The sequence below is a fragment of the Nilaparvata lugens genome, chromosome 8 (genome assembly GCF_014356525.2).
Source record: "Nilaparvata lugens isolate BPH chromosome 8, ASM1435652v1, whole genome shotgun sequence".
In the NCBI taxonomy this organism is placed as follows: Eukaryota; Metazoa; Arthropoda; class Insecta; order Hemiptera; family Delphacidae; genus Nilaparvata; species Nilaparvata lugens.
Window position 1 is genome coordinate 21,664,039 of NC_052511.1, and position 132,135 is coordinate 21,796,173.

The 132,135-nt window shown below is 34.2% G+C and overlaps 1 long non-coding RNA gene across 1 annotated transcript; it reads left to right on the forward strand.

Annotated features, from left to right (window-relative positions):
* Positions 1 to 52,837: 52,837 nt before the first annotated feature.
* LOC120352656 lies at positions 52,838 to 111,304 on the forward strand. Its single transcript, XR_005572003.1, has 5 exons — positions 52,838 to 53,283; positions 69,352 to 69,407; positions 76,910 to 76,963; positions 109,879 to 109,948; positions 110,819 to 111,304. It is a non-coding gene; the product is annotated as an uncharacterized LOC120352656 (long non-coding RNA).
* Positions 111,305 to 132,135: the final 20,831 nt, after the last annotated feature.

Here is a 132,135-nt window from a genome sequence, read left to right on the forward strand (position 1 = left end):
CAGGAAAGGAGTTAACCCGCATGTTGTCACCTTCGGAAACATGTTGTGGGTGATGTTGTGGCTAGTGTCGAATGTTGTGCTTGTTGTCGGAGTGAGAGGGTTGCTCTTATCGGTTTAGTCGTGCTTGCCTCATAGGCTTGCAAGTTATGTTGGGAAAATTGTTTGTTTTCCACCAAGTCCTACATTTGTTCAATAAGGTTATGAATCATTCGATTATTATAGATATTCTGATTCTAATATAATTGATACAATTTTTTGAAATCAATTCGATTAGTCAGTGTCTGAATTCTCCAGTTTGCACTGTTATAGAAAAGAAAAAACTTCTAATTGTTGCACCACTCCACATTCAAACTTGCAATTAGCTTCAATATAGAATTTAGCTTGCAATTGAGCTCCATCAGAGAGATTGTTCCAAACTCTAAACAAATTTTATAGAAATTCAATCGAATTCTTGGTACCTAGTTTGACTTTTAACAGACGAAGCCAATATTTTTAAACGTCAGTCTAGACAATTAATAGAGTATAAGAAATGTGAGGTATAGTACTGTAAAGAAGAAGTAAACGGATTATAGAGTCGGCTGTATAAAAGATTTATGAGATGAAGTTCAAATCAATGGCGAATGATGGTAAGAAATTAATGTAGCTAGATTTATGTTGTGTTCGAACCATCGGATAACTGATAAAAGGTCATGAAAACACCTATGTATCAAAATCGAATTACAAACGATAGAAGGTATTACAGATGAATTAACGATGAACCCAATGAAAAAGGTTCCAAACCACCGGATCATGATAATGAAGTAGAGAAAGCTTAAATTAATACAAGTGATAATCGAAAAACTCCTCGCAAATTTCTCAGTAGTCCCTATTCACTTAGCACATCAAATAAAATTTGTTCAATTGATTCAATTTATCAAATCAATGATGAGGAGAGGAGATATTGATGATAATCAACAGAGAATCCCAAGTAACCGAACCCCTCACCAATCCGGATACCAAGCTCATTCACTGTCAAGCATCTCACTAATCAAGTCACAGCGTGACTGAACCTGTCATCAAATTTTTTCCACTATTTTTTTCGCAAAAATATGTGTGACCGCAATGCACGCAGTGCCCGTTTCAGGTGACATCCGATACACTGGATTGCGGATCGGCTGATGGCCGGATTGGCGGGATATCACGCAAGGCCACCTGTTATTCCCATGCTACCGAAATGAAACCAGGCGAGGTGTCTTCTTTCTCGGATCAACGCCTTCTCTGCTCCGACACCTCCCCAAATTTCGGATCAATTTCAGTGCTACCGTCTTACACGTTTATAACTGTTTCAAAACATCATCCACATTTCAATCAATTCCAATCAAAGGTTAAAATCAAATCCAATAAAAAATTCCAATCAAAGTTTTATCATTACTAGATCGGTCAACAAAAAGAGGCTTGAGATTCGATCGGTCAATATAGGTAAGTACGAGTAACTATAGAGAAATAGGATATTAGCTATAATATCATCAATGGACCAATAAAGTACTTATCTATTGTCTTACAAGATTTCCAATACAACATTGAATGTTAAAGTGTTTCTTTGAAGAAGATGGGCGAAACGCGTAGTGAGTTGGATAAGGTTAGGGTTAGAGTATTAAAGTTCAAAAAATAAGAGGGATAGATAGACAGGCTGCCTTTATTTTCACCTGGAGGGTGAAGTTGGGGCGCAGCCAGTCCTCTCTCCCACTCAACCCTCGGAAAGGGTTAGGTTTTGCTTTCAAATAGTAGTGGTTTGTAAAAGGTTTGATATGATTTAGGTCTTGCTTTTAAATGGTTGGAGGTATAGCGCGTAGCGACTGAAATAATTACAAATTACTTCATAGAAAAACTTGTGAGAGGCTATCGACTTATCTCAATATTTTGAATCAATCATTTTCAATACTGTTTAGAAAATGCAAAAAGATGTGAAACAGAAACAGCTCACAGCTCACAATGGTATGTGCACACGCTGACAAACAAAGACGGTGTGAATGAATTGGAACAGTTCATGCACATGTAAAATGTCAGTTGTTCACATCCTACGATACTTCTGAATTCTCATAAGACAGGTGGAGAATCGTAAGGCATTTTTCACAGTAATTACGGATTTGTGATTGGTTTTATGATTCACTCCCAGTGAATCACAAAGATTAAACACAAAGATTCCAATGAAGTTACACGGTCGCTAAGACGAATGAAATAGATGAATGGAATAATGGTGAAATGTTTAGAACCATCTCTATTGCCTAGTCCTTGAATCAAGCTGATTATACAAATCGTGATAGAATAGTGATGGACTTTACTCCAAAACAATCAAGCAACTTTTCGTCGATAGTCTGACTTGCGAAAACATCGAAACATTTTCTCAAATAATCGACCTCTATTATATATCTATCGACCTCAAGCGATTATCATAATGATTAATCTATAGAATGTGAAGGGATATAATCATACTAGCAGGAACCCGTGCTCCGCAAGGATCTATTTTAAAACTTGACAACCTGAAATTTGACGTAATGAAATTTTGAAGAATTAAAAATAGGCCTATAACCATCCTTGGTTAATTAAGAATCTATATGCAAAATTTCAAGTTAATTAGTCCTGTAGTTAAGACGTGATGATGCTTCATACATAATTTTCCTTCCCGTACTCCAGCTATATGATAAACCAGCTTTTCAACTTATTATAGATATAGTTAACGACATAACGACTGCAAGAGATAGGACTGTGGAACAGAATAGTGGTGAAATTATGATAGCACCAGAAGTGTCTCAAACACAATAGTAGGTACTACATGAACTTTTTGAAAATGATTTGAAAAAAAATCGTTAAAACAACAGAACTAAAAGTTGTCAACCTTATCATTCTACCTCCATTTAGAGAGGCTTTTGTTTGAGCCGAATGTAAATCTATATATATGTTTGTGTGTTTGTTTGTTTGTATGTTTGTTTGTTCCCTGTAGACTTGAAAACTACTTGACATAACGGGATGAAACTTTTTGAATATGTTGTGAATATTGGGGATGGTTTCTGAACAGAAATTTTTCCCCTATCATTGAGAAACTGGAAAATGTTGGGAAAAAATTATCCACCTCATGAAAAAGAGTTGTTCATATTGTATTCATTAATTAGGTACTGAAGAATGACAGAATAATTTACAATTTTTTTTTCAATTTAGCTTAGCTTATATTCATCCTAAAATGGAAGATGGTAAGAATATGGCATTCGGTGTGATTCATTGTACATTGCATATTTCCTGATCCATTTATTGACAATCAACAACTATGAAAACATCGAATTCATCTTTGAAACACTGATTTAACCTATATATATAATTTTTTTTTTAATTCAACACTCTCCTGATAGATATTACTACCAATTGATTGAGAAGAATATGTTTTCTGAATAATGAATGCTACATGACTAAGCACATAAGAAAGTCCATATTAAGATGTGAATGACAATATTGATTGTCAGATAAATTTCATGATTTACCAAATAAAGTCAAGTGTGACATGAGATACATTGACATGTTGGCGGTACAAAGTTCGCCGGGTAAGCTATTTAAAAAATAAAGCTTTATTATTAATAGTCAATGCTGAAAAAAGACAGGCTCAATCACCAGGAATACTATAAATTCTATGAGGGACCAGTAAGCCATTAATTTTCAGTAGTTCAATCATTTCCATTATGGACACTGGATACATTATGGACAATAAATACGTATGGAATTTATTAGTCACAGAATAAAAAACGTTTGATTTCAGTGACCACGACTACTACAATATGAATAACCATTTGGATCAAATATAAGGAGTTACTCACGTCTCTCTTCAACTCGTACTTTTTATTCACAAAATATTAACGAAAAGTATACATAAGTTATATTGAATAAACTCACAAATAGAACTCAAATTTATATTTTTCTGGCTGTGCTACAAATAAATGTAGGTATATGTTTGTAATCTAGTTGTCTATTAAGAAAGTTTTGAATGAGATTTTTGATAGTAATAAAATTTGAATTTGAAAAAAGAATTATCAACAAACTTCTAACCAAAGAAAAGCTATGTGCACTTTTCTAATCGGAATGTATGAGACTCCATATACAGCTGATAGAAGGCGCAAACCTTAGACCAGTTATAGAATAGACACGGCCCATTGTTTAATCATACTGAAAGTCGATGAAGCCAACATCTACTGCCATATCACCATATCGTGACGTCAGCATCGGATAGAAAACAATGTAAACAAACTCTGCAGAAACGTTTTCTATCCGATGCTGACGTCACGATATGGTGATATGACAGTAGATGTTTGACTTCAGAGGCTAGACTTCCCAGCGCGTCTATTCTATTACTGGTCTAAGGCGCAAACCGAACTGGCCAAGCATACAACAATAGTATACACACGTGGCAAGCTCGCGCTCTCAACGCAAAATTAATTTAATCAGCTGATTAATAAAAATATTATAAGCTTTCCAATGATTACAACATTATATTAGAATATCATGTGTCAATTATCTCAGTTCCATATGGCGTTCACCTTACCATGTTCATAACCTTACTTAATAGGATCCTTTTTCATCCTTTGAAACCCTTAGAGGAAAAATATCTCAAAATACGTTCTTAGTGCGCGTCTAGCATGTTTGAAGAATATTTGTGCAAAGTCTGTAGGCCAATTAGTTTGAGCTGTAGTGTGATTTTACATCAAAATTTTCGAAAAATGTCCTCTCCTGAACTCCCCTGTGCTCCTGATCAGAATTTTTCTCCATAGATATAATTTTTTTCGTAGCTGAGCAAAAAAGTTCTTTATGACTTTGCTGTGGAATGAACGGTTGAAAAGTACAACAGTTTTGGGGGGCCCAGCTCCCTCAGGGGGACAAATTTTTGAAAATCCTTTCTTAGTGGATGTTTTGAGGCTACCATAAACAATTGTGCAAAATTTCAAGTTTTTAGGCTCAGTAGTTTGGGCTGTGGTGTGATTTCAATCTGTCGGGGCTTAGCCTTTTATAGATATAAGAAGATAAGAAGAAGAAGATGGAGTGATATTTCCTTGACAAAGTTGACGAGGTTTGTCATCAAAGTTTCGGCAAAGTCTGAGACAGTTGATTTGTTTTGCAAAGTTTTTGAGAAACAACCTCAATTATGGCAATTAGATTTTACTGATATTCATCAATAATGCCTTCTAACTAACTCTTGTACAAGCTCAATGCTCAATTTCTCGGCTGTTCACGTCAAGCAACAGCCGGACAACAGAAATCCAACGATGAACATAGATAGATGAGATACTGCGGTGAACAAGAAGCAACAAAAAATCGGCAACACTTAACACCCCGAACAGAGCAGATGTCAGACGATACTTTTTTTGCTCATCTGTGCTGATATGATAAATAGCAAAGGTAACTGCCCTCGCTAACATGCTAGCAGGTGTGGTAGGGTGGCGGGGGGAGGTGTCGTGAAGGAAGAGGAGGGGTGGGAGAGATGGCCAGACACAACATCGGTCTTGTTGATCATAACAACTACGGGTGGGGTTGTGGGTGGGGAGAGAGAATCCAAGGAGAAGGTTATACTTAGGAGAAAATGAAGGACATGTAGAAGATAGAGAAGAATGAGAAAAAGAAGATGACAAAGAAGAAGAATAGGGAGAAGAAAGAGAGAGTAGAATGAGCATGGATAAAGATGAAAAAGGACAATAATATTCATGTCATTTGGAGATGTTGATTGGAAAGTGCTATTAGATGAAGAATACACCCCTAACCGGGAAGAGAACTTGAGAAACATAGATAGGGTAAGTGGAAGATGATAATGTAAGAGTAAAGAGACTAGAAAGATTGAGATTGAGAATAGGTTGAAGATCATGTAGCATGTAGATCAGAAATTCGAGATGAAGATGGATTTTAAAAAGTAGAAGGGAAAGTTGACTATGAGAGAAGATGACGAGAATTGAGGAATAAGAATGAAAGAGAGGAGAGTGAAGTGGTAGCACAAACCTATGGAAGGATAAATGAAAGAAGAATTAAAAAGGAATGGAATGAGAATGGTGATAGTGATCGAATAATATAAAAAGATGGATCATAAGATAAATAAGTACAAAACAAGGATAATATCCTCAAATTTGGAAAATATAGATAAAAATTATATGATAAGAATAATAGGGGATGAAGATAATGAGATGTGAGAGTTGGATGTAAAAATCCTTCAAATGAGTTTTTGGACTGAAGTATAACGATATGTTGATTCGTTGATCTATTACGAACTGCGATGTGGAACTTCTGATTTCTCACAGCTCGACATGCAGTCATCATTTTGAATGTGGAATCCAAAGCTAAATCCAGAGAATGGAGCGTTTGAAAATCTAGCTGACGGAAAATATTTCATTAATTATTTGCAATATGGTGTAGTAGCAAGAGAAGACAAGATCATTTGTCAAATTCCGATACTGAGTCAAACTAGAAGGAGAAGAAGAGGGGAAACTTGAAGAAGGGAGCAGCGTACGATAAGGGATGGGGTGGCACGCAACCCGCTATCCGATCATCGAACCAGTGCAACATCAAAACACCTTTTCCTCCACCTCCTCACTTACTTCTCACCCTCCTCCACTTACTCCTACTCCTCCTCCTCCTCATCCGCTAACTACACCACCGCCACCTATTGGCAGCCAGCAACTGGTTCAAACATGTTGTGCGAACTCGGATGCAACAAACGGTGTCTGCCCTTCCTCCTCCTCCTTCTCCATCTTCCTTCTTCCTTCCTTCCTTCGTCCTCCCCCACCACCTTCGCCGAACCCGTTCCTTTTCTCCGTCCTCCGTTCATGGACCTTCAGTTCTGCATAGCATCCCGACACCGACAGTCGTGCATCCCAGCTGACTGGAAACAGTACGCGGTCCCCAGTGCTCCACATAAGACACGTGTGTCCGGTCGCTGTACACTGTTTGGCCAACTACCACCCACCACTAACCTTGGACACTAATCTACACAGTTGACCTTGAACAATGGATTAGTGATTGGAAAATTTTAAAACACTTTCTTCAAATAATACAAAAATGTCTAAATAGACCCAGTCAGTCACAGTTCTCAGTTTTATCGTCTAAACCCACTCACCAACTAATAGCATAGGACAAAAATGTTTTTATGATTGACCTTGAATTTCGAAGGATTAGTCATCTAGAGATTTTTTGAGCATCACATCAAATATTGGCGAAATGGAGCAGTTCATCAAATATTGGCGAAATTGGTTAATTGGAGCAGTTCAAATTTTACCTTCAAAGCAGTTCCTGATTTCAGTTGAAGAGGTCATTTAGACTTCATGATAGAATATGTTGAACTGGATTAATACTGTATAATAAGTTGTTAGAGATAATGTTGACTTGAGTAGAGATATTACGTAGTTATAGATCGATTATAGATTACGTAGAGGTTTTGTATCTTTTCCAATGACGAGTATCTAGATCAATTTTCCTAGATGTTAGCTGAACTCTATTTTGAAAACGAACTTTAGATTGAGTTTCTGATTGGTTCTATTTCTATCTTCAATAAAATTTCAATAATGTTGTCCTCTGGTAGAAAAGTTGGTTATCAAGAATGAAATAATCACAATAATTTCAAATGAATCGCGGAAGACCTGGAGACCAAGTTTAGAGAAAAATTCCACAAAATCTCAATCAAGCTCATCAAACCTCAAATTCCAATCCAATAGATTGAAGGAAATATATGTACTGAAATAAACAATTTACAATTCAAATTTGAAGTGTTGAAAAGGAGTAATTCCAATTACGAGCTATTTGTGATTTTCTATCATCTTACGAACTATTTTCAGTATACGAATTATTTTCTCTATACTTGAGCCAATATTCTTGTAGAATGTATAATTCTATGATTTCAATAAAGAATGATTTCTATTGATCTATGGAGGAATTTCTCAATAGAAAATCCCTGGGAAGCTGAATTGGATCTGACACAATTGAGCTATTTCTAATGCGAATATCAAGAATTCACAATCCTTTTTCGCATTCTTGTCATGTCTTTCTGAGTTTTCTTTCACTATCCGAAGACTGAGAAATTCAAAATTCATCATATTTTCAAAAGATTTAATCCTAATCCTTTCTCCTTCCGAATCATACAAATTTTCGTCGTTTTCCAAGTTAACCGCGTCGGGAAAATCGGGAAGTGGTAAACGCCCACACCAAGAGGGAAATGATTCGAGAAAACTCCTCCTATCGGAAATGGTGAGGAAAACTGGATTTTCACTGGAACTCCTGGATTCAACTAGAGGTGAGTACTTTAACCTAATTAAATAAGATTTGTTGCAATTGTAATTATTCTGACAATGGTGATAATCTGATTCTTCCAATGAAAAGTCATACCCATACTTTTTATTTTGACATGTAAAATCTAATGAAGTCCAAAGCAATCAAATTTCATGATTTATCAAATTCTTGTAGATTCTCGAAATGTTATGTGATTTTAATTTTTTCATTACTCTTCTCTTCAACCATGGAGAGAAATCTGATAGATAATATTGGTGAAATTTCGTTATTATATAAGTTTTATCACTTTCCTCTACAGCTCTACTATATAACAATTCACTATACAAGTTAATGAGACTATTTTCCTATAATAGAATGAAAAATATATAATTCAGCTATCAAACATTTCCTAGTATCCAAGTGTACTGAAAATCCAAAACTCAATTCAACTTCAATTCTGGATCACAAGTCCAACAAAATTTCAAGTTGAAAAACTAAGTTCTCCGTTTTTCTTATGAAATCCACGTAGGCTAAATGATTCATTAAAAACTTCGAACCATTGGAAACATGAAAACCTCATTACAAATACAGATTTAAATCCACATAGACCTCGATAAAACTATGTTAAAATCCGGTCTAATCGATGAGAATAGATAAAGCCATGTGTCAACTTATGAAATTCAGTTTAAACCTGCTATCAACTAAATAGAAAACTGTTTACTGAAAATCATAAAAATTGTACACATACTGGACGTTCAGTTCAATTTTGATTGACTTAATTGATATTACAGTATTGATGGAAACCGCTTGAGTGCATCGACTCCGGATGACCTTCACATTCAAATCAAACCTCAGACATTGAAGCTAGACATTATTACCGTTACATAATGTATGTATCATCTATCCAGGCTCTAATGTTACACCGGTCAAGTTTTGCATATACTATAACTAAAAATGACCTCACAACTCACTATAATCAAACTCAAAAAACGTTGCATTTGACCAGCGGAAAGCTACATTACTTATTCAGTTCCAAGTGTCACTAATTCGAGTATATTGTGTCCTGTTTTGCAGGAAATTATAATTTTTAAAATCACCTATATGCTTCCCATTATAAACTTGAACGCGTTTCGAGCAACAATGTTCATCCTCGTTACAATATTTTGTTGATAAAACCTTATGAAACTACATAGACTTATGAATGTTTTAGAATGATGAATTGTCATCATTCATTCAACAAAGAATAGAACTTGAACGTTGTAGCTCCAATCAGATTCTTTTGGAATAAATTGGAAATTCACGAAACATTTAAGTATGAAAAAACATTAATGTAGACCCTATTAGACCCTAGGATTGCCATATCATGTAACATAGCTCAACTATAATATTTAATTATAATCATTGTAACGTTAAACCTTTTTAAATCCCCTTATGAACGTCAACATCTAAATAGAACTGTATTTTGTGTATCAATAGTAACGGACATCAATTATTGCTTCAAATTTCGATCCAATTCCTGTTAATTTCCATTCAGATCACAGAGTCATCAAATAGTACCAAGTCCCACAAGAAATGGAGAGTGAAAATTCAAATCTTTGAAGAGTAAAAATTTATTAAAAATCTTTCCCAACAAGTTTTTTTTTCAAAAAAGTTTGTATGACACAAGCAATACAATATCCGTTGGATCTCCAGTATAATAGGTGAGTCCTTCATCATCTTAGAAGAACTCTACATTCAAATATTACTTTTTAAGGGATGTTCATACTTAGTGAACTCTAGTGTACTATAGTGAGATTCACCACAAACTTTCAGCATTTCTTAAAAATAATAAATCATTGCTTCTCATTCAACCAAAATAGACACTATGGAGTGAACCTCACTTATAGAGAACTTTTCATAAGTACTCTTTATTAAGAAGCATCCATTAAAACTCCTCACTCCATCCTATGAATATGATTCAATAGCTATTTTTCTCGTTAGAATGAATCTTGAAGTTTCCCGTTGTCAGAAATGTATTCGAATGAATTTTCTTCAAATATTCAATGGATAAAAGAAATTTATTTGAATGAATCTTGTTCGAATAGTCAATGGATATTTTAATCATAGAAAAACATGAATAGTCATAGCGAATGACTCATTACTGTATTGAAATAGAACAATTCAATCACAGCCTTCAAATAATGCTGATAATATTCAAGAGAGAGGGGTAATCAATCAACTGGATTATTGACACTAATTAGTTGAACTAGACTCACCACAAACCAATGAAATTATATGGATGTATCTTTATAACAAATTCAAGGCTCATCTCTTTGAATTCACCTTATAAAAACGTTGAAATTGATGGAATAGGTGTTGGATTAATGGAATAGTAGGCTACTGATGAATGGAAAATAATGAGCCCTGCCTTCATTTTCATCCAATAATGTCAGGGTATCATCTTTTCAAGTTTTGTGTTTCCAAAATTCCAGTAAGCGCCAAAATTGTAGCTCCTCTTCTACGTGTAGCTATCCTCCACTATACAAAATAATGATAGATATAAATAATGAACTGCAATCCTCCTAGAATCACAAAAAATAATGGAATATTATGCAGAGGGAAAATATTACGGATGAGTTGATAGAACAAACGAGTGGACAGTTGATTTTCCAGAAAAAGCTACAAATTAATAAGCAAGTTTAGTTTGCAACTTAACATCTTATCACACATCAACCGATTCATGCATATATCCAGATCTATCATTATTCCAAAAGATATTGAAAAATCGATTCAATCTGGAATAATTCGTTCAGAATTTGACAGTAAATTTGTCAGAATAAACGTCAGCTTGAGACTGATCAATTTAGACAATCAAACTTTGTGAAACCAAGAGCATGTGTTGATCTCAACAAATTCTCACACATTTACATTAATCTAGGCATTACATTCAGAAAAAGAAAGTGCAATTGAGAAACTTGTCCGACATTCAATTCAACAGTTTATTTGTGAAAATGAAATGTCAGCTTATAATTACTAATTGATAATCAAGTTTCGTGACATTTGAATAAAATTATAGATGGTGTCCACCTTAATACAAACCACCTATTCAAAAATAGATATGGAGTGGAATGAGATGGGATTTCCCTATATAGTACAAATAGGACATCCAGATAATTGATTTCAATTAAAAATCTGACCAAAACACGATTTGACAGTTAATTTGCCAAAATAAATGACAGACATTTACTAATGATAATCGAGTGTGTTTTGACCTAACAAACAACTTATCACACATTCACCTATTCAGTCATGAATAGATACGAATTCTATTCCATTATATGAATACAAGTATGTATGTAGATTCCCAGATACATAGATTTGACAGCATATCTGTTTAGGAAACATGATAACAGCGGGAAGCAACAATATTATCGGAATCAATCTTGGCTGTCTGACGGTTATGAGTCTAATATGGCAGTGCAAAGGAGTGGACCGCCAAAACAGACCACAGAAGGTAGTAAGGAAAGATTGATAATGATGAGAGAATGAGCAAGAATTTCAGAGAAAGAGAGAGTAAGATAGAAAGAGAGAGAGAGAGGAAAAGACGAAAAGAAGGTAGGGAAGAGAATAGGAGTGATAGAGTCCACAGATTGTGGACTAATGAGGATAGTATGGAGAAAGAGAAGGCGAAGTTGAACGGAAAAGAATAGAGAACGGATTGAGATGGAAGAGAGAATAAGGATATGAGCCTCAGTGATATTTAAGAGAGAATGAGGATATGAATAACAAGGTAATAATGATTAGATTAGGTTGAATAAGTGGGATGAGAACGATCTAGTACTAGAAGTAATAGAAGGAACGAGTGGATTGTAAACCGTGAAATATGTTGATGAATGTGGAAGATGGAGTTCAAGATGAGAAGAATGAATGAAAACTGATGTTGGGAAAATTATGGGAGTTAATGTAAAGAATAAGAAAAGGGTGTGAGGAAATGAAAATATACAAGGAGAAATGAAAATAAGATGATAAGAGAGGGTAGTTGAAGAGAAGTATGAGGAGGATTTCACGGAGGGAAGGACGGAGACAGTGAAAAATACGGATAAATCACAATATATATAACTATCAGCACGAAAGTGTAAAGGAGAAAAGTGATACCACATACCAGTGGGGAACGGAAAAGAGAAGGCAAATAAAATGAGATGACAAACTGAAAAAAATGAGATGAAAAACAATCCTCAGACTGACTAGGAAACAGGGAGGATAGGCTGTGCAAAACTGCTTATTTCTTGATACTCCTGAGCGCGGACGGAGATTAAATTTTCTGTGCACAGTACATTATTTGTCACATTCATATTTCCAGTATGATTATTCTTTTATTTTGGTAAAAAACACAAGGAGGAAAATGAATGGGAAGAAATAAGGTGACTAAGAAGGTGAACCAGTAAACAAATATAACAACAATAGATTGGGAAAAGGGCCAATAGAAAGAAGGAGAAGAAGACAAGGAAATTAAGAGGAACAAGGAACAAAATAACAAGAGAAAGGAGAAAAAGATAGCGAAATAGTCATGAAGAGGAGAATAACAACAAAAAGTGAATAAGAAGAGGAAGAAGAATAGATTGGGAAAAGAAATCGAAAGAGAGCGAGATAGGCTATATCCAACTTCCGCCATTAGATACTTAATCCCAGGTCGGCATCACAAAAGAAACAAACCAAGATAAGATATATTACAGCCTCGCCAAGTAGCCTTCTGACAGCCAATATCGCCTACACTCACATTCACTTCAAATTGTCAGCATTGTTTGGATAGGAAGCTTAGGTGATATTTATAAGGATTACTGACAGTATAAACCTTGGATGCCCCCTTCTCTCCCTAGATACATCTACGAAGCCGTTTAGGGTACGAAATTATAATATCAGTCAACAACGCCTAATGGATTACTAATTGTGGATGAAAAATGAATTCGTCGAATCAAAACTGTTTCATTGAGGTTGTGGGGAAACCCCCCCCCTCTCTCCCCATCACCAGGAACCCTAAGGAGGTCGGGGGGAAACCAGTTGGAAGGAGGTCCAATAATATTTGAGTGTAGCTGTCTTAAACATGATTGGGTCAATGGCCTTATGACAGCCAACTCAGATATCGTTGTATAGCTCTTGTATTCTTCTACTAGTATTCCCATAACATTCATTAAATAACTACTATCTACTATATCTATACAAAAATGAATTAACTATTACCTTTATACAAAAATAAATCACAAAAAAATCATAGGGGTATTCCTGAAAATTCTGGTGTAGGATTTAGTGTGAATAAAGAATGTATTTGTGGATGAATACTATGTTTTGAATTTTGATAGCACTATAGGAGAGCTGCTCCTTCCAAGACTGAAGAGTTATGATAAGGTGTCCAAGAATAACCTATATAAGATTCAAGTTAATGAATAGAATAGAATAGAATAGAATAGAAGTTTATTTCATCGAAACAATTTCAAAATACAATGATTACACTTTTTATCAATTGAACGACAATAGAGAGTACCATACAATAACTCAAATACTTTTACTATGGCAATAATTTATACTAGTATTATGGCAATACTATGATAGAAGTACCGGTATCTATAATCAGTAAATCACAAAAAAATTTCGCAGCAAAAAATTTTACTTCATTGTTTGTTGACTATACCACGATAATTCAACAAAACTTTCAAAATAAGCGAAATTATAGCATTGAAATCAATCATTAATAATTATAATTTAAAATTTAGATAAATCATTTCAGACACAATACTATTATCATTAATCATTATTATATTATCATTAGTTAGCCACTGTACCGTATAAAATTATAAGAAAAAAAACAAACAATATAGATGAAATAAAATACTGACTTTCAAAATGATTTTAATATCACTTGAGGGCAAGCAGGAGTCAGATATTTAAGTTTTGAGAAATATCATGCATACACACACACACACACACACCACACTTTTTTGGACTCAGGGGATCTTGAAACGTATAAAGGAAAGTAAAAACAATATTCATGATTATAAAAATGTACGAGACTACTTGATCATCATTAATATTCAAATTCAAATAAATAAAAACAACTTGTCATAAAAATAAACATGGCAAACCTAAATCTCGTGAAAAAAAAATATATATTATAGATACTGTAAAATATTAATAGCCATTCAAACTACTTTGTCAAGGTCCTCAGTTCGTGAAATAACAATTTTCTTTGATTTGTCATCAACTCTTAACATAAACACTCCCACCACAAAACCATACATATTTTATGACACCCCTCTTCTGTAGCTCTTCCACCTTTTTGAATAGAGCATTGTTGAACGGAGACATCGTTTCGTTGATATAATTGTTTGGTTGTTATTCACCCATCCAACATCACTCGCCATAAGTTTCCCTTTACATTTTAGAAAATTCTGTTTATCAATGTTTCTCACAAATTTAACAATGATAGATGGTAATGAGTCCTAATGTAAAAAGTTATGTTAATCTAATTCGTTGGACTGTTCAAAAAATGATCCCATCTATCTTCGAATTTAACGATCATTGGAACTTGGAAAAATATCGATGTAAAAAGTAAATGATCTCACATATTATACAACAATACTGCTTTGAAACCGTTATCGCTATGCCTGCCTTAAGGTGTCGTCCGATGAGCGATTTAGCAAAAAATAGTCCACTGAGCGACCCATTGTACAGATGTAATTATGACATGTGACTACGAAACAACAAAACATGAAAGTACCAATCAATAGTGGAATTTTACCTAATCATCTAACAGTTGAAATAATATTGAAAAGAACTTGTCGAAAAAGTGTTTCTAATGAAGACTTGTGGAGAAAAATATCACTTTCCAATCATTATGCATTATAGATAATACACTTGATAATGTATAATAATAAACGGAATTGATGAGAAATGAGAATCCAGAAATGAAAGAGAAAACAAACAACAGGAAGGGAGATGATGGAGATGAAAATAGGGAAGATGAAGAAAAAATGATAATGATTAGAAATGTTTAGATGACTGAGACATAATAATGATGGGGGGTATGGATGGGAATGAAAATAAAAGAAGAAGAAGACGGAGGGAGAGGAGAATGAGGAGGAGAGGAAGAAGAAAAAGGAAGAGAGGGAGAAGAAGAAAAAGAAATAAAAAGAGAACTTAACTCAAAGGAAATCACCAAGACAAATAAGAAACGAATAACTCGATGACAGAGCACTTTAGTTTGGAAAGTGAAATATTTAATATGAAGGCTATTGACAACCTGCCAGTGCTGGTTAAATAGCATTCACGCCAACCAACCTGCAATAATGAACATTAGTTCTTATTCAATTTGATCCTCCGACAATGAGTTGGGAAAATTGTTACCAATCACTGCAGACGGTTAAAAGACCTCTTAAATGTTTACCGAGTAACTGACATTGACAACTCATCCAACTTCAATAAGCTTCAGATGGAGTTTCTCATTACAAAAAATGAGCATTCCAATTAGAATTGAACTATGAATACATAGGCTACACTCCAACCTTCATAAGATGAATCTCAAAGGATCAGGAGAATAATAATTCATCTTATCGAGGTATATAAGTTTGTTTTATCAAGACTATTTCTGGCGCTATTCACTTTATAGAACTTCATAGGTCTAGGATAGGGATGTCAATCCCAAATGGACTAATTTCCAATCCCGGTATGTCGGGATTATCCAATATCAATCCTGGGATCCCGGGATTGGCAAAAATTCAGTTTCATGCATGTTTAACCAATTGGTCCTCCTCAATTACATGTTTAGTAACAGTGTGTGGAGATGAAAGAGGGCTCATTATAGAGGGAGAGGATATTATTGAAATGGAAAAATAGCTAGGAATGATATTGAAATTAAACATTCTATTTCTATAAATGTTCTCAAGATTAAGAGTAATTTTTCTAAAGCTGATCCACTACTAAATGAAATTTCGTAGAGCCAACTATATTTGCTTCAACTAGATATCCTATTCATGATAGAGAAAGAGAAGAGATGAGGAATGATTAGACAGAGTAAATTAGATGGGGCTTGTTTATTTCTGATGTCTTTTGAAAGTTCTGAGTGCATTTCAAGGAAATTATATCAGCACTATTGCAAATATTGCTATACTGGTAATTGTCGTGCTGTGTAAACAAAAACAGATAATGTTGAGGCATAACAACCCATCAACAACCATTCTGAGAATGATGCGAACCGATAATGCGAAATCTATTTAGCCAGTAGAGAGTAGAGTATATTATACGTACTGTATAATTATACAACTGAAGACTGTGCGAGTGGAATAATTAAGTCAAGCACTTGGAACAATAAATTAGCTATGCAAAACTCATATTCATCACCGTAAATAAATTCTATATTGAATTGTTTTTGAAAAAATATAATCCACAATTTCAGGTTTTCTAATCCCGGGATTGATGCTGAAAAATCCCGGGATTGTTAGGTATCAAAGATAGACCTTGATCCCGGGATTGACATCCCTAGTCTAGGATAACACCTACATAACCAATGTCTTTGTGAACAGTAAATTCAATTTGTATTCAACGTATAGGCCTATAATAATAGGCATAATCTGGTATGAAAACAGACAATAAAATTTGTCATTGTCTATTAAGGCTAACATAATGAGAACCACGTCTTCAAGAGGTTACGTTTGTCTTAAATTGTGGGCAAAGAGCATGATCCGAATATCTACGTCATATAAAGAAATAAATACGAAATAACTAGAGGAGAGAAAGAAAGATTGACTACAACTATTTATCGCTATAAGTTAGATTCGAATTTTGATATTATTAGAGAATGTTTTGGGCATGTTCTGTGTAGTGTAGGTTATGTTTAGTCTTCGGAAACTTGTAGAATTGATAAATAAATAACTATTTTAGCATTACTGTTATGGAGGATAGTTCAAGAGGATTATTAATATGGAAAATTGATGAATAGTAAAGTTTTACTAAAGAGGATTAATAATACGGAAAATTGATAGATAGTAAAGTTTTACTAAAGAGGATCATAAGTTTATAAAAAATTTGTCTTATCAATGTTCATACGAAAAGTTTCTATTGAACTGATGATAGAACACTGGAAATTCCTACAATTTAGAGTAGAAACCCATCACTTTCTTCAATGAAGTATGGAAAGAACTCCTTCCTCTTCAGAAAAACAGTATTTAGCGTTCAAGTACCGGTGACTGATCAAGTTTTTTCGAAACTTAAAAAATTTTACGCGCATGAAATCAGGAAAACAAAACAACCAGTTCCTGGTTTATAAGGATCAGGCAGACGCCAGAAGTCAGCTTTTAAATATTTATAGGTTTATCCTCAATTCTTTTCCAGTTTTGGAAGAAGATTCCCACGATATTTTCTCGAATTTGGAAGCGGTTTTATCTTTAGAGACAACATTTGCTGCTTCAAAGTCAAGAAATACTACCTGACGTGAAATATTCACACATTTTCTGTTACTTGGATCATAAAATTTTTAGTATAAATTTTTGACACCTTTTATTCTACGATATTGTTATGGTGATTTTGAACTTGTCTCAATCGATTTTAGAATGGATTTTCATGAGTGATTCTGCTTGTCAAAAAATAATAATATAGTTGAATGTCATAGAGTTGGAGATTTTGAAATAAGATCAAATAAATTAACAGCAGTAATATTAATTAATAAATTAATTATTTATTATTATTATTAATAATTAACAGCAGTCAGGTTTGAATTTGTTGTCAAATTTTAGCTATTGTTAAGACGCTGCAAAGTTATAATATGATTTGTACTTGAATGTCAAAAGTATAGGTAGTTCATGACTTCAAAATTTACATACTGCAGAATGAAATAGTTGTTTGAACTGTGAAAACATTTGAAGATATTTTAAATATAATGTGTGAAACTGAACTGTTTCTGTTTGTGATGAATACTTCATACCAACATAACGTATTTATGAGGATATAAATGCCAGGTAGAATGGGAATTGAACTCGTGACTAGATGGCAAGGTCCAATAACATATTTCGAGAGCTTATAAAATATACCTGTATGAATGATGATAAAATGGGAACAGCAGTTCTATTTTTATTCACAAGATCTATCGACGAAAGAGGTTCATCACAGTTCATAGTATTCAAAAAGTGGAGCATTCCAAAATAAACTCACAAGAATGATTCATTATGCATTTATTATTGGATCAGCAAGCCAATATTCATTCAGATTATGGAAAGAATTCCAAATAATTCGATCATGAACAGAATGAATTGATTCACTACTAAAACAGATTCGTCAATGCAGTAGCCTCTTAGAGGAATCAAAATCCATCTTCAATCGTTCAAGTCAGATTTGTATTTCTCCAATGTAGCAGCCATTATACAACTAGAAAGAACACGAAATTGATAAGCATAGATGAAAAACTACAAATAGAACAGTACGATATGGAAAAATGTTTGATTTATTCATTTCGCAAAGTTATTATTTCATATGAAATGAGCAAACTTTAACTTCAAATTTGCTGCAGATTTTAAATTTTAAGTATCGAACCAAATCATAATCTCATCAAAGTTACAAAACTGAATTTGGTTGGAGAATTATAAATAATTTAACACGAGAAACCAAGACCGGAACAGACAAACACAATAAATAAACCGAGATGTTAAAAACGTCGCGAAAACGCTTGACATGACCGGCCGGCATACAGACAGTGCCAATGACCAATGACCAATACATTGGCTGGGAAGAGGGAGAACGTCGCTTGAAATCACAGCAACTGCCTACTTGATCAGGATGTGTCTATTTGCCAGCTACCGGTTTCAACCCCTAGCGGCAGGCGGGCTATTTGAATTTCGTGCTAACACTTGTTGAATACGTAACCGGTTGATTCTGGTTAGACAATAGTTTTGGAAACAATTAATTAATCACTGATAATATAATAATATAGTTAAACATGGCCAATAATATTATTATCATTGATTCTTAAAAATGTGTTATTCTTATCAATTTCAAGATAAACGAATGAAATTGGAAAAATATTTAAATATGTAATAGATATATTTAAAAATGAATTTTATAATTATTATAGATGTTGCTATTAATTATAAAACTCCTTATATTTATAAATATCGCTGTAATATTTCAATTGTGATTTGAATTTGGAAGTTTATTGGGTTTTCCTCCAAAATATAGTGAGCTTGTTCTAATAAAATTAATCGCCATACTTCCCAGTTTGTCGTGTATAGAGGCTTTAAATATTAACAATATATTAACTGTATTTGTACAATGTGCTCGGAATCACGAACGATCATAACGGACAACAAGAACAGAGAAAAGGAAAAAGAGGGAAAAATAAGGAAGAGGAATGAGGGGGAAGTCTGACATAGTTGTAGAGCATGCAATGTCACGACCACATCTTGCTACCTTCTTTTCTTGCTTTTTTAAATTTTCTCTACCACCCTCCATCATTACCCTTTTTCTTTTCTCTCACGCACTCATAGAAATAGTATCTCTTTCTATCCACGTTATATACTTTTAGTGATTGTATACCCAACCCTTATCATGCAATGATTAACCTTCAATAATTGCAAACTATTATTATCTTCTTTGAATTCGAATACTTCAGTAAACAATTGAAGTACCGTACTCAGACGAAAGTCTTACAGTACATTTTCTCACATTGATTTCTTATTAAAGGACCTTTGTAAAATCAAGACATACACTAATGCCATAATAGATAATAGAGAATAGCGAATTCTTGAAAGATCCAAAAATTCAATCTATCATACAAACACCTCAAATGTAATTTCCTTTGTAACTTTCAAAACAATAGGAACGAATCTGATAGACCACTCTCGTAGAGCTGCAATCTATGGCCATTACAGTAAAGAATTACAACTCTATCTACTTGATTTAGATCCCTCTACTGCTATAATATAACGTCGTATATAAGTGTTCAACCGTGCCAAGAGAATTATATATTGTAGAACGGCTTAGATTGTCAAAGTGTAAAGCCGTGCTAAACGTTCCATGAGACTTGGATTATCTGGGGTTACAGAGATATATTGTGAGGGTGACAAGTCATGATTCAGGTAAAGTACAGAGTATTTCCAATCAAACATACTGTCTACTTGTAATGTACATAATGGCAGTACATACCAAAGAGGAAACGAATACATTCTATTTTTGTTGATACTACTTACTAAAGCAGTAAAGCCTACCCCATCGAACCTAGGAACAACAATTCGTCTCTCCCACTATCATAGAGTTTTCATATAATAAATAGCCCTATTTCAATGTGCTAAACAAAAAAGTTCCTCTTTGCTATGAAACTGACCACTGAAAAGTTGAAAAAATTTAGGGCTCCCTGAGTAACCCCCAAAATAATTATTGCATTCTTCTCTGTCTCTCACTATCACTTTGTATCTCTGTATATTCTTCTCTCTATTGTTATCTTTATTTTTCTCATTCTCTCTTCTTCCCTTGATACTGTATGATCCTATCTGTACAGGTTCTAATATTCATTGTATTCAACAAAAAACAATAATGATTAATGAAAGACACTTAGTTCGAAGATAAAATAAGAATAAATAAGAATTCAAATAGTGCTGTCATGACATTATGATACAGATTCTTGAAGTAGAGTTCTGGATGAAGTGCCAGCCCATTCTCTACGGGAGTCGATTTGAAATAAAAATCAGGGCTTAATACTCTAAGGAAGAGGTCAGTTTAGTTCATTCTATTTTCCGCCAGTCACTCACACTCTCTCTCACAAACACCCTCTCAATATCCCACTCTATCTTTCTCACTCTCTCTCTCTCTCTCTTCCACCAGGAAGGATCCAGTTTCCAGAGCATTTTATCAACAGGCACATCCTCCCATACAACATGGACACTTGCTGCTCGTCTATTATAAGCGGCAGTAATAAGACGGAACAATCGAATTCCTCAGCCTTGTTAGATGCCAAATACGCTGGATATTCCAATTTCAAAGTAAATAGATCCTCCAGCAGGCCACTCTATGATACTACTTAGACCACTCTAGGCAACTACTTAGAACATCGAAGGCCTCTTAGCTACAACAACTCTACTCTGCAATTGTATGTAAATTTATTCCGGGTTATCGTATCTTGGCGGATATTTTCAGCATACTTAGCGTCTTGTGCAGGGCTCGAGCCTACTAGTCGTGTTGAGTTAAATATAGTCGCATATAACACATTACACCCCATTCGCGATGCTGTAAAGAGAATTATTGGAGAATGTGGAGAGAATGACGAGGAAGTAAGTAGTTGCGATGAAATAGGTGAATAGTTGGGAGATTAAGGAAAGCGTGGGAGTGGAGAATGGAAAGAGATGGAATACGGTAGAATGGATGGGAAGGAAATAAGAGGGTTCCTTCCATTCTATTTCCCTTCCCTTACGGACATGGGAAGGTATGAAAGATTAAATAGGGATGAGGAATTCGTAGGAAGATGATAAGTAAGGATATTGTTTCAAATTGTAGTGGAGAAGAAGAACTGAATATGGAGAAAGGCAGATGGGAGGAATGATAAGGTGTGGGAAGGGAATGAGCCGGGGAGAAAGATACGGGTTAGTAGGGAAATCGGACAAACAAATGGTGGGGGAGAAGAAGTAGAAGAAGGAAAAGTAAAAAACTGATAAAATAGGAGAATCTCCATGAGAATTTGATGGAAAAGTATAGGTTGTAGAATGTTAGCTATTAAGAGATAAAATAAAAAAATTAGTTGAAAAGGAAAGGAAATCAAGTGAATGACAAGAGTATGGCAAAACAAAGATATGAGGGAGAGAAAGGGATAAATTAATTATACAAAAGAGTAAGAATGTTATAGAATGAAAGCAGCAGTAGGATACTCAGTTGATGAAAGAGCAGAGCGAGAGGGGTAGTGGAAGATGAATCAACAAGAAGGTCAAAGTGGTTAATAATGCTATTCCAGCGATATCGCAAATAACTAACGAAGATTGAAAACTACTCAAATCGTACAAAATATTAATAGAACATAGCACAGTAATATAATGAATCGAGAATATGGCAATGAAAAAGGTATGGAGAAAATAGCTAATCAGGTTGGAGGTGTAGAAGAGTGAAGAGTGGAACGACTTTAGCAAGTATAACAACATTCCATCCTTCCACCATTTATTCTGCAGTTACTGTATCCTACACTACATCTCAAGCAATTGAATCTCCTCTCACATTTCTTGAACTTCTGCAACATTTTATAATATCATTCTTATCAAATTGCCAAGGTGATAAGGGCTGAACAAAAAACAAATCTCTAGTAAGTTCAAACCTAATACTGTATATAACTAATGAGTCACGACTTGTAATTTACTTTAGGTATTCCAGCATAGTGGTATCAAATTGCCATCATGATAACAAACAAAACTCTCTCAACAAAACGAAACTCAAGTAACTTTAAAGTTACAATTCAAAATTATCGATAACTAATAAGTTACAGCAAGTAATTTACTCAATCCAGCACAATGTTATCAAATTGCCGTGATGATAAGAGCGTCTCAACAAAACGAAACTCAGCTAAGTTATAAGTTACAATTTGTAATTATCGGATAACTAATAAGTTATCTTGGAATTTACACAGCACAAAGTATCGTCTCGCTCCGAAAAGCATTATCATCCCACTTACAAGTCGGACTTGGAGTACATTTTCAAATGTCTTTATTGACTCGCCAGGGTATAAATCGGTAGTTTATCGTCCTAATCTAGATTATTACTAAGTAGCTTTCTTCTAATAGACTTTGCTTATCTTTCGCTGTACAGTATTTTGCCGTCCTTCCTCGGCCTTGTCTTATTCTACTTCTTCTCCTCCTTTTTCTTCTTCTCTTCCTCTCCTTTGCATTCGAGTAGAAAAATAATCGTGACTCGTGTTAGAACCGCGCATGGTTTAATGAACCGCTTCGAAAATTCACGGATCGAACTCTTTTCGAAGATAAGAAGAACTGGTTTACGAGGCTCGTCTGTCTCTTCCGTTCTTCTTCTTGCTTTTCTTCTTTGTATCTCTTTTCTGACTTCCGTCTCTTCGTTGTTTTTTCATCTACCGCCAACTTATTTTCCAGACGACACGACTATTTAGCACTTTCATTTCTGTGTTTGCCAAAAATTTGGAACAAGATAGATAACTCTTTTCGTGGTTGTTTGAATAGAACATCATCTATTTCAAGATTCATTTTCAAATAATATGCGTTCAGAAACATAGGTAACATACTAATAATTGGATATTTATATAAATTAATTTGTCTAATATATTGGATTCGATTCATAAGTCAGTGAATTGCGCCGAGCAATAATGAAAACCAACCAGCACATATACTCAGTAAGGGCAGCTATAGAGAGATACACTTCAGTCAGCATTCCTTTAAATCGAATCAATGCTCCCCATTCAACCAATGCTGCAAGTTTGAAGTGAATCTTGATATAATAAATATAACAGATCAGTTCCTCCAATTGGAGCAACAGACTTGATGGTCAGTTCTACCGACAAGCACCCTCCATTATTTATTAAATTTGAAACTTATTACATTTATTACATTCCTTAATTACAACATCAAATTAATGATTGGGAGAGAATCAACAGGATAAACCCAAAACTGTTCCTCTCCCTAATTTTGATAAAAATAGTCCAAATGAGGTTATGAAAACACTTTTATAAAGATCACAAAAATTTACAGTCCAAATATATATACATTATACTAAAAACTTTGTATCTCGGTTGATCAGAAAGATGAAACAAATTATTATTACACTTGAAAATGCATTAATAAATTGAAAAATATTGAAAAACTTGATAAATTTGAAGCCAGAAAAATCACAAAAACATTCACTATCACATATGTCTCAACATAGGAATAATAACATTCCTATTACAATTATTCTGAACCAAAGTAGCCTACATGCCTGACCTCTCTATCGAATCCAAAATTCTATTACAATATGCTTCCCGAAATTCTATGTGGATAAAATCGTAATCCTTACCCTTACGATTAAACACATGATGTTTGTCAAGTTCCGTTTAAGCTGATAGAATTCATAAGGACCGAAAAATTTCGTAGGAAAAAAAATCGATCTGTGAGTCTAAGCCCTAACTGGCACATGAAATCAAACAAAGATTTTTTCTTTAGCCAATAAAACTGAGACTTAGAGTGAGGTGATGAGTGGAGAACCCACATGCCGATTTAAAATGCCAATGAATGAGTTTAAACCGAGTTTGATTCGAGTTTAAGCCGAAGTTAAACCGTGTTTTAGCCGAGTTAATGGCATCCACTGGCATCCATTGGCAGAGGATGAAGGAAGGCCATGCCAGTTTGGCTAACGGTTCCACAGTGAAACCAACTTCAGATGGTCAGCATCGGTTGAATGGGAAGCATTGATATAACAGCATTTATAAATAATACTGACAGTACAAAGTGAATCACACTGAAGCGGCTCGATAATTTTCAACTGGCTTGCAATCGAAACGATAAAAATGAATGACTGAAAATCACGGTTGCCCCCTCGATATTATTAATAAGACGCTTGTTAAGGACTGACTCATTTACTACTCCTTCTCACCAACCACCCCCCCCCCACTCATAGCCTTTGTGGGAGGGGGCTACCATAAGGAGGAGAGGGATTTTTAACTACTCTTCCACTTCCGATCATCAAACAGTTGCCGTAGCCATTTCACTTTGAGAAAACGCGAGCTATTCGCATATCCTTTGTGAGAAAAAAAATGCCGAGTTTAAACTTGACAACAGTCAAAATAGATTGATTTTCAGCGATGATCTTGAAAAATATTGTTTGGGATTTGTTGTGGTAGGATTAAACGATTTCCAATGAGATATGGTATTTTATAGAATGATGGAAAATTATGTGGATAAAGGTTGATTGAATAGGTCTGTCTATAAATCCATTTTTATGAGATCCTTTTTATTTTGTATTTCCAATATCCTTCTAATTTTTCTAGATTGATTTTTTTTCTCAACTTTTTGAACGATTTTTATAGTATTAAATATTTTCAAGATTCCATAAGATTTAATGATGATAGAACTGATTGAGGTAAGCTTTGAGAGTTGTATCTTTTTATTTATTTATTTATTTTATTCACAATCACAAATCATAATTGAAATATGATTGGGAGAAGACAACAGGCATAGCCCAAAACTGCCTTCTCCCAAATATTTTATGAGTTAACCCATAAAATATATTGAGTGGTAAATATTTATAGGTACCAAGTTTGAAGTTGGAATTTAAAATTGCTATTAATATGTGATAGGGTTAATCCATTTTTCATTGCATCTTCTATAAAGTGATTGATTGATAATTATAAGTCAAACAAGGCTGATTGGAAAGATATGAAGGCTTGTTCGTATATATATATATATATATATATATATATATATATATATATATATATATATATGTTTGCATGATTTGCATATTAGGCAATGATTCACTTTACCTGTTTTCTTATGAGAAAACCTATGATTCTTGTTAGAAACTTAAAAATAACGTTTTCATTTTGTTTTAATAGGATTAATAGAATTTTTTGGAGTTTAGAATTTATGATTGGATGTCAAGTGGACCTGTCAACTTCTTCAACTTTCAAGAATTCCTAATTCCTCTTGATAGCATCTTCCCTATTAAATATTTGCAAGTTAATGATCATTGAAATTGAGTAAGTCTTCAAGGAGTCCGTAACTTATGTCATGCACTTCCAAATATAATTTCAATTTTGTTATGAGAGGATTTATATTTTCCCGATATCTTTTATAGAATAGACGATTGAAAGGCTGATGAGGAATTTGAGGAAAGCCTCAATTTAACTTTTGTGTTCCAGAATTAACGCAGAAATCAATGATAGTGCTGAACAGAGAACAAAAACAACTGGCCAATCACAAACAAGATATAGATTACGACAAGACCAATCGACTGCCTATCGATACCACTCGAAGCCCCAACTACTCGTTTCTGATTGGTCTACAATTCGAGTGATGTTGTAATTCGATAGTCTGCCGGTAGATGACAGCAGTTAATGGGTGGTGTAAAAAATATTCTCATGACATAGAAATCTCTATTATATTTTTCAATTCGAATCTGGATATTAAAAATTGGAATTTCATTTCAAATCTTCAAAACCTTATTTATGAGAGTAGATTTTTGATTAATTTCTTCGAACTTCAAACATTTTTTCATGGATGAGCATCAGGAGTGTTAAATGGCATACTTTGGAAAATTTAATATCACAATTTTAATCATAATTCTGATTTAGAATTCGTTTGAACATGAAAATTTATAATTGATTATTTTCTAGGTATTTTAACGCCTGTTCTGGTACAACAAAGCCGTGGACCTTCTTGCTGAATCAAACCCTTACCGGATCCTACAGCTGGTGAGTCCTACACTAAAATTAGAAGATATCAACCAATTTTATGAATACGTTGATGTTTATCAATCATCTTAGGTGAATGTAAACTCGACTATCTCTTTATTCTTCTCAATCAGTTTAGTTTGTTACATGGAAGAAATTCTACTCCTTTATTATTTTTTTTATTAATATGAATGAATTTCAAAATTCAATGCCCAATTATTTTCAGTAGATTACCCATTTGCGTATTAACGTCTGTTGCAAGCACTTGTTTAGCATGACTCATGAAATTTTTGGATTGATGTGAAAGAGAAATGTATGACTGGTTGACTGTTCAATCAGTTTAGGATGTAAATATACTCATTATTTCATAATTTTCAAAGTTCATAATTTTAGAATTATTAATAGAATATTTGAGATTTAACATGAAGCTGTGAAATGTGGCATGGTCATTAACAATTCTAATCTAGATGCCTGCACATAATCAATTGGAAAACTACTCAAGAATCAACCGTTTTAATCCAGAAAAATAGCGAATTATCTGAAATCCAGTTCCTTCCATCCTAACAGCCTGAACATTAATCTCCTTCCAGACATGCACGTGCAGAACCACTTCCAAACAACTGATTTTTTCACATCGAATCTAAATTTCAACTAAAAATCCTGACCACACTGCTTTTGACCTTCCGTAGAATAGAATATACCGCTTACATTTTGGAAGTTTCCGACCTTTTCGATGAAAACAAATTCTAAAAAATGTGCATCGGAAAAAATTCAGCTTCAGGTTTCAAGAATAAAGACGAGTATGCTTTTTGGGTGGCTTTCGAACTGAAGGAACGAGAAATCGTCGAATAGGTAAAAAATGTCACGAGGAGTGAAAGAAGAGGTATTTCTTGATTCTTGATTCCGTGGGTCCAAACAAGAAGAATCTTTAGTTTTCTTGACAGCTCAAGAATGAATTAACAGGCGGCCCACCACAAACAATCGGCTTTATTGGATGTGATGGTCTCTGTGAATGTTGAGAATCTTAATGAGCGTGTGCAATCTCTATAAATCTATGATAGATCACACATAGAATGGAGAATTCAAGAATCTCATAGTTTCAGGGAAAAAGTGTTTGTATAGATATGATATATTGAAAAGAAAAAGATTTACGTCTTAATTAGAAAATAAAACAAAATGTTTGATGAGTGAGTCCCACATACGGAATCTATGGAATCTAGATCTATCGGAATCTATTTCTGAGTTATTAAGACCAGTTTAATTTGAAATTAGTGACGATGTCAAAAGATTTTTTCCAGCTGAAATAAATTCAAGCTAAAAAATTCAATATTTGAAAAAAATGTGTGTACCCTCTGAAGCAGAAAGGACGTTGCTTTCAATCATCAATTCTATGCGAATTCAGATTCAAATATATTTGAAGATGATCACCAATAGAACTTCAATATGTAACAACGGAAATTAGTATATTCATATTTTAAATTAAGTATATGGTTGTGACATTGTGCGATAAAATATCAAGTTGTTCATCTTGAGAGCTATCAATATTCAATGATGGAACATTCTCATTCGAACTGAGGGAGTAATTTATTATGGAATAGGAATTTAAGTTATAGGAGTGACCAAGAACGCCAAGCTTTATATGTAGTAAAGCTTCACATCAGAAATGCTTGTCTGAAAATTAGTTTTATATTAAGAATACTCATGGATGAACACAAGTGATCATCTAAACTTGTTATTGCAGACCCAACTCCTGCATACCTACTCCATTCTGCAAATATGCGCGTGCAAATATCATCCTGCATGCATTATCTTAGCAGAATGCATTCGCCTTGCCTTTTAGGGGAGGCTGTCACTTCCAACATGCCTAATTACAGTTGAAAAATTATCCAGAACATACTTTGCAACAGCGTCTGTAGCCGGAGAGCTTACGAGAGAGAGAAAAAGTTGTAGAAGACATCAGCATTGAGCAAAATGTGTCGGAAGCCACAACAACACTAATTTAATTGTCAATTATAATGTCTTGCCTACTACCTACGGACTGCAGCATAAAATACTGACGCTAGACGTCTAGAAGATGGGTTGTCGCCTCGGGGGACAAGATGAGAATGACAGAGATGGAAGATGAAGACGGTGGAAGTGAAGAAGTGAGAGAAGCCTGGACAGTAATTGAAGAAGAGTGCAAGGAATGATTGTAGAAGAGATGATTGAGCTTGAAAATGTTGTGGATAGAATAGAAGTGGAGGATGAAGAGTAAAATGATGAGAAAGAAGTGGAAGAAGCCGAACAAGAAGAGGGAAAAGAGGAAGGAGAAGAAGAATAAGAGAGAAGAGTAAGACGATGAAGAAAGGATGGTGAAGAAGTAATGGAAAAAGATGTAGGAGGGAAATTAAGAAGAATAAATAGAAGGAGAAGGAGAAGAAGAAGAAGAAGAAGAAGAAGAAGAAGAAGAAGAAGAAGAAGAAGAAGAAGAAGAAGAAGAAGAAGAAGATGTAATAAGAAAGGAGTTCAAGAGCAATGAGCTTATAAATATTATGAAGAATTGGAAATATTATAAATAATTATTAGAATTGGAGAAAGATCAGGAAGAGGAGAATGGACAGGAAGAGGAGGTAGGAAATTGAATGAAGTTGTGGGTTGGAAAATACTGTAATATCATGGTAAACCAAATCAATGACGTGAACAGAAGTTAGACAGCGGAAAGATGAGGACCATTAACAATAAATGAATGGATATAGGAGGTAGAGGTACATAAGAAGAAGTTAATAATGGAAATTACAGCAGAAAGATTGGGTGAAACAAAAATAACGAAATAAAAGAAGAATCAAAGAAGAATGCTGGAATGGAATAACAGCGAAATGAGTGGGAGCAAAAAGAGTAATCCACACAAATGACAAGAGTATTAAGGAAAATCCCAAGAATTAGTTGAGGAAGGTACAGTATTAGAAAATTAGAATCGATGAGAATCAGATTATCAGAGGATATTACTGTATAAACATTTGTAGGAAACATTTTTCACATAATTTTCCATCCATCTTAGAACCGAATCGCTATTTCTATTTGAAAATAACTAGCCTATCAATTTGGTAAAATACCGCTATACATCATCTGAAGACTATCCACTCTTTTTCCTTGAAATGATTATGTATACCTGAAGGCTTTAAAAATAGACCAGCTCCTGGTTTAATAATATTGATGCGACACCAGAAAACGTTCAGCGAATTTCTCAGAGCTCCGGCGTCACATTAAAGCCGCCGCCATCCCAAAATTCGACATCCAGCATCTTCACAAGCTTCCGAAACTTTCCTCCAGCATTCCTAAACAGCATTCTAATCGACGATTAACTGTTATTTCCATTCAGTTGATGCACGCTTACAGGGCCTCACACTAAATACAGAAGCCATTTCACTAATGTGTTTTGCCAAATCAAACAAAAAACAAACCGATAAAAACATTTTCTAAAACAAAATGAAAATCCCCAGCACGAACCACATTTGCGGAGTAATAACTCCTACTTGTTAAATGTCCAGAAATGTTTCAAATGCTTAGAGAAGAGAAAAACTGTTACATTCTTTGGAGGCCTGACAAGCCATAACAATAAAACAAATTAGCGGACGGGTTTTTCAGCACGTTCCTTTCGGAAGATGGCACTCACAGCTCTTCCTTCTCATTCCAACTGTTTGAATTGCAGTCATTGAAATAATTGCATCTACTGGTCATCAATAAATTGGAGGAAAAAGCTCAGAGTGATTTTTTCAGGGGTTGGAAGTACAGGTCTAACTGTTTTATTGTGATAGTGATACTGCTGTTCAGCATGAAGAATCTTAGACGAGTTTACGCTAATAATCTTATCTTCATATACTTTCATATCACACATAGCAAATTAATTTAATTCAGAAATGAAAACACTGAAAATGGTATTACTAGTAGAAAGGTTTCGATCATCATAATTAATTATTTGAAACAGGATATACTGTAGATATCCCACCCACAATTCCTACTCAAGAGCATCCCTACATATTCATGTTCATGCTGTATCCCAAGCATTTATGTAAAACAAACACGTTAGGCATGCCAGGAAAGCATGCATTTGGTGTCAACTTGTGCGGGGAACTTCCAAGTCCTCTTTGCTGAGTCCGTGGTTGTTCTCATTAAAAGCCGCTTGGCCAGTATCCATTCTTAGCTAGTCGACACCGTTTATCAATAATATGCTTCGGTTGGGTTACGCCCCTGCACAATGCACTTATTTGCATAGTAAGCAAGCGGCAACAGGTGCTTGGACATTGTCGGCCCACCTTACTCGGGTCTCCGGGACCCCCTACAACCCCCTTCAACTGTGGTCTAACAGAACTCGACTCTTTCCTCATTTTATAGCGGTTCATTATGACCCTGCACTGCTTATCCTGTAACCTCTGTATTTCTCCAGTAGTCTACGAGACCCTACTTACTCTCGGTCTATCCACTAATTTAGTTACAAATACTATTCAACTTTCCTACCCAGAACTATGGATACCCAGCTCCTTCAACTTAACTGCTAAGTTATTGGAACTCGAAACGTTGAGTGTAAGATGAAACTCGTTCAAACTTCGCTCAAGTTATAACTAGACATAGACATCACCAAACTTGAAACCAGTATTGTTTTATATTCTAGAATTCCCAATTGCCTTCAATCTATCAAGTCAGGGCTTAACTGTCTTCTGCAATCGTCTCTTTGAACGATAGGTTCAGTGACATCATTATCAGTCAACATTCATCCATACTTTGACATGTTATACAGTACCAAATATAATTTAGCTTACTCTTCTTCTTGTATGGCGCTACAGCTCATGGTGAACACTGGCCTCCGCAACTATCAACCTACGTGCATGCCTCTCCAGCCCCTCACACTCAACATCTAACACCATCTCATAACAATATTTCACACCCAACTCCTAACATCATATTTAACACCTCATCCAGCCACCTATTTCTGGGTCACCCTCTTTGTCTCCTATTATGGAGCGTTTCCCGCAGCACAATTTCAGGGATTCTGCTCGCAATCATCCCTTCCACATGACCCAACCACCTGATTCTTTGAGCCTTTATTAATAGAATTATTTGGACTATACTTTGAACTATTTTTTTGTTCAATACGTATGGAATGTAACAACACTTATTACGGTTGACTTCACAATGGAACTTCTATTATGTAGATTATATTGAGTAAGAACCGTGTGAAATCCAGAATAAAGTTGATCTCGTTTGATGCGAGCCGACATTGATTAATGTCATTCAAGTCACACACTTTTAAGTCAATCTTCAATTTTCCAAACTCGTATTTTTATTACTCTGCACATTCCTAAATTTACATTTCTCTGGTCTCTCAGAACACCTTCACTCAATCCACGATCCACTAAAGGACTAGACCAAAACTTTCCCGATTTTTTAGAGCGTCTATAAACTCTTAGAACCTCATTACTTCTCTTCCAATCCCATGCACCCTCTTTACATCTCTTCCAATCTCATGTACCCTCTTCACTTCTCTCCCAATCTCATGTACTCTCTTTACTACTATCTCAATCCCATGTACCCTCTCGATTCCTGCCCCGGGTCTGCAAGACCTCATACACGATTTGAAATATCACCTCATTGACCAGGGCGTTTAAAACAACAAGGCACCTCGCATTACTTATGCGCATTACTTATTCGCATCTATCCAGTGTGCTGACCAAAGCTCAATAGTCAGATTTTCTCTCGATTGTCAGCAACCCCCATAGCTAACAACAACGCTTCCCATTCAAACAATGCTGACAGATTGAAGTGAATTTCACCATAGTCTGATAGATTCACACTGCTATTATGCATAGTTTGAAGGCGCTTGGACCTGGTCAAGTAACAAGACAGCTAGCCTATAGCCTTTTGCAGCACAGGCTAGCTAGGAATCCGGAACTAGCAGATGAAGCTAGTAGATCAAACTAAGATAGCCTAGATAGTGGGAGGAGGAGGTTTTGCTCCAATGCACAACTAGAACTGAGTACAATGATCTATTCTTCTAAAGTTAGAACGACTTGGAATCTATTCAATTTGATGCTCTTATGTGGGAATCACATTCAGACAAAAGTTTTTTCTCAACAGTAATTACAAGTATTGTATTCGAAGACTATTTTTGATACACTGTTACATTACTAACAAAGTATCTTTTCAAAAGAATCTAGATTCTACATTGAATTACTTTTCAACGAAATTTGAGGCTTCATCTGAGATGATAACTCTCCATCAATCTCGTAAAATGGATGATTATTTATAATGACGAAGTTGAAAATATATTTCAAATTGAATATCCACTAGATAAGACCACTACACATCATTTGTAAATCAATTAAGAGATGCAAATCTATTTCCAATCCGATTTTCAGCAGATAAGATACCGCATGACATGAACAAAACCAGTTAAATGATCGGAAAAACTGAACAAACCAGATACAAGCTAGACAGATAACTTAATCGAAGATGTTCTTCCCTTATTTCCTCAATTTATAGTGAGATTCATCTCCATCTGTCAGCATTGGTGGAATAGGAAGCGGTGATAAGGAATGCTAAAGTGCTGGATCTCAGTATAGTTACCATACCACCTCAACTGAACCGGCGGCCAATTCGAATTAAACCCAATTAAAAACTGCTTTCCTAGAGAACAAGTCACATGCACATCCTTTTATGGCTGATTAGACGCTTGATTGAGTTATTTAACTAGTGCACTAATTATCACCTTCAACTAACTGAAGTTCATCCTGAGTCCGTCTTGGATTTTATTGCTGTCTCCATTGAACAATTCGAATCTTAAGTTGCAGTTAACTACTTCAAACTAGTTCTACGTTTTCTTTATGTCTTTTGTATTCTAATAGTAGTTGCATTTGTTTTAGTTGTCTGTAAGAAGTTTAATTGCCTCATTGAGTTGTTAGTTAGCTGTCTTGGATAAGTTGGACTTGGAGAGAAAATGCCTGAGATGTTGAAGATTTGACCTTTCAAGTTAGTTTGAAATGGAATTAGTTATCCTTCCTGTCTTATCCAGTTGAATAGGATTGAGCATGTTGTATTTCAATTGATATGCAATTTCTCTGAAATATATAAAAATAGTAAGAGTAGATAAATTATGGTTGAAAATCTTGTAATAATATGTCTCTGATTCCCGGTAGATTGGAGAATATGAAATCCTCTTCTGTGGAGAACAGGTATTCTTTCCCAAGAATAGAGTTTAAACTACACTCAAAGAATAGACTTATCTTAGAATATGCTCTTTGAACATTGATGCGTTGAACTTCACTGGTTCATGCAGATACAACTGAATCGCTATAATCATAATCATTCATTGTCATAATCAAATTGAATTTTATTTTTTCGCTCAATAATTTTAACGAAAACTAATAAACCAAAAGCTGTGAAATTCAACAGAATTTTGCTGAATTTTAACTATTTGTTATTATGAACTAGCATTTATCTGTCAGCTATTATGAAACTAGAGTCTAGCTTTCATTGTAAGCTACATGAATAGAAAAATTGAATCTTCTATACAACCTACATTTAAAACACCTGTCATTGATAGCCTGATACTCAGATCGATAGATTATTATGTTTCCAAGAAAATTCCTTCATCTGGATATTTCAAACAATGATCGATAATTTGGTACCACATATGACAATGATCAAAGCAAGAGGCGTTAAACGAAGTTCAAATTAGATGCATTAGAAGGCATTTTTATTGCACACAATCAAGACTAATTTGAGTGAATTATCGACTATCACAATCGATCATGGAAGTTGATAATTATGCCTTCACTATGTGTGGGTTTCGACACAATCGATCTGACACATCGATACACTTTTATGAATGAGTTGTTCAACAAACAATCTACATAGTGATGCTAATAGCTCTAGTGGGCTAAGCCTTTCTTAAACAAATTCTCATTTGATATCGTCTTGAATAAATTATTGAGAAACAATACGGGGATAGTAAATGGTAGGACGCAAGTGTTATGAATGGGTAGAAAAATATTCATTTGGCCAGGAGGAAATAATTTAGAGTACTCAAGTGAAATATTATGGACTGATCAGACAGATCTGCGATACAGAAGCTCTATTCAACTACAACATATGGACGTAGAACATATACCTATGAAAGTGTTATCATTCCTATAATTATTACCTTCCATTTTCATTGTAAGAGCAGTACTTGGATGATGTACTTTTGAATAAGATGACCAGAAGAGCTAGAAATGAAATCTTTGGCATTTCCTTGAGACTTGAGACCTACAACAACGATTGCTAACTTCCTGTAATTGCGGAGGAATTTGAAAGCAATAAATTCTGTGCTTATTGCCAATGACTGACTGCTTACAAATCGCCTTGGAAATGACCACGACTGAACACCATTGATATTAATAGGCCTGATTTTTCCGTTAGATTTTGCAACAAAGTGAATTGAAGTGGAGAAATATGATTGAGAAGAAATAATAGGTTTTCTGCAAATGGCTTGATGATTTCAGATGGGAATAGAAATAAAATGAAGGAGTAGAGAATAAAGTAGCTGAGGAGAGGAAAATAAGGAAAAAAGAAGAGAAGAGAAAATTGAGATAAGAAGAAGTGACTGGAGAATGAGGGCTTAAAGGTGAGAAAAGTAGGGTGGATTGATAGTTGAAGACTTAGAATTATGACCAGAATTGAATAACGGTGAGGAGAGAAACAAAAATGGCGTTGAATACGAGAGAAGTGGCTTGAAGGGGAGGAAAAATGGAAGAACTACATAGACAGTAAATGAATTCCACTAAAAGTTGCTTCCAAGAGAATTATAACTAAGAGTATGGGAAGGTGTCTGAAGAAAAAAGAAATATAGGGAAGAGAAGAATGAGGAATGAAAACAATTTAGAGAAGAAGCATAAAGAAAACGTTGGAAGAAAAAAAAGAAAAATAAATTGTAAAAATTGATGGTTACTGAAGAAATGAGGGGAGACATGAAGAAGGGGGAAAAGTAGAAAAAATATAACAAGGAAGAGGAGAAGATAGGGTTTAGAAGGAGACGAATATAGAGTGTTGGAGATGGAGGAGGAGAAAGGATGAAGGTAAGGGTATAGAAGAAATGCAAGGACCGGAAAACAGAGGATTTTGGCAGATAATAAAATTATTTCTTGAAAAAAGCGCAGGATGCCAAGAAAAACAAGAACTACAGATAAATTATTGTTACTAAAATGGAAATTTCACCGTAAATATAATATAGAATGGGATAATTAAGGGTGAAGAGAGATGACTACAACAAAAGAAAAAATAGAATAAATGATGATAGGACGGACATCTTCAATCTTGACAATGATTCTCAAGTGTTTCCTTCATTTAAAATCCATAAAAATTGATGACTCGATAAGTTGTAAAAGGAGTTGCTGCTTCAATCTACTTCCTTTGATTGCAATTCGCATTTGCACCTAGTGTAGCAACAGCCTCCTCTGCTCTGAGTGTCCAGAATAAATTTGCAATCTAGTTTGAAATTATTCCAACACCTGCACCAAGATAATATAGTGAATTGTGATGATTCTCATCACTCTAGTCGCATTAACGACATTTTCTATTCGAATAAATTCTAAGATTCCAAATTCAATTCTATAACATCCCAATATTATAAATTTATATTTTGATTTGCTACTTTCAAATTTCAATCCTAAGATTTTCTCCTTGAGTCCCTCACTTTCATATTCTAATCACAACATGTCTTCAAATAGCATTCACAAATATAAATATTATGTAACGCAAATTGACACGCGACTCAACGTGACATGACGTAATGTGAGTCAGCTAGAATTAATATGATCAAGTTGATGACATTAGATAATTAAATATATGTGGTCATTTTTTATGACATTTATGATCATATGACATTAACTCAACTAGCAGACTCACGTCACGTCATGTCTCGTCGCATCGCGTCCGAATTTGCGACGAGACTCGAGGAAAGTGGTTGATTCAGTGGTTAAAGTGATTGTTAATCACTAAGATTATGCCTACATGAATAAAACATGCTTCAATTTTTCAAAGTTGGTTTGTTGAGACCTTCTCCACTGAATGGCAGTTAGGAGCTCCAATACAATTTCCAAGTGGTTCTAAGTGGAATGCATCTAAAACTGGGAGCACATCAATATTCCATCATATTGATCCCATAGCTAACGCTTAAGCCATCTTAGTAGTCATCGGATCATTCATCCTTCAAAATATGAAAAATAGACTTACAATACCTTTTAAAATGAAAATTATTTTGGAACAAATTTCTTTGTATCTTTTGTTTCTTCTTCACTTCCCTCCCAACAACATATTTCCTTTTTCCTATCCACACTTCACGCTTTCTCTGTCACTCTATCTTCTCAAAATCAAATATCTCTCTTCTCTTCCTTCTTGGCTTTTCATTCATTCTCTCACAAATCACTTCAGTCTCCTTCTCCTACTTGTTTCTTCCACTTCCCTCTTCCCAATTAGTCAGAAATCAGGAATCAGCTTAATTTGGCCGAATACGATAAGAACAGAGCAAAATTGTCGATCGATAATAAATTGACGCCAATTTGAATGTACAAGAGAGCAAAGATGGACGATGGACGATGAGTGGCCAAATTTAGTGACCCGACCTTATTTGGGAGGTTGTCTCTTCTTATAAAAAGGTAAAATTCGTTTGTAATCGTCTCTAGAAACCTTGACTTTGAGACACTCTGACGTCAGATTGGTGACAATTATTTGCTAAAAAAAATTTTTCTTATAAACCACATACTATGACAATATAACCAATAGATTGTCTTGCAAAAGCTAACAAAACTTTGCCAACAAAAACAATAAAGATAACTATTTGTCAAAAAATATAATTATTTGCAAGCAATGACAATTTATTGATGAACAATAAAACAATAAACTTAATAATTTTTCAAGAAAACAAAAATACTTATTTCCTATCAAAGTAAATACATACCAACAAATTACTTGCCAAGAAATACAATACTCAATTGAAGAGACAATCATCCATCACCAATCATTTATGAAGTAGTTTTAGAGAAATTGAGAGAGTGGTACAGAAAACTTTATTTGTCACAAGATCAATAAAGCAGGAAATACGAACAAGTTTGGAAGAAAAAGGGGGAAACATCTTACAGTAATAAAAAATATAAATGTGACAAATGAACTGTGCGTGAAGAAATAAATTTCTGTTCATGCACAAAAATTTACTATCCACGATACGATAACAAACTTTCAATGCTAATGGTGTTCACAAACCTAGTTACCCAAAAAAGGTTCAATGATTAAAGATGTGCTTATAATTACCAAAATTATTTGTTTTGATTACAGTCTACCACTGTATCGACTGTATTATATGATTTCTATAATTTTAATTTAACGATTTAAATAAACATGCGATTTCTTCCGCCATTACGTTTCAACTCTCTGATTGATTTGCTTGCGATTGGTTGATTGAACAATAACGAAGCAGTAATCATGGCGGTACACAGGCAGATTCTACGACAGTACAGTATTTAACGCACCGTATCTCACATGAACCACAGCATAAGTTCGCTATTTTATTGCCTTAATCTGCTATTATTTAGCGTGCCAACTCTCTTCAAATTATCGAATTCGACTGCTATTAAATAGGGGCGAATTTTGGCATGTCTTTACCGGGTGCTTGACCTTTCAACCACAACAAATAGCCTCTAATTGGCAGTTTGTGGTGAGGTCCAACTACACTGAAGGACATAACGTATAGTGTAGTCAGGCCTTGCTGCTTACTGGTAAAAATGTGGACGCAATATTTCATTCCGAATGATATTTGGGAAGTTAAATGTTAGGGTGCTACATTAGGGCAGTTTCAGGAGAGAAAGTAGCGAAAGTTGTTAGAAAAAATATGATTTGAAACAAATGATTTGATGAATGTTTTTGGCGGGTTTCCTCCCAATAATTGTATTGATGTATACATAATAATTGTAAAAATAAATAAAAAATAACTAAATTAGTCAATCATTGCACATTACTGGGTGAATCTCATTAGGATTAGTTATAGTACCTCTTCCTTCACTACTAACCATGTTGAGACAAATACCTTAATAATACTAGATTTTCAATTATTGTACTTACTATAGTAAGCCTTCATGGTATGAAAACCGGCAGTGGAAGCCAAAGTAAAATTCGAAAGTTCAATAAGACGAACATTCTTAATACGAACGCCTTCATAAAACTCAGAATATCGGGAATTTTTCTGATCTCTTCAAATGTTGTATTATTGAAGTTTGTCCGTATTGAATATTGACCCGCCCTATTTAAAAAAACATGACATTCTGCCATCTAAAACCTTCATAACAGAAATACAGTATTTTCAACAATAATTAGTATTTCAAGATGGAAATTTATTTCTTTATGGAAATATTGTTTACACACTTTTATCTACAGCCAATTTATGATTACTGTAGTTTCAATCAGTTGGAGCAGATCTAAATTATTATCTTCTTATATTAATAGTAATCTTCACGTTTTATATCTACGAAAATTTTATCGAAGGAAATTATTGTTTACACACTTTTAGCTACAACCAATTTATGTTTACTGTAATTTCAATCAGTTAGAGCAAATCTAAATTATCTTCTTATCTTGAAAGCAATCTTCACGTTTTATATCTAGATAAGTTTTCTCTGAAATACACTCTACTAGCAAGTTAACGATCATCATAGATGTGAGAACACCTCATGAAACAATCATACCTTATCATTAAAAAGCTGTTTTGAAATTCATGTCGATACTAACCTCTTGAAAAAGAAAATATCCTCTACAAATTAACAAGGGAGCACTAAAAATAAATTTCCGATGACTAGTGAATGAATAGACGATAAAGCAGTGGGATAAATTATTAAGTCGGGCAAAATCAAAAGATTTTTTCTGAAGCTCCAGTGTGAGCTTCTGGTAAATTAATAGATTTTTAGATCTCCATTGAAAAGAAAGTTGGTCATTTAGAGGAGTTCCAATCTATTTTTTATATGACAACTACATATAATCACGATCTACCTGAGGGTTGGTAAAGAATTTTAACCGACTTATTTCTAAACCTTATCGCAAATCCAAGATAGCAATCAAAGAATTTAACGGTCGACTTTGAAAAAAATGAAAAATAACCGGTTCTCGATAACAGAGAACAACTTTAAACTGTCATCATTATTATAAACAACATCTTAATAAAATGTTCGCATCCTTGAATGCAGCTAATACAACGACACCTACAGAATTCTTTCGAGAAAGATGCTTCAGGTTATATCATTAAATTGTCTTGTCCAAAAATTTAACTCCGATCTCACATTTAGATAATAATTATTGGAGTATCTCTTCTGTGTTGATATGAAGACTACATTTTTATGGTGTGAAAGATCTGATTGAAGAGTCCGTTCACTGTAATGATTTTCGATAAGTGAGAAATATTGCAGAGGCAACATGAGGTAGAAGATGGAACAAAACTAGCGCAACTCACTCTTCAAAACACAGCTCTTCCACTGATTAAATAGATCATAATTATTCAAAAAGATCTGAAAATACCTTTACATCTGCAAATCTTTTTTTATTAACGTCATATTTTTTTCTTGGTTGAACTTGATTAGTGTTAAGGTACGTGATAGATGTATCGTATTCTGTATCATGATGCATAAGACATGATACATGATAAATTACTGAATTTTTCTTCTATTCTTCACATTCTCCTGCATTTTGACTTATATTATTCTCCTGTTAGCATCAATACTTCACTCTCTAGTCTATTCTTCTTCTTCGTTTACTCATTCTCCTCTTTTATTTTCCATCTTTCTTTTTCTTCCCCTTCTCCTTCCTTTTCATCTCCTATTTCACTACTCCATTTTCCTTTTGTCTCTGTCTCATTTTTTCTTCTTCCTTTTTTCCTTCTTATTCTCTTCCTCCCTCATCTTCTTCTTTTTCTCCTCATTAATTAATCTTCCCCTTCTTTTCCATAAGATTTCTGTCTCCCTCCTTCGTTGGTCATCCTTGCTTTTCCGGCCATATTAATTAGGTGTCGATAAATTATTGACCGTTACCGCAACCATCTATTTCTGCACATCTACACATTATTTTTCTCCTCATCCTCTCCTCCTCCCCCTTCTCCTTCACCTCCTCCTCTCGTCACCACCTCCTTCTTCCTCACTATCACAACTCACACTTCTACACATCCCTGATTTATTACCGCAACATATCTTCCGCGTTAAAAACACGTCTGTATTTCATTTAGAAGCACATCCCACCAGAAGCCCAACAGCTAGAAACCCACCAGAAAAAAAAACATTCCGAACAAGCTGCAATGATCCTCCTCTTCCTCATACTGTTGATATCGGCTGCAATGCAGACACAATGATGCCTTAAAACAGATTGTTATACATGGAGCATTCTATGTGAAGGTTTAACACTACCTGTGTTGATTATGATTCTAACTATACACAAAAACACATATCCTATTATGTTTTCTATTTTATACAGGTATAGTATGTTGATGTTCCTTTATAATGTATATTGCGGCCAACACAGTTTTAAAAAGCCACTATTGGAGGAATGGTTTTCTACTATTCTGTCTTCTTCTTCTTCTTCAGCTTGTTGTTGTTCTACTTTTAATTCTTGTTCTTGCTACTCTTCTTCCTCTTTCTCCATGTTCTTCCTCTCTCTTCATCTTCTTCCTCTTTCTCCATCTTCTTCTTTTCCTTCTATTCCTCCTACTCATCCTACTCCAATTCCTTATTCTTGTTGTTCTTAATCTTTCTTCTACTTTATCCTCTTCCTATTTCTTCATCTTCTCCCTCTTTCTTCAACTTCATCCTCTTTCTCAATCATCTTCACATTCTTGCTCTTCCTTCATTTCTTCTTCCATTCCTACTCCTCCTCATCCTACACCTCCTCCTCCTTCTTTTCCTCTTCCATTTCTCATCCTTTTCCTCCCCATTTTTCGACTCCTAACCCTTTTTCTCATCTTCCCTCACCTCTTACTTCTCATCCTCACGCTTGTAGAAAACAATATAAACAGACACAGCACGGAATATTGCTAGTAGGAAGCCCACGTGCTTTTATTTGTAACTATTACAAGACAAAATGCCTAGTTCTAGCTACTATTGTACTTTGAACCTGTATATCCTGTTAAGAGGTTCAGAGGTTCAACGCCACTGTTTACTCAATGCAGACTTTGTGGGTTGACAATACCCACATTGATATTATGTCAGATGAATGTTAATGGTATTGCTGATTCCCATCTTTAAGCTAGTTATTTGTCAGAATCCTATTTGAAAGCCTCTAATATGATATTACCTATTTGAGTTCCTCAGAATTCAGTATGAAAGTAATATATACCGGTATCACACTGTACTGTGATTATCAAAGTAAGCTTCAAGAAATATTTAAATAAGCATTCTTATTACCTGGTGTCGTTTATTCTAAATTTTGTATGCATTTTCTACTCTTACTACACACGTAACATTCTCGGTTGACTTATTAGTAGGCTTACTGATTATTATTATAATGAAAAATTCTTAGTGCTAAGATTGAAAACCCAAAAATCAAAAATCAAATTTGAAAATACAGTGGATGAAAACACAAACCTTCAGTGAAAAATGTCGAAATTTATAATAGCTTATTATCGTATAGCTACTTATTGTAATAATGTAGGCTATGAGTAACTGAACCTGAGAACCAAAATGTTACAAGCATTTGTATATTGTCTTCCTTGAATGTTGTATTGTAGTCTAATCCAATCAATAATCTGATATGATATCCAGTTATCTCAGTCAAATCATCATGAATATTATTTTAGAAGCTCAGACTCCATTTTTGGGAGGCAAGACACTTCTAATACATTTTGCAAAACCAGCTCAGCCCACCCCGAGATAACCAATCAATTAATAGATAACAAATCGTATTGTCAAAATATTAAACGCGCTGAATTTATTATTTCCATGCCGCCCCACCTATACTCCAAATCAAAACCAGAATCTTCATTTGTATAATAAAGAAATACACGCATATTATGCACAGATTATGCACGACTGTCATGTTATCGAAAAGATCGATTAGCATTCTCTTTTTCGATTCTTTTGAATCATCACTGGGGTCTCTCTCAACAATTTTTACTCTTTATCTTCCTCTTTCTAATTCGTAATTGGTTTCCAAGCTGTTTTGCATGGCCTTCTACAGCAGGTAGTAGGATAGGAGGCGAATAAATAACGTCATCACATTTTCAAGATATTCATTCCAATGCACCTGAACATATTTAGTCATTTCATACAAAAAAGTTACAATTTGATATTCTCTTTCCAATGGAATTATTAAGTGTGGTATTTGAGCATTCAGCTTTTGAATGAAATCAATCATCAGGCTACGTATCATCAATCTCAAGTAAACCAAGATTGAGCATCGAGTCGTACAGTATTAAAATGTAAATGGAGCTGTATGATAGGTATTTGGTTGACAAATAATCAAGGTTCAAAGACAAATAATGTTAAACAGTATCTTTACTCAATGGTTCAACTCAGTCATTGGCCGAGACAAGCCACGCCCACAGTGAGCAGAGCATTCAAGCAATGTACAGCCTATACATAACGTACAGCCAATTTTTGCTATTGTTTAATTATGTGTCATGACTTTAGCTCTTATGCTTAGTTCACTTGCCTACAGTGACTTGCTTTCAGCTTACTATAGATTAATATTGATGTAGCAACCGGAACTAGACTTTCAATTTTTTACTGAATAATAAGTGGTGTGTGCCCATTTTGGGTACATTTTTTCATGATTAATATTGAAATGCATAATATTGAATTGCATTGACGTATTATAATTATATATTTCATTGTACTACATCCTATTATACATTCAAATTGATCTATTATATCTATATTGCTGATCAGTTTCGGTTCGAGGCCCTCTCTTCGCGGTCAAACCTGATAAAAGATGACAGCTCCAGATATACACAAACTAAGTTCGATTTTCCGCTCTTATTCTGGGCGGAATGTTCCACTTCAAACTTTCAGCATTGGATGAATGGAAAGCATTGTTGTAATTCACGAAGAATGCTGAGAGTTGAAAAATAAATTTGCTATAGAGACTGTTCCGAATCGAAGAACTTGTTTTAAAAAAACGATAAAAATGCTAATTTCCGGATGAAGCAGCCTCTTAAATCCTCCTGACTGCCTCTGAACCGAAGATGTGATACATTTCTTGAAACTTGCCAGGAATATCTTTCTTTCGTCACTTGAAAACAGGTGTACATTTTATCTCTCACTCTCTCGTGTGTGTGATAAGAGTCAAAAGATACTTTTGAGTCATGAACTTCATCTATCGATTACAACCAAGATATCGTATAATTTTACTGCTGGGTGTGAAAGCTGTATGCAATCCAACTGTTAGCATTGGTCGGATGGGAAGCATCGGTGTTATTTATAACGGATGCAGAAAAGGAATCCCACCATAGCTGTGTAAGTGATAGAGATCTCATATTACCCCGGCTATAATATTCATTTAACATTCGCATCCGAATATACTATGCGGAGCATCTGATTATATTTGGAACTGGCTGTCATAAATTATGAACGAATTTCAGATGTAGTATTAGGAAGGTAGAAAATAATATTCTGAGAGCGTATTAGGAAGATTATTATGTGATTTGCTTACTTTTGGATAGTTCTAGATGCAGCATGATTACAGCAAGGAGAAGTGAGACTAACTTCAAACTATCAGTATTCAGCATTGTCTTTAAACACTTCACGACGTTTGAAAAATTAATGACAGCCAGTGTTGTACCAAATAATTTCAATCTATCTTAATACTCAAATTTCTAATATTTCGTTTTTAAATGTTCTTCTACTGTAACTTAGTTAGAGCATTAAGTTACCTCAGTTAACACTAAGTTAATACAAGTACTGTATCCATATTCAATGACTTCTGTACTCATTGTGTGGCATTTTAAATTTTCAGGTTGTAACGAGCGGTCACAAGAGCGGAGAGCTTCAATGGAAAACGTGAGTAACTTAAGTTTGTTTTCTAGGATAAATAAATATCAAGACAAATTTTAATCAAGAAACTGGCGGAATCGATATGGTAAAAGCTCAAGACCACTTTAGAAGCTGACTTTATCAGAAATGAAGAACTACTACCTCTTAGAAGCAGATCTCATGATGAGAGGAAGTAGAAAAATGCAAACTCTATAAAAATGCAACAATTTTACAGTTTTTTCAATAATTTTGACGTCCAACCCAACATCAAGTTATCCAAAGTTACGGACGTGAGTTGTTTTCTTTGAATACCCGTTCCATTATCTTGTCATCCAGCTTGAACATTTTCACTATCACCTACACCATTAGTTACTAATTAGATATGGAATTCGTCTTCTGAATCCCAATATTGTAAACTTCAATCGTATAGCTGCAAACTTCAATATTCAATAACCTCAATGATCGCAGGACTCTAATTCAGATATTAAACGAATATTGAGGTATTGAGTGAATAGTCGTATCAAGATATCAAGTTCAACGCTTCTGATTCTGCTTCTTCTTTATTAAACCATCCTAGAGGTAACAACAACATCCACGCTATCTTCATTTCCATTAGTACTAGCTGCTACTACATACTTCCTCACCCACTCACCATATATAGTCTACCGAGTCTACCTACCTGAATTGATATCTATCTATATCTCAAGTGCAACATTTCAAACACACTTTTCCAGAAAATGTACGCCGTCACATAAATCCGCCATTAAAATTCAAATCACTCGCGCATGCGCTGAGGATCTCGTTACCACTTGGGAACAAATTGTCCATCTCCTGATGTCACCTGATTAAACTCATTTTGCATCTGTCAGTGACTCTGTGGGCTGTGAGATAATTAACATTGCAATCGTATTTATGGTGGCCATAACTATTTAACATTATCCATGCTCTATATCTATGTATTTGTGACCACTTATCACACATCAGTCTCCTTTTTATATGTCTATCTATATTTCTGACCACAGATACATTTCTTATATTTATAATCCTCCAAGTTTTTTATTATCTATGTACTTGTTTCACTACAGCTACAAATTCATGTTTTCAAACTTGCACTACTTTTTTATGGAGAGAAGACCTGATCTTGCTAACGGTTAACTGCATAATATACGATTTGCCTATCTGAATAAGTGCATGCCAGATAAGCATCTGTTACACCTTCTTATTTGCTGTTGATAATTTGCATCACATCGCCACTTGTGTGTATGCTTTTTATCGATCAATTTAATCCGAGTCTTATGTGTGGGTTTTTATGTTCAGGTAAGTTGTGTCGTTGAAATTTTACCAAACACCGAGTCCAAAGTTAGGATCGTCATCATTCTTGAAGAACGTGATTTTGAGAAAAATACTGGAATTATTTAATATTTGGGATTAGTATTAGGATGAAAAATGAATAGATAGTAAGCTGAGGGATATAAGACATTACAGTTGATTGAGATTGGTATGATGATGACAGATGAAAGTGACTACGGTTTCAGGTAAGGTGGGTGCCAAATTACCATCCCCATATAGTTAGAACAAGGAGCCGAATCTTCATTGGTTTGAGATTGTTTGAACTCATTTCCATTACTATTCTATCATTATTCACACAGAATTGAAGTATGAAAAACAATATAAATTGATTATCATAGAATTCTTTCAAACAGCCCTCCAGTCACATAAAGACACAATTCCAAACAATATTTTTCTTTTCTCTCGAAGATGAAAGCTCAGCTTTCACTTCCTACGCCCACTGAATGGATGATTTTATGAATGAAATTTGTAATAAAAAGAATTATGTTATGGATGAATTTGAAATGAGATGTAAAGAATGTAATTTTGTAATGTAAAGAATGTAATTTGAAATGAAAAGAATTATGAATGGAATTTCATGAATTGAATGGAAGAATATCAATATAATACTATGGAATGAAAATCATGAGAAATGTATCAACTTCAACAATTGAAGGACACAACTCTGTATCAATTTATAGAAAAGGAGACATTTTTCAATGCTATCAGACCCCCTACAAAAATAACACCTTCTCCAGCTACACCTACTAGACAAAAATAATAGAAGACACCCCTAGCATTGAGACAACTCACTCTTCCTATCTAGTACTTGTTCTGCCAACACAAGTTCCCACCCTGACAATGGGGCGGAGGCTGAAAAATGTTTATCATACCATTTCATCCTGTTTACATTTTTATTGACTCTTTCATCCACACGCTGGCTTCCGAAACAGGGAGCATCCTCCCTCCCACCCTATGCTGAATAACAGGATTTCTGGTTTTTCAACCCCTTTGCCGGGTCAAAGACCGTGGAAAGTGTGTTGAGGGGTGCACGTGTGTAAGGGTGGATGGTGCGGTGCATAGAGGTACCTGCAATATTACATGTAGATTAGGTTAATGGGTCAGGAGTCCACTGTTTATAATAAACTGGACTGTCCTAGTTTTTCTGGGTCTTCCTGATGTCCAAATCGAGATATTGAGGGGATGTTTTTCCCTAATTTCCTACATCAAAATCACTCTTTTCGGTTGAATTATATAGATAAATTTTCTCCTTCCCTAGATAAGATAAGATATCAATTTATTCAACACTGTTTATCATACATGTAATACAATAAACAGTTGAACATTGTCATAGAGATTAATTTGAAATGAGCTACAGGGAGAAACCATACAACAATAAAATACGAAAATTGGAGAAAATTAAACCGATATAATTAATGCAATGCGCTTATACTTTTATTTATACAATAATTTGTAAGTGCTAATATACAACTAATAATTGCCATTATCTACTAGCTATCACAGGAATCGATAACTCTATAGTAACCCTAATTTATTACTCTAAAACTACTTTTTTTCTTGAAATGTATAAATAAATTTGATACACTGAAGCTGGATATTCTCTCTCCAACTGTTAGTTCTATTGAGATTCACCTAGGCCTAAATGAAAGACTTTTTTGGCAAAGAAAAAAGCTGCATAAATTCCAAGCTAGATGATGGAGAGAGTGGGAGATGAATGGCCCTACAGTTTTTTGGTTTCGAACCACCGGGAATAATTTTGAGGTTCATGAATAATCTAGGATTTGAATTAATAGTTACATACATTTCACACTCCTTTCTTTTAGGCGTTCTATACTCATAGAATTGCCAATCTCATAGAAAAGTACATTCTGGATGGAAAAATTGTGTTTGCAAAGTTAATAAGTTGGTTATATCATGATGGCTCTCATGTTGGGCGTCTTGTCACCCAGCCAATGACTGCCTTTCACCCAGATAGGACAGCCAACTACCAATCATATCGCTCTATCCATCGTGAATATTCTGTCACTGCATGTTAAAGATTCTAGTTTAAAAGAGTTTAATAATAATAAAACACCGGATACTAATTTCTCGTATTTTCTATAAATAAATAGCCTTTTTGACAACTAAACGTCGTTTCTTACATTGTGGATATCTAAAGTGAGATTCACTTCATTGAATAAGAAGCATCCTTGTTATTCATTCAGGAGTAAACTTCTTTATACCACTTATATATGAAAAATTTCAACCCTTCGATATTACTATACAAATTTAATCCACTGACTCTCTACACTATACCAACTACTTATGATATGCATTAAACATTTTGTATATTGATTATACCAATAATCAATGAGCCATGAAGCCTCTCACAATTGAAATACTGAAGATATTGTAATAGGCAGAGAGAGAATGTAATAGTATAGAGAGTATAAAATTACACACTACACTCTATAATATCTAGTAATAGGGTAGCAAATAGCCTTTTCAGCATTATCATCTTGACAATGCGAACTAGTCTAGTGGGAAGGAAATAGTACAAAGTCGAGTATCAATAGGCTGTGAGAGGTCTTTGAATGCAATTCTGCGCAAAATGCATTCATATTATGCAGTTCCATGTAGGTGCATTTATCAACAAACCCCTATTATTATGCAGCTGGAAGTGCATATAAAGAGCTGCAAGGGAGAGGGAATACTCTATTCTATTATTGAGTCTATTCTTATTCTTAAACTTATGCTGAATTTCATCTTTTTCACAATTCATTGTATTCAATTCAATATTCTCTGATATTCTCAGCAACGATATTCATAAATGACGTACACACATAATCATACAATGATTTGAGATTAGAAACAGGCTATTTGTATTGCTCATATAAATTCAAATTACCAAGTTTCCAAACATTAGTTAAGTAATGGAATTTCCAATTTGTGTGAATAAATTATTCGGAGCTTTAGAATATGCTAAATAGAATTTTAGGTTGAATTTTCTAAAATGTTTAGGCTAGTTGAATATTTTACTTGAAATATTCTCAATAACTTGATATTGAATAATTTTTTGTCTTTTGAAATGGTTAATCATTTGAAATTTCATATTCATTATTATTGAAACATTATTATTCGAATGCCATGCATATTCAAAAAAAAAAAAACATCAATCGTATATATTATGAAAACTGTCATTTTCATAGCATGTAGTTCTTTGTTATATCTCATTTCAGGATTTAGACATCTGAACGTTGAATAATAAATCGTCAAATCCTGAAATTAGCGAGATCTTCAGCCCGGGGGTCTTACTAGTATATATTATATAATTATGCTATTATATCTAATTATTCTATCAGAGAGAGCAACTTACAATAATGCTGTGCGAATGTAAATCATATTCAAGAAAATCCCAATTAGTGTACTTCAATTATATTGTTCGGATACACTAGAAGTTGTGAACAGTAGTGCAGGTATAAATTATACCTGAACCTGACATCGGCCCCTAACAATCTAACATTCTCTCTCTCACTCACTCTCTCTTTCTTTTTCACCTGCCCATTTTTGCAAATCTTGACCCTTACTACTGACTTCACAACGACAACCCAATATCGCAATATAAGCAGCTGGGATGTAAAGTAGATTTATGTAACACGTACCAACAGATTGGAGCGTACACACAGGAGTACGTTCGTTAACAAGTTATGCTTATGCATTTTCCACCACAACGGCCGCTAGCTTCTTCTATATTATTATAGTGTAGGCTACATAGTCTTCTCTGAATATCCCATATCATGATGAAGAGCGGGCTTATTCTCTGTACTGTATACTACATTTTAGTCCAGTCAACGAAAGATTATAGAGGGAAAAGTTTGGAACACAATTTTTAACTCCACAGCTCTTTCAAGGATAGTAAGAGGATTAACATATCAAAAGTCCTTACCCCTACCCTCTGTGCTAAAGGGGTGGGGGTGGTTTGAAAGTACAATTTTTTCATTTTTCGCATATATCTCGGAAACTATGCATCTTATGAACATTTATCTTTCATGCAAAATTCAAGCTTACAAAATTTCCAACAAGTTTTGTCTTCTACATTTTTCCATATCTCTCATAGTTTTTGAGATATCCGCTCTTGAAGGTGAGAAATTTTTTGGAAAAATACTTTTGCCTCTAATTTTTTCATCTTTTCGACCTTATAATTTTTGAACGATTGATGAAAAAAATCCGTGCTGATTATGAGCTGATAAAGCATCAAATTATCTTCAATTTGATGTATATTTTCACTATTTTACGCATTTCCCTACGACTGTTGCAGGAGTTCTAGTGTTAAGAGTGAAATTTTCTATTCAGCAACAATAGATCAGTTGACAATGGAATTTGGAGGGAATGTTTGGAATACAATTTTCGACTTTGCAGCTATGTTGAGACTAGTTTGGAGGTGAACATATCAAAATTCCTTCTATACCTTTATTTGAGCATTCGTTGCCTGGACTAATTATTATTATTATTATTGGCCCTAGAGCTCCCGAAATGGAAGACGATAGATGATAATTCTAATGATTAATTTATTGGTCTTGGTGTTGCTTTTCACCTTTACAAAACAATTCTCACATTCTCAAATATACCTTTAGTATTTGCTCCATCCTGTTCCGTCTCTTGCCCCTGGAATAAATGAACATTTATTGACTTTCATTCTCAAATTATTACGATTGGAAATTCTATCAGTGATAATTCATTAGAAATTCTTGCCACAATCATCTCGAATCGGTTTTCCAACCCAACTCTATAATAGCCTCATGATAACTTGAGGCGTTTTTTCTCATGTCTATTGCTTTATTTGAATGTTCCTCAACATTGTTATTCCTTGTGATCTATAAATTTTTCTGTCACTCTAAAACCAAGAATTTTCCAAATCATACTGATATGCATCCCAATACAGTATACATAATACTGTACAGTACATAATACATAGTCATAGTACAGTATTCACTTCATTATTAGACATAGAAAGTCTATTACCTATAGGGTACTACAGTACTACAATATAGTATTCTCTAAATCGTATATACCTTACTATGGTATATAATGCACTACATGATCTATTTACTACTACTTGTTATATCTTATTCACTGGGAATATCTATGTATATACCCCCCCACCATGCACTATTTGTTATAATATCCGCATTCACTTGGTATGTATATAATATATTAGTTGTTGCACTACTAGTCAGTCCTGCACTTATTATAATAACAACAAGAGTGCATCTCAACTGCAAGTTATAATAGGTACCTAGTTCCACTACTGGTTCTCCAACAAAAATATCACCTCCCGGTTCGTGAAATAAAAATCCCCCACCCTTCGTGATTCCTGACTGCGAATCTAGTTCGCGACTCGAATAGTTTCTTCAACAAACCGGTAGAGAACGGAGTTCTAGAATGATTTTCTACGATTTTTCGATAAACATTCCAGTTTCCCTTTGCTCAGTTTTGAACCCTTACATGATGTTAACGTGTTACAAGCTACTTTTTCGAAAGTGTAATCCAGTTTTCGTGAAGTTTGCAAATTTGTCTGCAGTAAAATATTTTTCAATGATTTTTCGCTTAACATTCCAGTTTCTATCTGCGCATTTGTGGGCCCTATTAAATTGCATAATACGGAGTTGTTTCAAGCTAATTTTTCAGCAGTGGAATCTAGTTTTAGTGAAAAGTTTATAACGTTGTCTAGAGTGAAATGTTTGCTATACAGTTTTTTGTTTGACAAATCAGTTTCAATTTGTGCAATGGTGAACCCTTGTTTAAATGAATTATGTGAAGACATCTGAACTGTTGAATCTAGTTTCAGTGGGAAGTGAACAAAGTTGTTCATAGTGAAATGTTTTCCAAGATTTTTCAAGTCTCAAACAGGTTTTCATTTGCTGCATGCACTAGTTCAATTATTGTATGTAGACATATAGACACAATATACAATATGCTGCTATTTTTTTTATCGAGCCAATAGTCAGTAGTATATAATATATTGTTTAGTCTGTAGTATAACGTGTTTACATACAAAATTGTAAGTAAACTACTGATTATACTATATTTTATACTATTATACTACTGACTATACTAAGAACCAGTCAGTGAAAAGTCTCGAATATTTATAACCTCTAACCAATTGCATTTGAAGACACTATGCAACCAAATTTTTAATATTCAAATCGAGTTTGAAAGGGAAGTTTTCAACTTTTCCTTTGTTAAAATTGTCTTTGGATAGGTTTTGCAACTATTATCCCAATACTGAGATCCGGTTTCAATGAAACTTTTGTCTGTTAACCCTTGTTCAATTGCAAGAAAACACGCTATATAACCAAATTTTTAACATTGAAATCCAGTTTAAGAGGGTAGTTTCCAAGATAACCCTAGCTCAATTCCATGTAAAGACGTTGAGCAGCTAATTCTCCAATTGTCAAATCCAGTTCTACTAGAATTTCTCCAAGTTAACCCTCAACATAATCCTTGCAAGAATTCTATTTTTCAACAAACATTTCATTTCCTCAAAGAAAGTTCCCGTTATACTGATATTTTTAAAAGTTCCCCCTCCTTGTGAACCATAAAAGGATATCACGTTTAGCAATAAGATAATCTGTTTCCCCTAGTGCCAAAATCAAGATTCAGGAAATAGTTTTTAAGAGGGCTAACTACATTTCCTATTGGGATGTCACTTTTGCTTGAGCAGATAATTTGTGAGCAGTGCGATCCAGTAAGAGTGCAGCATTATCAGTGACCCTCGACCCCAATTTAATCAGATATCAGGTTGTGATTTGGTCTGATTTTTCAATAGTGAGATCAAGTTTTCGGACAACGAAGTTGGAAAGAGAAAAATTCAGAGCTGTGATGCAGTGAATGTGAGGATACTGTTTTTGTGATTTAATTCATCATTGGTACTTCGCGTGTGCAAATTACCTTGGTATCTTTACAAAATTATCTTATAGTATTTGATACTTTTACTGTTTGGTACTTAGAAACTTGAAGTCTCATTACTAGCCTAGTCAAACAATGTATTTGTATAGTCCTCAGTAGTATTCATACAGTCTTCAGTTTTATCTGTGTATCAGTATACTCACTGCGTGCTACAAGTTGAGAAGTGCTTCAAATTAAAAATGTGTAATAAGCTAAATAACTAGTTCAAATAGTGAAAAACTGTCTATTTATAGGCTAGGAATACAGTGTTTCAAGTGTGGGGCATATCTATTGATTGGAAGGATTATTCTGGATACTGTACAAATTCGTGTTTTAAATGGACTCACCACTTCAGTAAGTAAATAAATTCTAATTTACTTCATATGAATACTTAACCATTATTTCCAGTTTATTTACATACTAAACACAAACTTTACTCAACTCATCTATATCTTTGACTTGTCTTTAGTTTGCGTAATGATAAGTCATCAATATATGCTACAAGTATCCGAATATATGCCTTCCTTACCTCATCTTTTGAGGTAACACATTTCTTCCCAACTTGAATATTATTTGAAAGATAATCCTGTATTAATTTGAAAGTTTTACATCTGTTTCTTCATTTTTTAAATATTAAGTTTCTCCATTCATTATATATTTTATTTTTACTCTTGCCCTTCATATTTTTCTCATATTTTCTCTCTTCTCTCGCCTCATTTATAATCTCAATTTTCCCCTCTCCACCCTCTCTGTCTCTCTTCCCATTCCCTCTTTCTTTATCCCTCCTCCTCAATATCTTCTCTCTCAACTCATTCCCCTCTTTCTGTCTCCTTCCTTCTCATTTTCGTCTCTCTCGAAGCATAATAATTGCATGTCACGACCTGAAACCTATTCTCCACACATAACATCTGAAGCTTCACCTATACTCTATATGCTACTACCACTTCCATTATACTTATACCACTATATGCTACTTCTATACTATTGCTATAGCACTATACTACTATATTAGGTAGTATAGCACTACTCAAGAAGCCAGTTTCAGAACTACTTCTTTTCGATGCCTGAATAATTTCTCGAGGCAAAAGTTCATGTTATAGGGCACGGCTCAATTGATTCTATACGGTTTTATTTTTGGTCGGAGTGAGACGTTGTTACCTGTTTCATGCAAATTGAGTTGTTAGGAGTTAGGATGCCGCCGACACGTTATCATTATAACTGCGGTAAGCAATTACTAAAATAACCTTTAGCAAGCAGTGAAAAAATTAATAAATTTCATTTCCCGCAAAATTTCTTGCAACATTTATGCAGTACATTGTTTATCGCAGTAAATGCGAATGAATAAATCATAACATTCTTTTAAACATTCTTGCAAAATTCTGGTTAAGCTATTCTGTTTATTCTAATAAGGGATTTAGTCAGGGGAAGTGTGATCGCTTGAGGCAATCTCCACTAACTATCAGAGCTGTTCAAAAATCGACCGGTGTTTGTTAACTTGAAACAAATGTAAGTCCTGTCATCACCACTCCCATCGCCAATATTATAAGCTTGAATCTCAACCTTTATTGATGTGAGTGGATCATAAACCACATAAAACGGTAAACTCTATTTTTGTTACTTCTCGATTTTCTCCTGAGAATTAGAAGCGTTAAAGATATAAGCGTTGGAAAATATAATCCATTTTTGATGTGTTCGAGTTTCAAATATTGATTGAACAGAATACAACTCCGATAAAATGATGTGAGCAATTTGAATCCGTAAATAGGCTACTCCAACGGTCAACCAATATCACACCTATTAGGTTATAATATGTTTTTGTTTCTAGATTAATCTAATAAACTGTAACCTATATATTATTGTAGAAACCAACCAATTCACAGCCAATATTATGTATGAATATTGTATAGTGATTCAACTTCAATATGTCAGCATTGACAACAATGCACCCCATTCAACCAATACTGTCAGCCTAAAGTGAATCTCTCTATAGAAACAAAAGTACAACCATTAAAAACATACTTGGATGACCTTTAAATCCGTGCCAGCTACGCTGTTCAACACCAATCAAAAATTGCATCGATCGATAATTTCTTATATCGACTTTGTCAATATCGACTTTAATCCGAAGACATTGAATGTTACGGTTATGATGCGTTGTTATGTTGTGTTATGGAGGCCTGAATTATGGTTATGGCGATGTCCCGTGTCCAGGTTATAGAGAGCGTCCAATAATAATAATAAAACGGTTATAACAATAATTTGAGAGGCGGCCCGGCCTGCCGCCTTGTTAGGTAATTGGATTGGTGTGAAGTGGGAGTGGGCGTTGATTCAACGAACGCACTAGTTGAATCAACTGATTATAGATAGTAACGATTCAACTGTATTCTAATCCTAATGGAAGTACCTAGTTGAAGTATATTGAAAATAAAGTATGTAGTACATGAGGAGTCCTCATTGATGAATTTTAGGTTTAGTAATTCTCAAAAATTGTTGGACTATTTGTCCGAATTTTTTATTAAATTTTTAGAGGAGTCACCGAAATTTTAACTTGTTCAATTCGAATTTTTTAATGTCTTAAATGATCCTCCCATTTCTCCCTCGAGATAAATGCCTGATTGATAAAGGTAGCCTTATAAATTTTCTTCAATCATAGATGCCACGGCCAAGAGAGTTTCGAATTGGAGTAAGGCTTCATGGGATATGTTTTCATTTTTAAATGAATTTTGGTTGGAACAGTATCACAAAGAGTCGAACAAAGATAAAAAGGTACAGTAGTAGGAATGAATCAGTCACAAACCGTGAATTTTAATTTAATTATTAACCTATAGTAAGGAAAAGGATTCTGGCAAAAGTTATAGGCTTTAAAATCATTTCCTTATGGTACTTGTGGAGCAAGAACACACGTTTATCAACTGATTTCTTAACCAGTCAACGTTTATCGAAAAACCGTTTCGTTCCGTTGACGTCAACGACCGCGCTTGCCCTTTGGCGTGGCGTGATCGAACCAGTTACTTTGTATCAACTGTTTTGGCCGGATGAGAAACGATTTCTCTGCTGCAACCCACAAACTGCACTCGTTAATTTCGTTGCAATTTGAATCGATCGCCAGAGTGCTCGCTAATAGAGTTGCCTACATTCTGACACCTACAGAGTATCTTCGATTGCCGATTAAACAGAGAGGAGATGATTACGGTGTTGAACTGTGAAAATTGCAACGGATAACGCCAATATCGACAGTCAAAGAGTTGCTACAATTCAGAGCTGGTTACTAACAGCTCCAGGTTTACAGATAAGCAGAGTCGCCATTGAAGTGAATCGTAATCCTTGAAGTGAATATAAAATCTAGAACATAAGACCTGAAGCTCTAGAAATCTGAATGTTCATAAATCATTTTTGGTGAATCAATCAGAAGTTCATAAAGGACAAAGACTAAAAGGGAATATATTTTTTTATTGGAAACATTTCTATCAATGTAGAATTCGCTATTTCTCTGAGGTTAATGCTCACACCCGCCCTAAGTTTGTGCTTCAAATTTGATAGAGAGATAAAGTTTCAGGTGGGTTCTAGACCACAATCCATAGTCTCATTTTGAAGCAATTTCATAAATACTGCCGGATAGAGCAGCTGGTTTTAAGCAAAAGCGTCAAGAGCACGTCCCTTATCTGGTGCCTGCGATTAGTTATCATGAGAACTGCTTGGACGATCACTTTCAAATGAGATGTATTCAATTTGATACCGTAGAACTCATGATCTTACAAACAAACTGATGATTTTTCTTCAATCAAGAATTTGATTGAATGAAAGCTATTGAAAATGTACTCCGTACACTCAAGATGAATATTTGATGAAAAATGAATATAACATCACCAGAAACACTTCACTTACATGGGCTACTTTTGTACAAAAAACAATATAAAAAACTATTAGGATCCTTTATTATTAAAAGGTTGATAAATAATAAAACTTTCAATATTTTAAAGTTTCTAATAATAACGGGTACTTCAAGGTTTTTATATTGTTTTTATTAATTTAACATCACTAGACTCAATGTGAATCAAATCTCATACTACAGTATCCAGAACTATACAAATGGATTTTAACCCCAAAACTCCTTATTGATCTCAAAATTATCAATGTAATTTCATGAACCTTACTCCCATTCAATCTGAATATTAGATCGATGAAAAAGCCTCAAAATTTACCGGCAGAGTGATAAAGACTCACAGGGAACAAAACTGTGAATTCGAGATTCGAAAGAGACTGAAGACAATCTAGGCAGCTGGATAAAGCAGGAGAACACTGATAGTTGAACGAACCTGCTTCATAGCCTAATAACCACCTAATAATTGAGGAAAAAGCGATTCCGTTCAAAAGTAGGTGTAAACGTGTTTTCAGAATGGGAAACGATCGATAAAAGGCCAGGACCACCAAAGATTATCACAGAATCGCAACCAATGATCCATAACATCAAACTAATCCAATAAAATTAAATCCTAATTGTTAGTATTTTAACACGGAGATGGCTATCGAAATCAATTCTAGACAAAAAATCTACGAGAATTGGTTTGGAAGGTCATTTCCTATTAGAACTCTTTTCAATAAAACCTGAAGAAGATTTAAAATAGTTGGAAAGTACAAGTGGAGTGCAGTAAATCAATCGTTAAATTACATCTATCTATCAGTGATAAACGATAAATGTAATAAACTGTAATGATTTTATATGATTGCGGAATGCCATAGAAAATAATCATGAGAATATGAATCTACTGACTGATACTAAATCCAATTTGTAATATAATTTTCAAGGATTTATTCGAGGACTTTTCTTTTCTCCAAGGATGATGTCTTAGTCTTGTACATGGGTAATTGAAAAGATGAAATCTCCATACATTGTAGTTGACACATAAGGAATTACCTGTTGCCTGCAAAAATAAATCTAATATGAATGATTAGAGGAGTTTCTGACTATCTTTCCATAATGATTATAATTATCATAAAATAATCCATGTGAATTACTTATTTATTTTATTATTCAGAATTACCCAACTTTCAGAAATGTACCACAGGCTTAAGCCCTATACGGTTCCAATTCTCATTTATACAACAGTCCAAATGTAGCTAAGCTACGTGTCACTCTCACATTTTCGAATTAAACTCCAATTCAATATCCAAAACAAACAAAATACATTTTTTTTATTCAAAAATGATGCATTAGTTTCATGTACCATTGATTTCTAACGAATTCAGTAGCAAGCAACGACCTTTAATGATTGATGTGAGCTGTCGGTTAATTTCGCAACATAATTGGTTGATTCATACCATAGCCTACATAATTAACCATTACAGATATCCATATAATGTAACGGTATCCATCCAATGGGCAAATTTTTAACGATGAAAATCTCCGAAGCATGCATATGCCTACCAGCCAGCTACAGTGAGATTCACTTTTAACAGTCAGCATTCCTTGAAAATACAATCAATGTTCCCCTTTTAACCAATGCTGACAGTTCACAGCAAATCTCAGTGCAGGCTTCCCCTTTATAGACCCATTTGCATACTAATGTGCAATCATTTCATGCATGTTATCCTAATTAGATAGATGAGATTTTTATCCCGAAAACGTGTTTCAAAAGTTTTTAAAACTCCTAAACTGCACATTATCGTCAGTTTTCCGTGGAGATACCGATCTATCTGAGTTTGTATGTGATATGAATGACTTTCAGGTGTTTTTGACGAGGTAATATTTGCGTGAAATACAATTTTTATCCGAAATTCATGCAAATACCATCATAAAATTCATCAAATATTTGATTCGATGTCGATAATTTTGCTACAACTTAGTGATTGATGAAAGACTCCAAGATTTTTACAAGACTTTCAGTCACACAATAAAAGTTAGTATCAAGATCGAGAAAATGAAATATGAAGTCGCAAAGCAGTTTGAAAATCAAATAAGAAATGGAATGAACTATAAAAATATCTACAGTTGGAAATAAATTGGAAGTTGCATTTGTTCAAATGCTAATTAATGAATAATTATTATTAAACGAAAATCCCAATTAAATGCTGTAAATCACCCCGAAGTCTTATGCTACTGCAAATATTGACAACAGGGTAAACAGCTAGATGGAAATTCGGGATGAGCGCTACTATACAAAAACTACAAAGAATTTCCATCTAGCTGTTTACCCTGTTGTCAATATTTGCAGTAGTAGAAGTCTTTGGGGTGATTTACAGCATTTAATTGGGAGCTTCGTTTAATAATAATTATAAAAAATATCCATGACCATGATGCATGATAACATTTGTAAGTCACGATGAAATTAACAGCAATTCGTACTTCTATATATTATCAAATGGACAAATTAGTAGGCTTGTAGAGAAAGGGTAGTACATAATACTCGAGTATAGAAAAATGTGTAATTAGGAATATTATTTAGCAATTATTGAGTTATGTACTATAACTACTCACTTGTTTTCAATAGGTAAGTAAGGAATGCGAGGAGGTCTTCACCCTTGTCAACAACTACTCAATCTCAGTATGTTCTTCTTCATCTTCTTCATCATCTCACTCCTCCTTCAACTTCTTCTTCTTGCTCACACTTGTTCTTCTCCAACTTCTCTTCTCCTTCTCCCTTCCTTTTTCTTGCTTACACCATCTTGTTTTCCTCCAACTTCTCTTCACCTTCTTTTTTCCTTTTTCTTGCTTACACTTGCTCTTCTCCAACTTTCCTTCTCTTTCTCCTCACCTTCTTCTTGTTCTCCTCTTCACCCGCCTTCTATACGATATCACAATATTATACCTTCCTTCAGCTATCCACTGCTTTTCTTCTCCTTTCTGTTCTTCACAGAATCTTCATCAAACTCTCTTCATCACCCCTCTCCCATCAAATCAAATAAAACTTATTTCAACAAATTGAAAATAATAAAATGAATACAATTTTATTGTCTTTTTTCTTTTGGGCTACTTTTAATATAAGTGATTTCAAATAACTTGAAAATGGCATTAATTTCTGAAACATGCTGTGATAAATAATTTAAAAGGGTACTGAGATTTATATTTTTATTTAATGGATGCAATGTATGAATCATAAAAATATTGGGTAAGCAAGATAATAAGATTCCAATCAACACACAGATTCTTAAACTGAAAATAATTCGTTTTCAATCTGATAAAGCCAGCAAAACACAGGCATTGTCAGATTGAAAACGAATTATTTTTAGTTTAATAATCTATGTGCCTTAGTTTAAGAATCATCCCTTCACTGGCTGTTTCATCATCTCCTTATCTCCAATCTACTCAATGCTCTAAAATGTTGTATCACTTTTTTCCTGTTAAGTCTCTTTAAGAAAGTCTCTCCTCTTCAGTGTCATTTTTGTCTTGATCTCAGTCTTATTCATCTCATTTTTTTATCATCTGCCACTTCCCAATTTTCAACTCATATTTTTCCTTCTTCTTTTGAATTTATTTTCCCATTTCGCTTCACATCGTCCTCCTCGTCTTATCCACATTCTTCTCTTTCCTTTCACATCACCATCATAATCATATCATCATCATCACCATAATTTTTATCATCATCATCATCATCAACATCATCATCGACATCATCAAAATAGAACCCAGGTATTTATTTATGTTTTGATGGAGGTCAACGTTGCTGCAGAAATGCATCACTGCTAGCGGAAGTAAACAGCTGCAGTTATGAGGGATGCACTTTGGATGCAAGAATGCAACAAGTTTGAGAATGCAATCGCTTCCCCCCCTCCCCGTATAATAGTGGGAGGGCGGTCGGTCATTATAGGCTGCCGAGACAGATTGGAAAGGTTGCAAGATGATAAATAGTAATAGACTACTTGGATCCACCTCATATTCAGTAGACATACATAGATATGCACTATAAACGTGATGCATAGTAATAAACCGTTGGGATCCACTCTATAATGTGTACATATAAGTAGGTATATTAGAGATTGGTAGTGAAGAAGGAATCCACACACATACACCTCCTTAGAGTAGCTACTAAATCCTGCATCATATATAATGCAAGTCGTAGGGAGGATGCATTATAGCCGGCCTATCTTATACTATCATCAACAAGCATAAGATGCTTCGATTAGCCATAAAAACACCACCGTTTGGAGTTATAGGCAGGAGGTTTATACTGGAGGTATGTATATGTTGAGATGGCCAATTTTGTCGTCTAAACGAGGTCTCCCTGAAGGTATAAAATAGTGAGGGACGTTCCAATAAACCCCTCTCCACCCTCTCACCAACAATGGCATCTGACTCGTAATTCATACAAATCGGAGAGGAGGAGAGAGATTGCAAATAGAGTGGCATGAGGCGAAGAGAAAAAAGAAGGAGATGGAAGAGGAGGAGAAGAATAAAAAGAACAAAAGAAAATAGATAGAAAATCTGAAGAAAGATTACGTGGAATGTTGGAGCCAAACAAGGAGAGGAATGTAAAGGGGATAGAGAGAGATAAAAAATAATGAGAAATATGAGGCAAAATATGAAAATATTTGGAAGAGGATGGATAAGTTGGTATAGTAGTAGCAGTAGTAGTATGAGATAGTGGAAGAAGAGAGGGAAGAGAAAAACAGAAAATACAACATAGGAAAAGATTTTTGACCGGGAGAAGAGGAGAAGAGAAGGTGAACTAGAAGCGAAGTAAGAAAAATAGACAAAACGTTGAGAATAATATGATTGTAAAGAGAGAAATAATTGGAAGATTAAAAGTGAGAAAAGTCAAATGTGCAAAAGAGAATGGAAAATACGATTGAGCAGTTAAAGGAGAGAACATATGAGAAGAGATACTTTATACAGCTGCAGTATTTTTTGTGAGGCCGATATCTATAGAGAGGAGAAGCGAAAGAGGAGCAAAGAGAAGAAGTCGGAGAATAATTCGTATTAAAATCGTCCGACTAGGTGAAGCCGAGTAGCATAGTGATGACATGGAGTAAATAACTTGTGGAATAACTTGAATAACTTGAATACCTGTTCAGGACTTCACCAGTTACATGGTTAGAAGTGACAGGTATTCTCAGATCTATCAAAACAAATTCCCAAGTGTAATGTTTTGCTACTCGAACTTGTATTTTCACTAGTTACTTAAAGTACATTCGTAAACAAGTCACTCACAGAGACTATGTCGTACAGAGCTACCAATGAAAAGCAAAGCAAAGCTACGTAACGGTTTGAAAATTCAACCGTGTTTGTCTGAACTCCATTAATTATCTCAATTTTACTCAATTCAATTCAGTCCAGCTCATGCTAATTGCAATGGCGCTTTATTTTCGATATCAATCTCTATATCTGAAATAGCTTCACAAAATTAATGACATACACTCCAGACTGGTAGATTTACCTGTGATTTGAATATTGAGACAAGCACAAGAGTTAGCAGCCTATAGATGCAGGTTTTATAATTTCTATCTAAAAAAAATTAGGTGAATAATGCGTTGAGTTAATAATGATTCCAAAATGTGATATGAGAATCAATGGTAGCATTAGCTCATGCCTTCTTGATTTAGTTACTTGGACTCAAGAATAGTGTATAGATATACACTATCCTATACACTATCCTTGACTTGGACTATAGTCTGTACATCGAAAGGAGAGACAAAACATAAAGTGCGCTTACAAAAGTAATGACTCATATCAAGGATTCATAGCTAATATGAGTCATTGCTCCTATACTTATGAAATAAGCTGATATTATTCATTACTTTTATAATCACTTAAGCGCACACTCTATATTTTGTCTAGCCTTCTCATGTACAGACTTTACAGGACTACAGTATTTGCTATTGGATGAGGTGGTGGGGATTTGAACAAAGAAAGTGGCGTTATGCACTGTTAGGTTCAATATCACCAATTATTTTATATATTTTTTCCTATAATAAAAAACATTATTTCATTAAAAGTATATTAAATTTACTATCTCATCAACTAGAGAACCTCATGGACGGGCAAGTATTTCAGCATGATTTAGCGTGAGCCAAAATTCCCAAAACGAAAGCCCAAACAAGAACTAAGCAGTTTAATAAATCATGAGGAGAAATATTCGCCGAAGGAAGGAAGTAGTTAAAGCAGACGGAAATTGAGAAGACGGGAAATGGGGACAGCGATACCTTAACCTAACCTATCCGTCATCCTGTATTTATAAGCGCGAGCAGAGGAAGCCTATACTGTATAAGGAAGCTGCAACCAATGGAATTCCAAGTTATTTCACCACTACCAAAGTCCGTTATAAAATCTTGTCAATAATTCGTCTATTGAGAATAATATTAGATTATGAAAATATATTATTGTTCTTGATGGATGGAACTTTAGTAGGCTAATAAGGGTTATTGTGATGACTAGCTTTCATGACAAGGGTTCTAGTCATACAGTCAGATATGAGATCATAATTATGTCTTTAATGATTTATTTATGTCACAATGATCTTTGATGATTTGTTTATGTGGTGTGTTTTGCTTTAAACTGATGCAAACAATAAAACTTGAACTTGATTTGATGGTGCAATCGTATTTTTTCGTCAAATATTTGATACTTTAGCAAGGGTAACATTCTAATAGGAAATCAAGTATTTGATAAAAGTTGGCCGAATGTTTATGATTGTGTGGATGATGAGGCTTCCAAGTCTGTATAGCTCGTTGCTGCTAACTGACCACTCCAACATCAATCTCCTCCAAAAGTCATAAAAGCCATTCCACTCCAACAAGCTCCTGCTCTCCCATTCACATCCACAGTAGTTGATTCAATCTGAAATTATTGACCCCAGGCTAAATGCAGTTTATAAAAGGAGACGATCAATTTTTCCGTCTTATTGAAATGCACTTCACGTACAGATCAACAATCTTAATGTGACTCTCAAAACTCGTTCCACTAAAATTCGACGACGGAATTTTTATGTAAATTTCAGTTTATTTAAATTTGAATCAGACAACGAAATTGAATGCCGCTCCACGATTGGTTGATTGATTCGGACCACCTCAATGACTTCTCTCATCATTCTCTCACTCTCTCTCTCTCTCTTGCTCCTATCAGGGACTTCTTGAACCTTAAAGAGAGCAACAAGCACTTGTTTTGCATTAAATTGTGGCCCCAAGCCTGTCATTATACCATCGAATAATCTTGGTCATGGATTGATAGCACTGTAACGGAGACTTTGATTTGAATTCAAAACAAATAAAAGAGTTCAATATTTGCGTAACGGAAGTTATGCTGAATCGGGAAGTGACTACTGGAGATTTATTAACAGAGAATTTGAGACAGATACAGCACTGGTGAAGCGTTAGAGTTTGAAGAGCCGCCATTGAAGGGACTCGCATCACCTAATTAAAGCATGATCACTGAGCCAATAATTTAGCCAATGAGCCAATACAAGATGGAAAGTCTATAGACCAGGATAGATTGACCAAATTATGTTCTATAGAAGTTCAATGTGTCACTATAAGCAATCTGAAATTACCTCTTTGTTCCCCCATGATCTGCCATTTTTTTATTTTCTAACAAATTAAAAATATCTGGATTATATCAACATTTTTCCTTTTGAAGTGGTTCAATTAAAAAATCATCTGCTAAAATATTTATTAAACTGGTGAAAAGTGTACAATTCAAGTGGTTATAGAATATCTTTCCCAAATCATTATTCACGTTTGAAGGGTGTCAGCTCCATTACATCACCTATAAATCAGCTATATTTATTCAACATATGTTGAACACATGTTGGAATTAGTGGTTGTGACAACAACCGATTTTATTCCAGTGTGATACTGTATTATTATTTGGTCTGACTGAGTTCTGAAACACTCAGTATCTCGCCACCATTCTAGGTCCCTATTTTCTCATTGCCAAGGTCTACCTACAGCAACGTGGGGCCTTAAAAAGCTCTCATAGGTCATCCTCACCCCTTCAAGGTCAGAGATCAGTTCTTTTGTGCCGCAAGACTTTAACGGTCAGTCGGTCGCCACTTAACAGGGAAGATACTTTTGAAAATGGGCCCAGGGGTGTCAGAACCGCCCTGATTGGCGGAGAGGGGAGCGCCTGCGTAGATTTCGGCCAATTAGAGGCTGGCTTATATTGAACAGCCCCTCAACAGGCCGGCTCGATGTCCCAACAAACGCAAAAAATAGACAACACCCCAACGCAACGCGCCCCTCTTTAGCAACGCAATGCTCGGTTCAAGTGACGTTTTGACGCCGAGTAACTATAGGTATAGTTCCAGTTATATGGTTCTAAAAGCAAATAGTTAAATACTTGGTGAAAAAATTACTTTCGACATTATATTTTATGGTCTAACATCACACGTTTAACTATATTTATAAGTAGTGAATAGAACTATTTTATGTTGTGTGAATGTTGCATAAAGTAAAAAGTCTTTAAAGCTTTTCTTCTACTCTACATATTTTTATTGACATCTTTCTCATGGACATATTCAATCTCTTTTCTACTTTCAAAAAAAGTCATTTCAAATTTCACTAGTAATATATTTTGTTTTCCCAATAAATGTTGTGGATTTTCCATTTATTCAGTAGCCTAATATGCTTATTGTTAGAATTATCCAATAATTATATTATGTTTTCATATAATTCGAATACATTAAAACAACATAATTAATCAATATTTTCTATTTGTTAGTTATTTTTTCAATACAGCGTTAAAGTATCACAAAATCTGTTATTGACCATTGTTTTTCTCTATTTTCAAACTTTTTTTTCAATTACTTATAGTGCCTTCTTGGGATTACTAAAGTACTGATCTTATATTACACCAGTAGCTCTATCTATTCATGATATACTCTTCTGTAAGCCCAGTAGGCCTACCGTTTCAAATTGAGAAATCCGACATGGTTCGATAGAAAAAGAGTAATTCATTCTTAAAAAATATTCATCCATTCATGAACTGAACCGTTGACCGATGTCTCGCTCAGTAGTCGGAATTCAGCATGATTAAATTAAATTGCACACTACACACATATTAATTAACTTAGCAAGTGATTGAAGTGAGCTAATTGAAGAGGAAACTCCGCTATCCCCTTGAGAAAGATGTCTGTCAGCATTAGTTGTACGGGAACCAGTGATGTCATTCATATGGAATACTGACAGTTTAAAATGAATAGTTCCGCTAGGTCACCTCTCACAAGAAAATATGCTATAATTTCAGCTATCACTCCACTTATTTATATGAGCTAGTAATTTAAATTCATCCGTTCATTCTTAACCCGTCATTATTTGCTGTCGAAATTATTATTTATTATCCACTAAATCTCCACTTGACAACATGCGTTTCTGTTCGTATTAATTTTAATGGAAACATATCTACTTCTAATCTGAGAGATATTATCTCTCTAAAGATTATATCTTTCTTTGGTGCTCATTCATTTTTGAGGATAATATTCATAGTCATATAAGATTCATTAATTCATGTCTCAGAATATCATAAATAAATTATACCTGCAATCAATTTGCATTTATTATCTTAAGCAATCTGAAAGTACAATATTACGGAAAAATTATTGAATCATGAAGTCATCAGCATCAGAACATTTCATTGATAAAAATAAAAGTACTACTCGATTACTAAGCTACTCTGAAGAAGCTACTGTTTATACCGTTTTTACCGTATTACTAATGTTTCACTGTTTAAACTAAGATGAATCACGGGTGAGATACAAGATTCATATTGCAAAGTGACTCACTCAAAGTCGAAAAAACCACATTTTTATTTTCTGATTCATACAATAATTACATCATCAAAATGAAAGGGAGAGAAAAAATAAGGTAACCTTGTGCTATTCCCCTTCTAAATTTAGAAAATGTTACACATAGTCCGAAATAGGTTAAGTCTTGTAGTTGTTCACTTCACAAAATTTGAAGTTCTTAATTATTTTCACAAAGTAGATTTAATTTAGATGCTTCAAGGATTTTCAAGTTTGCAAACATAAAGCGATTATGTTGGAGTAGTGGAATTGAGCTGAATGCTTAAAGGCACAAGCTTTGAAAGATACAGAAATACAATCCCTACTTCAACTGAGTTTTCCAATTTCATCATTAACAACCGCTGAGATAAATCAAGTGAGAAGGAATGTAAAAGGTATCAAGATCAAGAGGAAAATACGTTATTCACACCACTGAAAATTTACGGTGGAACTCTCAAGTTCATATTCGCAAATAATGATCGTAAAAACAAGGCATGATCCAATTTATCTTTAATCAAATTACTATTTTATAGCAAGATTCAATTTGAGCTATCAGCACCCCTTTTAAAAAACAACAAAGCTTCCCATTCATGTAATGCTGACAGTTTAAAGTGTATCTCACTATAAGACACCCGACGGTGATACTAAAATCTAGAGAAAATGCGTGGTTCACACTTCACACCTGCAAGAAACGCAACCAGTGAGTGCCAGTTGCCAAAGTATGATGAAGAGACGCCACAGCCTCGGCCAACTGACAACAGCTAATCGTTAATTTTACAGAAAAGGCAGCCGAGTGGAAACATTTAATTAGAAAGCAGTTATTAGCTGCGCGGTCAAGTTCAAGTTACACTGCGTCTGCGCCATTATTAACTATGAAATAATAAAAGGAGACCACAGCTATAGATCATCTTGCCCACCTCCATTATTCTGTCAATTACCATTAGGATCAGAGGCCTAATAACTTCAACTATAACCACAGACAACCATACAGGTTGTATCTGTGCTATAAATTTGAAGGCATGAAAAGAATCTATATAATAATAAGTTATCTGTTATCAGAAGCAGAGAAAAAGACCAATCTTATCAATCAATCGTACTTAAATTACCTGCAATCTTACATATCAATCGTGTAAGTTTTATCTGTCAGCTCAGAAGTCAGTTAAACAGCTAAAATATTATTGACCATGTAAATAATAACGAGCCTAAAATCACTTCGCTTATATGGGGTACTTGATTCAAATAAAAACTTTCAGTAGCCTTTTACATAAAGTTTTAACTTGAAAATGACTAACTTATGGTTGAATCTAGTCGTTAAAATATTTTAAAGTTTTTAATAAGGGGGTACTAGAAGTTTTTATATTGTTTTTATTTTAATAACGAGCATGTAACAAACAATAAATAATCACAGTAATCAGTGATTAGTTCATCAGTTATTAGTAAACAGGTATGTGGAAAAGTTAACCCTTTTGCACTCGGACACGGGATGAATGCCGAACGAGGGGTAACCACACTGCAACGGGAAAACTTTAACCATTACTTTACATAAAGTAATCACATAAACTTCAACATTCAACTACGGCGTTAAACGTTTTCGGTCATCAATAATCACATATCAGAAATAGCTCATCAGTTATCGATAATCAGTGATACATTTTTTTAATCAACTGAAAATCCCCTCATTTTGTTGAAAAATGATACATCCACTTTCCCTGATGAATGTGTGAGTACACAAAGAACGGTTAGGCGTTTCGAGTTTCAGCGGTCTAGGAAGAGTACATGACTGAATTTACCCAACAATATTTGTAATATTATTATCTAAAAGACCGTTCTAACCACTCTCTGTAGCACACACGCTTATGTATTTCAATCAACTAATGAACTAGACCATGTAGCTGAAGGGATAAAAAGAATAAAAAATTTGATCTTAAAGCCACAATCCTCTTATTAAAGCTATCTATAATAATTAATCTGGATATACATCAGTCTAATAAAGAAATTGTGTAATTTTTATGATAAATGCATTCTAAACGTCCAGATGTGTTCATTAATCTGATGATAATCTAGTTAAGAATTAAAATTTGTATAGTAATTGAATCAACTAGACGTGTTCTAGTTGAATATTTAAGTTGTAGAGTTGTCATAAATATGTCTAAGAGACACGCCCCCCCCCTCGACTCAAACATCCCGTAAAATTGAACTTACATTATTAATTAATTTATTAGATTTGTGATTATTTTAGTATTGGATAAGAATTATCTATTCAACGCTATAAATTACTTTGATAACGGTGAGAATGATTTAATGACATCCAACTGCAACTTTTAATTTTATGCAATTTAATTTGCATATTGGAGCTACCATCCACATTTACTATCTTAATTGCATGATTTAGTTTTCTGCCAACTATAATTAAAAACGTCAACTGATTACTGATTGCATTCTATTTGTGAGCTCTGTTAAGAAAAAAATTATAAATATAATTTATAAATAAATTTCTAAAATTCTATTATGAATATAATAATTAATATGATTTATTCATTATACTCTTGAGTTGAAATTTATGACAAATTCATGAACCGAAGTGAGTAATATTACACTCATCCTTTACGACTTTGATTCATGGTCCATGATTTTCATCAAATTCAAGTTGGTAAAACATTCATATAAGGTCAATTTCTTCTACTTTGAATAACAATTCATTCGTATTTTTCAGGCCGGTTGGGATTAGAAGACCGGACAAGAGCCGATTAATCCAGGAACTATTCCTGGGTGAGTAAAAGTACTTCATTCTTATTCATAAGATCAAGACTGCACGAAATTGTGTAAAATTCTAAAATGATGATACTGTATGTAGTCAATAGTGAGGTCCACGTTATAATGGCAGTGGAGAAAGATAGGAGAACGATCCTCTGTCTTGTCAATGCCTTCTATAGACGGTAGCTGATACAGGTTTATTGATGTAGTAATAACTGTTCATTCTCGTTTAAAGTAATAAATTAATTACATTTTATTAAACAAGAAATTATATTCTTCAATAGTTTCATAATTAAGATGAAATATTTTGTTAATTAATTATCAATTCTCCATTGTTGAAAAACAATCTGGCAACAGAGCAAAGCGAAAAAGAGATAGCGCTATCTGTTTTGTTGAATGATAGCAATAGCATTGCTAATCAAACACTGCCATTATAACGTGGACCTCACTATAGAATAATTCCACCGCATTCTAATATTCATTAAGAATTTGAAAAACAATTTGATGTCGTTAATATCTACGATAAATGGGAGTTATTGTCAGATAATAATGGAAGAATTCCACTATATCCCAATCCTAAATGTACTCAAAACAATGTACATGATTACTAATAAATACATGAAACTAATAAATATTGAATAATGAAACAAGATATTGATGAGGGTATAATACTCTCTCTATATTTTTCTCTTTATATTATATTTTTCGATGTCAATCTGAACTCACATAGTCTGCACCTGATTATAAAGTTGAATCTCCAATGAAGAGAGCTTGATTCTTCCATACAGTAATGGAATTCTCACAACCACAACCCTGCTTGTAATGAAGGCACATCTGCATATCATATCCATTTCACAAACGACGTTTTCCATCATTTTATACACCCTGAAACACAAGAATTGTGATATAAATCATGTGTACTCAATAAATTTGAATACCAGAAACTGGAAACCACTGATTTATGTTGGAAAACTTCCAGACCGAATTTTAATTGAATTCATGAATGTATGAGCTGAGTTTATATTCAAAGTAAGCCCTGATTTATTAAGTAGTAGTACATCAACATAATGATGTAGGTCATACATCAATGATTTCATGAAGAAATACTTGGTGGAGAAACTGCTTTTCTACCACCTACGATACTGTGAATAATATTATCATATTATTCGAATTATAATTTATACTAAGCTACTTGAATTGATTATTCAAAATCAATTACTCTGTACTTAATTTGATACTATCACGCAACCTATTCCACAAAGCAGTTGATTAATATAGCATTATTAAAGTGGTTCAATCCAAAAATCAACTCAATGGATTTATGGAATGACGTTTAGGTCTTTTTTCAATTAGGGTTTGAGTATAATCAAACAATTTGTACTTTTAATACCATATTTTTCATTTGATAAAAAATGTTAGAGACATAACCTAAATTTTGAATTTTACTGTATTTTGAGTATAAATTTGGAAAGGAACAGTTTTGGACTTCAGTCTGTTGGGCTATTTCATTGAAGTAGCCTACATGATTGGAAAAATTAATAATATTTCACACATTTACTCCAATATAATACACATCACCCAGAAGAGGAAGATTTTTTTCTTCCTACTAAACTAGCTTGCAGCTATACCCAAAAACAAAAACGTTCAATTGATTCTCTCATATTTTTTTTAATTCTTATTCTAATTCTTTCGTGAAGCATACAACAAAATTAATTAGACTAGACGGCTAGTAATTTTTATTCAAACATTTTCAATTTTGATTATTGGTCTCAAAATAATGGAGTTTACACAATGACGTAAGCCACAGCCAATGAGAGTGCGTTAGTAATGAATACCTCAAGTGTACTCGCAGGTGATTGGTCAACGTTTTTGGCCCTTCAGCTGACGTTGAAATTGGCATCCACTAATAGAATTTGAGAGGAGTGTTCTGTAAAAAGACAGCTTGCCTCGTGAAGCGATCTTTGCAATGTAATCAATGACAGTTTCATTCATATATTTCAGAAAATAAAAGATGAGATGAATTAATTACGTGATACACGGTAGTACAGTACAGAGTACAGAGGAGAGGAGTCAGGAGTTGGTAGGAGAATTTCCTGGTTGAAGAATTTGAGGACGTGGTTTGCATGTGTCCACCCCGGAACTTTCTAGATCGGCTGTCAACAAAGTTATAATTGCCGGAATGATTGCCAACATTCGGTAACGGATAGGTTCCAGAAGAAGAATAATAGTGCAGAGTTAGCCAATGGAGCGGAGTGATTTGATACAATATAGCAATAGTAGTACTTGTTGGAAACACTGAATAACATAATTATTTTTGTCAATAGAAATTGAAAACCATATTTCTCTCAAAGCGATTGGAAATGAATTAATATATTTGAGTACATAAGCTTTCGATGAAATACGAAAAGCCTGTATTATTCCCTAAAGAGTAACCTGTAAAATGACCTTCATTGACCCTGATCCTACCCTGATCTAGAATTTTGGCGAGGCTTCTAACATTTTGTCGATGAATCTCGTTTTCATCTCAACCATTGATAAACAAATGCGAAAACATTTTCGGGTTCGAATCCCGCCAAGCACATGGTCGTGTCATAATCTCAATAGTACCATAGATGAAGGATAAGTAAGAACATCTTATCAAAAGATATATTATTCTTGTCTCTGATAGTACCTTCTCATTATATGCACGCACAAGTATGTGAGAATCATCCAACAATAAATAGTTGTTTGAGGACTTCAATAATTATTGAGATACCTGAATATAAAACTTGTTCAATCAAAATCACCCATAACCATAACCATTGAATTCCTCGAACAAAAAATCGTAAACGCAATCGCTTCAACCTGTCGACAGGAACTTTTTCGTCAGTTTTTTCAGCCGATCATCAATCAATCGTGTGCAATGCAGCTGTAATGAAGCCATAAATCAAGGCTGCAATTCGACTTCTTTTTCAAACGGCGATCTTAGTAGGTGCGCAAGTTTATCACGGTCAAGAACAAAATAAGTTATGGGGAAGACTTTAGATTAGATTGCGAAGAGAGTTGCAAAATGCAAATCGAATTATTGCATTCATCTTCCTCGCTGACACATGAGAGTAACCACTTATATTTTTTCTCTTCCTGTAGCTTTTTACTTTTCACCTCCACATCTTTCCACGCTTCCTCTACATCATCCAATTCCTCCTCTTACTCCTTATCAACTTATCATCTCCTTCTTCTAGTTGTCCTTCTATTCTTTTTTTGATCCCACTCTTCTTATAATTTCCCTTCACTTTCCCCTTCTTCTTCTCCGTCTTCTCCTTTATCTTCTCATTCCTACTAATCCAATTATTCCTTCATCTTCTCCTTCTTCTTCTATCTTTCTTCCTATTTTCTCTTCCACTTCTCCCTTTCTCGACTTATGTTTTTCTCCACATTCTCATATTTTATCCTTCTTCTTATCCTACCATGTTATTTCCTCCACGACCTCCATTAACATCATATTCATGTCCTTATTCTAATTCTGCTCTCCCTTCTTCTTCATCACCTTTTATCCTTGTCTTTTCCCATTTACACGTCCTCTTTTGTTCATCCTCCTCCAAATCCTTCCTAACTCTGCATCTTCTTCTTCCTGTTCCTACTCCTTCTTGACCTCCTCCTCCTTTACAATAATATTTCTCGTCCCCTTCTTGTTGCACTCCAGCCATATTATACAGTAGTAAAGCACCATAATTTAGTGTCGTGTCCAAAGCACGTGTTTTTTCAACAAAACGCGATATTTCATTTCACGGAAAATGCTCGATGCGAGAAATGGGTTTCCAAGTATCGATCTCTATGATTTGACGTGTAATTCCGATGGAAATCCTGCTCAAAGCCCATAAAACTAGTGACGCCAACTAGAAATTACGATGGATTGGGGAAGTACCCAGCTGTTATTATACTGTTATTGAAGTTCCACAATCCAGAAAGAAGGAATCCACTGATTCTTGAGTTTCTGACCCAATACTTTGCGTCATACTTCGTACTTTAACTCAATACTTTGAGTCCCTGATATTCTCTGGCAGCCACCACTTATTGTTATACAGTGAATAGTAATGTAATGAGTAAATATAATGATGGTACAATGTAAGCTACTCAGTTAGTTAATGCCTTGCTATGCCGTTTTGTTAGAAAGTAGATTCCAGTACGGATAATGTTCGCTGGTTACACTTCGAAGAATATTTATCTGATTTTACTTGATTCATTTTTACTCTAGTATTGATGAATTTCACCTGAAAGTAACTTTTCTGAAAATGACCTCTTTTGGAAAAGTTATACTTTCAGATGAAAGGTCAATAATGCCTGTATCAGAAAGCGTAGATCACGGTGCACGGATTTCAATAGGATTTTTGACTTGAGTTTTGGTCTGATTAACTTTGAATTACTTCAATTGAATGTTATTAGAGTAATATAAATTTATCAAAAAAAAGATGAAGCACTAATTTTGATACACAGTTGATGAAATCAGTGACCACTATTAATAGTGATTTTATACATTGAATTGACAGTGAATATTCTACTGTCGAAATACTCAGTTTGAATATTACCAGAGATGGAAGAAATAATATTAGTTTTCTATAGTTTTCTTTACTACAGTATATGATATCACATACCCAATTGCTGAGGAAAAACTTCAATCTATCTTATATAATTGTGAGAGAGTTCAAGTGGACCTATCCGAAAATCTTCCCTTAAATATTTCATTCTGAATTATAGAGCTGCCGGAACTACAATATTTCAGATTCAAAACAAATTTTGGCAAATAATAGTGTTACAATTGCAAAACATGTTCTTGCGTGTTATTAAATTCAACCTTTTCAATCAAATTCTGGATAGATCATTAACAATAATTACTACTGGAATACATGTCAAATAAATGTCATGAGAGTGAAATAAATTTACCATAAGAAGATGAAGCACAACTTTTAATACTGAGTTGATGAAATCAGTGATCACTATTAATAGTGAATATATTCATTGAAATGACAGTAAATCAAGTTTCAATATTACATACCCAATTGCTGGGCCCAGCAACAGAAAAATAAATAAAAAAACACAATCTATCGTATACAATATTTCGAGACAGTACAATTATACGGAAATATGCCCATGAATATTTCTTTCTGTATTATAAAGCTGCCGAGACTGCAAGATCTCAGGTTTGAAACGAATTTTGGTAAATAATAGAGTTCTGTTTTTGAAACAAGTTCTTGCAAATAATAAATTCCGCCTATTCAATTAAATTTTGGGCAGATCATTGATAATAATTACAATTGAGATACAAAATTCAGCAGAGCAATCAACAACCGTAAAACGAAAAAATGTCGAAAATTGGATTCATAATCTAAAGACAGTAAAAATGGCAAAGTTTTATTCAGAAAAGCAATCACCAACGTCATACAGTATAATACGAAAAAATATCGATTACAGAGAGAATTGATAAGTGCCAAATGCCCTCAAAGCCAAAGCCAAACCATTGGTTAATATTTTGTAGAAATCAGATCTCAGTTTCACAAAATTCAACAAACAATCCCAGATTTAAGCAGTGGGTACGATGATTATCAGGAAATTATCCTGTAAAGTGGCTCTTCAATGTACTTTCTTAATGATACATCCAGCTAACAGTTAGCAAATAGAAAACTGCACAATCCTTATTGCCAATTTCGCTTTGTTTCATGTCCAATAATAAATTATCAACCTGCATCTTTTTGTTGCCTTCAAGTATTAGGCATATTTTTTCAATCTTCATCTTTATCACGAATTAATCACCAAAGTATTCATCCAAAAATTCTAATTCTACCAATTTATATTGATTGGGTTTACTGTAAAACCAACAATCTCCGACAAAAATTTGTGGAGTTTATAGGACACGTGGTAAATATCAAGTGATCGATAATTGGAACGTTTACGAGTTTAGTCAATAAGAACACATTGAAACTAAATTGGGAGCTTCATTGGAACTGCAATGCCCGGGAAATCGAGGGGCAATTCTGTTGTTAGAGAACAATTTCTATCTAGCCTCCAGGAACCTACACAGATTTGAGAGAGATAGCTATAGTGTGAGAAACCCTCAGCTCAGTTAAGTCCGTAAAGCACTACTCTGAACTAGGTGAAGATAGCTGCAAAGCCCTCTATGATAAAATGCTCATTTATATCATAGCTTAAACTGAAATCCCATTGTTAAGGCGATAAACATTATTATTTGTGGACGAATAACTCAGCAGTATGAAACCGATAATATCGTATTTGACACCTCAAATCCAAGTTTATGCGCGTAATATGCAAAGATATAAAACAATTTAATGTCCAAACAATATGGACCCGATAAAACTGTATTTGACAACTCAAATTCAAGTTTATGTTCGGGATATGCTAAAATATGGTACAATTTAAAGTTCAACAAGGAAAATACAGCAGACCCAGTTTTGATAATCGGTCCACACCCACATTACATTATATCAAATAGAACTTACCTTTAGTGAAATTCACTTTCAACTGTCAACATATCGGTTTAATGGGTAGCATTGATGCTATTTATGAGTAATGCTGACAGTTCAAAGTCGATTTTACTACAGATTAATATTATTGTTGTTTGTTGCTTCCATAAACTTGACCAAGGTACGAGTAATATGCAAACACACATTCTTATAACATGTTTTTATCGCTTCAATTCATAAGCTGGCTATATTTTAGAATAGAATTGCATCCTAATGGTTACAGTCATGATAGTGAGTAGAATTATCATTGTTAGGATCATACTGATAATACTATACTATATTTGTCTGAGCCACCTTACAATTTATGACGCCATGAAAATATTCATCCATTTTCTTGACCCCATAATTCCCAATCACAGTATTACATGGAAGAGTTTGCAGTTTTTGTCTAGAAAGTCAGTAAACCCGAGAAGTTATTTTATGGTGATCCGTAATCTCATTTAGGGTGAAAATGCCAGTATGGGATTTTTTTAAGGGATCTATCTAATGCGACCAATGTAGAACCTCTCCTCATTAATCTCATAATTTTTTAGTATCAGAATAGTTTTTATAATATAATATAATGCAATAAACGTTGGAAAATTCCAATATAATAGAATAGTCAATAATTATATTAAAATTTGAAATTTGAAGAGAAGTGCTCCAAAACTTGATGGTGACGACTTTAATCAAATCAATCGCAAACATCAAGAGTGATTTACAATGCTTCACAGGAGCTGATGAGTCTATTGCAAATGATACGGTAATAAAATACCTCAAACGATAATACAGTAGAATATTACATAACTCGAAAATTTAATCCTGAAGTTTGAAAATTCAAAAGTTCAACATTCAAATGTTGATTTTTACTAGAGAGAAATAACAAATTACTGTTTTTTGTATCATCATCCGTAAAATTTAGGAAAAAAAATCTATGAAAATTGGAAGTTTGACATTGTTTTAACTTCACTAAACCTTCGTGATGTAGGATATCAATAATAAACCCTTTTCCTACCTTTACAGGTAGGCCTACCCAACCGTTACTCAACTGAGGACTGAATGAGATCTAGGAAGGAGGTAAGTACTGTATTCTATTTCGATCACCTTACCGTTATTATTGCCATTAATTATATCAATAATTACTTATTTCTCTGGATTGTGTTGATAAAGAACAATATTATTTCTTCAAAATATGCTAGTCTGTGAACCAAATATTGCACATCATAACCGGTATAGGCCTATCTGATTTTAGTTGAGTACACTTCTAATTTACAGCTTGTGAGAAAGACACATCAGAAAACTAGAACTGAACTCGTCAGGGTCTAATATCTATAGTTCAATTATGAGTGGGCTCAATATAAATAGTTATATTTTAAATGCAAGAGCATTAACTGGTTATGCTAAACCTTCTCCGCAAACAAATTGGCAAGTCAACTTCAACAGCTGATCCCCGGTCAAAGGAAACTAATGATTAAAGACATCAGCGCCGGCATTAACAACTTCAATTACTGATTTTCTCTCTCATTCCAGACTAAATAAATTACAAAGAGTTCCATCTTACTTAGTTACCGAGTTTTCTGTCTTATCTATAGAGAATAAATTGAACTTAGTCCTAACAGCTTTGAACTTGAATTGAGTTTTGCTGTAATAATTTTGAAGAGGATAATATTTGTATGTATGAATTTATACAGAGAACAAATTAATTTGAATTTGAAAAGTAACTACTAAATGCATTCTTCAACTGAGTTCCTGACTCATTCCAAAGATAATAAATCGTATAGCGATCTAAATAACTGAGAAACTATTGGAAGAATCTAAATCGTTTGAAGAACTTGCTGAATGATGTGAATTTAAACCAATCAATAAATAATTAATTTGAAAGTAGGGTTGAAGATTCTCTGGATGTGCTCATATCTGAAATAAAGGTTGAGTAATCCAATGATACGGACTGACCGATCATAGGAGTTTAGAGAGATCAATCACATAAAGTAATACTGTCGGTGTAAACGAATCTTATCTCAATTAGACCAGTTTATGTCTTGTATCATGAGAGCTATAAAACCGTCTCAAATACGTCAATAATATTTATGTCTGCTAGCATGAAAAATATTTTGATAGCTATATAATAAATTACATTCCTTGGCAACAATTCTCATTTCCATTCGAGCTCAACACATCTATATTGTTAATAACCTACATCACCCAATGGTCAATCTATATTTTCCACAAGACAAGATATCTGTTTACTGCAACTTGGTACTTGATAAGTTTTGTGGACAAGTAATCTAGCTGTGATGAAGTTCAATTTGAGTGATGGCTTGAGAGCCAATGATCTCAAATGATGTCATTTGGACTCTGACGAGTAGAGTAATGAGATGCAAACCTGAAAATCAGAGCTGGGGCGGATGAGTTGATTGGGATGTTCTGGATGAATTATTGATGTTGGATAAACTTTTTTAGAAAAAATCTGCAGAATATGAAATCCATTTGAGAAAAACTCTATAGAATATTGATAATATTTTGGAAAAAATGATTTTACGGAATTAAGATTCCAGGGAACAAAGGTTCAATGTTTAGAATTTTAGCAGCATTATTCTTTACATAGAAATACAAAGTCTACTCAAGTAACAGTATAGTTGAAAGCAATTTAAAAGTGAACTGTGATTTTATGGAATGATTGAAAACGAGTTCCTCAGTAAAGAAATTTTCTCACAGACTGGATAAAGTCTGTAACGCTCTAAAAGGAGATTTGTATCAAGCCAACATTATTGATAGACATTGTAATTGGATAATTCAATTTTTTCGGATTTCCGCTTTCTTTAGAACGTATCCGATGCCCGATGACAAATATCATGCGGCACAAGTAGGTCTTCTTCCTACTAATCTTCTCTGTGGCTCACTATAATACGTATATGTATTGTAATAATTATAAGAGTATTATTTTCCAATACTAAAACTTCAATCATATATTGTAATATTGAAACACTATCCTCCAGTAACAAACCTTCAATATAATACATATTGGAATATTATTCTGTCAATAATAAACAAGTATCCTACCCCCCGTAGAGTCAAAAGGAGCTGTATTATTTATTATCTATGACTACTTGCAATCTCATACAGTTTCCTGTGCGTTATAGGTTATAGAGTGAGTGCTATGTAGAGTTATAGGCTATAGAATACTGGTCTATAACCTGTATATAATAGCTTAAAGGCTCTGACTATAGAGAGTACATTGCCGCTAAATAAAGTACAGCTTCCTGAGTGGGTGCATTATTGAAGTCGAAGTTGAATTCCATATTGTCGTAAATCTTTTGAGCAGTTTATCGGCAGCAGACAATCTTGAGACATTGTTTTGTGGTGGTTCACACGCCATCCGCAACGAATTTGCATGTAAGCAGCAGATAGCAGGAATTTACATGTAAGAAAGTAAATTACGGCTGCCGTCTCACTGTGACCCGGGCTTTCTGTCAATAGCCAGCTTTACTATGAGTTGGTTGTTACTGGTCAGTAGTAAACTGAATTCATATCCAATTTAGTTGAAATATCTATATAGGTAGTATCTATGTATGTAGTATATAGCATATCCAGTAAATATTCAGTTGTAATTCGTTTTATTCAGTAGTGAACTATATTTAGTAGTGAATCGTTATTTTCAGGAGTAAATTGCATTCAATAGAATTTCCTATTACACTGAATTACATTCGATCTGGTATACATTGGTTGTTGCCAAAAATTATAGAAGGTTATAGAAGTTAAAACTTCAACAGATAGAATCCAAACGTTTGAACTCAAAATTATTGTAATGTGAAAATTTTTGTAATTGAGTAATTGGTTCTGCGATTAGTGTGGCACCTTGGAAAGATTATGAATGTTGAAAGATTATGAAAGATATAGCCTAATCCATGGAAACCAATCTGAATCAACATACAGAGAGGGTCGAACGAAGGTCCAATAGCCGGAGGTCGGTTAATCGAGACTGTAATTCAGTTGTAGACTTCTGCAAATGTGAATTTTCCGTCTAGTTATGAATATATGAATACACGTCATATTGAATACAGAAAATATAAAAAATAAGCAAACTATTAACTATAATAATATTCACTTGAAACTGTCAGCATCCCTGAAATAATATCCAATGCTTTCATGCTTCCCATTCAATGAATGCTGCCAATTTGTAGTGAATCTCACTGTAGAAGCGTCGATTAGTTAATGAGAAACGTCACAGCATCCGACACAACAGGCCTAAGTAGCCAGCAATTCATCTTCCATGCCACTCTATTTGAAAATAATATTATTAGCCACCATATTATATCTGTATACTAAATATGTATTTAACTCTCAGTATAACTATATGTAACACACATGTATATACGACAACACAACACTGTATTATAGCTATACATATTACAAGTTTTAAATGTATATTACTACTGGAATTTTCAATACTATATTATAACTATATCTTAAAACTAGAATCTTATGAAATATCCATAGTATAACTATACATACTACACGTGTGTACGCCTTTATCCAACCATATTATAACTATGTATAAAAGAAGTTTTATATTTATCCTACTACTGGAATTTTTGAAAGCACGCGTTATCATAGTAATTATCAGAAGTGCTATGGGCGGGCCTTAATTAACTGAAGCACAAAAAAAGAAAAAGTGAATTGGAAATATCAGGTGGAAGAGGAGGAAGGAAAATTATAAAGTTGAAATGAGAGAAGAAGAAATCGTGTGATGTCTTCTCCTACTGTGACTGTATAAATATATATATTGTATAAATATGTAAAATATATGTAAATGAATATGTACATATATATGGTCGCTGTATCTTCTGCTCATTGGGAATGAGACGACTGGTTTTTTCATTATTTGAATGGGGAAGAAGACTTCTGAACTGAGGTGTGGACTCAGATGTTTATCTAGGCAATATATCGCAGCGAAATGGGATGAAGGTTTATTTATTCGTTCGAAAATATTTATCAATGTAGCGGCGAAAAGGTTACATCTGTTCTCAACACATTCGTGACGTGTGAATCTAGTGAGGAGTGAAATTGGGTTTGATAGGTGGAGACGACCTAGCCACCGAAAGTAGGTGATAGATTCAGAGCCAAGTAAGATATCATTTTCTTTTTCCAATGGAATATTTGGTGGTCAGTCAGATTTCATCTACTATCCATCAAATCATATTCGATCATATTAATGGCCATATATCATTATCAAATGAGTTTGGTTTGGAAAATTCAATCTACTGTACCTACCAAACATTCAATGATTGCACCATACTCAATACATACTCCAAATGCTACTTTAACCAGAAGCGAATAATCAAGCTATTGAACGGTATCTTCACTCTATGTTTTAATTTAACCTACAAAACTGTTTTATACATTAAGTGACTATGATTCCGTGTATTTCAATAATATTTCAAGCAAAATACAGTTGAAAGTGATTGAATATATTTGGAAATTATCTATTTTTTAGAGCCGATGCATATCCATCGAATATGGAAGTCCATGAATTCCAACACCATCTAAAGTCAGCAAATCAGGTCCAAAAATGGATTTATTAATGCTGAATATTTCTACATTCGAATTGTTAGTTATTGATTAAATTGATATTCATAATAAGTAGAATGACTTGAACTTGTCACAACCACTATTATTCACTGAGAATGCGAATTATTATTCTCTAGAAAACTGATAACGTAATCTTGGGACAGCAGAGCTTGAATTACTTCAAATAAAGCCATAGAATTGGTTGTTAGCTGACTTATTGAGGTGAAAATCTGACATTGGCCGATAGTAGACACGCCCAAGCATTCACAATACAGCTGATAGGCTCACAATGGGCGTGGCTTGTCTCAGCCAATGAGAGCCTTTCACATTTTTAGTTGGACAACTACCACTCATTTAACTCAGTTTACAGTTAAGATTCAGATGCTTCTGCTCCATGTTTGAGAGATTGATCATTACTACATTATTCATCTGAAATTGACATTTTCACTCAAGAAAGAAAAGAGATCGTGATTGAAAATTTGATGACAATATCAGAAATAGTTTCAATGAAAATGTTGTTATAACAATTTCAAGTCATTTTATTCATTTTTGATATCTACCACAATACCACCTCTGTCCTCCAGTACTACAATGAAAGATAATGATTAATTCAAGGGAGACTATTATAAAATATATATTGTTATGTATCGAATTTATGCTTATAGGTTCAATAATATGATGCTACTGCATAATAATTATATAGATGCGAAAGTATATATGAGACAAGAGGGACTGTTATAAAACATATCCGGCTGAAACCATAAATTTGAATATAGGAGACTGTTACAAGAAACACCCAAACTTTTATATAGACAATATAAAGATAGGTATGAGAAAATATATGAATAAGACCATGTTCCTTCACAACATTATCACCGGTATCAATAACAATTTTTCAAGCGATTTTATTCTTTGGGGCAGCCGTGAAAAATTGTCCTGTCCAATACAATTTGCATAAATCTATAAAGGATGTATGAACGTGATTTTGCCCTCTTAAATTATGCCCTATAAGCCGGCCGGCCCTATCATCACGTTAGTCACAACCTTATAATAAGACTGCTTTCCCCGAAATATATTTATTAGATGGTCGTCAACAAATCATAATCAATTTGCTGGTTGCAACGTGGGTATCATCATTCACGGCTTCAATTTGGACTGCATTCTTTCCCTTCTTCTCTTCTTCTTGCTTCGTAGTTCTTACTTTTTGTGTCTTCTTCAGAATATTTTACTGGTTCTTCACCATAGTTTTTGGCTTTGATATTTCTATACTTTTCAACTTGCTACCTCTTCAACTTCCGTTTTCTCTCTTGTTGCTCTACTTTTCTTCACAGTCTTCTTCTCCTTTCTTCTCTCGACCTGCCCCTCCCCCTTCTCATCCAAGTCTTCCTCCTCATTCATCCTTCTTCATTTCCTCCAACTCTTCTACATTTCCAAATCCTTCTCCTCCCTATCTAATTCTCATCCTCCTTCTCCTTCTTCCCCTTCTTTGTTTCACCTACCCCGTTCCCAACTTTACTCTCCTTATTCATCTTTCTCTATTTTCTGTGCCACTGGCTTTTCCTAATCCTCCTTCTCCTCATTTTCCTTCTCTTCCATTTATCCACTTTAATTATTTCATTTATCTATTTATTGAAGACAAGAATATGATCATCTAATGCTTTTCATTGTCCCTTTCCTTATCATAATTCCTTAATTTTCATCTAAGTTTCTGCCTGCTGTTTTTCTCCATCATTTTCTTGACTATTAATCTTCCACAACTCTCTTCTATTTCTTCTTCTTCTTCTAAATCTCCCATTCCTCTTCTATTAATATTCTCTGTTCAATTCCTTTTCATATATCTAAATTCTTCTTCTTCCCCTCATTTTCTACCTTGCAATATCTTCATTATTCCTCCTTCTTTTTCTCATCGTTTTCTAGTCCTTATTCATTTTTGGTTCCTCATCCTCCTTTTTCTCCTCTTATTCTCCAACTTCCTCTCCTTTTCTTCCTCCTCTCTTGTTTCCCTTTTTTCGTCATATCTTCCACCATCCTTATCCTTTGCCTCAATTTTGCTCCTCCTCTTCTTCAAACTCATTTCATCCTTCTCCTCCTTCTCTTCATCTTCTTCTTCTCCTTCTCTTCTACTTCTTCTCTTCCTCTTCTGCTTTTCCTTCTCATTCTATTCGGCTTTTACTTATTCATCTTATTCTTCTCCATCTTTCTTCTTCTTGTTCTTCATCTTTCTTTTTCAGCTTCTTCTCTTTCTTAATTTTATAGGATCTCTGTCAACAAGACTTATAATCAATTTGTGGGCAAAGTATGTGTATCATTCACAACACGACTACAAAATTATCCACAATCCGGGCCAATAACAATAAAGATGTAAGCATCGTAAACATTTTTTAATGCGCGCGTGGTTTAAATTAAATTTAAATTGGACAGTGTGCCTCAGGCTGAGAGAAAAGGCTGGACAAGTTAATCGGTGACGATTTACTGTCCTGTAGTCTATAATATTTGGGCTATATAGCCTGAAATATGGCCAATGCAACGTATAATATGCAGCTCACACTCGAAACTGGAGGAAAAAAATTGGATTTATTGTCACACTCGTTAGTGATGTTGCCGAAAACAAACCACTGTTTGCTACAGGTGGCAATTATATTGCGAGAAATTGATCTGAACTGCTTAATTTACATTTATCCAAGATCAAGCACCAGTTGAAAATTGCTCATTATTTGAACTGAAATATTGATTTGGAAACAGATCAATTTGAAGTTTATGATATCTCAAAATTGAACCATTATTTGTTCTCAAATACCGTTTTCAACGTCTCTACAGCTTAATTTACATCATCGTGGGCTTAGGCCTACTGGGCTACCGCCTTGGTTCTTAATACGTCGGTTACTTTACTTCACAGACGATCAAAGATTGTTAACCATTGTCATTGAGCATTTCAACGTTCAATGATAATAGGCTATAATAGACTAAAATAGTATTATTTTCTTTCTGTATCAATGCTATTTTATTTCTTATCTGTATCAATTGCATGTTCTATTGAATCGTACCATTGCTGTTTTTCATTCACGTTCCCTTAGTTGATAGTTCCCAGAGTTAATAGCGATAATATAATATAAAAGTCGTACCACTGCAGTATCCTCCGAATTATTTATTCACAATGAAGTACGTCAAGTGCTTTCTCATTCATTTCGAATCTACGTGAATCTAGTAACGTACTCCATCCCTTGGTATCTTTCTAGTAGTAGACTATAAGAACAAACATCAATGTCAATTTTTCTAGGATAATTAACGGCTCAATAACGGTGAGATATTTCAAACCTTATCACATTAACATGGATGAAAGACATCTCACGTTAATGAGGATATTTTAAAGTGTCATCCATCATTTAAATGATTCTCTCATTATGCAAACTATCATTATTTTAATGATTTGCAGAAAAGTCAACAGAGGCAAGTACACTTTGATATTCCTCATCATTTACTGTAAATTCTAAATGAAGAGAAATTTTGTTTACTCTTGTCACAGTGAATTTGAAATGTAATTCATCATTCAATGTAGGTGAAAGTCACACAATCACACAGTTAATTGTAAACTTCAAAGATATCATTCAACACTGAACCTTATTAACAGTGAATCCAAGTAGCGTTCATAATTCAAGACTCAACCTGATCATCAGTGAGTTTCAGGAACATCAAATATAAATTTTACTCAGTCATTTGACTAAAATCTAAAACAAAACCACATTCTTTGTAGGAATGATTCACTGTAATTCGAAAATGAAACACGGTCCATCCTAATAATTCAAGTTAATAATCATTATTTTTCACAGCAAATTCAGAACGTAGCACATTATTCGCAGTAAATTCAACCATATGACATAATTCACTAATTAAATCATCTCCGTCGATCACTAATTAGAGCCATCCAGCCATCATTCATGATCAACAAATGAAAAATGATGGTCTTACAATGTGATTGAGTGTTGAAACCATGATTCTTATCATCATTCACAATCATGAAAATTCAACGAATGCCATAATCAGTATCACAGATCCAAGCCTAACTTTCATCTGTTTATTTATAGTCCATGACAGTATCTATAATATTTCTTCCTAATCAAACCACCAGATACGATTTCAAACTTCAACAATCATTTTTAACAATCATCTCAAACATCATACAATATGAATGTGAATTGAGATTATGTTTGCATTTTCTGTAATTTAGTTTAACTGCTTTAGCTAGTTACTTGCTATTTAGCTATTTAGCTAATTACTTGAGACTACAGTAGATCGTTGATCGTTGACCGTAAACCGTTGATTGAACTATTTTGTTCAATCAAAATCAACGTCTAATGACAAGTTATAGTGACGACGACTTTCAGGAGTTATGTGGTCGACTCCCAACTGACAAGCCGCCTTGAGAAACGACCTTAACCCCAACCGCCCCCTCCAGGTCACCTCTTACACCCCTCAAAGTCCTTTCTTAGCCCATGTAAGCCCCTCGAAGCCCCTAGCCGCTCCATTACATCGCAACCAGACTCTATCGCAATCCATCTTTCTCGTCAAAGTGGAACCATCGTCAACTAGTACGTTGTCAGTCATCAACTACAGTTGATGTTCACCTGTCACCCTTCCGTCACTAAATAACATCACTACGCCACTAAACTACATCACTACGCTACTAAACTAAACCATGTCCTCACTAAACTAAGCCTTGTCCTTACTAAACCAAATCTTGCTCTCACTAAACTAAGATAGTTTACATTAAAAGCCACTCAACTTACTCTGAGCGCCCTTATCGTTTAGAAAACCGAGATCCACATTAGAATTCCAAACTTCCTGGGATCCTAATTAAGATTTATGTGTGGTTTCAAAGCAAGATTCTTCGAAATTTACATGATTATGTTGATCATGTATGATGCTTGCGTTTCTATTTTAAATTATTAGTGACTCTAGCTTCAGTGATTGAATTTATGTCTTCATTCATTCCTTCATTTCATTAACGATGAATGATGTGTTACGTTCTGTATTTGCAGTGAATGATGATTCAATTTATCGATTTATGACATCTGCTGTGGAACTCACAACGCACTGGCACCGATACATTTGTTCAAATTTGCCGCAGCCTTATTCAATCTAGTACCGGTACTATCCAGCAGATATCCAAACAGTTTTGGGAAACAGGAAATAAAGAACCGCTAACCTTTGTTTTAGAACAAACCGCGTTTACAGTGATTGTAGTTTCTCAAGTCATTCAATTTATAAAGACTCTGGAATTGATGTGGTGGAAATTAAATTCCCAACATAGAAGTTTAATAGTTTTTCTCGATTTAGTTCGATTTTTCTCTTTCTGCAGTTCACCTTTTTTGATTACTGTAATTCATAATATTTTGTTTTTGTGCAAAGCATAACAGTTGAAGAAGCAGTACTATTGAAGAAACTTTTCAACTACGAACCTACATTATTTGAAAGATTCGTTTGTACATTTTGAAACCAAGTTTTAGCCATCAGATAAATTATACATTATTTATTCAATTTAAAACACCTAATAGCTTTATGTATCAACTCGTTGATTTAGAATGAGAACCAGTTTCGTTTCGTTGATGCAACGTACCTAAACGTCGTCATCTATTCAATATTGAAGGGACAGACGCAGTCTGGTACGTGATTGGCTTACTGAGCGCTAATCCAAGATTTTTGTGATAACTTGAGCCAGTAGTGTTTATGTGATTCAGCTGGCTGTAGCTCTTGCAGTGGAACACTCATCTCAATGACAGATACCTCGCACAACTGCTTCACAGTTACTGTACTTTTTCCACTTGCGCAATTTTAAGCTTTCCTCTACCTTCTTTTGGCTCTCTTCTTCCTTCATCTTTCTCCTGCTTATCGTGCATCTCCCTCTATTTTATGGACTGTCACGCCCTGTCTATTTCTCCCTCACCCTCCTTCTCCTCCTCCTCCTCTTCCTCTTTCTACCCTTCCTCCTATATCTCCTCCACCTATTTCTTCTTCTCGTCCTCCTTCTCCTCCTCTTCTTTTTTATTCTTTATTGATTCATACAATAAGTACATCATAAAAATGATAGGGAGAGAAAAAATAAGATAACCTTGTGCTATTCCTCTCCCAAATTTAGATAAGGTTACAAATAGTCCGAAATAGGTTAAGTCTTGTTTTCTCCTCTCACTCCTGTACGGGAATCTGCAACTTGCGCCCAGCGGTCAGAATGTGTTTAGGCACTCACAGATTGAACGTAACAAAGTGAACGTCCGTGACGTCATCACGAGTGATGTCATTTCGCTCTCACTAGCAGCCGACATTACGTTTCCCGACTGAAAGAGCGAAATTCAAATTCACTACAATATCCTAAGGAAGCTTCAAGCAAAACACTACTGTATTATAACAACATATTAGCCAAGTTAATGAGATTCATATTTCTATCCTATAATTACATTCTAATTGATATTGAAAGTTTGGGCTAGAACCATGATTGTAAGAACAATCATTCATTAAGATACAGTCTTCTTGAATGAATAATCTCTGTCAAATTGGTTCTAGCAAACACATCGCCTCAATCATTCATTCTAATGTTTTGACTTTTTATTTCTGAATTTTGTTTTAATGACAAAGACAATGTGGGTGATAGATATAGATATATTTTTTGAATACTTTAACCCTTCAAACACTAATAACTTTGAACCTCCGTCACTTTTGGAGTCGAATAGGAAAGGAATGGTTCAAATCAAATCAAAATTTTTATTCACAATACAAACAATCGAGGGTCCTGCCAAACCCGAAGGTTTTTCGGCGGGTGCCCAGTTACAAAAATATACGAGTTACAAAGATAAATAAACTTAGACAAAATAAATATTACACTTTAAATGGTTGTTATGAAGAAGATGGTTGTCGGAAAGTTTATATACTGTTATCACTTCAGTGAGGGAGAGAGAGAGAGAGAGACAAATAATGTGACTGGCAGTGATGACGTCACGACGTAAACAGTGTACGTGTGTATCGGAGCCATGTATCACTCCCATTTGACCGCTGGGCGCTAGTGGTGTATGTCCTCCTGTAAACCCTTTCCACCTCCATCTCATCCAGCTCCTCTCCGACTCATCACTCTCCTCTTTTCCCTACTCTTCCTCCTTGAATTTCTTCTCCACCATTTATCCTCCTGTTCTTTCATTCCCTCCACTTTTTCCATTTTCCTCTAGAAGAGCAACATGACGAGAAGAAATGAAACAGGAGACAGGAAAGAGATTATCAATCAAAGATTGAACAGAAAATCAAAAGTGCTATCAAGGGAAGAAAAAAAATATTTAATCTCTGTTTCTAGACATATGTATACACTCAGTCAATATTCAATCAATCATTCAAAATCACACAACTTACAGAAAAATACCACATGCTTACGCCCAAAACTTCTAATTTCTACAACATTCCAAATGTAGTAGCTAGGATATGTGTCAGTCACTTCAACATTCTTCAATTATTACACACTCAATTTACAATTCAAAACACACAATAATCATTTTTGAATTATAAAAATACTTCTAAATTGAATTGAATCGATTACAAATATTCAGAAGACTCCAAACTTTAAAAAAACTATAACATTTTGAGACCGAAAAGACAAACACAATATTTAAATTCTGATTTAGATGGCAACAGAGGAAGAGAATGTATCTAAAGGAAATTCTATATACACTATTGAACAAAAATATTCCCCTTGGTTGCGATTAAAGATTATGAAAAAAGAAGAAAGATAGTAGAGAACGAATAAGATGAAGAGAGAGTTTGATAGAAAAGAAGAGTAATAATAAAAAAATGAGCGAGAAACAACAAGCCAGTCACTCACTGCAAAGCTTCACATAGGCAATTGCCTTGAGGCTTGATCAGAACCACAGCACAATACAATCAGCGTGCTCAACTTATCTGCTGATCGGGTCAGAAGCATCAGCATGCTATGCTGCTGCCCTCAGGCAATCAGAAAGTAGCCTCAGAATCAGAAGGAGGTCTTATCAGCGTGGGCGTACTCTCACAAAAATAGACCACATAAGAATCAGATGATGGTAGATAATGGTGAGTATGCCAATCGTTCAAGTCTTCCTTAAGTTACATTATTTCAAGTTTTTCTAATATTTTAATATTGCATCATCTCGAAATATGAGTAGAATCCATTCATTCGTTCATCCATCTATTCATCCAATCATTCATTCAATAATTTATTACACAATAATAAATTTGATCGGGAGAGAAAAACAGGCTCATCCCTGCAGTAGTTCTTTACCTAGGGTAGCACAAGTCTCCCAAGAAATAGCTTATGTCTTCACTTCTAACAATTCAAGTCCGATTTCAAGTTAAAAAATGCAGAAACTATTAATTTTGAATTCTGCAGGATAAGGATCGGAGAGTAATAAAATGCAAATGATTATTGCAAACTTGAAAATACAAGTTGTTCCGGAAAATTCGCATCCAGTTTCAAAATAGCAATCCACTTGATAAAGCCCAGAAAATTCAATCTATTGAATTGCAATATATGATACAGATTTGTAGCATTATATTGTAAACTTAATGTTAACTCTTAAATTCCTTACAGAATAGAGTTCGACAACAAGTGTGATCACCATATTCTAGCATCAATGAAATTGTCCCTGGCAAAAAGATAGGTCGGTAACTAGATAACCGGTAACTGAGATTTTTGATCCTCAAAATAATTTTTTGATGGCTCGAACCCTCCTAGAGCTCCTAGATTTATCAATTTTTCATCACTATGATCACCCTCTACTGATATACAGCCATAACTAACATTACCCCAAAAAAATCTAGGGCTCATTTGGAAAGCATCCTCAGCTGATAGAAAACTCGTTAACACTAAAATTAAAAATATTATTGGAAGTCCAGAACTTAGCAATTAGTTGCCGCGCCAATGAGTGATAATGATAAGTCCTCTACAGGACTTTTCTCCATAAAAACCATTCATCAACACTTATCTCAAGAAAATAGCAGGGCAAAAAATATACGTCTTGAATATTAATAAGATTTTATGCATTTTCGCTGTCATCACCCGTATTTATTCGGAGATTTTTTCTTTCGATAAATAATTTCTTTGCTCTGATTACTGTCTGCGGCACAGGGCTTAGTCTCGATTGAATATCTCAATTCTTCCGACAACCGTTTTGATAAGACGATGAATATAACTTGTTCGTTGGAAGATGGAATTTCGCCAAAAAAGAAACGGTGAAGAAGGAGTAGAATGAAGGAATGCAGCGGTGGAAGCGTAAATAAGACGAAACAGAATTTGTATGCATAATCAATAAACTGGATTGTGGCTGCCATCAAAACAAGATCGTTTTTGATCATTTTAGAACTCTGAATGAACTCTGAGCATTCTAGATGAGAGATGCTTCACGCTTATTATGGTTAAATTATGTTGCATTCAGGAAACTGATGATAATCTTAGAATAATTTCTTTTGAAACGTCATGGGAAACCTTTTATCCCTTGATTGAACTACCAATGATCTGCACTATAGATAATCATTTATAGTATAAATTTTCAAAGCTTATTTCTTTTGAAATAGATACAATAAAACATGCACACACTAGACTAGTAACAGACAGCTATTTACATTTTGTAAGATTTTAAATTTCATGAAACAGGATATCACAAAACATAACATTTTTGGTGTATCGGTAAAGTTGTTGAACGGCAGTTTAATTTCGTTATTTTTTTGGGAATTCATGTTATTTTTAAAGGTTGAACTGTTGGTAAACAGTTATCGACTGTTAAGCCACGTTTACACCAAAGTTATTAACAAAATGTAAATAACTTAATCCTTATAGATTCTATTAGATTGAACATAACTTATCATACACATGATGATCATACTGTTTGTCAAGTTCCGTTCAATCTAATAGAATCTGAAAGGATTAAGTTATCAACATTTTGTTAATAACTTTGGTGTAAACGCGGCTTTTAGTGGAATCTGACCACTCACTAGTGGTAAAGGTGAGTCATTGTTTCAACCCCAAGAATTGCATTGACAATTAATTAACTCTTTGAATTCTTTGGAAATAGTAGAACCATTATTTATTGTTTAAAATCATGGAACAAAAGCGGAACAACGACAGGAATAAGTTAATAAAATAATTAGTTGCAAATTTTTGTTTACATCATTCTCCTCCTGTGAAATGTGGGAAGCACAACAGCTCATCATAGCCCCCAGTAGTTTTGAGTGTTTCATTAAAAAATATTCATGTAATGAATTTAATTCCGGATATTTATTTAGACTCATAGGCCTACATTTTTCATTAGAAAGATAGGTGTAATTTCAACAACATCTGGCTACATAGTTCCAAAAAAGTATCATAACTCATCAATTTTAGACAGGTAATATGCTTCAAGCAATGAATTGCACAAGATTCTGTTATCGATTCAACCCAAAACAGCCTGAAGGAAAAATTCTACAACTGATTGTAACAAATTGCATTTTAAATGCGGAGATCATATAATATAGAAAGCCTCAAGTCATTACAATTTACAAATTATACCGTGCAAGAATGCATAAACAGCTACTATAGTTTAAATATGCCGGACTCAGAATGCTCGAGGTGGAAAATTTTCATTGCCGTGCATTTGCAAGGTGGATGATGCCATTTGTAATGAGTAGAATCGTTCTTGCAGTTCCCATTACACTAAACCACCAAATTAAATTCGCATCACTGGCAATATTTTTGAAAGATTAGTGCAGAATGGGTATAATTTATGCTGCAGTGCTTCCATTTTGTGTATAAATTAGAGTGCAACCTGAATTACACTTTATTAAAATTGCACCTTTAAGTGCGAAATGTCATTTCAAGGAGGAGTTCAAATGTGATGGATTGTTCCGTCATGATTTCCTGAGTAGTGCTCTAGATACTGCAAGATGCTAATTTTTGTTCCATGTCTAATTTAAAAAAGACAAAATGATCTAGAATATTTTTCTCGATAAATACAACCGTCCAATAGTAATTTTTTTGCTAAAATTATCAGGCACTTGGATAATGCATTTTTGTAGTGCCATTGAACTCTTAAAAATTGTTTGAACATCCAAAACTAGTTGTTTTTGAATTTAATATTAGAATTTCTTTTCAAGTGTACTCTGGTGTAATTTTTCAACTAACAAATAAAGTAGCCCTGGAGAAATACGTTATTAAAAATAATCTATTATGCATTTCAAAGAATGCATTTCAGTCCAATCATTCTCGAGATACTGTTGATTGTATTTGCATTGCAAATATTAAGATTCATACCATAAAAATTTAAATACATATAGCCTGATAGGTAATTCAGTAAATTGATGAATCAATTTTTATAACACGGGAAGATGCACTCAACTTAGGTCGAATGGATCGGTGGTACTGTCAAGACGTTTTTCATCCGTTCTTACTCCTGATCTAAGATTGGTAGTCTGTCCAAGTTTTTGCCGAAGGAAGCTGCTATCTTAGGACAGAAATGGTTGTACTTCTTCATTGCTATATCCAGTTTTTCTGCTGAAATCCTCTCATGGTGAGAAGAATGTGCCGGAAGCTTTAGGAGGCCGTTGAGTTGCAATTCAAGTCTTACTAACAATGCTTTTTTATTTCTCACTGAGTTTCAAATCATACGAAGTTATTAATTAATACATTTTAATTGGTCATGCATTATCATTGACAAGTATTTATGGAAATCACAGTTCTCTATAAAGTGATACCACTGATGAGGCATTATTTAGTTCATCCAATGAGGAAACAACACAGTTATTCCTTTTTTCTGTGGTTCATCTATGGTGATTTACTTGTGTATGAGACTGGTAGTAATGCACCAGACACTAATGAAGCTCTCAACGTAATAACACGTCAAAGCAGTCGCTATCCTTTTCTAGCTCTGCGACGTGCTAGATCGTTTTTTAACAAAGTAGAAATATAATTAATTAACAAAATATTCAATTTCATGTATGAAAATCCATTATTATTTAATCATTGGAAAAGATATTTTCTTAGCAAATAAAATGATGTTATTGAATATTTAAAACAAGAGTGAACAATAATAATTATCACATCAGAGATATACCGGTATCAGCCATCTTTTATGGCAAGGCCGAGAATTTTTTTTATTGGGGATGATGCCCACATGAGTTTTTTGCTTGTGCGTAATGTGAGGGTGAGTTATGACATGACGTCCATGACTAATCGATGGGACTCGGCGGGATTCGAACCCGTGCCCAGGTAGCACTAGCAGACTGAAGGGTGCAACGTTGTTCTCCTATCTTTCTTTGCTGCCATTATAACGTGGACTTCAATATAGAATAACAAATCTTCCAACCCCTAAATCATTCGAACTGTCAAACTATATTTAAATTTCAATTGTAATAAGGATTGAAATAACTGTCAATCTAAGGTGAAGAACTACTGCATTGTGCTTGATAAAATAACTTCAAATCTTCAAATAACTGAGGAATAGTCGAATACCATAGAGATTCTAAAAAAAGGACAAATAAGCCTCAAAACTAAAGTTATTACTGTAGCTTTGTAAAGTGTTAAGCTATGCATCAATTTCAATCACTCACGTTCATGATGTTGAGGACCGAGACACAGCTATTCTTATTAATGAATTTGGAATTATCTTTTAAGAACAAGTGACAACATTTAGATCAACTGGATTTGAATAGGTACAAGATTAATAGGAGGCTGAGGAGCAGGATAAGGAGCTGGAATAGTGCTAGTATTGGGAAGAGGAGGAGGAGAAGGAGAAGGAGAAGGAGGTGGAGGAGTAGAAAGGAAGTAATGAGAGAGGAGGAATGAGAAGTAGAGGATGGAGAAGTGAAAAAAAGAATAAAAAATAAAAGAAAGAAGAGGAATAAGAAAAAGAAGAAATGCGTCGGCATGCATCTCTCAAAGAGTGATGCAGAGGAGGCTGAAAGGGCCAGAAGAAGAAGGAAAAGAGGAAGAAGAATAGGTGAGAGGGAGTGCAATGCTCCCGGATATGAAATATTGGCGCGGTGGTCTGTCCTACTACTACACATACATACATTATAATAATAAATAATATACGTATGCCGGCCATACCAGACCTCTATGAAAACAGAAGACTGTAGCCGCCGCATCGCCAGCCAGAGAAAGAGCAACAACACGCAAGAAGGAAAGAAAATGATATGAACAAGGTGTAGAGGAGGAAGAAGCGGGAGAGAAGATGATGGAAGAGGAGCTGGTGGAGTATGAATAGGTGAAGTAGGAGGAGGAGGAGTGGGAGGAGGAGGAGAAGGAGAAGAGCCGGAGGAAAGAGGGAGAGAACAGAAGACCCTAGTCATATTCTCACATCGCGAGAGAAAATAGTAAATCTGAAGGAAAGAAAATGAGATGAAGAAAGAGGAGTGGGATGATGAGAAGGAGGAAATAGTGAAGAGGAGGAGAAGAAGGTAGAGGAAGATGAGGAAGAGAAAGAGAAGATGATGGGAGAGCTGGTCCAAAATGTTCAGCTGCTGGATTGTGCCACACCCATACTGTCAGCTTCTTATCTACTCCCTCGCCAGTAGTAAACATTCTCTCAAATCTGAGTTACTTTTTTTTATAAAGCTCTAATGATCAGTCAATAATTATTTTCAGGAAGTAAACATAACAGGAATCTTCGAAAAAACATGAATATAAAGTAACTACAGCTAATATAGTTTCATTATCAAAACAGATTTGATTTTAAGTAGACCTACTTATCATAATCATCTAGTAATGGATAGTAAAGTTATTGGAGTGCTATGTCTACGAAGTGATATATTCAGAAATCTCTTGAATCATTCCTTTGGAACTTTGACAACAAAGCTCCGTTACTTTGACAACATAATGTCAGAAAATATTTTTCAAAATTCACAAAAAACATGGATAAAAATTCTCATTTGACTATTTGCAACTAACTACCTTCATTCGAGAATTCACAATGGTGAACCAAAATATTCGTTTAACAGAAATGATTCTAATTTTTTGTCGACAAAACAATCTACTTTCAACAAAGTTTTCTATTACAAATCTGTAATTTAAGTGTAAGGCGCTTCTCAACATCTCTACAAAATTTGATTCTATGTTAAGAGATGTTGTGGTATTTCTCCATGATTGGAAGAATAAGAAGTCTATGTTGTCCACTATACCACTAGTGGTATTCACAACATCAACGTCCTGTACTTTTAATCGCTGCAAAAGTTATTTTCTTAATTATAATAGACATCAAAGCTAGAAGCCTTGTGCACACCATTATATTATAATATGTGATGCGCTTGAAAGCGACGGCGAGGATTTCAACCGTTTAACCACGGATTAATATCTAAAAAGTGATGCGCATAACGGCCATTCCAACCATTTAACCACGGATTAAAAAATATTCTCGCAGCGGTTGCCGTCATACGAGTGATGTCTGATGTCGCAGTGATCACACAAGGCTTTATTCAGTGAGAGATTATCGTTTCGATTGTAGAAAATACTATCTTTTCAACTGCAACAAAACAATCACTCCATCGCACTTCATACGGCGCTACTCAACTTCTTTACAAAAGTAATCGCACTTTTTCACATGAAAACCCCGATCAGCCGTTCGTTGCTGAGGTTAAAAGAATGTTATCCAGTTAATTGTGAGGAAGTGACGACAATCCTGTAAGCAGAGTGTTTATTTATGGAAGAATCAGTTTGACCGACGGTAAAAAAGGACAGATGAGCGATGTGTTGTTTTAATTCGATTCGATCCTATTGACAACAACGGATGTCAATCACTGCACAGCACTGAGACTGTCTCGATCTGATCACACACAGGACAGAGGACAACAATTGACGACAATGGAGAGGTGTTTGTTGGAATGTGGGAAAAAAGAGAAGAGAGGAAGTGGTAGGAGTATGAAGAAGAAGAAGAAGAAGAAGAAAGAGAGGAGGAGGAGGAGGAGGAGGAGGAGGAGGAGGAGGAGGAGGAAGGGGATGATAATGAGGAGGGAAAGGAAGAAAACAGACATGAGGAAAAGTTGGTGTTGGAAAGAAATACCGGAGAAAATTGAAGGATGAGCTACCAAAATGAGTGATTGAAGTATGGACTTCTGAAGAAGATCAAGTCAAAGAAAACTAGAAAATAGCATAAAATCGATGAAAATTAATGATCTAAAAGAACGATTAAAGAAGTACTTGGAACAAAAATGGAAGATGAAATGGAATACAAAAGGAGGAAATAGTGAAGAGGAGGAGAAGAAGGTAGAGGAAGATGAGGAAGAGAAAGAGAAGATGATGGGAGAGCTGGTCCAAAATGTTCAGCTGCTGGATTGTGCCACACCCATACTGTCAGCTTCTTATCTACTCCCTCGCCAGTAGTAAACATTCTCTCAAATCTGAGTTACTTTTTTATAAAGCTCTAATGATCAGTCAATAATTATTTTCAGGAAGTAAACATAACAGGAATCTTCGAAAAAACATGAATATAAAGTAACTACAGCTAATATAGTTTCATTAAAAACAGATTTGATTTTAAGTAGGCCTACTTATCATAATCATCTAGTAATGGATAGTAAAGTTATTGGAGTGCTATGTCTACGAAGTGATATATTCAGAAATCTCTTGAATCATTCCTTTGGAACTTTGACAACAAAGCTCCGTTACTTTGACAACATAATGTCAGAAAATATTATTCAAAATTCACAAAAAACATGGATAAAAATTCTCATTTGACTATTTGCAAAACTACCTTCATTCGAGTATTCACAATGGTGAACCAAAATATTCGTTCAAAAGAAATGATTCCAATTTTTTGTCGACAAAACAATCTACTTTCAACAAAGTTTTCTATTACAAATCTGTAATTTAAGTGTAAGGCGCTTCTCAACATCTCTACAAAATTTGATTCTATGTTAAGAGATGTTGTGGTATTTCTCCATGATTGGAAGAATAAGAAGTTTATGTTGTCCACTATACCACTAGTGGTATTCACAACATCAACGTCCTGTACTTTTAATCTCTACAAAAGTTATTTTCTTAATTATAATAGACATCAAAGCTAGAAGCCTTGTGCACACCATTATATTATAATATGTGATGCGCTTGAAAGCGACGGCGAGGATTTCAACCGTTTAACCACGGATTAATATCTAAAAAGTGATGCGCATAACGGCCATTCCAACCATTTAACCACGGATTAAAAAATATTCTCGCAGTGGTTGCCGTCATACGAGTGATGTCTGATGTCGCAGTGATCACACAAGGCTTTATTCAGTGAGAGATTATCGTTTCGATTGTAGAAAATACTATCTTTTCAATTGCAACAAAACAATCACTCCATCGTACTTCATACGGCGCTACTCAACTTCTTTACAAAAGTAATCGCACTTTTTCACATGAAAACTCCGATCAGCCGTTCGTTGCTGAGGTTAAAAGAATGTTATCCAGTTAATTGTGAGGAAGTGACGACAATCCTGTAAGCAGAGTGTTTATTTATGGAAGAATCAGTTTGACCGACGGTAAAAAAGGACAGATGAGCGATGTGTTGTTTTAATTCGATTCGATCCTATTGACAACAACGGATGTCAATCACTGCACAGCACTGAGACTGTCTCGATCTGATCACACACAGGACAGAGGACAACAATTGACGACAATGGAGAGGTGTTTGTTGGAATGTGGGAAAAAAAGAGAAGAGAGGAAGTGGTAGGAGTATGAAGAAGAAGAAGAAGAAGAAAGAGAGGAGGAGGAGGAGGAGGAGGAGGAGGAGGAGGAGGAGGAGGAGGAAGGGGATGATAATGAGGAGGGAAAGGAAGAAAACAGAAATGAGGAAAAGTTGGTGTTGGAAAGAAATACCGGAGAAAATTGAAGGATGAGCTACCAAAATGAGTGATTGAAGTATGGACTTCTGAAGAAGATCAAGTCAAAGAAAACTAGAAAATAGCATAAAATCGATGAAAATTAATGATCTAAAAGAACGATTAAAGAAGTACTTGGAACAAAAATGGAAGATGAAATGGAATACAAAAGGAGAAAATAATGAGGAATTGAAGGAGAAAAAGATGAAAATGAAAAAATACATGGAGAAGTGGGAAGAAAAATTGTGTAGATAAGCGAGGACAAAAACATCAATCAGTTAACTAGAAAATAACATCTACCTGAAGTAAAGTAAATGAGAAAATAAAATGGAAAATGGAGAATGGAGAATGTTATCTCAAGTACAAGATGAATGAGAAGTAAAACAGATAAAAACAGGAAGCAAAAGTAAAAGACAAACATCTGAGAAGAGCTGAAGAAAATTGTCATCCATTAGAGACAATAGCGGACTTCTCACATCCTGCTGTATGCTACTTCTCACATTCTAAGTGCATGTTGAAGCATCAAACATGCAGAAAACAGAATAGTAAATAAATATCTGCTTCCCTACAGATAGATTCCCTGTCAGCATTGTTTGAATGGGGGACATTGATGTTGCCAGCATTGGTTGAATGGGGAACATTGATGTTGCTGACAGTATAAAGTGATTCTCACTCTGGGTTGAAGCAAGACGCAAATCAAAACCCCAACATTGTTAGCATAGGGAAACAAGAGTGAAGCTATTACAATATATTGCATACAGAGGTGTTTCAATTGCTGAATAATAACGAGTGTGTCATTCTCGGACATAAACCAGGTTTTGCACACTCCACACTGCTAAACGAGCCTCTATTGCTAGCAATATAAATAAATTGACCGCAATTGACGGCTGAATTTCTTACAATAACCTGTAATAAAGTAGTCAAAGGACAATCGACAACGTAAGGCCACTGTTCAAACAACCTGGTTTCTATTCTTCTCTTTCTTCTTCCGTCTATTTTTCTTCTTGTCTCCCTTCTTCTTTTGCTTCTTCTCATCCCGTACTTTCAAGTGTTGGAAAACACACATCAACAATGTAGGCTTATTTACAGGCGAATATGTCTGTCAAATAAGTGTGTAATAAAATTGGCAAGATGGTAGATGCAAGAAAAGAGAAGGATGAAAAATTGAAACTAAAGAGAGAGAAACTTTAGAGAAAAGACTGACCCTATGCAGTCGCAAAGCACCGCTTGCTTTTCAAATAGAACATAGAAATAGAATAGTAGAAATAGTAAAAATAGTAGTAACCGACTTTAAATTTCAACAATTTTCACCGATGGAATAAATCCTGAATTCTATAATTAATTATTCTTACTAATCGTATCGAATGTTAGTCGATTCTGATCCTAAATTACATCATAGATTCACTTTCAGTATCATACTCAACTCCGATCTATTTTATTTCGAAGAACTTCTGTATTTTGTATCAAATCGTTTCTGAAACGAAACTAATTCACACCACAGAAAGCATGCCAGAATTTCGCAGGAATCACTGAACATTGAATGAGCATGATGTGCCCATACACCTCCCAGAAATATTGAATTCTTTTGATAGGCCTATGTTCAATTCTTAGAAGGATTTTCTCACTATTGTCCATGATCCATCACACTAAACATTATTTAAAGCGATTTCAAACTCTTGCAATATTCGTAGGATCACTAGACGTCAATTTAAAATTTTTCAAGAATCAGTGTCCCACTATCTATCTACCTATTGTCGCACGCGTACAAAAATTCCAAGGCTTTGCAAACCTCTTCCAAAACAATTAACTGTCTCGCATTTATTGAGATTTGAACGAAATAATTCAGAATAATTCCGTTATGTGACCGTTATGAGTGTGTCATACACAATAATAATTCGCATGATTTGTCCGGTGGTCTGATTATAAACATGAACCGGCACAAGTCTTGGGTCTTGGGCCTCTAAACAGGCGGCTCACCGGCACACACATAAACTAAGAAATTACTGATCCGTACAATAATAAATAGCATTTTTATGAGACCACCCGCTCAGATCCAGCATAACTTATGCGGTTATGCTTCTCGGCTACAATGCTATGATCAGATTCACTTAGGAATGTCAGCATTCCTTATGAATGAACAGCAACGCTTCCCATTCAAGCAATGCTGACTGGAGTGAATCGGACTCTAGATGCTGCCTACGTCCTCCAGCTATAGGCTGGTTTCATTCGACATTTTCATTGTAACTGTTACGCGATTTCATTCTCACATTTGTGATATTTCAACTCTGAACTCATTCTAATTTCCACTAGCTGTGACCTGGATGAGATTTTATCCTGATTTGTGATGATTTGAACTTGGAATTTATTATAATTTTCACTAGCTCATGTTTAAATGTGACCTGAATGAGATTTTATCCTGATTTGTTATGATTTGAACTAGGAATTCTAATTTGCACTAGCTTATTTTTTGTTTGTGACACCTACATGAGTTTTTATTCTCGGTTTTTTACGGCAAATCTCTATTTTATACATATTTCAGAAGGCTGCATTCTTATTAATTTGTTATATGAGATTCTAGTCTCGTAGGTTTCTTTCATTTGCATCCAGCATGAGTACAGTATGTGTACACTAATACAACTACACAGAACTGAGTGTACTATAAATTACTGTGAAATACTAAATTCACAATAACTTAATGCAAAAGTGCAGTATACACTGACTTAAATTCTAGGTTACGCGGAAACTTATCATGAGATATACCGGTAGGTGTGGGAAATGCTTCAGATGTACTGTAGCTAATGTTAATCCAATGTTAATATGAAATGTAGCGTAGTTCTCCGGGGTTTCATAGCGTGTCACTTATGCAATAGCATTTTTGATTAATTGTAGGTAGAACCATACTAAGTTGAAAAACCTTCAAATGTCGTGTTCCCACTTTAATTTTGACTATTGAATTCAGAACGCTCTGAAAATGTATTGTAACAGATGAAAGACATAACAGAACATGCCCTAGAATTTAAATTCCAGTACTTCTAGAAAAACTCTAGAGTTTGAATTCTAGTGAATACTGGAGTTTTTATCATAACTTAAACTATAAGTAAATAATCTTCAATACGTCAAAAAGTTAGAAAAATATTTAGAGACGAGACAACTACTTGAACGTCAAAATCAAACATTCAAATAGATATTGATGGAAAGATGAGACAATCAAATCAAATGATTCGCGTTAGATGCAAAACAAAATTTGATCCAGTTGAAACAAGTCTTCTTAAGGGTCAAAAAACTACTTTTCAACGTTTTGCGGTTATAAATTTGAGCTGCCTCAAACACACTTATAGTATGAGATGAAGAAGAGGAAGAAGAAGAAGAAGGAGAAGAAAATTACGTTTCAAAAGCATTCGCCAATAGAATCGTATCAATTTTCATTGCTCTCTGACTGTAGTTGAGTTGATCATCATCATCGTATGGAGCAGACCTCTTGAGAGGGTCTGGTTACCCAACACTGTTCTGGTTACTGAACAGAATTACCGTCACTACGAGCACTGATTGCTGATAAAAGTAGTTATTACAAACATTCAAAGTAATTGCATGCTGACCATTTACAGGTGATTACAGTATTTATCAGGGGGAGCGAACGAGCAAAACGATTCAGCTCAATACACAACGATTCGTACCAGCAATACACGAATAAAACAGAGTTTAGTATACGATTCAATTTCCTGAGTGCATGGTATTGTATTACTACAGTACTTTATTCATCGTAATACTTCAGGTTCGTATTTATAAACGATTAACAAGAACTTATCGATTTATCAAGGATTTTTCTTATCATAGACGTAAAATCTCGATAAAGTGAGGTAAAAATTCTTTAGACGAAAAAAAATGGAGAATCACAGAGCGATTCAATATTTTTTTCTACAACTGTGCGTAAAGAAAGAATTTACACACTCAATTCTCCTCGTAAAACAGCTTATTTCTGAGGAGAATCTACTTTTTCGCTCGCTAACCATCCGCGCATGCGCAGTAGATTTACTTTACGCTCCCAAATCATTCGCGCATGCGCAGAAGAGTTTCTTTACGCTTCCTAATCAGCTGATTGTAAGCAGCTCGCCAAAAAGTCAGATCTTAACCTAAAAAGTCGGTAATTGTAACTCCGCCGATATAAGTAATTTAACAGGTTTGGGCAGTTGTAGAGAAATTTTTGTATGTAATTCGCGCGTAATACTTCTTTATCGCTCTTGCAAAATTATTACACTCCGCTTTGCATCGCGTGATAACTGTTTTGCGCGAGCGATAAAGTCGCGCATTACGCTCTTAATACATAAATAGCTATTTTAATTAGATCTGTGGAGTACACCAGAACTGACACAAAACCAACCAATGAGAAACTGTCACTGTTGACGTAGTATGGCTTCAAGTTCAAGAGGCATTCTGATTGGCCGATTGGTTAAAATCCTCCATTTTACAATGCCAGCAAGTCGAAAGGTTTAAAATCTACACAGCTCCGTCTACTGGCTGATCAAAATGAACCTTTCGATTGCAGGTGTATTACTTCAGTAAATTTGCGTAGATACTAGATTCGATGTTATTGGTTTCTGTTACTGGCTGTTAGGAGTTAGCCAATCAAACATGCTGCGTGAAGAATGTTATAAAGATTCATTGATAACGATCTAATCGCATTGTGATAGTTGAGAATTAAAGACCGTGTAACGTGTAATGAGACAATCCTTACAACGGTTTGACAAGTTCACTTTTGAGTATATTGTGAGAAAGTACATAATTTTTGTAGCTATTATTTAGAAATCCTATTTCTCATACAAGAAACTTCAAACTCCAATTGTTTGGAAACATATGAGGAAATTTTTATTCAAACGCTAACTTCAAAGTGTAATATCTCAAATTTTGAATGATCAAAGGTTTACTTATCCAATGAACATAGTCAGTTTAAATCAATGAGCCTACAACCACAGATGAAGATAAAGATAGGAGTTTCAAAAGTATTTGGAGAATGGAAAAAATCTTTAATTTAATCTGCGCTACAACCACTAAACATACCTAATTAATGAGCTTTTATGTACGGTAGTCATGAAAAAGTGACTAAGGGCAATAAAACCTAAGGAAACCTAATAAAACCCATTCATTCTCCTACCAATTCTTATCCATTATTTGAATTCATCTATGTATAGATTGAAATCACATTTTCAAGTGATTGTTTTTATGTAAATGTAGTTTCATCGTAATCTCAAGGTTTTTACATCGTAATGAAGATGGAATTTTTCCAAAGATGTCATTATTTTTGGTGTGAGATTGAATTTATTTCCATCTCTTCTCCAATGATATTCATGTATTAACGTCTGCTACTAGCTTTTCCTTCTAATAATAAAATAATAATCTATGATGTGTATGTGCGAATTATAAGTGAGATACCACCCAGTGATGCTAGTAGTTACTGAGTTAGTGTAGGTCGTTGTTTAAAGCAGTAGACCCTATACATCTACTAGTTCAAGTACAAGAAATACTTTTGTAATGGCTCATTGGCATAGCATAGAATAGCAGAGCCCAGACGCGAATACCCCAACGCGTAATGAGTGTAGTACTAAACTGTAGTATGCTTCATTAATACAGTTCATAAACAACCGGCTTAATGTGTTAACAATAACAGTAACACTTCCACTCATTTTATGTTCTCTTACTGAACATACTCACACTATTTCTCTCTCTCTCTCTCACACACACTCTATGTCTTTGTTTTTCTCTATTTATTTTTCTCTCCCTCCTTTTTATTTTTCCTATAACTACTCTTTCTTTTCTTCTCATTGCTCTATTCCTCTCCCTTTCCTTCTTCTTGAGTCTCTTCACCCACTTTCAATACTGATTCTATGTTCAATTGTAGAAATCTTTCTCTGTATTTTTCTCTTTCCCTTTGTCTTCATTTCTCTTTCTCCCCTTCTTCTTTCCTCTTCCACCTCTCCTCTATTCCTCCTTCCCTCTGCTTTATCCACATGTATTTCTTTTTGAGTTCCTTTTCTTACTTACAAAATCTAGTAGACTTAGTTCTCTCTATTTCTTCTTCCTATTCCTGTAATTTCCCTGCTCTCCCTCTTTTCGAATGTCTTCTCTCAGTAATCATAAATTTCTCTCATTCCAATCATCTTTTCTTCTCCTTTTCTTCGTTCAAGTATTTTTGACAAGTATCTTCATTCTCTTTCTCTTTTCTTCAAGTCACTCCTTTTCAGGAGTCATCTAGTTTTCTTATTGTAGGAGGTCAGTTTTTCATCGTCTTTGATTCTAGTAATCACGGTTTTTTATATTTCTCTTTCTCCTCTTCCTATTGATCTATCTCTTCTCCTTCCTTCACGAAGTATCTTCTGATATACGTATTATATAACTATTCTATTCTATTCGTTCACTCCTTTCTCTCTCTCTCTCTCTCTCTCTCTCTCTCTCTCTCTCTCTCTCTTTATTTCTATCTATCAATCAATCTATCTTGCTTTACTTCAGAAGAGGAAGCAAACGATAAATATAAGAAAAACCAGCGAAGGTTGAGGCAGAAGAAGGAAAGGAAACAAGAAATGATGGGATAAGAAGAAGATAGGGGAAGAAAAGGGAATAGACGTCGAGAAAAACTAGAGGAACTAGAAAAAGAAAGAAGAATGAGGTAAGAAATCGCAAAAGAGAGAGAAGAATGGTTAAATGAGTGAAAATGGTAAGAGGAGATAAAAAGAGGCAGTATGGAAACAGAAGAAGAAGAAGTTGTTAATCTTGGCATTACAGTTAAAGCACTCGTGTCAGTTAACTAACCTACCGCAATAATGTATCGCTCGTTTCGTTTGCATGTGAGAAGATTGTAAATTCAAAGCCTAGTTACTAATAGCCAGCCCTCCGTTCCTTACATACCCAACGCTAAATGCATATTCAAATAATTTGTACCTTAAGATTCTGCCTGTAGGGTTCATATATAGCTTACAGTTTTAATTTTAGTTACTCCTGGAATATATCATGGTCTCTAAGTGATAATATTGAATTATATGGACCTTCAAGTGAATTTTACCGTTAGTTTTTATAGTTTGTTTCAGTGAGTATATTCAGGGTATTTTCCTGTTACCTTCTACCAAAGAACTTGAGAGAATAGTATTTAGCAATTAGTATTTTAGTAATACTGTACTATTAATTAGTATTTACCAATACCTAGAATGTATTCTATGTTCATTGGTATTTACTACTTCTATACGTTTTAAGCACACTATCAATAAATTTATATAATTGTTATATTTTTGGACTGAAAGTTTTGTGAAAGAGAAAACCCGAAATACATAACCTTTTTTCAGAATATTCAATGTTATCTAAATATGGGAGAGAAATAGTACAAGGTAATCCTTAGTTTTTCTCTCCCGATCTAGTTTTTTTTTTTTTGTGGAAATAAAATAAATGGATAAAATGAAATTTGCTCCAGTAAACATTAGAGATTTTTTCCAGTAACATTGCCTACCTCCTATCGATGATTGTTACTCCCTCATGACGGTAACTTATTCACTATCCATATGTTCCACCATAAATTAACAGTCATTAAAATGATTTTCCATCGATTGTAGAAGTATTCATCAATCACTTCACCTTCGGGTTTTATTACTCTTGAATAATTTGGCACTATTAATTTCTGGGAGCATGCCACTATCAACACATTTGAGCAAAGATATACTTTACCATATCAACTTTTGATAGGCTTAACACTTACCAAAATGGGCGCTGCTTGCTTCTGGTGGTAAAATTCCATCACGTGAATGGCAGGAGGCCACAAGCAATGGCATAGGCTTGTTGTATAAAACAGAATAGAACAAGCCTAATAATTGAAGAACAAAGCCTAATAATACGTCGTTATGGTATTAAATTTTATATCACGTGCCCATTCATGCACCGATATTTTTGAAATTTCACACAGTTTACAAAGTAGGTTCTAAAAGTATTCTTAGTAAATTTCAGCTCCCTAACCTTCGTAAAAACAAAATGGCGGCATATAGAAAATTATACCAATTCGCTTCGTATAAAAACTACTTAGCCTACATGAGTTATTATCTGATTTGTTTACTTAGTTGCGGTAGTCTTGGCTCATTTGATAGAACCAAAAATGGATCAAGAAATTTTCCAACAAGATGGTGCTCCACCTCATTCCGCAAATCATGTCAAGCAATTAATAAATTGACAAACTTCATGGCTGTTGGATTGGTCGTGGAAAGAATTTTTTTAGATTTGCCACTCTAATCACCAGATTTAAATGTTTGTGAATTCTTCTAAGTGATTAATTGAAAGAAACATTTTATACACAATAGCTTCAATAATGATGTGGATCAAGGAATTTTTCAACAAGATGGTTCTCCACCTCATTCCGCTAATCATGTCAAGCAATTAATAAATTGACAAACTTCATGGCTGTTGGATTGGTCGTGGAAAGAATTTTTTTAGTTTTGCCACCCCAATCACCAGATTTAGATGTTTGTGAATTCTTCTAAGGGATTAATTGAAGGAAACATTTTATACTCAATAGCTTCAATAATGATGAGGAAATAAAACTACCAATAGAAGAGGAACTTCTCCGGATACCGCGGTGTTTCTTTGTAAGAGCTTACGAATTCTTAAGCGCTGTTATCAGTGTGTTGCTGAGGATGGATTTCAATTTGAATAATTTTGGACTTTAAGTTTTTCATTAGGCTATTTTCTAGTTTTTTATTTAAAAGTCATATTGCCCTAAAGTGCAACAATAAAAATATTTTATAAGACCAAAAACACCTTTTTAAATGTTCTTTAAGTATTGTTTTTCAATATGTCGCCATTTTGTTTCTACGAAGGTTAGGGAGTTGAAATTTTCCCAGAATATTTTTAGAACCTACTTTGTAAACTGTGTAAAATTTGAAAAAGTTCGGTGCATGAATGGGTACGTAATATAAAATCAAACGTGTAAACCTCTTCGTGGTACACTGTGTATTTATGTGTTTTCCTACACTCAAAACGGATAGCAGAATAAAAAAAGGTAGAAAAAAGAGAAGCAACTGAGGAGAGGGGGTGAGAAAGAAAAAGGGACATGCGAAGAAGAAGAGGGAGAATGGAGAAATAAGGAGCAAGTGAAAAAGAAGATGAATTTGTAGAAGATAGAAGAGAAGGAAAACAGGCAAAGAAAATAAGAAATAGCTTACAAGAAAAGCAAACAGGTTAAGGTGGCTACCAGTTAACCAACATTGGTTAGCCGGTCAGAGTTGAAGAACGGGACCAGAAATATCAGCATATTTCTTGTTAAAATTAAGTTATAAACAACAAAGCTCGCTGATTATGGTCGCTGCCAAGCTGGAAGGCTCTCAACTAATCATTAGCATAAATAACCAATGCGCTATTTACGAGAAACCGATTCCCGGAATGTTTATTAGCTGGCTTACGACAAGAGGGTGTTGAGGGGGTATTAGTGGGTGAGGGTGAGGGATTCAAAATAAATAGAGAGAGAGAGAGAGAGAGAGAGAAAGAGAGAGTGAAAGAGAAAGGTGCAATAGAGAATACAAGAGGGTATAAGTAAAAGTCCTAAGTTCAGTAATAATTTATGAGTACCGATTCTATAACCAGAAGTAAGCAAGAGTCATAAGCATGAATTACTTGGATTTCAACTAATTGAGTTACAGTGGTGCTTGAAGCTATTTCAAGCCGTTTGGAGCTCTATTTCTTTCGAATAATAGCAGTCCTCCCCATTTAAATCAACGATGTCAGTTTCAAATGAATCTTATTGTAGTTTGAGTTGAGACAAGGGATCATTCCCATATTATGATCCTGAAGAAGTGAAGATGAAAATGAATACTGATTGTGAAGTTGAAGAGCGTACTACGTGGTGACAGTTTGTTGGTGCGGCCAAATATCAACTTAGATATAGATAATATAGACTACTATTTACTTGGTAGTAAGTAAGTGAGTAAGTAAGCATAGAAGAAGAAAATGAACGCAAGAAAGTAGAATTTAGGAAGGTATAAGGTATAAAAGGTAAAGTAAACTTACCATTTTTTTATGATTCGTCTCCTGATTTGAAGAACCATAGAAAATTATCGAGTTATAGAAATTCTAAAGATAGAGAAATACACATAATTATGACAGATGATAATGAAGATTTTTCAAAGTAAAATGACAGAAAATTATGCATTGAAGGAATGTGTAATAGGCGGAAATGGAATATGAAAATTAAAGGGAAGGAACTAATAGATGTAGTGATGGTTGCTCACATAAAAATGAAATTTTTCAGTAGCAGAGAATGAAAAAGAGAAAGGCACGAGATAGGAAAGGAAAAAATGAGAGAAAAGGATTAAAGTAAAATGCTAATTTTTGATAATCATGCACAAAAAAACGCATGAATCCTCTTTTTTAATTATTGGTAACCCATTGTTGAAAATTACTTATTCTCAATCAAAAGTCCATCTCAGATTTACGCCACTAAAGTATACAGCAGTTATGATAAGTGCGTTCTTGGCGTATCTCAATCAGTAGGCTATATTGAAGAATAGCTTTTCCCTATTGGCTGAAGATCATAAAAGTTGAGATCAAAGATGTGAGAATATTAGAAGGAGCAGAATGGAAGAAAACTCTCAAAATGGCAATATGGAAGCTGGACACGCCAACTTAACCAGTAGTACAATTCACATAAGTTGGCAGTGTGTAAAAGATAGGCTACCATGCTAAATTTGAATCAGATTGCTGCCAAGTTAGTTGAGAACTAGCTTGCCTAAAAAGGGTGAGTTGTTGAGATTATCACAGAGTGCATGCGCAGAAGATGAAGATGAAGATGATCAATATGCTTCTCATTCAACCAATTCTGACAGTTTAAAGTGAACCACACTACTACTGAGGTAGCTTGTCATAAAGTGAAGAAGAATGAAGAAGGAACGGACCTTAATGAAAATTGAGTTTCGGGTTTCGATAATACTATCATACTTCATTGGTTATGACCACTGATAAGACATTCTATTTGTTCAATCTATGGTTATGATATGGCTTTATTATCAAACCGAGGGACAAAATATATAATTATGGGTAATTTCTGATTAATATAGCGAGCCTGGTATTTTTTGATTAGACTATCAAATATTTGATGAAATTTGTTTTATCAGATATATACAAGTTTGGTTACCCATACACTGGTCAGGCACCATCTAACAAAAAGCAGGTCCTTTGTATGTCTAGTGTACAACTATCTTGAAATTCTGACTTCGATTTGTGATGAAAAATCTTCATAAAATATATGATTGTTGAAAGGTGGCCTCGGTCTAAACAGTATCCCTGTTTCAAATCGTTTATTCAGAATCACTAATCTTGTTTGAAGTTTGACAATAAGTTGATAATAGACTGGCGATTTAATGAACTTCGAAAGCACTCGAATAATTAACAAACCAAAAATCAATATGAAATACATGTGTATTTCAAGTAATTACACAGTTTTTACACAGTTGTGTAAAATTAAATCCATCTCACAATTTCTTGAATATCAATGAATTTTCTTGATATTTTCAATTCTTTCGTTATTTTTTATACGTTACTTTGCAAGAATTAATCATTTATAATTTCATTTTCAGGTGGTTGAGCTCGCAGCACCAAATATTTGAATATTTCAAGGACTGAAAAAAGCTTCACTAAAAATCAAATGTGAGTATACTTTCTAGTATAGTAGGCTAATTTTTGTTGTTTATTTAATCAACTACTTATATTTTATTTTTTGATCCGATAGTGACAGTTGCACAAAAGCCGGTTAAGTTTTAACTGTGATTAATTCCACGAGAACCAATCAGAGAAGCCATCTTTTTAAAAAAGCTTTCTCTGATTGGTTCTCGTTATGTTAACCACGGTTAAAATTTAACCGGCTTTTGTGCAACCGGGCCTCAGACTTTTAAACCAACACTTTGCAAGCAAAGCAATATAGTTTTACATGAGAGCTTTCCTATTCAAATATTTGAATTTACTAAATATTCAATATTTAGTAAGTGTTTTCTTTCACCATTCAGAGACTATAGTCTATACAAAATTATTTTTGACTTTGAGGGATATGCGCAACAGAGGAAAGTAGGGATACAGCGGCAGATGTTACCGTTCTAAAGCGACCAGCTTTCTCTAATTTATTGTGAGTTTTCAAGTGCTCATGATACGCATACAAAGTTCACTCTCTGAAAGCACTCAGTCGACTGAGTCTAATCGACAAATTGGCAACTCCGTTTCTACCTATGACTCTATTCATCACTGTAATTGACTGATCTCCCACCATTTTTCTGCAAGTCAAAAGTAATTTCGTATGGACTATAACATTCAAGCTAAATTCAGATACATCCAGTCACCATAACTTTAAGCAAAATATTACAAACTATTATTAGTCACCAATTATCACTTATAACCATGGAATGAAAAATTTCTCTTGGAAAGTTTTAATTTAATACCATTTATTTATTATAACACTTTAGGCTATTTGAATTCAATTTTTTCTCACAATAAAGTAATAATTCTCCAAACTTAGTATCTTTTCAGGGCTCTGAAAAACGATTTGACGACCTTCCAACTTTTCTGGACAGTTGGGAACTGCGACTTGAGACACTATCAGAGAGTAACTCGGGACTTGGTGGTATAGTTGGTATTATTCATCAAATAACCTACTGGCCTGCTAAGTCCCAAGTCGCTCTTTGACACAACCAACGGAGAACGCAAGTGCAAGCACAATATGATCAAGCAAAGGAGGAACAGCAACACAAGATTCCAACTATACAAACATATAGACTAGATTTAATAGTTTTCTAAGGTTTTTTTTCATTACCTAATATTATACTTGAATATTGTGAATAGTATATGCTATATACTGGTCAGCATAAGACACAAAACGTCACTGTAACCTGTAGATAGGCCTACTCTGATAAGCATTGATTGTACAGTAACAATCTTTAAACTAAAATACTACTTTTATTCATTAGAAAGAGTCAAAGCTATCTTTCTTAGTCTTTCATAATCCAATAGAAATAAGCCTATTTAAAGGAAACCTTCGCATTTGTATATTAACATGAATAGGAAGGAGAGTTATCATCTAACCATAATGGTCTAATTTCAGGTTCTCATGAGAAATATTCAATATTTTATCTTGATAATGTAATCTCAGAATTGGTTATATCTGTACTTCTGCTGTATATAATTATAATTATATTATCATGTATTAAGCTTAGGCCTATAGGCTTTGTTCAGCAATTTGATGGTAAGAGTTTCTATTTAGAGTAAAAGTTGTATTTGTCACTGTACGGTATTTGAAAATTTCATTTGTGCTTTGTGCAAGGGGTAGTCCTTGGAGTCTTTTCACAGGGATAGCTGTTTGAAAACTTGAAAATGTAGTAAACTATTCTAGAGAAAATATCAAAATGTATAATTCAAGTACTTATATTCACTCAATATGAAATAAGAGGAAAATCTTTAGTTAGAATTAATCTTGGATTGCAGGCTAGGAGAAAATCAGCAATAACAGGAAGATCCAAAAATAACTGGATTTATAAAATCGAGAAACCTGTGTAACCCGTACAATAAATCTGGAAAATGATCTTGTAAAAGAGTCAAGAAGTATCAGATTGAGTCATCTTAACATCAAGATAATAATAACCTTTTCATCTCTACGTACTAGGTCAAAAAACAGGAATTATTTGTCCTCAGTAACCGAAAATATGAAATTGAGACATTTGAAGATCAAAATAATAACAACCTTTCCATTTATAGCATAAAATTTCTACTCTTAAACAGGTTCATTCACTAAGTCAATACTTGTAAATTACCTGAAAATTTGCAGTTACAGTACTTTCAAAACTGCAATTACCAATTCTGCTTGAGTAAATTATGATTAGGGGTTACATTATTGAAAGAATATGAATTCGAATGTCAAATAAATTGCAGAAATGAACAACAACATCCGAAATCTAACGATCTATAAAAAGTTAAGTTACTCTTTACGTCTGAAATTATCTGTTCTAGTTGATCAAATAAGCATGGCTCCACTATTCTGTTGTAAATAGCGGAAAAATTGAAGGGGAAAGAACTAAAATCCAAAACCGAAATCTTCAAAGATGTATTTCAAATTAACGTACCGTGAATAATGATCTGGATATGCTTTAATGTTCAGAAATTACACAGTCTAGTTAGTTCTCACGGCAGCAATAAAACGTGCCATAAAAACATAAAACGTATGTCATTACTGTAATTAATCTGTGGCATAATTGAGTGGAATAACTGAATTTCGGCATTAAAACAACAACAGGGTTGTAATTTGATGTGGAACCACAATGGCACAAAGAAAAACATGAAATAGACCATCATGTTTCCATTGAGTGACTGTGACTATTATAATAGTACAGGATAGTATTATAGTATAGTACTATAGGACAGTTGTAAAAGCGTGACTGCTTTTTATTGGTCATTAAACTTCGAATTACTAATTTTGTTTGTAGACTAAGTTGCAGTTGTTAGTTGCAAACAATGGCCCACACACAAGAAGAGTTGACTTTCGTCTCAACAACTTGAGAAATTAAAGTTGTGATAAGTAAACTGTAAGTTTACATCTGAAGTGAAAATTGATTTACCGTAATGATAAGAACGAAGTTAGTAATAGTCTACCTTCTTGAAGACCTTGAAGAATTAAAGTTATTCTTATCTCTTTGCTTCACCCTATTATTCCTATAAGTTGGTAGGCCTATCAAATTTTTTCGATAATTCAAGATATTAACAACGCAGGTTGTGTAGACTCTACAAGTAGGACATTTAAAGGAGCAATCCAGATAATGATAGAAGCAATTATAAAGACTGCGATCAAATTTATTGGATCACAGATTCGAAAAAAAACAGAAATTCGTCAAATTTCTAGGTAGATTTCAAGAAGTTCAACCAATATTGAGAACATTGAATCGATTTAGTCTTCATAATTAGTTATCCCATCCTGAAAGTAGGCTATCTATAAATTTTTAGATGAATATGGTTTCATATTTCTTCATTTTATTGTATTAAAAAAATTTCAAGTAGAAGTAATTCACGAAAATTGTCGAAATATTTCAAACGTCATAATTTATCTACAGTTTGTGTAAAATAAGTTGAGACTTGGCCCTCCATCCGAAGAAATCACAGGGTTGCCAAATCGTGTAAAATTGCAACTTTCTCAAATTTCCAATCTAACGTCAGAATTAGATGTAGAATATCATCCTCGATATCCTAGTAGTACTAAAAAAGCTTCAGGGTTGAAGGATTAAAAGGAAATTCAACTTTTATGATAAAATTGGAAACATCGCGAAGATTTGTTTTTCTTTTGAATATCACTTCTCTCAAAATCATGGGGCGTCGTAATGCGTAATAATTTTATATCAAATTAACGGAGCGAATGCGTCCTTTCTATTGGTGACTGGATCATTTTTATCCGACTTATAGTTATTTTTTAAATGATGATTATGTTCGTCAATGTCGAGACATTTCGAGCAGAAAACATTAAATTTTCGACATGCTAAAAACTTTTTTGTTTCAAAAGATAAGTAGGTGGTGAAAGCGAGGAAGTTTCTCACAAATAATTGAAATTATTTTTCTCAATAGGTTATCGGGGATGATATTCTACATCCAATTCTGACGTTGAATTGGAAATTCGAGAAAGTTGCAATTTAAAAAGATTTGGCAACCCTGTAATTTCTTCGGATGGAGGGCCAACTCTCAACTTATTTTACACAAACTATATGTATCGTATAATTTACCCCATTATATATATATTACCATAGGCCTACGCCTATATATTCTTACGTACTCTACCTTATAATATCTACTAGCAGGTAACCCGTGCTCCACAAGGGTCTAATTAAAAACTTGACAAACTGAAAACTTGACCTAATGAAATCTTAAAGAATTTGAAATAGGCCTATAACCATTCTCGGTAAACTAAGAATCGATATGCAGTATTTCAAGTTAATCAGTTCAGTAGTTCAGACGTGATAATTTGTCATTCTTGAATTTCCTATCCCGTACAGTTCTTCCCTATATTATATTATATATTACTCTATTATATATATTTCCACTCATAACCCAAACACACGATTCAGGTAATTCAAAATTGAAAATCGATACCCTAGATTCCTAAAAGCATTCGTCATAGTGACGACGCTCTCTGTCAGCAAAAACTCGGATTCCGCAAAACTACGAGACATATTGCCAGAGAATGTAACATTCTGTCATGAAAACTTTATATTTATGAAAACTTTCATTCTATTTATCAAATAGAATGTAACATTCTCTCATGAAAACTTTCATTCTATTTATCATTCAAAACTCGCTCTGTCAGCAAAAACTCGGGGATTCCGCGAAACTACGTGACATACAGTATTGCCAGAGAGAATAGAATGCTACATTCCATGTTACATTCTATGCTACATTCTATGTCACATTCTATGTCACATTCTATGTAACATTCTATGTTACATTCTATCCTCACTGCATATTGCCGTTTCTCTAAAATATCTTCCTACAATAGCTATAGGCTCTAGAGAGTAGAGACCAGACCAGTGTCACTTTGGCAGCTGCATAATTCATACGGAAGTATCTAAACCAAAAATCGCATGGTAAATGCAGTAGGCCTAATGCTTATAGGAATTACGTCGTTACCATAAAATGTCACTGTTTCTCCCTGCTATAAAATCCTGAAGGTGAGGTTTTCTTAATTATCACGTGTTTGGACTATAGGCTACACAAGTTTTATGTGTTTATCACGTTCATTAAAACGCTTTGGACACGAGTAAGCTCAATTTTAGATATTCATTTTCATGTCACTAGGCCTATTATATTTACTTTCATAGCGCAGATATATGAGCTGTAATACTAAATGAGAACGTATCTCTGATTCACCTAATTATGATTTATAATCATATTCCATTTTTTTTTTGTTGATTTGTATATTGTAGTAAACAGAGGTGAAGTTTCTTTAAAGAATATCTATTCCAATAGTTTGTATTTCATTTGTGTTTCTTATCGTGTTAAATTTCAGTGTTTGTTCAAAACTTATCATGATTTTTATTCATGATCAAACTTGGTGATTCATTTCAATCACCAAATCAAGATTTTCCTATTCTTATCTTCAAATTACGAAAGGAATCGAACTAATGTAATGAATCTAGACTGATAGAACTACTTAATGTAAAACTCAAAATATAAAGAGAAACAGATGCGTTGCCTATTATTGCGTTGTCAAAATGATGAAAGCTTAGGAACCACGGGACTGTGAAATAATTATGCTTCGGAATCCAGGGTTCAAAGAAAAATAATTTATTTTTATATTTTATACATTTTTAATTAATTATTTAGATTTTGTCAACAGTTTTCAAACAACTATTTAACTTCTCTCAACTATTCAACCATTTAACGAACTACCCAATCTTTACTTGGAAAAAAGTTTAATCGAAGAGCCTATTTCAACACCTCAGCATTAGAATTAGAAGCATGCGTGAGTGCATCGAATTAAGTTGGGAACGTGAAACGGGCAGTTAAATGGCACCGTACACACAGCACAGCTGCAATATATATGCAGTATGCAGCGGCCTGTAATTTTAAAACGGGCAGACGTTTTTGAATTCCCCACTAAACTAACAAGCAGAAGAGGGAGCTGACTGCGGTTGAAGCTATGCAATTTCTGCAAGTGATAGAGCTAGAAAGAGGTGAGAAAAAAGAAGTAAACAGTAGAAGATGGAAGAAGGAGGGAAAGAAGAATAAGAAGAAGAATAAGAAGAAGAAGATGAAGGAAAAGAAGAATAAGAAAAAAAGAAGTACAAGAAGAAGAAAAAGAAAGGTTGAGTAATAAAGAAATGGAAGAAGAAATTGAATTAATAATAGTTCAAGGAAAATATATATGAGAAGAAAATAAAATTCAAGAAAAATGGGGAAAAGAGAGGAAATGGTTGAGGAACAAACAAATAATGGAATTGGTAGCTGGCAAGGATAGGATCAATCCGATTGAGAAAAAGAGGGATAAAGAAGGTGTAAGTTAAGGGAAAAATGAGAATATAGAGGAGAGAAATAATGAAATTGGATATGAGATGGTAATTTAAAAAATAAGATAACAACAAGAGAATGGGTGGAGAAGAAGTGAGTTCTTGAGACCTAAATCCATGGGAGGAGGATAAGAAGAAGACAAAGAAGAAGAAGAAGAAGAAAAAGAAGAAGATGGAATGAGAAAAAATTGGTACAACTGGAAGAAATCAAGGGGATGAGAAAGAGACGGGAGAAGGTACAGATCAATAATGGAGCTACAAAGAAAGGAACAAGAAAACATAACGGTGAAAAATGAAAAATGGTAGAAGGAAAAGAAGAAGATAATAAATAAAAAGGTAATCATTTTAGGGAAGTAGAGGAAACTTCAATCAAAGAAGAAGTAGAGTTGAAGCTAAAGAAGTGAACAAACTTTTACTTAAAAAGAAGTTGAGCATAGAATTAAGTAGGAATAAGAGTGAAAAACATGGGAAGAAAAGGGAGAGAAGAACGGATACAGAAAGAGGGAGAAGAGAAATGTAATTTACAAGAGTAGGAAAAACAACAAGTAGGCTACAGTTATTGTAAAACTAAAGGAAAAGTTATGAAGATAGTAAAGTGTGAAAGAAAAATCGTTGACTAGATTTGATACATCCAAAGCAAAAAAGAGACACTACGAGTATACGAAGGAAAATCAGTAGAAGAACACAGGAGGAACAACAATAACAAGAAAAAGCTTTACTGTAGGTCTAGGAAGAAGGGTAATGTAGGTTTAGATGCGTTCAAAACGTGAATTCCTAAAAAACAAACTAGCAATCAGATATAGTGTGGATGGTAATTGTTGAAAGGCTGCCCTGCCCTGCGCTCAGCTCAACACCTTAGCGCGGTCACCTAATGCTGAAAAACTACACTGAGATCCACTTTAAATTGTCAGCATACCCTAAAAAAAACACCAATACTTCCCATCAAGTAACGCTGACAGTTCAAAGTAAAATTCACTGTAAACGTTAACGTACTTATTCGAAAGTATGTACTTAGACTTGTTTACACGAGTGTAATTTTTACACTAGTGTAATCTACACGAGGCCGGCCCAGCTACCGTACAAAGAGAACGGGTTTGCATCTGCATATTTGATCGAAATTACTGTGAGTTAAACGGAGGAAATCCATAGAAGAAGGAGAAGAAGTGTAAAGAAACCAAGCGCGCTAGTTAGAATTGTTGTTTAGGTTCATGTAGCTTCGGAGAAGTGTTTGTTGTGGTTGTTCGGTGAGCGGAGTAATGAGATTTAAATTAAATCAGCTTCATATAGTTCTACACAAGCTGTAAAAATAGTTCGTTCATCAATAATTTCATAATGAATTTTCATAATTAAGATTAATTAATGAAATATTATGTTAATCAATTACATTGCTAAAATACGATTTGGCAACAGAGCAAAGCGAGAAAGAGATAGCGCTATCCGCTTTGTTGAATGATAGACAAGGATAGCAATAATACCATTGCTAATCAAACACTGCCATTATAACGTGGACCTCACTGTAGACCTATTTTAAATTCTTTAAGATTTTAGCAGGTCAGGTTTTCAGTTTGTCAAGTTTTCAATTAGGCCCATGCGGAGCATGGGTTACCTGCTAGTCTCTATCTCTCTCTAATATAATTACCTACCGAACAGTGATGTTTTTCAATATTGTAAGTTAGTGAATAAAAGTGAATAAGTTGGTATGTCAAATGTTTCAATATTGTATGTTTTTCTATGTATAACGTTTGACTAAATATAGACATTAAATTCATGCAGCCTAAATAAAATTATGGAACAGCATACAAATGTCAATAAAGCTTAAAATGTCAATAAACTGAATTAAGCTTAAAATATGTTATGAGTTGATTTTTCAATTTTAACAAGTTTTGCATTTTGTAAGATTTAATTGAGCTATTGTCGGTACATCTATTCTTATATTTTGCAAGATTCAAGCTATTACCGGTTATAGGATACCTATTCTTATCAGGAACACTAACAGATTCTATAACTGATTTATTTCAGTAAGTTCTCTTTTAAAGATTAGTCCATCTAGTTCTAGAGCAATAATCTTATATCCATTCTACAATAGGAGATCCTCAACACTAAACTACTATTCAACTTTTCGTCGCTTGGAATTTGAGAAACGAGAATTGCGTGAAAAGCAGCATTGCACAGCCTGGGGTTTCTAGCGGCATATGCCAATTGATTCGAATAGCAATGCCCTTAGAAATCCCAAATGTTTGCAATAATAATCAACCAGATCTCAACTCATGGAGTCGGCAAGAGAAACAAGTTCCTACAAAATAAATATTACCATAGTCTACCTTATTTTTTCCTAAGTTACTTTTATATATTTCGAAGTGAAATATTTTGTATTTGAAGTTAGGCCTATGTTTGTTGTTATAATTGATGCATGAGTTTCAAATATAAACTTTATAAAATTATTATGATTCTAGACTGTTATTTTATATTTACTTGAAAATTAGCGATTTTCTGAATGACAGAATTTTTAATTCTCATATTATTGCACGATATGTTATTTTTAGATTTAGATTGTTTAAAATTTTGATTTGTTTTTTCGTTTTCAACAGAAGACAGTGAGAATCCCTATTTTGACACTATATTTTAATTTACTTGTAGACTACAATACCAAGTTATTTCTTGTTTACAATTACATATTTTAACCTTACAGTTGTGTTGTGTTTAATGTTGTTGTACTTTTCCAGTAAAAAGTATAAAAGATAAAAGTGGTTGAGAATTTCAATTTGTGTTTTCATTTTCTTCAATTACATATTTGTTCAATTTTATATTATTGTATGTTAATATCCATTACATTATGATTAAAAATTTTATTAAATTTTTTGGCAGCATTCTGTGAAAACTGTGTGGCACCTATATTGATTCTAGAGGCTAAATAACCGACTCCGAACAAGCATCAAGAAATAATGTATTAAATTAATCCACACTACAGTAACTAAATAACCACAGTATGGCCATTGACTGTCACGCTGTTGTTTGGCTAGCTCGATCACGTGGTACAAATCCTTAATCTCCCGAGCGATCCCTTATAAGCTTTATTCAAATATTTGAAATCTTCATGGCGGCGGCAGAAAAAAAAAGTTCCAATAGCCATAGTGTGGTTATATAATAATAATTTTGAATAATTTTATTTGTTAACAGCACAGCTATACAAATGAGTTGAGTTGGTACACAATATTATTACAATTATCACACTCACTACATTACAGTATCAGTAACTTACGGTTATTATACAATCGTTGGCAATAAATTGAATCATTCACAGGAAATTAACAATAATTTTTAACGAGCTATGAAGCATCGAATAGACTAATTGACAAAACAAATAGATGCACCATTTGCAATAATCATAACATGGATACAACACTAGCATATTATTATAAAAATTGATAATAGAATTGTAGAAATTGTAGTTCTAATTACTTAGCAAGTTAAGTAGGCCTAATACTATGTTGCAGTGTACGTCTTAAGGCTGTGCAAAAGCTAAAATAAACTTTCTTGTACTGGTGATATTTTTCAAAGTTTTTCGATTTGTACCGGTACATATCAAAATGAAGAAGTTTTCTTAGGAAAACATCTCTTCCAATCATTACTTTTTGAGATATGATCGCCTAAAGTTTAATTTTTGGGACAGAACATTTCAAATTCGGTAAGAGATAAATCTTCATGGTATTGTTTGATTAATAAAACAAGAAAATTTTTAAACATTTTCTGAAAATATCAATTTTTGAAAAAGTTATTCAATTTACAAAAAAAACTCAACTTAACACTATTTTTGGTCATTATTAGTAAATTGAAAAACTTTCTCAAAAATGATATTTTCAGAAAATTTTGTTTTATAAATCAAAAATACCATGAAGAATTATCCTTTGAATTTTATGGATTCATCTCTGTACCGAATTTGAAATGTTCTGTCCCAAAATTTTAAACTTTAGGCGCTCATGTCTCAGAAAGTAATGATTGAAAAAGGAAAACTTTTTCATTTTGATAGCTTGATCCTTAAGCGATCCTTGATCGTGTCCTCGCGCGCCTCTCCACTAGGAAATACTGAAATGAAGTGCAACTAACGGTTGATTCTCATAGAACATGATCTCATGAGCTTATATCATTGTGCGAAATATCACTGTGAGGACAATATAGATGGTGATGATGGTTGAAGCTAAAAATGCCCAGAGGGATTTGAATTTACATCTAGATTGTAATCGGGATATATTGTTGATCAATACTAAATATGATCAAAATGATTTTTTTCCTTAAAATATCACTCATATTTGAAAAATCATAGCTCAGTACTCATTGGAGATAGAGAGTTCCGAATGATCTCATTTCATTCAGAATTTTATGATCTTAAAAAAGGCAAGAGCAAATTTTCTGTCCGATCACTGATTTTGCCGGAAATAGCTGAAAACTGAAAATGAACTTAAAATACGAACTTTTTGGGCCACTCTGTATTAGCACAAGGGAATTTTACATGAAGAATTTGGTTCTGAACCTCTTTCATGTATCCAAATAAAATATTAAAAAATCAGAACTACGATATAAATTGCAAGCAAACCCCCATTTTTATGTCTATATTGACTGGACTTTACTGTTCCCCAATATTTATAATTGTCAAATATTGTTTAAATGTCAATAACTAGTGTTAAAACATTTTTTTAGAGTTTACTTAGACTCTGTGGTGTCGCATCACAGCGGAGACACAATAGTAACGCTGGTTACACACTGGGCGGTTTCTGCCGCGGCTGCGAAACTGCCGTCGCAGCCTCGAAAAAAAGTCAAGCTTACACATTTAGCGGAAAAAATACCGCCAAACATCGAGCGGCAAAATTACCGCCACGTATGATCAGTAGCCAAAATAATTGTTGTAGTTCTTCATCGCAAATGTGTTGTGACTTCACTGTTTCATGAGTGTTCAGTTAATTGTATTTTGCACATTTTTCAAAAGTATTTATTATTGATTGTTTAACTTAAAATGGAAAGGCAACAACTTTCACCACTTTTGTTGTGCCGTCGAAGGAAAAGAAGACAGCAGAGAAATCGCCCTGCTTGGATTCATTGAAATGAACGTTTTTATCAAATCGACAGCGATATACAACATATTACAGTTTTTTTCTTGTCATCCAGACTTTCAAAATCCCCCCTAATCACCATACACACTTCCTTTCACGCATTCCTTGTTGCATCTCGATCCTTAAATATGTTGAGGGTTTTGTCCCACAAAACTGGCCTCTGTTCTACAAATGATATTAACAACTCATTGTCTATTAACTTACTCATTTTCTCACACTCGTCAACCACAAACACTTAGCCTAAAACAATAAATAAATGTTATAAACAACTTACAAACTTTACAACAAGACACAAATCAATAAAAGGCTGATTTTCAAAGACCTCTGACTTGGAGCAACTGGGAAAGACGACTGATCAGCGGCGACGGTAGACATCCGCCAAATGTGTTAACACCCATTTGGTCACGTACGCCACTGCGTAGACAAGAGCAAGATTTCAAGATTTCAAGATTTGTTTTATTAACCATCAGGCTACAATTATAGCATTAGGCAAGTCATAATACATACTTTTAAAAGCAGCAAAACACCGCCAGCCGCAGTGGCAGTGGACGGCTGCACAGCTGCCGCCAACGGCAATATAGCCGTGCGGCGTTTCTGCCGCCCAGTATGTAAGCTTCCATTCAAGTCCATAGACTACTGCTCGAACGGCGGCGACGGCGAAATTACCGCCCCGGCAGAAACCGCCCAATGTGTAACCGGCGTTAGGCGATCGCTCAAGGAGGGGTGGAACCCGGGATTAACAATCAAAGACGGGATACTTGCGGGGGGGGGGGGCGGCAGTTGCCGATCTCGCCCAGGGCGGCAAAGTCCCTAGGGCCGTGCCTGGACTGTCACGCTGTTGTTTGGCTAGCTCGATCACGTGGTACAAATCCTTAATCTCCCGAGCGATCCCTTATAAGCTTTATTCAAATATTTAAAATCTTCATGGCGGCGGCAGAAAAAAGTTCCAATAGCCATAGTGTGGTTATATAATAATAATTTTGAATCATTTTATTTGTTAACAGCACAGCTATACAAATGAGTTGAGTTGGTACACAATATTATATATTACAATTATCACACTCACTACATTACAGTATCAGTAACTTACGGTTATTATACAATCTTTGGCAATAAATTGAATCATTCACAGGAAATTAACAATATACATTAACTTCACCTTAAGGACAAACACTAATTTCACATACCCTGTCACGTGGTATTTTAGTACCATCAAATATTTTGAAATGAACCAGTGAATTTTAATAGAATTATAAAATGGAAAAGAAGGTAGACCTAGTCAAAGGATCAATCAACTTAAATCGAATATTGTTAGCGATAAAGAGTAATAGTATTATCAAAAATGATAAGAAAACATGTATAATTGTGACTCAACAACTATGAGAATCCATTGGCAAAATTAAAAATTATAAAGCGGCTTACTTATTGTTGGCGGATTATAAAAATTAAAAGTTTGCATGTACATTGAAGTTAGAATTGTTTGTTTACAACTTTAAATGAATCAGTCGATCTAGAATAAATCGATAATTATTTGAATCAATACTGAGCGAATCAGCTGATCATTCGATCAACCAGTATAATAGGTTGAATTATAAAAATTTACTCACAAAGGATGTATTATATATACTAAGGAAGGTTGATGTATAGAAATACGGACAACTATTATTTCTGTATAAATATGTATTTATTATAATCTAAAAAGCACGAAAATCCAGAGTATATAAAAACTAAATGTATTATCTATTAAAATCGTATGTTACGATTTATTTATGGAATTAATTTAAGATAAACACTCCATATATTTGTATAAAAACTTTTTATTTAAATTTTTTATATATAAAGTTGAAGAAGCCTGATTCTGAGGCGACCAATTGTATTGAGTTTATTAAATTGAAGACCAATCAGAGAGAAGCTTACAAAATTGTTCTAGAAAGAGATAAATTTTTCTGAAAACCTCTTTCTCCTGGCTTAAGATCTTGACCTGAGAGGATGCACATGGAGTTTAGGGTTCTTTCTTCCTTTAAATTTTAAAAATTACCAAGCCAACCCCTTTTAAATGTGAAATATTTGTATTAAATGTTAAATTATCTGTGAACTCAGTGTTGTTAAAGAGTTCGTAATTGTAATCATTCCCTATATATATATCTTTAATTCGGAGAGAAATCTATAAGAAATCTGGACCACGCGTTAGCCCAGCAGAGAGGAAAGAGACCTGCCTAATTAATTATTGGAAATAATTCATTCAATCCACGAGACCGTCAAGAACTTCATGAATGTGAGTGATAAGTCAAACGAGCTCGTTTTAGGTTTTCTACGTATAGTGGGGAGATTAATTAAAAGTGCTATTCAAATTAACTTAAATTAAAGGAAAAGTCACAACGTGTTGAGTGATATCACATAGTTCATAAGAACATTTTATAAATTTATTTGATATATGTAGGAAGCTTACTTCCATGCACGGCCCGAACTCATATAAATCCCTGAGATCTCATGTTTGAATATTAATTGGTTAATTATTATTTTTGCAAATTGAACAAAGTATATCATATCAAATCTATAGACCAAACAGGTTTTTATTTGTAGAATTTTGAATTGACTGGAAGTCTAAGCATCAGTATTGAATATAATGTGTTTATGAATTTGAAACTCACTATTGTGAAAGCTATTAAATCCTGTGATAATTATTCAGATTTTAGAAAAGAATTTATTTAAAGAAAATTATAGATATAAGAAAATTTTATATATATATTGAAAATTTATAGATATCGAATATTTTATATACACTGTTTTATGGGAATATATTTTGTGTTTTATGTCAGCATACAAATCATAGAAATTTATTTTATCCTAATTCATCTCGTGATATACAGTTTGAGCTGTTTTGGTACCAATAAATATTCAGCAGCACATAAAATTATTGAATCAATTAGCATTGATCTTATTAAGAGCACTCCATACTTATCATCCTTTGATGATAGTCATATTAGTCTGCCAGAACAAGTATATTGAAAATTATATTAATAAGGTTCCAGTTATATCATATAAGGATCCAGAGAGCTTGAAGAACTGGCGTTGTAAGTTCTAAGGAATTTTGGAAGGATAAATTGGTGAATACCTGTATTCATGACGAGCGTTTTAAGAATCAACTAGAGAAAAAACTATAGTTGGTCTTTATTATTCTCTAGTGGGTACATGGTTACTGATAATCAGTCATCAAATATTCTTTTAATTTCCTCACTGGTATTCTTCAAGAACTTCATAGAAGCAGCGGTAAGAATTATTAATCACCGGTCACTGAACCTTATGGTGATTAATTGTATTTGGAAAATACATGTATCTACCACTGAGCTAGAGCTGAGGTTTGAACCCAGTAATTTTGCGAGCCGGACGGCCTTAATTTTTTGTGAATTTATTCGCAAAAGAGGGAATTTAGCGACTGCTCTTATAAATATCAAGAACATCGTATCATCTGTAAAGGATTTGCAATTTACCACCTTACAACCCACATTAAGGACTTTAGATAGATAGATAGATATTTATTGACAATTGTTACAAGGCTCTTGCCTATGGTAACATTTACAAAAATTGACAATAAAATTAAATCAAACTTAATGGATAAACTATTATTTAACAGTTCTGCATCAGTATAATCAATTACAAATACAGTATCAAAGAAAATAATATAGTATATATTAAGCCATCAACATTATACTAGATCACATTAGCAATACTGGAGGAAAGAAAAGATGTTATTTGCATCCATGTGGAATGAAACTTATCATGAAAGTATACCATGAAATGCTAAACTTCGTAATACAATACAATAGAGGGTAGATGGAATAGGTAAGGTATAAACTATAAAGGTGGTCCTATTACAAAACATTGTGATCAGACTTTTAATAAAAAAGGAGAGAAGTTATTATGAAACTGTACATGAGATAGGAGCAATGAAATGAGAGCATGAATGCACCAAACCCTGCCAATCATAATGAACTTATGCTAGGTATCATTTATTAATGATGACAGAAGCCTCGATTTAAACAAATAGAAGCTTGGTGAGAAAATCAACTCAGATGATAGATTGTTCCACAGTCGGGACGCTACTACAGTAAAAGAGGAGTTGTACATAACTGTGCGGTGGAGTGGAATTTGTAGGAAATACTGGTGCTGCCGTGTGTTTCTGTGGTGGATGTGCGCAAGAGGGGTGAATCTCTCTTTCAGATACTGCGGACCCTTACCCTCGACAACTAGGTGATATGCAAGACATAATATGAAGTACTGACTCCGGTCCTTCAGTTTCAGCCATTGCAGTCTCCTATAGAAAGGTGTGATATGGTCGTCCCTTCTTGCATCATATATGAACCTAACTGCATAGTGTAGACTTTAGCCTACATTGATTGGGAGGATTCAGAATCACGCAGACCTATTTGACTCTAATATTTTAGCTTCCCTCCTGGCCAAAGCTTTAACAGTATACTGATAGACCTGAATGATTTTCTCATTGTTAAAATTTGACAATATTACTATCAGTTTGTTCACATTCTGAATAATGTCATAAACGATAGCATAAGTAGATATCCCATGGTATAGGGCGTTTATGTCGCAACTTTTACTGTTATCTCAAGCCGATAGTTCACGTAGTTCTTTCCTATGCAGCTGTGTGACGCTGGTAGTCTCTAAAATTGTGCCGTTCATACACTATCACTCCAACAAAACAGTAAAAATTGACAATAATCGACAGTAATCGGCTTGAGATAACAGTAAAAGTTGCGACATAAACGCCCTATACCATGGGATATCTACTTATGCTATTGTTTCTCTATGAAAATGTTCTCTATTTTTGGTGAGATATATTGAAATATAGATATAGAAATAGATTATTTTTATTAAACTGACTAAAAGACATACTGTTAGAATATTTCATTAGCAGTATAAACAAAATAGGGGTACATTGAAAAAATCATATATTACCAGCAAGCTGATTTTTCTGCAAAGTTTGCATAGATCAAATTATTTCAAAATTGGACCACCTTATGAGATTTAAGAAGCAATTATAAGTTTTCAACAGCAGCAAAGAAACCTGTAAAAGCATAATTTTAACAGAAGAATTAGATCAGTTTTTAAATAACAAATAGTATTCACTATCAGAATTGAAAGATCAGAAAGCTATTGGAGAAAAATACATAACAAGTTCATAAAATGAATGGGAATGGCAAGCCACCGTATTGCAGTTGATTGAAGCTTTCAACACTGAGCAGCTAAAGCTTCTACGATCTCGGATTCGATTCCATTTTTGACTGGCATTTGATGCTTTAGTTTTCCAGGAGCAAGAATAAGCAAACGTATTATCGTATGATCAAAAAATATTCATGAAATTAAGTTAAAGTTGACGTACACAACATGAAATCGTAGATTATGAATTTGCATCCACTCCAATTCCTTGTTGACATTCGGCTGGTTGATAGGCTAGTCAGCTAAAATCCGTGCAAACCCAAGTTTGCAGCACGGGGCTTCATGACCAATATTAATTCAATTTAATAATAAGAGCACTGTGTTGCCGTTCTATGCTTGATTTTATCAAAAAGGCCCATGCTCTATTTTTTGCTCTTTCTCTCACACAATAAGCTCACAGGCTCTTTAGTTTTTGTGAAATGTGGCAGCACTATACTCCATTATAGCCCAGTCAAATAGTCATTATAATGTGGCCCGACCAAACAAAAATTAAGATAATTGATTTTATTGTTTTAATCGGTCCATTTGGGTGTTAGTGAGAGTAATCTATGGTTTCCCACCAAAATTTCTGGAGGCATAACTTTTGGCAGCCTGAAAACCAAGAGATTTTGGTACTTTTTTCACGATATCTCCAAAACCAATCGTTCAATCAATATTTTTGTTCTATTCTTTTTTGAAGAGCATTAAATTCTCTACAATTTTTATTTTCTAAATGTTTTTCTATCTCCAATAGGAAGCGAGTTATAGCTCGTTGAAAATTGTTAATTTTTTTCAACTTTGCGAAAAATCGCTAAATCCATGTTTTTTTTCCTTTTCACTTCTTATAAAGTGATATGTGGTATTTTTTGATCGTAATTAGAGTATTACTAAGTTGTCAATACAATCACTAATGATAGAGTTGGAACAAAAAATGTATATTTTGGGGTGAATTTAATTTATGAGACTCATGATTTGGCGCTAACTTCTTTTGGGTGAATTCAGACCAACTGCTAATTGCTGAAAATGGTCATTTCTGGAAATAAAAAGTGCACGTTATACAGTGTTGCTGTCAAAATTGGATTAGGTGGTAGCAGTTGCAGAAGTGATGACGTAAAGCATCCTCAGTTGGTGGAAGTCTTGGGTGGCTATGTTTACTCCAAGAAGCAGACTTGGCAGAGAGCTGGTTGAGGGTTAAGTCTTGCATCACTGTACAGAATCTTTAGAAAAGTTTCTCCTGCATCCACCACCTCCTGTTGGGTTCCATTAGGTTTGTTGAAAATGCTTTCTGTGTCCTCCAGTTGTGGGTGGGTTTTGAGTGTAGAGCATAACTTCAATTTTCCTCGGCCGGAAAAGGCAGATGTTGTGTCACAACCACTTATGTTTTAAATGAAGAGTATGTGGCTGTGGTTGTACTTGTAGAATTGAGGTTAAATAGCATAAAAATTATTATTGTAGATTTAGTAAGCATTTCATCACCATTTCATTGAATTCTAGAAATTTATATAACTTCTGTGTAATTTATAGTAAAATAACTTTTATTTCACTTATTATTGAAATCTAGGATCCAAGCAAAAATACTATGTTATCTATTTGAATGAATTAATCCAATCTGATCTTTAACCACACTCATCATCCCTCTTCTTTTGTTTGTTTCTTATCAACTAGTGTTTGCCATAGGTCTTACCAGACCTGGCAACGTAAGATGTAAAATAAAATATCAAATATCAAATATCTTCTGCCATCTTCCTCTGGGAACCCCAAATGACAACTGACTTGGCTCCTTTACAATAAAAAACTGTCTCATTTTCATGCATTAAGAGCCAGTAAGATTGTCACTGACCTTATGAGCAACATGATAACACCATTACCACGATAAATTAATACCATAGACGACTTGAAAAGAAGTAAAAATGAAAAATGAAACGTGAATTTAGCAATTTTCTCAACGTAGGAAAAATTATCAATTTTCGACGAGATATAACTCATTTCCTATTGGAGATAGACGATATACCTAAAAGTGAGTTTATAGTCCTGTGAGAGTTGATGCAACGTTGCCAAATCAGCTGATTATAAATAAAAGTACATTCATATTTTAACCTGATGAATTGTTAACGTCGTTAACACGTCGTCCACGGAGGCAGCAATAATAACTGAACGACAATGATGTCAATGTCAACTTGGCTGGCTCAAATGACATAGCCTGCAATGAGAGAGAAGAGCTGCATTCTGCTCTGAGAAATAAACTGCGTGATCTGCAAAACCGGAGGTCTGGCAAAGTGATTGTGTTTTCTGTGCCTCACAGGCATGATCTTCCACGATGGTCTGTAGTCAACAAGGAAATTCGGAGGGCAAACAAGGAGAACTTGAACTTGTGTAAACATTTTAGAAATGTCACTTTCGTGGATATCAGCAACTTGGGTAGGAGATTCCACACATCGCAGGGCTTCCATTTGAATTTTTTGGGGAAAAGATACGTGAGTGACAGGATCATGGACGTGGTGTGTGAGCTAGCTCAACAAGAAAAAACATCTGACTCAATCCCCCTCAACTATTACACTAACTCTTTTTTAGGAGTGGATCGAGTTCTGTAGGATTGTCGTGCTCTGAGTCCCAAAACATTGTTGGTGATGCGGAACAGGCAGACCCGGAATCACAGGTTTTGCAGTCTGATTTTGCAATGTTCCATTGGAATGTGCAGGGTGTCATGAACAAAACTGTTGAGTTGGGTGATTTGATTAGAGAGCATAATGTCAGCATTTTGGGTATTTGTGAACACTGGTTGAAAGCTTGTGAGATAATTGAGGTTGGTTTGACTGGCTATAGATTGGCTAGTGCATACAGTAGACCTATAGAACGGAGGGGTGGTACGGCTATTTATGTAAGAGATGATCTAGAATACTGTGAGCTCACTTACTTGAAGGAAATGTCAATAGCCAGTATTTGTGAAGTTTCTGGGGTTCTTGTTTCGAAATGGAATGTGATTTGTCTTGAGGTGTATAGAGTACCAGATAGGTGTAATTTTGATTATTTCATTGAGACGCTTCACGTTGTTTTGAGTGTAGTATCACAGAAAAATAAGTCAAATGCATCCATTATTCTCAATGGAGATTTTAATGTTGATTTACTGGTGAATGATGTACATAGATCTATTTTTGTCAACTTATTAAATACGGTAGCTTCAATCTTAATTTAACTGTGTTTGATGTGACAAGACCAAGCAGGATATGTATTGACAGAGGAACATGTATAGACAATATGGCTACTTCCATACATAAAGATAGAATTAAGTCTGTGTCTGTTATACCGACCTTAGTATCAGATCATCACTCATTGCTTGGCTTATTCACGTTGTCTGGTGGAAATGACTTGAAGCAGAGTGATAATGTTTCTCGAATCATTCGTCCGATTAATAATAGTTGTAATAAAAAGTATTTCACTCTTCTACTGAGAAAAGTTAATTGGTTGGATGTATATGCAACAGGCAATATTAGTGAGAAATTTGAGTACTTTTTGAACAAATTCCTAAGTATAGTTGATACAGTTTTTCCTCTAAAAACGGCCAAGTCCTCCAAATTGAAGAAAACCCCAAAGTCTAGATGGTACACTGATAATTTATCAGCTCTCAAAGAGGAATGTTTGAATATGTATAGTCTTCACAAGTACACGGGTTTGGCTTACCATTGTGAATTGTATAAGATATTGAGATCCAGGTATAAATACATGGTATTTCATGCTAAGCGTGAGTATTATTGTAATAAAGTATTGCAGACTAAAAATAAATCACATGCTATTTGGTTAGTTATAAAAGAGAATTTGAATGTTAACGATAGAACATCGGTACCACAGGTAACTGATCTCACAAGTGATAAATGCTTCCTTGATAATGTAGAGTCAACAAAACAAAATATCCAACAATCAAAACATGATATGCCATATTATTTGAATAAATTTGTTCATGCTAGACAGAATAATATCAACTCTGTTTTCTCAGTTGGCCATTTCAGTGTTGAAGAGGTCTATAACGCCATTTTTTCTCTCAGTAATAGTATGAGTTTGGATGTGTATTGTTTGAATTCTGCTCTTTTAAAACTTGCTGCACCTTATATAGTGGAGGTATTGTCATATTTATTCAATCAATGTGTTAAAGAGGGTGTAATTCCTGTGTGCTTGAAATTGTCAAAAGTTATTCCACTGTATAAGACAGGTACTAAATCTGATTGTAGTAACTATCGACCAGTGACAATCATACCAATTATTGCTAAGGTTTTTGAAATATTGCTGAATACTCGATTAGTTGAATATTTTGAGGGTGAACAGCTTTTTTCAGATAAACAATATGGTTTCAGATCCAAAAGAGGAACCAATACTGCAATTCGCAATTTTGTGAAAGCTTGTGTGGATGCTTTAGATAGAAGAGAAAAGGTCATGGGGAGCTGGTATGATATGAGTAGAGCATTCGACACAGTATCCCATGATATATTGTTATAAAAGTTGAAATACTATGGCTTTGATCAGTTTGCTTTACAACTTTTTAAAGAATATTTGTCAGGGAGGTACCAATCGGTTTATTTTAATGGGTCCTTTTCAGCATATCTGCCTCTCAAATCAGGGGTACCTCAGGGATCCATATTAGGACCCACATTGTTTATAATATATGTTAATGACTTACCATTAGCGATAGGAGACGATAGAGTGAATACATACATGTATGCTGATGACTTGGCAATTCAGGTAAATAATAAATGTTTAAATTCAGTTGAACGTTTTATAAATGATGTAAATACTGTTATAAAAGACTGGACAGCAGCCAACTCACTTAGTCTGAACAGCAACAAAACCCAAACGATGAATTTTTCCTTGGCTAATTATTCAGAAAATGGGGAGGTGAAGTTTTTGGGTGTGACGTTAGAGTCAAACATGAAATGGGGCATACACATTGAAAATATAAGTAAAAAAGTTGCTAGGGGTGTATTTCTCATCAGGAAATTTAAACCTTTTGTCAATGTTGATGTATTGCTGTCAATTTACTATGCACTCATTCAAAGTCATTTGTCATATGGCATAGTGGTTTGGGGACACTCGTCTGAAATGAAAAAGCTCATGATTTTACAAAAAAGAGCAGTGAGAGCTATTTTTAATGTCCACTGTAGAACTCATTGTAAACCTTTGATCAGAGAGCTAAGAATACTAACGGTCCATCTCTTTTTATTCTTGAGTGTCTGTTGTATGTAAAAAGTTACATGCATGAAATGCAGACAAATAATTACATTCACAATTATGGAACACGCCAGAAGACATTGTTGCATAGAAGTCAATGTAACTTACAACTAACTCTGAACAGTTTTCATGAATTTGGTAAGAACATTTATAACTTGTTGCCAACGGAAGTCAGAGAATTAAATATGAGCAGTTTTAAAAAATGCGTGAAAGATATGTTGTGTGAGCTTTGTGTCTATAGTGTTAATGAGTTTGTAGAATGTTTGACACTTGATAA